We start from the raw sequence: 125861 nt of genomic DNA on the forward strand, positions 1-125861 counted from the left end.
TTGTGAATAACTGTTTTCTTTTGAGAACTCTGCATAGTCACACTACTTCATTATGCTGGGTGTATGATGGGAGGTGAAGACCTTAAAATGAATCATTTTAAACCAAAGTGGATTTTTTTGATTGTGGCCTATGATAACATTTCATTTAGATTTTAAAAACAGCAGGAAAACATTGAGATTTTTAATTAAAATTTGTGGGAACATCTTGTTTCCTGGAGAACTACATGTTCACGTTTTTTCTTCATGTGTAATAAAAACAATATTTAAATGTTGGAACTTTTCTTGGGATTGAAACTGAAGTGTTTATTAGCACTAAAATCATACTAAATTCAGCCAATTAGGTCACAAAGTTACAAAAGGACATTACAGCAAAGGAGAACGTATCATATTTAAACAGCTTTGTTGTGTTTTCCTTTCACATTTGTGTAGCAAACCCATGATGTTGATTACAATGAAATACTGGCCACAGCTGGATGACTGGGGTGTATTTTCTGACCATGCAAACGAATGGGATGGCTTGGTTTGCTTACAGCAGCACAGCTGGATCCTCTCCACAGCATGCTCTTCACTATACCTTGTATTGCAGCCTGTCTCTGACCTCGTGTTCTCCCTCAAACCACTCCTGGCCAGCTTCTGAAGCAGTGCTGGTTAAAAGGTCATGTGGCAAAAGTGGGCCAGGTAGGGGGCTAGTAAAGAGCAAACAGTAGGACTGAGAGATGTTACTTCTCAAGCCAATGCTTGGCACTGTTTGGCTTGCTTGCAGTTTGCACTTTGTTCGCTATGGCTGAGTGGAAGCCTCTAAGCAGTGTAGACTGGCTTGTGGCCACACCTGTAAAGGTTAGCTCCCTTCAGACAGGTATCCTTGTGCCTCAGTCATACCTTGGTGCCTCTAAAATGCTGCTACTACATGGTCTGCTGCTTTCAGCTGAAAGTGTTCAAAATACTGCATTTTGCAGTCAGGGTGTTCTGATAGCGACAGACGTAGTGTGTGTATGGCATGCCCAGGGATATACTGCAGCAGTGAAGGGAGGGCAAAAGTGCTAATGTATTATGGAATGACTGTCGAGAGGAAGGGAGACAGGATAGTTCCATATATTTTGAGGAGAAGAGCCTGGAGTGAACTGTCCCCAGAGCTATGCCTGGGCGGTGTCCTTGCTAAAGCAGATAGGAGAGAGACAAACCCGAGCCATGCAGTGAAGCTACAGCTAAACAGACTGAATGACCAAAGTCTCTCTCCCTTGCCCTTGTGCAGTTAGTAGGACCAGTACCTTCAGATTGTAATAAAATGTGTCCATCATTGCCTTTGGGGACTCCTCGTGGATTGGAGAACTGGAATCTAGTCAAACCATGCATAGCTCATAAGTTCTCTAAAACCAAAACCTTCCAATGTCAAAATTTCACTTTTAGTTTTAGGACAACTGTCCTTAAAGGGAGTGCAAAATTTCCACAGAAAGAAAAACACAAACATTTGCACATCCAAATTGGAGCATTTTTGCGTATGGTTTGTGGCTAGGCTTTGAAGCAGCACTCTGTTGCATGGTAAAAGTCAAAGAGACACTATGATCTGTTTTGCAGAGATACAATTTTATTACAGTGGTGCCCAGTGAAGAGTCCTCTTTAATAAAAGAGTCATAAATGTCTATTTTCAAAAGGCCTTATCTGAACCATAAAATTTGTCTTCAGGCATAAGCTATAAAATAAGGCTGTAGCACTCAAGCATGATTTTATCTTTTGGCAGCACTGTAGACAGTATGTTTAAATTTGAATTGGTTAGCCCTGATTCAGTCCTTTTTGATAACTTAAGGGATGCCACAAATTATAACCCATTTTTATATTTGCTAGATTTTTTAACAGATTTCATAAAAATCCAAAGGCTGGTTTTATGCCTGTAATTTTTATGGACCAATAAATCTGTGAGAAGGAGTGGTTTTTCACAGCCAAATTCCAGCTCTGTGAAAGCACATCATTTTATTGTCTCTGTAAAAATATTAATTACTATAAGTAAGATTCTGTACAAAATCCTGTAGATACAGGTTTGTCATACTGGAAGACACCCTAAGGATACATAGTGGTGTTTATACATTTTTGTGTTTAAAGACTGACTGGGGACTCCTCGCAGAGAGCTATGGTTCAGAGCAATAGCCATAAACAATGTAATAAATGTGAAGTCATTTCAGATCTGTGTGATAGCATCTTAGGTCAATTAAGCCAACTCTATATCTAGAAAGCCAGCTGTATCCTGGGCTACATCAAAAGCAGTGTGGCCAGCAGGATGAGGGAGGGAATTCTACTCCTCTGATCCACTCTGGTGAGATTCCATGTACAGTGCTACATCCCTCTCTGGGCATCGACCTGTTGGACTGAGTCCAGAGGAGGCCACCACGATGGTTAGATGGCTGGAGCACCTCTCCTATGAGGAAAGCTGGGAGAATTTGGGGTTGTTCAGCCTGGAAGAGAGAAGGCTTTAGAGTGACCTAATTGTGTCCTTCCAGTAAGTGAAGGGATCCTATAAAAAAGCTGGAGAGGTAGTTTTTACAAGAGTGTGTAGTGACAGGACAAGGGGGGGAATGGCCTCAAACTGAAAGACAGTAGGGTAATTAAGATAAAAGATAGATAAGATCTATCTTATAAGATCTTAAGATAAATTAAGATAAAATGAAGAGTCATCCAAATAAGCTTGTTAGTCAAATCATCTATGCCACTGAAAAGGAATTGCATCTAAGCATTTTTCTTGGTATTGCCAGATGGCCAAAATTTACCATCTTCCATGGAATCATTAGGACTGGAAAAAATCTGTGAAATCACCACATCCAACTGTTAATCCAGCACCGCCATATACCACTAAACCATGTCTGTGGAAAGGAAGAGAGTAGAAGAAAACAAGTGGAGATATTAGCCTTCTGAGGGAGAAGGAAGAATTTCTATAAATAACCATGTCATTTGGTGAGAAGATTCCAGCTGCAGGAGGCAGCTCCTTGCTGGAATTAGCTACAGAGAGAGAGGAACACAGCACACATTCAGCATGCCAAAAAAAAGTGAGCAGCTGCCTGAGGATACCCCTTTAAAGGCTTTTGGACAGCATGTGTCTGGTGTTGCCAGAAGGGAATGTTCATAGAGTGACAGACTGGTGATACCTGCAGTCCAATTCCCAGACCTGTTCCTGAAGCAAAATCCCACATGCTTCACCATCACTTCTATCTGTACAAAATCAGCAGGTTGTACTTAGGTCTTAAAAATCCTGGTAACTCCTATGAATTTGCCTTATCCTCTGTTTTTATTTCACAGTCCCCTGATGACTTTTAAACTGCCTGCATCTGCACAGAAATTGTTAAGTTTCTTCTGCTGCTTAGCTGTATTTGCTTCTACTTGAAAAAAAGAAGCTTATAATAAACTTATTCTTTCCTGTTTAACTCTATGTAAGAAATTACATTAAGGGACACAGTCCTTTATGAAAGTTCCTACTAGCAATATTTTTGTCTCAGAGAACTCTTGACCAGAACAACTGATCAAAAATACACCCCAAATGAGTTTTTACAGAGAGAAAAATTCCAATTTTCCCATTCTATACTGGATTTGAATTGCATGTTATTACTGTGATCAACACAATCATGATTCAAAAGCTGGAAAAAATTTATTGTCATTTCCAGTTTAGCATAAATTTGTCACTGATATTTCAGATAGATCTAATCAGAATGATGTATTCAGAGGTAATTATTTTTCCAAAAAGTCTTTACACAGTACATTAGCCAAGGAACGGCATTTAAATACCTGGCACTGCATAATTAATTCAGCCTACACTTGTAAGCTGAGAAGTTCACCCGAAAGAGGAAGCAGACATTTCTTATCACCCTTGACTTGCTTATATTCCTGTGGCTTGCGGTGTATCAGCAATAAATTCCTGCTAAGTATTTCCATAATTCAGATTGGTGTGTCATCATCCAACAATCTGGCAGGAGCTGGCCTGCAAAAGGGCAAGCATCTACAGCAAATGGAGCAGATCTGCCTGTAATCAATCGCTCTCTCAACCTGTGTACCTAATGTGCCTCTCTAAGAGAGAAAATGGTGGTTCATTCCCACAACACCCTGTGGAGAGGAGCGATTATAAACCACACAGCTTGGAGTGTGCTTATCACAAGCATCCTCAGATGCCCAGATCCCTGAGACAGATCCCTGGATTTCTGTGGAAAACGGAACTATTACAGCATCTTCTGACTGATGCAGCTTAAAAGCAGCAACTCCATGTGCGATCCTCTAGCAAACCCCAAATACCCATTTCAAATTCCCAGCAGCGCAACATGTGAGTGGGTAACCATCCGCTGAACCACTGCAAAGCCTTCCCCCTACCTTCTGCAGAAAGTACCCAGCTGGAAGGGGTAGTTTCCAGCAGCACGGTACAGGCTAGATGATGCTACACTTAAAGCCTCCTCCTTACAGATGTTCCAAATACCCAGGGAGTTGGTACACCATACTGCTTTTCCTCCTCTGAAGGTTCCATGTCTTGCTCCCTTCATGGGACATCATTAAGAAAAATAACATCTGTAGAGGTCTTTAATGTTTGGGTGTTTTTTAAACTAATTTCATTAATCTTGCGATTGGAGTAGCTGGTAACTGGCTAAGAACATCATTGGTTAGCATGGCAAAAAAAGCCAGTGACTCAGACCCTCCAGACGGACCTTTGCCCTCCACTGGACAAGTGACTTTTGTTCAGTTCTACAACAAACCAGTAAAGATCATTCAGATGAGCATACCCTGAGCAGTGGAGTCCATTGCGGAGCCCAGAAAGATCCCAGCCTGCAAAGGCCAGAATTTTGTGTTACCTATGCAAATTTCAAGGGGTTTTCCCACATGAAATAGCCCATAAGCAGCAAAGAAGAGGAAGTCACACTTCCTCACACAGCCACATGAAAAACGATTGACAGTAAGGCATTTGCTGCATTGTGGTAGCTTCTCCCTTTGTCACTCTGTGTTGCTCTGTAGTTCTGCCAGTGGTTCCCAGCACTGGCTGGCTTAGTCTTATCACAACAGCCTTACTGGAAACTGTTGTTCCCACTGTTATTCTTCACAGAATTCTTTTTTTTTTGTTGTGTTGGTTTTTTTTTTTTCACCAAGAAGTGTTTGTCAAACGGAAATTCCCAACTTGGTACAAATTTACACAGATTGCAGTCTATATTATATTTGCCTAGATTCCTTATAGGAAACTGGGATCAGGTTGTGCTTTTAGAATTACCTGGTTTACTTTTCCTGAGTTATGAAAAGAAGGTGTGTTGCAGCTGGAAAGGATAGCCAGCTTTATAACGGGTTGTATGTCCCCTGATAACCTTGGTTATTGCCGTTTCTGTACTGAGGTTTAGTTCCCCAACATTGCAGGCAGCCATCAGAGCCAGGAAAGTCATATAATTATCTGGATGCTGCAATCAGCTGTTCCCTGCAATGGCACAGCCACCATGGCACAGGCATTGATTCCACAAATTTTCCCTCTGAATTCTCTAGCATAATTCTCTTATTCATATTATCGGCTTAAAAGAGTACCTGGAATGCACCTGAAAGCTTTCTCATCTGCAATCAGCTAAAGCTAAAAAAAAATTCTGGAATGAGAACCAACATTGAAATGGTTGCCATTGATGGTGAAGATGCAGTTAAAAATCAGTCTGTGAGTTCAGCCTGAGGACAGAAAAGTTTAAGAACTCAAACAATTTTCACTGAGGTCTAGAAAAAAAATGAGGAAAGAGATAATTAAAGAGATAAGAAAAGATGATTGATTATAGGTTTTAGGTTCTTACCTAAAAGGGAAGCAATTCTAGGAACAAGTCAATAAATTAAAATTCACCTGAAAGACAAGTACTGATACTATATGCCTTTTCCTCCCCAATGACAGGTTATGTCTTCCCACATAAACAGTTGGAGGATGCAAATTACTATAGTAAAGCAGGCAAATTACTAAAGTAAAATAGCTGAGATAGAAGAAAACACAAAACCTACATCTGAAGCCAGTTTTTCAGCACAAGGAACAAAAAGGGCAAAATAAATATTTTAATATCTCTGGGAAAACAGAGTAGGAAAGAGAGCATATCATCACAATGCAATAAAACAATATTATCTCTATGGGCTTTTTTGTTTTGTTTTTTTTTGGTTTTGTTTTTTTTTTTCCAAATGAAAACTAAGAGAAAAGAAGGGCTAGTGAGAATGCAGGCCTGGAAGTGAATCTTGGATCTGCATAACTGGATACAAGGATAAAAAAACAAATAAACAAATGGAGATAATTCTTTATGCAATAATAGGAGACACATTAACATAAACTAATAAGTAATACCTCTGTAACACAAGAAGCCAGGCTTCACAATCAAGCAATTTCTTCTCCTTAGAAACTATGTCTTATTTTGTGCTTGTGTGGTCCCTGATGACTTGGACCTGCAATTCATTCCTCAGTCATAACCTCATAACAAGGGATAATTTGACAGCAGATATATCTTTTACATATTGTTTCAAAAGTTGCAACGTTAGTCATACCTTGCCCATTCCTCTGAGACACATTCCTTTCATATATATCCTTTCAACTTTCTTTTTCTTTCCCCTTTGCATCTAATGGGAATTGAGATTTTTATAGGAAAAAAAATTTGCAAACTCCCATTTGCTTCCCATGCTTGCCCTCTCATAGTGGAAGGACCTCCTGCAAGGTCTGTTGTTGCTATATTAATAATTGAAGTTAGTCAGAAATCAAGAGTAAGATCTGTGAGGTAAAAAAATGGCAGCACTTGCTGTTTTGACTGCGGTTAAGTATTCGGTTTGAAAAAATATTGTTGGAGCCCTGAAGATGAAACAGAAGCATCATGAAAAGGAAACTGCTGAGGATAGATAGAGGTGGGTGGGAAACGGGTGTCTGAAGATATGTGAGGAACAAAAGGGATGTGAAAAACTTGCTTAGCTGCCTTTCAAAAAAAAAAAAATAGGGAACTGTGGATTTCAAGCTTTGCAAAACTTCTGTAACAGTTCACAGCTTGTGCTCATTTTTCCTCTGAAAGCTGTGCATGGAGTAACTCTAGGGAAATCAAAAGAGCCAAATCTACAGAAGGTCCCATAAAGCCCCCCAGCCATCGTGGCAAAGCCACCAGTGCTTTTCATAAGAAAAATCATCCCCAGCAACAAATACCATGAAACAATAGATTATAACAGATTAATCTGTAATCGGCTTTCATTTTCTTTTATGAACCCAGATTTCTTTTCCTGTGAAGCAGCAGGGAAGTCACTCCCAGAGTAATCCTTCCACCTCAGAATGAGCAGGTCTCCTCTGGAACAAGCAGCAGCCAAAACAGAGCCACACCTGGGCCTGCCCCCTGTACCTCATCTGTTAACCAGCATTGCATGTGCATGTGTTGGTTTTATGAAATGCATGTTAGAACAGGAGGGCAGAGCATTTCATCTACCTATTATATATACTCTTCCCCAACTAAATGCTTAAGAGATGTTTTCCTGGCACACGGTTGGTTTTCTCAATCTACCATCTGGCTCAGACACCAGGTTTTGAAGTCTGTTTCCAGCACACTGGGCCACAATGTTGCATTCTCTGCTCGCCCCAGAGTCACTGCCACAGAGCCGCAGTGCTGCCTTTGCAAACACCCCGGCAGAGCCGTGTGCTCCAGGGCCAGTTCTTGGGCTCTGACCAAGGAATCCTGATCCTTCCCATGAGTTACACACCAGGCAAAGGCAGCTCAAAGACACGTCAGTGTCACGTGTTGATCATCAGAAGTTTGCACTAAAATTCAGTTTCACCAGTCCCCAGAGTAAGATTCCAACCTTGTTTGTTCTCCTCACTGTACCTCAAGACCCTAGTTGGCATTTATTACTGCACAGTTGGATGGGAGTCCATCTTCTCTCTCCTCTTTTCTTTCAGATCCAATAGATAATTTGCATACTTCCCAAATTGTGGAGACAGGGCAGTATAAAATGTCAGTACCAGAGCTAAGACACACATTGGCATTGGCAAGCACCTGACTTCACCTCCTACTGTCTAAGCTGCTTGTAACTTCTAAACCATCACATCGTAGCCTTCAGTAATCCAGTGCACCAAGAGGGGGAGGGCCTCCGTTTCCTCCTCGCTTCGCCACTTTTGAGAGAAGGAGAAGCTGAATTGCTGCTGAGGATTCTTGTTTGGCTTTGAAAACACACAGAGCAATGGCATCCAGAAAGTTTTCCAAATGGACTGACTGAAAAATCAGAGATTTGTCAAGAATGCCAAGGAACAAATAAACAAATTAAAGGAAAAACAAAGCGAATAACTAAGTGTCCTGGATCTTGTATGGAGAATTTTGTGATGCAGTTTCAGAGGAACTATGCAATTCAATTATGGAAGTACTTTTCAACACAGGTTGCAATTTCCCCATCAGACTCCCAAATGCAGCAAGACTTGAGCCTAGGCCCAATGGGTAGTCTATTCTTTCCTTACCAGTCATTGTTGTTTAAAAGCTGTGTTCAGTTTTTGACAATTAATCAAATAAATGCTAAACCTACGCAGCTGTTAAGAAACACTTGATAAAAATCACAGCTGAGAAGGTGAAGAAGAAAGACTAACCCAAAGCAAACACTGCTTTGCATAAATTAAGAGATTAGTACAGGGAGATGCAGCACACTTCCCTTTGGACCACTTCCCTTTGGAGCACTCCATGGCTAATTGCCACTCAGTGCAATGCTATTCCACAGTTTTCCCTTTTGTCCCCAGCTGTGCTGTTAACAATCTGTCTGAAGGCAATGATGTCTCTAGTAAGAAAAATATGAGGACAAGATAGAGGGCGTGAAAAAGGTATCATCTGGCCATTAAACAAGAGATATTGATGTACATTTTTACTGCTATAGAGGAAGTACATGTTGATTTCTCAGCTATTCAACATGCTTGTAAAATATCCAGCTAATGGTATAAAACATTTGCCAATGAGCCTAAGGTATTCAAGCTGAACCTGAAAAATTACAAATGGGTTTTGCAACAGTGAGCAGCTGATGATAAAATGGTAGGTGGTTCTCAATGCTGATAAATAAAGTGATGTGTGTGGGAAAAAAACAATCCTATCTCTGCAGCTACAGAAAACATCATTGACACCACCACAACCATCACCACTCCTACCATGAACCTTAACTGATGCAGAATGTGTCCTGTGCTGGCTCACAGTGCCTTGGTAGACTCATGGAAACAAACCCACCATAATGAGTAAGTTGCAAATCTTTTCTAAACCTGCTTGTCTTGCAGAAAAATATTATAGTCCATATCTGATACTGTCAGATAGCCTGCTGCTCTAGACAGAAGTGATTTGGACTAGAGGATCAGGACTCTTTTCCCTTCAAATCCAGCTATGTAGAGACTGCATGGCCACACCATATATACCATATGTAGCGACCTACTTACTGTACAAACATCCCAGTAAGGAGTGAACATCCTGTGCCTGGGTCTTCCCTGCAGATTGGCACAGGGCATATTAACATTCATGGAAGTGTTACCAGAAACTGTCTAATGCAAGGGAACTGTCTAATGCAGTTGTCTATTTTTACTTATGAACTTGCTTAGTTGAAGGGATATTAATGAAGCATCTGTCTCTTCTGTCCAGTCTACAAGAAGCAGGGCCTGAAGAAATCATAAAGCTGCATTTTTTGTCATATAGTGCTGTATTGTGTTTAGCCATAAGCACTAAGGATTGAGATCTTGGATTTCCAAGAGTTCCATGTTGTCAACAGTTCAGTACTTAGAATTACTTGTTAAAAACAGGCAGGTAGTTGTCAGCATTATTAGACAGAGAAGAGAGAACAGGACAAAACATCTCTGTGCTGCTGTATAAAATCATACATTATCATATTTTGAATACTGTGTACAGTTCAAGTGGTTGCCATATAAAGAATGACTAAATAGGCCTAAATTCTTCAAGCTGACAAAAAGATCAAGAGAAGATAACATAGCAGTCAATAAAGAATAAAGAATGTGGGAAAATAAGTACCAAGAAACAGTTCATTGTTCTTTTTGACATAAACATTAGAGCTCAGTGAATGTCATAGTGTCTGGTGACAGGTTTAAAGCAAGGACAGATATTTCATACATCACCTGCTTAAACCCTGGAGTTTAATGAAATGAGTAATAGAAAATACAAGATTTACATGAGTCCAAAAAACACTTAGGTAAATTTCTATAAGAAAAACCCTTCCAGATATACTAAATACACAAGAATAATTAATTCATTAAGTTCTTAAGAAATGCAGATGAACCTGTTGGCGACAGAGTACAAACTAGACAATCATTTGATTTGACACTGTATGTGTCAAATGTCTCTCATATGTCCTCACACAAAGTTAGGGAAGCCCAAGGTGCCCACACAGATATGTGGTAAAGGTAATGAATAGTTCAGAGAAGCTCTGCTCCTGGCTAGGAGCACTCTGCAACAAATATGGAAGGATGGGATTTACAGAGAAAAGATTTAACTGTCTGTGATTTCCTACTTGCCCCAGACAGTATTTTTGCTTCTTCCAGCTTCTTACCATCAGTTTTCCCAGATGTCAACTATCTGGGCTCCTCAACCAGGAGAGAAAATATATTGGTGAATGGCAAAATGGAAATGTGTGCCTCTAGGTCCTGCCTCACAGTCCTCCCTCAGGGTGAACTTGATCTGGAGATGGCATAAAGGGAAGCAGCTTGTCTCATCATGAGATGCAACATGGTTGAAGGAGGAACACCTTTGTCACAGGACACAATGAAAAGGTTAGCGTAACCCCACAAAATATCCAAACAGCATCTTGCCCTGACTAGTATCAATGGGGACATTTTTCAGCCTTTAGAGGAACTAGCAAGGATGACAGAAAAAGCACAGAGCTTATACTGTTCTGATCCAAAGCCAATTAAAATTTGCCTAGTGAGAAATAGATTTGATTCCTCATGCATATGATTTGTTCTCTCTGAAATAAACCTATAATTGCCCACATTTCCAAAGCTGTTCTGTATGCCTCATAGCGTAAAAACTTGGTTTCCATTTACCTGGAAATGAATCACTGGACTTCACAGAAGAATTAAGATGTTTTGTGCTTCTGGGAAATGAACCTCAGTAGTGTGCACATATTGCCGAGCAAAAAGTAATACGAAAGAAAAATGGAATCCATATTTGACTGGAATCTACTACTAATTACTACAGATGGCTTACAGATCCAAGGCATACTTTCCCAGAGCAGGACAATATCTCTTTTCTTTGTGACAATACTAAGTGAGCAGGGAACAATATTGTTTCTGGCAGACATAGAAATTGTTGCTGTCAGACAGTGGTTCACAGGGCAGATGATACACAAGAGAAAGTTTCTTGCAATGTTCTTTTCTGTCTCCCTTTGTCTCAAGCTTCACACACATGAGCAGCACACACCCTTCACAAAAATTCACAACTATCAGATTAGACATAGGGAGTTGTGGTTATGAATTATATTACAACAAACATTCTTTTAGTGACACTCCCACTTTGCTGTAGTTTTTCAGAATTCCATAAAATTGCCTATTATGCTTAAAAGCCATTTCTTTACAGACCTTAAGAAATAGATAAGGGAATGCTGCTACCCTGTATGCTGAGTCATACAAAAATTATCTCCATTAAAGACTTGATCCAATGGTTCTTCATTTCTGTAAACTGGAAAGAATATATTGGAGTATTTTCTGGAGAAAGAGAGTGGAACCTTGTGAGAATCCAAAATAAATTAACTTGTAGAGTTTGGGTCTTTTAAAATACTGGAAACACACATGATGCATTCTTCAAACACAGTGTCTTCTTTTCTCTTGTATTGGAAACAGAGCATTGGTAAGCTGGAGTACAGCAGAGCATCCATTCAGGAATCACAGAATCCTCTTTCATACGAGGCAGTAACACAACAGCAGCAGCATTTTTGTACAATTATTTCCTGTGATATCCAATGTCTCTGCACCAAGCAGTAACAAACAGCCCTCACAAGTACATTTATATTATCTTCATCTTCATTCCTTTTTGTGGAATAAAGCTTAGTCTGCTTATGCAGCCTAGGTTGTATATATGCAGCACAGCAATAACTGGTTATTTGGTGAATATTCCCCTGACCATAGAAGCAGATAGAAGTCTGGTCACCTTGGTGCTTACAAAACAATGTCATCTGTAACACAGCCGTGAAGAGCTAGAAATGGGCCTCTAGAAAGAAGCTTGATGGTCACAAAGCACCATCAAGATGGTCACAGAAGTGAGCTGCCTGGAAATGTGACAAAGTATTTGAGTCAGGTTTGATATTTATGACAATTTTCCAGTCATCATTAACTCACAGCCTCAGCCTGAGTTTCTGAAGGAGTGGACTGTGACTGAGGTAGCTCATTTGGCTCAGCTCAGTCTCATACCTTAGGTAAGCCAAGACAAAAAGGGTGAATTTGGGAAACACATCTCAAATAACACTGCACAACATATATCGGGAAAAAAAGGCTGTCATTTTGTTTATATAATAAAGCAAGGACAGATACCAGGTTGCTGCCTGTGCTCTGACTTGGCCAGAGCAAGTTATTCTCAGTCTGGAAACCACATTAGTGCAGATCAATTAATCTATCCTGACTTCCAGTAAACCTTTTCAGATTAGCCATATTCATACAGAGATACAGTTAAGTGACCTCCTACTCAGCTAGACACTCAGCCATCTTAGATCAAAGACAGAAAATGCTTGTGCAGTCTAGAAATATTCTGAAATTTTCAGACACTCGTGGTTCATTAGTTTAAATGGGGTAGGGCACAGGTAAGGAACTGGGTAGGCAAAAGAACACATCAATGGAACAAGCAGAACATTCAAGGTTTATTCTGATATTGGTATCTGCAGACAGACAGAGAACCATGCCTTTCCAGAATGAGCTGGCAACAGTCCAATGCAAAGCCTCTCAGCTGGGCAGGGTGTTGCCGAAAAATATCAGTGAGTGAAAACTACAGATGTAGAAAGACATTCAGAATTCCACAAGGAATGTGAGCAGAGACCAAAAGAGGAAGAGCCACTTGAAAGGAAGCTGACTACCACAGAAGTCCAATGCTGTAAGATTCATTATAATATTACGTAAATAAAGAAAGTGAACATGTACTTCTAAAAAGTTAAGGGAACCTGATATAATGCAAAAGAAAGAAAAAAGAAAAAGCTCTATAACGTTTCACTAGTTTTAAGGGGGAAAATGGTCATGCAAGAACTAACAAGGGAGTGTGGCTGTTGTGCACCTTGGTGTTTCTCCACTTGTTTGAACCACCTTTGCTTTCTCTCACAACTGATAGGATGGTTATAATTGAAGAAAGGAATAAAAAATGAAAGGCTGTTTCCACAGGCTGTTGTAAGAGGACTCGTTGAAGATCCAACTGTAAAGTCCCATAGGTAAGAAGCCCATAGAAGAGCCCTCACTGAAGAGGACTCCCTGATATACAGAGAGGTTCTGGGTCAGTTTGCCTCAACAGTAACTTGCTGATACCAAGGAAGTGTATGTATTACTGCAAATAAAGAATTCTGCAGCAGCACCAAGCTGGTTTCCCACACCAGACCACATGTCAGCATACCAAGAAAATAAGTCCACAAGTAAGTGGAAGAAAATTGCTTTAAGTTTTGTTTTAACTTTAAATGTTAGTTTTCAGGTTTGTGCAATGCACTAGAAATAAGAGAAAGTCTTAAAAACATTACTAAAAAGCATCTTATCAGTCTTTTTGGTATAGCTCAATGATATTCTGATCCATGCTAAGATCTTAGAAGAACTGGGATATTGATGCTCTGTGATAATACTAAGAATGTAGATATTAAATGAAAAACAAATACATGCAGGTTATCTCAAAACAGAGTGTTTGGACTGGGCCCACAATAAGCAAGAAGGGAATTTCCTTCAACAAAGGAATGGAGGCTCTAGACAATTAGCCAAGTCTATAAGAAACACATAGGGGATTTTTGCATTTGACTATTGCTACAACACGTTTACTGCTACATTGGTCAATATTGCAAAATGTTTGCATATTTTGGGTGAGAGAAAGAAAACATTTCAGTGGTCAGCAGACTGTAATGAATACTTTTAGGGTTAGGAAAGATTTTAGTACTACCTTCTTTCAGGACTGACCTACCAGTGTTTAAAATGTCTTGTGAAAAAATTTCAACACCTTTACTTTTGCAGCTATGAAGTCACAAGAACAGAAGAGGCTGTAACTTCTCTAGAAAATACCGTACCTGAGTAGAACTTCTTCCAAATGTGTTACATGTATGGGGTGGTCCAGTCACCATCTGGGAGAGTGGGAAAGCTGCTCCCAGAGGGAGCAGGAATTTTATAATTAGAAGAGACAGTGTTTGGCTGAAGCAAAAGTATTAGAAAAGGACTCATACAGATCTGCTCTGGAGTCAGTCAGAAAAGCTACCAGCAATTTTCTCACTACACAAATGCAAACAGGCAGACCTGAGTCAAAGTGCAGAAATACTATTACGGATTATTTGCAAACATTTGCCATCAGCAGGAATGTTGTAATGGTAAGTATCTAGGTGGAGCTGCCTAGGCTCCCTTTAAAACAAGTATCCAAGCAAAATGAAATAAGCCTGAAAAACTACCTGTGTCTCTGCAGTGGCCATTGTGGGAGCCAAGACTGCTATCTTTGGAAAAGAACTTTACCCTCACGTTAAGTGATGTCTGCTATGTCCCCTGTCCAAATTTTCCTGTAAAACAGGGCTATGCTTGGTCCTATTTTTTTTTTTGGTATTTTCAGCACTGCAGCCAACGAGATGATGTACTGCAAGAGTCAGCTTCTATGCAGCTGAAACAGGACTTTCTCATTGAAAGCATAGAGCTTAGTACAGCTGTTGTTGCTCAGGATCTCAGATGAGCTTGTCATTGGAGGTGGTGTTTTGGTTTAGCCTTAGATACTCCTGTATCATTTTAATTAATTTTCAGTCTGAGGACATATTCATAAAGTTGATCTTAAGATATCATGGCAATAAAAATCACTCTGTACAAAAACCTTTCCTGAAAGAAAAGACTTTTCCACTGGAAGAAAGGGAAGAGAGTAGTGTTATGATGCTCTCTCAGCTGGATGGCTGAGTGTCTTGCTCCTGGCTGCAGCCTGAAAGGTATTAGAGGAAAAGCAGGGTAGGTCAGAGCTTCAAGTTCACAAAGAAAGTAACTAAGTGCACTAGGAATGCTGCCCTGCCACCTCTGCTTTTGGAGCTGCAGCACTGCTAGGAATGAGACTAGATCTCATAGATGTGCAGTGTAAACAATAAAGCTTTTATATCAAAAGAGTCAAGCAGAACTTGACCTCTCCAGGGCACCTCAAAAATTCTTGTGTTTCAATGCACTGGGTATGCCTCTTACACCATCCTGTGTAAAAGTGTCAATGAATGTCTTGAAACAAAACAAAACAAACCGTTTTTAAAACCCCACACATTCAGATGGAAAATATTTTTTATTGATCAACTTCTTGTTCCCTTACTCCTCACCCATATTCCTGATCTCACACGATCAATTCCACATGGTTTCAGGATATGCTATTAATCATCTTTTACTTTACTTTATTCCAATGTTACACAACAGGAAGCATGTTTGACAGGACTTTTCAGTGAAATAAAGGCCAAATGTTTGTTAATCAGTACAGCATGTAATATTATCCTGAACAATTGAGTATAAATACTGATATAATGGGGGAAAATATTTCCATTATTTCCATTAAACTGTTTCCTTCTAGACCAGATTTCCATGAGACAGTTTTAAATAGCTATCAAACCAAAGACATGTACCACCTCAGACAAATAGGAGAATTATCTCCAAGGCAAACACAAATGCAAACACAGAAAGTAGTCGTTAGATATACTTAAAGAACATGGTCTGTCATGGTGAGATCATCAAACTGGCGTGAGAAAATCAAGACAGGAAATTGCAAAGAAGAATAATGCATCAAAGCTGAGAAAACTTCCTCCCTTATTCATTTCTCAAAAACTTTTGCTTATGGTTTAAAAATGAAATTACCAACAAGAAAATCTGAAATACTTGTTCTATAGGTACACAAAGTACCATGAAAGTATTCACTTACAGCATGTTTTGTATAAAATACTACTTTAGATGGGAAATGTGAACCTGATTTTCTAGGTGATCTAAGACCCTTTTTTTTTTAATACTGGGAAATAAGGAATCCTAATCTGAATTTGTCATATTAGAGTAGGCTCAGCTTGCTAAATTCTTCACTCATGAGAATAATCTCACAGTAATTAGAAACTACTGTCATGAGAGATGACCAGTTAGACTAGATTTGCAAGTTGCACCAAAATACAATGTTGAGAAGATACTGAGGACCTTGAAAACATGTTGTTAAATTCAGTGCAAGGATTCCACACTCTTCATCCTAGGAGAAAAACAGAAGAGGAAAGAAGATTGTTTTTATTTTTCCAAAGTTTCAAAAAGTTCATCGCTATATAGTTGATATAAAATAACAAATCTAACCATTTGCCTACAGCTTGTGTACTTGACTGTCACAGATCAAACACTGCTTATATGAACAAATAAACAAAAGCAGATACTTTATTCTGAGTGGTGTCTTCTGACAAGGGAAAAGCCAAAGTCTGCCTCAAGGCAAGGATGGTAGCCCCTTCTCAACCACATGATTTGCAGAGCTTTTGCAAGGCTGCATCTTTTTCCCATCTTTGAACAAACCATCTCTATTTTTTCTGTAGTTCTAGGTAGCTCCCACTCCTCTAGGTTGGCTCTGAAAGGTATCCTTAAAGGAAGAGACTTTTTAAGGGCTCAGGGTCTACCAAATTATGCCTCCATGGGCTGCATTATTTACTGATTTGTCTATAGCCAAGGAGAGGTGTTTTGTACAGGACTGTGGCAATAAGAAGCAGCACTGGAACGGCTGAGCAGACATGTCTAATCAGTGAGAGCACAGAGGGATCTGGTCTGCATGCAAACTTCAGTGAGAAAGCAGGGGACAGGGGCTAATAATGTGAATATCATGCACAGCACATCTGAGCTGGTTTCAGGGCTCCTGGAGGTTGTGTTGTTACTTTACAAACTTCTCACTTCCACTGGTTATTTGCCTCCATTTCTCCTCGCTTTTGGCAGCAAGGCAGCTACCTCTGATTCCAGACCAAACTGCAAAGACAGAAAGCAAGAGAAGAGAGAGCACAGAAGAAGGGAATGGCTTCAGTGGGAGAGTTAAGAACCTGATACTCCTTCTAGCTATATACAAAATTCATTCAGATATTCCTTCTGTGCCTGTAACAGGGCCAGTGATATGGTTTCAAGATTAAAAACTCCATCCATTTCCACAGACATTTTAAACTGTAAATTAGATGGATACCTGTGTGTCATGGCTTTCGTTGGGTTTCCATCACTGTATGACTGACCATGAAAACCTGAGGGAACAAGTTCAAATATAGGTTGTCACTTTGTTTTCATTATGATTCACATATTTATTCTCAGAGTAACTGATATGGGTTATTGTTTCATACAAAATACATAAATTTCTTACTTTAAGGGGAAATAATGTCTCAAAATGCTTGGCTTTATTAAATAGAATCCAGAAAAGTGGTCAAAAGAAATAGAAAATTTGAAAGGAACACAAATTATTGCCTCCAAGTCAATGCTATTAAACGCAAATTTTTAGAAAAACCACCACATTATTTTCCTATTTCCATCCTTTGTAGAACAAACAAGACCAAACCATTGTAATTTCCAAAGTACAGCTTTATAGAAAATGTAGAAAAAAATAAGTACAGCTTTATAGAAAAATGCTACCCATTGTAGAATAATAAATTATACATGCCAGAAAGCTCGTCTTAAAGCCTGGGTAAAGAACAGCCTTCCTGATGGTTAGACACAATGGCTTTTTTATAATAGATGTTGTTATGACTGGAATATTGTTTTTTAATAACATCATGAGTCTTCTGAACACAATGACAGTGCTTGGTATCTTTAACAGTAACACTTAACATGCACATTTCTATTTTACAAAGATGTGCACAGTATATATTTTCACTGTTTCTCTATGACAAGATTATTTGTCATTGGCTTTGACATTTGTATAAACCCTATTGTCACAGATTACAGACAAATCTCAAGGTTAATATTGCCTGCATTTTTACATGGATGGCTTTTCTTAGTGTCTTAGGCCCAAACACAATAGCATCCCAGTGTAACAATTATCACCCTTGGTGACTCTCTTAAGAAACTTTCATCACATCCTGATTTTAAAAGGCTACAGTTTAAGAAATACCTTTTTTATAGAAAAATATGCATTTAAGAATACAAAAGCCCTTAATAGTTTTGCTGTCACTGATACATTAAAAACCTTGCACTTGAGAAGCAGCTGGTGGCTTCCAATGAGTCATTAAGAACATTGGAATTATTGCAGTGAGATGGTTCAGTGTCCCACCTCTGACACTGACTTGTGCCATCTTGCTTACAGGGAGGTTTTGGGAGCACTGGTACACAGATAGAGATGGATTGATCTACCAAGTAATGTAGATCACATCATCCCAAAACCATAAATTATGTCAGGATCCAGGAAGCAGGAGGTTAATGTACAACAAACACAGTGATCACATATTAAAATTCTGACATTCTTGATAAGTGCACATTTTCTCCTTTTTTTCTGCATCTCCACAAATTCCTAATCAGAAGGAAAAAAAAACCAACAACAACAACCAACAAAAACCCCACAGACAAACACACAAACAAAACAAAAAACCAAACCAAACAAACAAGCTTGTGAGAAAAAGTTCACTATTTAAATATTTAAATCAAATATTGTGCACAAAAAGTTCTTTAGTCAGTTTTTGATGTTCTGCTATTTTCATTTACTGCACAGACACGTTCTGTCCTACTATGAAGTACAGGGAAATTCCAAGACTGACATCTCTAGAGCTTTTAATTATTTTACATGCTTTTGTCATCCTCTGCATTTTTAAATGGAAAATATGAAAAAGGAAAATGCATCCACACTAAATGAAGCACAACACTGATTATTTAATTTATTCATCTTGAGTGGGCTTGTTACAATTTTTTCAGTGGAGAAGAAACCTGAACACTATACGAATGATTACACAGGGAACTACACTCAGACTACAAATTCAAGCTCCCTTCTTTTCATTATCAGGCTTCCAAATCTGAAGCTGTAGTTAGCTGACAGGTGTTTTTAGACAACAGGGAAAAATCTGTCACAGGACTTACTATATTTGCAGTGAACTAGAAGAGGATTTTGGTTGATTGGTTGGTTGGTTGGTTGGTTGGTTGGTTGTGTGAGTTTGGGGAAGTGTTTTTGGCAATGCTCAGATTGAGGCTTCTCTCAGCATGATTCCTGTTAGACTTTTTAGTTCTACATTAGTCAATCCACTGCTGTACTGTTCACCATAAACTCCAGAGCCTTACTTTGCTCTGAATTCACTAATTTCTACAACACCTTATTTTCAGAGCTTGAAGGTTTTAGAATATTCTGGCTCCATAGTGTATCTAAGTGTACCTCAAATCATCATCATCATCATAATAATACCCAGAAGCAAACTTCTGTTTGCTGGGAAGTGGAGGGAAATGCTGCTGTCCCATTTGCAGGGGGGGAACTGACAGCAGGGCTGTGCTGCAGCCACTGAAACAGCAGCAGTGTGTGCCTCTTGTCAAGGTGTGTTTTTAGCTGGTTACCTCATGTACTGACACCAAGGCAAATATAGGTGTGACACACAGTGACTGGCACAAGGTGAAAAATTCACCCAGGAAGCAGAGACAGCAGCCAGCCACACAAGTTGTCCTTGCAGAGCTAATAAAAGTAGCTCATGAGGTATATGAGTCCAGCGTCTACAAAGGACTCTGAGCATATCTAGCTCTCAGGCACACATCTACATTCAGTCAGGTGAATCCCACCTCAGTTTCCCAGTGAAAACACACTTCACCTGAAATGTGCTCTCCTACAGAATCAAGACCCAATGCTTTTTTTTGTTAACATGCCCTATGTAACCCCAACCCTTACCCTAGGCAGTAAAAGCAGCCTTGGGCTAAGGAGCTTTTTTCCTTTTTCCAAGGAAAAAGCTGTGGAGGAAGGCACCTTGTGGCAGTTTTGTGTTCCCCTTGGGATGCCTTTTGCAAGCTGCAGTGTGCCTGGAGCTCTGGGCTTTGTGGTTTTCAGAACCTACTTACCACAGAAGGTATCGCAGATCTGCAGTGGAACTGAATAATCTACATCTGTTCTCCAGCCCTTTCAAAAGAAAGAATTGAGGCTTATTCCCCTTTCAGCAGAGCTGTTACTAAGCACTTGTGTTGACAAAACGAGATTGCTTTATTAGTTTACTCAAGTGACTGCTTTTAAAATCTGTTTTTAAATATACACATATGGAGATTGCTGGTCTAGTGTATATTAAGTGAGTTGCAATCACTTTTAGGTCTAAATGATAGAGCTAATCATAATTTTTGTTGTTATTGTTGTCTGACAGATAATGTCTTACTTACAAAATAAATAATTTATGCAGGAAATTATCAGTCTTCCCACCAAATTTCATTTCTCACTAGGGAAAGAACTACTACTCTCATTGGCAAAAGCCTTCTGAGTAATCTCACTTTCATCTTCCCTCTTTCTTCCCAGCAGCAAAAAGTGAAGCTGGGAAGGGCCTTCCAGGGCAGCTACTGGAGCCTTGGAGTTCCACTCTCACTTTCATTTCTTTCAGTCTCTGCTGGGAATATTAACTCCAGAGATCCATAAACCTATCAGCTTCATGCTCATTTTCTATGAACAAAATTTCCTAATGAAGTTCAGGTACAGAAATAGTGTGCAGAAATGTCAGAAATAATTTGCTCAGTTCTACTTTCCTGAGTGCTAATTCTAGGACACCATGCTCTTGCTGTGCTGTTTACTATATACCTCACCTTTTCTAGTCAATGTCAATTTTTGAAAATTCATCTATTATTTACTTGGATCTTTTGATAGCTTGGAACTTTTTTCTTTTTTTTTTAACGAAGGAACATATAAAGACAGGATTAGCAATATCCTGATGATATCCTTTTATCTGCCACCGACAAAGGAGCAAGATCACGGAGAGCCACTTCTCAGTTAATTAATGTCATCTCAAAGAAAAGTGGTGGCAGCACACCAAGCTTTAAATAATGCTCTTTGCCAACTCGATTTGCAGTAATCAGATTTAGCTGGGAGGAGAAAGCAGTGAGAATACCTGCTGGTTTGCTTGGTGTTTCAATGATTTGTTGATTAGTTTATTTTGTACAGGGTACCTGGCAAAAAGCAAGACACGTACCTGAATGCAAATTGTTGACCCACACATTTCCTGTGACATAGAGATTGAAACTGGATCTCCCTAATGAATAAAAAAAATAAATTGAAAATCACTATTTTCCATACCTGGAAACAATGAAAACATACTGTGTCTCTCCAGTTCTTTGCTTTGGTTTCAAATAATGCTATGTGTTCTACTGTGTTAGAAAATTAATGGTAGGTTATTTATTTTCAGAGCTAAGCCCAGATCTCAATGACCACGAGCAGCTGGTGTAGTTTTGCCAAGCACAGTTTGGCAGCACAGGAAGAGGGCTAATGTTACTGCATTTTATGGAGCATCACAAGGAGGACACTCTCCCCCCACTGTTTGCTTCCTCCCATCATCTTCACTTCTTTTCCCTGGTGTATGAGCTGAAGGAATGACCCTGTCTTTACAGTTCTTCTGGACTTCCCATCCCATTGTGTGCAGAGAACAAGCTGAGCCTTAGGGTAAATTTGTCCTAAATGACTGGCTTGACATTTAATATTTGATCGATTATGGTTTGTCCTCAAAATAATGTCTGTTACTCCGCCAATAGCTATGCATCCTACACCACTCTCTTCAGGGTGGCAAATTCCTAAAGTAATTTGGGGGAAATCAGGTGAATATATTCAAGCATGACAGAAGAAGAATTAGTAGTTAGAGGATCAACATTTGTTTCTGGGAACACAGAGTGAGGTCTTGATGAAAACTCTGTGTATACTGCTCATGGTGTTGAGACAGGAGCTGTATGTAATTTATACGGGATCCCAATCTGTCACAGTAGCAGAAGACATAACAGCTCTGTACCAAAGGGAAGAAAACAGCATTTTTAAATGCATCCGTGCCTTCATGAAACACACACTTCAATAGCTAGCTGTGATTTATTGGTGCTCCACCATTACCCCTTTCACTTAGCTATTCACAGAGGGAACCTTTAAAACCAGAAAATATAAACTCCACAGATTCCATGTGAAATAGACCAGCTGAAGGGAGCCGTCCTTGAGTGTTGACAACTCTTCTACAAGATCTCCATCTCTGCCAGTAATACAGCATTTTCTAGACAGCTTTCCCCATTAGGACAGACTCTTGACATTACCACCAATGGCCTCTGTGGTCTGTGTTTATTAGGATAGTTGTTTTTTCTCAGGCCTTTTGCCATGATTATTCAGCTCACGGAACTCCTAGTGGAGCAAGTTATTATCTTCCATTTATGCATGTCCTCAGATTAAGCTGAGTTGGAAAACTCTTTTTATCAGCTGCTCTGTTACATTCAGCACCAGAGGTGTAGTAACAATCTAAACTGATTCGTTAGAAAACAAATTCAGCATTCAGTGTCCAGTCCATTATGTTTAAGAAACGCTTGTTTGTAACTGCCTGGTCATCAGCTAAGCCCTGGTATGTGCACTCTTCTCACTAGAAGAATCAAAAGTACCTGAAAAAGGCACAGTTGCATTGTGTCCCTGCATAGTAACAAATAAGTACAGCTGGAATGTACCTTACAGAGAGGACAGATGTAGGAGCTGTGCTTGTGTGTCCCAAAGCACATCCCCCTACAGCAGAGTGAAGCCAACAGGCATAGCCAGGAGTAACAGTTCAAATCACAATATCTAGATTTCTCAAATTTCTCAAAATTCATCATGTGCTGTCTCATGTACCTGGTCAGTGAAGCACATATTTAGCAGTGGACCTGAGAGTACTGAGGAACTGGATGGATGTGTTTCAGCATGGTGGTCCTAATAGCTACTAGGATCTCTCGTGCTAATATTGTCCTGTTTGGAAAATAATACTATGGCCTCTCTTTTGCTCTTTGACCTCACTTTCTAGATGTGTCTCTCAGCAGATCACAGTTTGGGCCAACAAGGTAACTGATAGGCAGGGTTAATGGGCAAACCACAGTGCTGCACTGAAAATGTGTGGGACATAGACTAAGATGCAAGAGAGGAATGAGGCTCTCATGACTAGCTGCTGCCTAAAACTGAAATCTGACCCTCCCATAATCCTTCCCCACTCTGTCCCCATTTTGTTGGATGAAGCAGTTGTGTAGCCACACAATCAGCTGGCTCAAAAAGATACTTTGGCTGAAAATGAGCCCTTTTTGCGTGTTGAGTTTGTATTGGCAGCTGTGACATTTAGAGTTCATTATGGATTGATGCCTCAAGTCTTACATTTCGTGATGTGTGATTTGCCAGGTCAGCTATATCACTGACCCATATATGAAATACTAACAGTAACATTTGCTATATACATAATACAAATACTATACTACAAAAATGACATTAAATGAATATTAAAGTTCTACTCAATAGTCACATCATTTGATGTGACTCATTTGACTTCAGGATCTTTACTTATTTCTTGTTTCAGTGTGAGATCAGATTTAGAACTACATGCTTTTAAAATGTTCCAGTAATTGTTCCAATATGTTCATAGTTTATTAATGGATTCAAGCTGCAGAACAATATATGGAATAATAAATGAATGAAGTTAGGTATGTTTAAAAGCCTTACAATGTTTAAGAAATAATTTATACAAACCACAGAGACTGAATGGTGCATCCCAAGAGATTCACATGAAGCCATCTGCGTCCTGTTACACACAAGCACTGAGAACTGTGCCTTGGTTTGGGATGTGAAGAAAACTTGTATTTGTTCTGCAACTGCTGCAGTCCTCATTTTCCAGGCTGATATAAGGGGAAAATACTTACTTTTAGATGTACAACAACCATACATTATATTATAAAATTTATGCCTCAAATAAAAGCCTTTTGTATTTTTAAGTGTTATCAAATGATATGCAAGTAATTATTTTGATTCCTACAAGTTACTTTTTGTACTGATGGACACTAGATCTACTGAGGATACATAGAAGTAACAAGCTGTCAAATCTCTTTGACTTAGTTTACAATTTACAGTGTTGGAAACACTTCTCACTTAAGAGACAGCTCATATCTAGTGATTTAAATATTTCCCACAATATGTTATGCAATTTTAAAAATATATATTTACCTGGAAATTCTCCGTGAGCAAATGGACATTTAATCCAAGATCCTCGTTTGGTTGTAAACTGAAAGCAGAGAAATTTGTTAGGAAAACCAGATTTTCCATTTCAATCTGTGGCAAAATATTCAGCTAGTGATGATGATGAGGCATTCCAGAAAGTTGCAGAAGATTCACAGGTTTCCTCCTTTATGGTATCTTACAACCCTGGACTTAAATTAGATCCCCTAATTCTTCAGGTATTTATAATCATGCATATTTTACAGAAATATCTGATTCCATTGACTTAAAAGTAGTCTAAAAGAAAACAATAATATTCCTGTATTTGCCTTATTTGGCTTTTTTCTTCTCAACTAGAATAGTAAGAGATTCTCCATAAAATGTATTGTATTGATCATTTTATTTTCAAATATTTACTATGAAAAACTTTATATCTTAAGTTTAGCACATTCTTCAGAGTTTGAATTGACCAAAAATATTTTTTCCTGGTTTCTTAAACAGACAAAAAAGAAGGGAACAATCTGACCTGTGTCCTATCTATCACTGCTTTTGCACTTCAAAACAATCACCTTCTAATCTAATCCTTCACTTTTCCTTCATTCTCAGTTCCCATTTATCAGAGCTATGAAAAAAAAGATTGATCATAAAGAACATCAGCAGCTCATTTATTTTAGAGACAGAAAGGCAGTTAATATGTGTTTTACAAAGAAATTCCTTTACCTTCATGCAAAGTCTTGGGTGAGTGTCCACACGAGAATATTTAACCTGCTGGAAGACAGAGCACACAGCCTCAGCTACTTTTATTAACTAGTTTCACAAAATCAACTACTGACATTTTCATGGCTTGATTACTGCAAAGGCAACTGGTTTGTTTAATTCATAAACATCCCAGGAAGTTAATCACATAAAATGGTTAGAAACAACTGCTGCTTTGGATTACTGAATAGTTTGCTTCTTTTTATCTGCAATATGTAGCATTTTTTATGGTCAGACTGACCCATTAGAGCTAAATTAATTGATTCTGTGGTGGCTTGTGCAAAATTCTGATTACGAACTCAACTTGTTTCAACCCCTTATTTGCTACTCATGAACAACTCAACAGAATATTCAAATACACATCCAAAAGTATTCCACCATCAGTTGAGAAATCTTTGAATTTTCCATACCTATATTTCAGAGCAGTGAAACGTAGGCTGAATTTTAGAAATCCACTTAAGCAATCCACAAAATGTTGTTCTCTTGATTAACAATTGTTAACCCACCAAGGGCTTCACCACAAAGAGCCTTGTCTTATATAAACAATAGCTACACACATTACTATACATATTATCCTACTGAAACGAACCCTGTTGCTCAAGTGACTGAGCACCCTACGCAGCCAAACACTTCCTTCCTGTAACTTCTTCTGAGAACGTAACAGTGTCCCAGGAGATGGTTCTGTAGGAGTCTGCTCAGACCTGGAGACAGCTTTGTCACTGGCAGAGAAAGGCCCAGCCTCAGTCAGGAGGAGTGCTGCAGCTTTTGTGCCCAAGTCAGTACGTGTGCATAGTACTGGAGTGTGTAGCTTGTCTGGATTTACAGGGCAGCTGGCCCTGTCTGAGAATCTGCAGTGGTTTCCAGCATACTACAGAGATGGTTTTCAGGGTTACAGTACAATAAATGGACCAAATTAAATATCAAACTTGTTAGAATTCATGAGGGAAAAAAAAGAGAATCCATTCTATCCATGAATGTTGATGATCCTTGTGGGTCCCTTCCAGCTCAGGATACTCCATGGTTCTATGATTAATATTAATGTTCAGTCATTAAATGCAATTATTAAATACAGAAAAACACTCATACTCTGTAATAAATTTGGTTTCTGTTCTGGTGACAGATACAACCATTACCAGCCAGACCCCATTTTAGTCTTAGTTTCTTTTTTTCCCTTTTTCTCTCCTGCAAGCAATGAATTGTACTTTTTGCCAGCAGATGAATAATCCCACAAGGATCACTCACATCTAGAATTAAATTAATCTGTTTTTTCAAGATCAAAGCTTTGTTGGAACTCATAAATGATGAATCTGAACAATCACTAAAGGCTTGGCCAGGAGTTCCTAATCACAAAAGCATTCGACAGTCTTGAGTCAGCCCCACCCCCTCTCCAGTCATGTCATCAGAATAATATTATTAATCCAAAAGTTTAAGAATTAATCTCTTGTGTTGCCTTTTCTGTTGTTACTTTAAGTTTACTGCCTTCTCTCCACAATCAGGTGAGCCTGAAACTTACTTTTCATGATAAAACGAATTCTAATGAACCTCAAAAATCCAGAGCATTCAGTATCATCACATTTCAGATTGAAGTGTTAAGCTATTCAAGACATATGCATTTGAAAACCCTTCTCAACTTGAGAAAAGAAATGCTGGAAGAACTAAGGGACACAATATTTCAGCACCCACAATTTCAAGACATTGGACCAGGATGAGGAAGGCGCTTCATGAAGATCTTAATTACAAAACAATTGTGCCCTACCAAAGTACTGTTATGTCTCCAGAAATATGTAAAGAGATCTAGCTTTATCTAATTTATATTTCTGGTGTCTAAATGTTAAATATATAAATCTGATCTAATCACAAGAGACTCTTGTGACAGTAAAAAGAAGGTGGTACCGTCAGAAAGAAATCCCTCCAACCTGCTCTGCCTATCTACAGATGAGAAGAGTTGTCCTTGCAGTGAGTCTGTCTCCCTTACTTTAAAGGGAATCTGACATGAACTATAAATAAAAAGCAGATCCTATTTACCCCAAAGAATTTAGCAAACATTACTAGCTGCCCAGTCATCTCCACTTTTTATTTCTTTATAATGAGTCAGTGACTATTTTGAATAAATCATATGATTAGTGTGCAAGAATAGACTGTCATTATGAGTAGTTTTAAGTATCAGAGAAGAAGAGAGGAATTTGCAACTGCTCTTATTCCAAAGTCTAGCTCTTCACATTATGCCTTTGGTGATGCCTTTCAATCTCACAGTTTGAATTAATCCACACAGCTCTTACTTTCTCAGAAGAATTTTTGAAAGATTTTTCTATATCTTCACAATGGTCATTCGACTTGGTGAACCTGCATAGGTTAACCATGACAACGACAGGACAGGCTGGCTCCCAGGCAAGGGTTTGTGTTGATGGGTTATAAACAATATTGTCCCATAGCACCTGTGTATCTGTGCACAAAGAGAGAGGGAAAACATTATTCAAAATGTCCAGACAGGAATCAACACAGCTAGTAAGTCTGGTACCTCTACATGTGCTTCAAACCAAAATCTTGGACTCAACACAATAAAACACTTTTTAGGCCACACTTTTTTCTATTTACCTGGTAAAAAAAATTACTTTCATATGTGTGCAAATAAGACAATTTCTTTTTCTGTTTCTTTCTGAGCTGTCATCTCAGACCAGTTTCTGATATTTCTGGAATATTTGTGTGAATAATTTCCTGTTAAGCATTGAACTCATATATAGTTAGCTGTCTCCTTTTTCAACTCCTTGCTCCCTCCTTTAAGTTGGATATTGGACATCCTCAAATGTCTCCTTGAAGCCCTCTTCTCACACCATTTCTAGGCTGATCTTTTATTCCTTCTGCCCAGTTTGTGTGTCACTTAAGAAAATGTGGGAAATGACTAGGAATTTACTTAGAGTTTTTGTTGGCATAAACTTGGTGAATTATTTGGTCTGAAAGTCAATTCTATTTCATCTACCCACAGTAAAACAAACCAATATTATTTCCTTGAAGTTTTGCAATACATGGTTTTCAGTGTAGATTAATTTAAACTGTGGCATACTACTGAGGCTGCTGAAAGTCACTCCTGTAAAGAGTAAGTGCACAGTACTTGCCATTTTCAAAGGGGCAAAGTTGTATCCTCCTTGCATCTGGAAGTGCCAGCCAACCCTACAACCAAACAGTGGACATCAGTTAGAGGTTGTCAGAGGCACATGTTTGTAACATTTCAGGCAGAATGTGACAGAAAATTTTCCTGCCAAAGATAAGGATGCTATGTTTGTTAGAAAGCTTTGGAAGTCATTTTTTAAAAGAAGTTTTGCACCATTTTTTCATTTTGTTGTTCATCATTAGGGGCTCTGAACTAAGGTGATCCCTTCTAACACTATATTCCTACTTCTAAGTTGTATATTTGGTCCAATTTCATTTAGAAAATCTTCCACTTTGATTTTCATGAAGTTTCTTACAGTGTCATTACTTTCTATGGGAATCAAAACATTCAGTAATCATAATATAAGATCTCCTGACCTGGGCCATGGTAAAGGATGCATCCTTAAAATCTGAAGACTAACATTTAACCCAATCTTCAAGTATATGTGCTTGGCTGCTGCTATGCCCTATTTATTTATATTCATGTGCAAATGTTGCTGTCATTTGGAATTCCTATCTGTTTGCTTAGCATTCCTATTGCAGAATTTTCTGTGCATACACTGAGAGTATTAAAGTTTTTCTAGTGACCTCATATTTTCAGAGTGGAATGAAGAAATTCCCTAGGCTTCAACGAGACTTTGTGGTGCTGCTTGCCTATTTAGGTATGTGATTTTAGGTCCCACAATCTACACATCTAAATGTGACTAAAGTGCCCGAATTAATATCACAGTAGCCGGTGCAGCTAGTGGAATCTATAGTGCACTCCAGCACATCCCAAAAGAATAGGCCATCTACCTTTGGTCAGTTGAGCAACTGACTGTACTAAGCAGATCTCCATTGACTTTAAGAGTTTGGACACCTAATTTCACATGTAGATATCTATACTTAGATATCTACATTTAGATATCTTAATCTGCAAGATAAATACAACCCCAAAATTCAGTGAGAAAACTAGGTTCACATAGCACCTTTCTATGTTACCAGGATAATTTTAGATTTGTTTGGGACCTTTTATTCCTTGTGTGAAAGACATTCCAAAATCTCACTTCTCAGGTTATCATAAAAATCTGTTACTATCCTGAATATATTCATGGAATGAAGTTTATCCCCCTTCATTCTCATTGCAAGAATGGCATTCATTTAAAACATACCTTATTTTTCCTTATAAGTGACCCTTCTGGTCTCTATTTGCATAGCAAACATAATTTCTCTTTGCATGTGTTTTACCAGGCTAATGGAAACATGGTATTTGAATCTCCTTTGTAAAAGTCTCTTCATTCCCTAACCACTACAGATCTTTTATGTGCATCTTCCTTTTGAATTGATCTTTCCTGAATATAGATACAAGAATTCCTTACAGTATTTCAAAGAAGGCCTTGCCCATACTTTCCTGTTAGCTTGGAATAATCTAACTCACTAGACTTTTGTTCATGTTTACATGTTGACATCATGGAAGCAAGCTAGTCATCCTGTGATCAACTATTTCACCCAGATCTTTTTTCTTCACTGTTATTTCTAAATGACTGCTCACATCTTACAGCAAGAATTCTTTTTATCAGAGCAAGTGCATGAACTTGCACTTCATACCTTACACTTCATCATCCTTCAATTATGTCACATACAAAGATCTCTAGTCTCTTCCAATCACTGACCCTCTTCCATTTTGATTATAGGTGCCAACAGTGTTCCAGCAAATCCCATTACACATTCTTGCATTTTGTCCTCATGTCATTGATGAAGACATTTATACGAGAATGACTAAGTGTCATTCTTAAATAACCTCCCTACCAGCACAGGCCCATCCAACAGGAGTTGCTGAGTTAACCCTGCAGCCAGGTATTGTCTACCATTCAAATCTTGCTCTCGCTGTCAGTTTCCTCGATTCCTCTTTTAGTTTCTCATGCAATACTATATCAAATTCAATCAGAGTAGGTCTTCTGTCTCTTCATTGTTTACAAAAAATCAGTCTAAATAATATTACACAACACATCCCATAAATTATTGGAAATTTTATCCCATTTTCTTCTGATTATGTTTTAATTAGCATTTCCTAAAAAAATCTCTTCCTTACATTTATGTAATTCTAAGGTCAAAATGCCGTTGTCAAAAACTTATGTCTAGAGCCTTTTTCTTCAGGTTTTTCCTCCTTTCTTAGCACAAATGCCTGATAAAATTTCTTCAATCAGAAACACAAATATATACCAAATTCCAGACTGTATTACCTCAATGCAAAGACAAGGGAGGAGCTGAGAATATTTCAGAGAAACGGATTTAAAAGATTCCTTTCCTTTTATCTGAAATGAAAAAGATGTTCATAAATCCAGGACAGTAAATTACTCTTAATAAAGCTAAATGATAGATATAGATATAGATATAGATATAGATATAGATATAGATATAGATATAGATAAATATAGACAGAGCAAATATAGATAGATACAGATATAGATTATGTAGGTGACACAGATGATATAGCTATAGATGTAGACATAGATGGCATTTCTTATGACTATAACCTCAATGAGCACTGCCACCTGCAAGGCAGCCCTCCCCAGTTCCCCACAGCACCAGGAGTTTAACTCACCACAGCAAGTGCCCCAGCATCTTCACAGGTAAACCATTTATGGCACAGGCGAACATAATAATCTTGATCTCGGGGAAAGTTGGATACATTCACTGTTACAATTTTCCTTGCCCTGTCTAAATTATAATCTAACTTTCCAGCTGAAAACAAAAATAAAATCAAGCATGAAATTATTATATCTGTTTCTTTATAACTTTTTATTATTTCTATTTTATCTATTTATAAAAGGTACAGAATATATTTCATAACTTGATGGAGATGAAAATCAACATCTCTAGAATCTTACTGAGAATATTTGAAATTATTATTACTTTATACTCTAATAGTCCTCATTTTTTAAATTAAATGTAATTTTCATTCAACATTATTTAGCTTAGTGCATGTAATACTGAGAGGCCAAGACACCTGCCAATTTTACCTCAACCTTAGTACTTGGAATCCTATGTAGTTTATGTACAAATATTTGAAATATACACAATAATACTACTATAAGGGCTGATTAATCCAAGATTGTAATTTTCTTACATAGAGAATATGTGCAACTGTGATAGACAATTGTAATATGTGGAAGGAATATTTTTTATACATATATTCCCAGGTATGCCAAAAGCAGTATAGCAGTTTGGCAAATCAATTTCAACCTATTTATGAGGTCTGTCAATAGATAAAACATAAAACCAGCAATCCAAAGTTCATTAAAAGAACACAAATCTATTTCCAAAAGCTTAGAAATCAAACAGAATATCAAAACCTTTACCTCCCATGTAGCATTTTCAATAGAAATATATTTCCAGAACATTACCTATCTACTACATGGTAATTATAAGTAGTGGTTGGAAATATTTTTTTTCTCCCTGCTCATTTAAGTTTGAAAACATGTCATTATATTGGTCACCAGAAATATCCCACAGCTCTAAGTTGCACAGGAGATCAGCTCACCTGAACAAGCTGGAATATATTTTCCCACATCACTGTTTCTGCAATCTGCAAGGTAGAAGGCAGAGTCTGTTTCAGTTCTGCTTTATTCAAATAACTGTGTAAACAAACTGCCAAATTATCCAGTAGATTCCCAACAGGAAACCTCTCTCATCCCTCTTTTTAAGGGCAGACTTGCATACATTTTTAGATAAACAGCAAAAAAGATAAGTACTCTTCCCACACCCAGAGATTATATCACAATATGCCTTAAGGACCTATCTCCCCTGTCTGGGGTTTCTACTGAGAAACCTCATCAGGAGTTAAGGCTGCAGTTGAGGATACAGTGAGCTGCACCACACTTCTTTACCTAGAATATAACAATAATTTGAATAATAATATTTTGGTTACTTTTTCATCGAAAAACAACCCCTGCTGTTTACCAGGCTCATTTCTCTGTTATCAATAATTCTGTATTTTTGCTATTCTGATTCCAGCCTTAGAAAGAAACATCCTACCTATCTCCTAGGGAGCTTACCAGAATTAGAAGCCAGGCAATGCTTTCAGAATATCTGGTATTTTTATCTCCAAAACTTAACTCTTAAGAACATTAAAACAACTTTTCATGTGTTGCTTTCACCCCTCCTTGTATAACACAGTATTGGAGCAGCACTTTACTCTCGTTTCCCCACAGAGTCCTTTTCCACCAATAAATATTTCCTATTTTTATTTGTTCACTCACCCTGGTAATGTGTCTTAAAACTGGGCTTCGTAAAACCTTGTTTCCTCCCCTCTTTGTTCACAAAGTACTTATATAATTCAATAGTGAATGAGGACTGATAAGAAAATTAAAAGCTTTTTAAGCACGAAACGGTGTTACTTTTACCCAAGTGTCAAACCATGCAGCAGGGATGACACTGTACCAAGGGGCAAGGGCAAGAACCATCCACGCATGGGCTCTGGAGGTGGGAAGGCAGGACAATCCCAGGCACGGATTGAACAAGGGCTCTCATGTCATTTCTTGCTTTTTGCTTCTCTGGCCACACTGTATCTTGGTTGCACCACGGTGCTGAATCTATTTTTGTATGCACATGGCATACTTTGTATATAATTCATGGACACTTCACCCCAAAAACATGGAAAAATGCTACTTAATCTTTTCCAGTTACATGTAAACAGGCTATAGAACAGGTACTTAATGAAAGTAAAAATAGATTTCTATAGACTTTCTTATTAAGCTTTCCTCAGCTTTTGAAGCCACTCCTGGGCCACCCATGCACAGAGAAGCAGAAGCTCCATCTGAGACACAGAGAGCAGGCAGGGCTGAGCCTGCAGGCAGAGAAAGAGCACATGCAAATCACAAGAAGGGCAACAGGGACAAATGCATAGTGCAAATTCAGTTTTCCACATACATTTAGACATAAACATTGGGTTTTATATGAAGTCGAGACCTTTACTTGCTAACAAAAAAAAAATCACTGAAATGTAAACTAAGACTGGTCCTGGCATACATGAGCCACCATCAGTTAGGTCAGTGTGTCAGGTCATATCCCAGAATGTGATTTGGATGTGCTTTTGCCTTAGAGGTTTTTTTTTGGTTGGTTGTTTTATTTTATTTTTTTTTTTTGGTAGGTTGGTTTTGGTTTTTTTATTTTACAAGATATTTCTTGAAAAACATCTGATTTAAGATGTTTCCTACCTTCAACATAGTATTGCTGACTCAGCTTGACTTCACAGTAATGTGGTACAGTTTTCATGGTCACATAGATGTGCTGTGCTACATTGACTTCAATGCAATTGAATTGTACCTGTACCTGTTTAAAACATTGATAAAATTGAGTTCACATATGACTTCCAGATACAGAAAAAACTTTGGTTAAGATATTCAAGAAAAAAATATTCTTTGTTCAGATATATTTACATTTAAAAGCCGCATTAAGCAGTCAATAAGGTAGCAGTAGGAATGTAAAAGAAGCAGAAACAACTTAATAAAAGGATTTCAAAGAGTATAATTTTTTTTATTTCTAATCCAGGATGTTGCTATCGCCTTCATTTTTGGAAATCCAAATAGCTACAATATATCAAATAATCCTAAAAGCATAAAAATGTCAAAATCCCCAGTCTGTACACATTTTTCAAGCACAAACATTTTCAGAATGGGAAAAAAAGTGTTTTTAAATATTTAATGGCAACTTCAGAAAATGTATTAATTATGATAACAGTTTATGAGACAGAAAGTAATTTAAAAAACAAAAGTTGAGGTCAGTTATAGCAGGTCATTCCCTCACTACTATCAGTTAACTATTAAATTCGTTGTAGGTTTTCATGTTGGATAGTCTCTTATTTGGAGGGCAAAAGATGTCTTATGTCACCATTTTAGTCACTGAACTGAAACTAGGAAAATTTCAGTAAATATGTTTGTTGATTCTTGCCTATAAACTTGCCTTACTCTAACAGCTACTGGTTGCTGCCCGGTGGCCCTGCATGGCCCACTGGGGTGGATGTTCCACCAGCAAGAGACACCAAGTGCAAACTGCAGCTGCAGTTTGGGAGAACTTTGTTCCACATGTGCAATCAGTGTAATGTGTACAAAGCACACGAAGCAACACATTGTGTACAGGATTGGTAACCACTGTCCACCAGTAACTGCAGAAATTCATGCCTTTCAAACTGTTGGTAGCTCTTTTTTTCCTCAGTTGCAAATTTTAGCAACAAATACTTCCCCTTAACAAATGCTGCCCCTTACAAGGGCTTAGGACAGATGAGCACAAGTGCTTAGGCACCTGTCTGACTTCTAGATGTGTGAACTCCAGTGATATGGTTTGACTGAAACAATATGCACTTAAAATCTCTCTAGCATCGCTCTTCCTAGACACTGGAGTCAGAAAAGCTTCCATGCAATTTGGAGGGCACAAAAAGAAAGCTGGCAAGACTGATATGAAAATTAGGCTCTGCAGAGACAGGTTCCCTTGTCAAAAGGTAAGCGGAAGAAGTATAAAGATGGTGGAAAACTGAATATATATGTTGTAAAAGAGAATTTTGTTGTGGAGTTTCATTTGGCTATGCTGAAGAATATGTTTCTTTGTAGTTTTCCACAAAATCAATAAGAAAAAAATAAGAGAGATGCAAAAGACTTTTTTTCCAAAGGCTTGTAAACATTTAAATGAAAAATTACACCCCCCCAAAAAAGGAGTTTACCTTCTTTCCATTAGGCATCTTGCTTTTTTTCCTAGTGAATCTCACATTTATGCATTGAGATTGCTGTGTGTCTAGTGAAAATGAACATATTTCCAGCCCACGGACATTCTCTGAAATGAGTTAAGCATCTTTAAGACCATCAAAAACATTAATTAAAATACACCATATCATAAGCTTTCCTTCTAAGTGAAAGGCACATGTATCTCTGTTAAAAAAGAGATATTATATATAACTCACACATAGGAGTAGGAACAATGAATGAAGCTTTCATTATGCAAGTTTAAAAATAAACCTATTAAGTCTGAGTGATGCAACTAGCAAGGTAACATATGAAGCACATGAATGGCAAGGTGTTAGTAAAAATAGACTATGCACAGGAAGTTCATGTACTCTCATTTTCTTGTAGGGCAGAACTGAAACTTCATATGAATAAACTGTTTCTCCTTCTGTAGGGACAGTCACTCACGTTCAGATTGTCAGAGCATCGAATTAATGTGAGTGCCTGCATGGATGTCAGAGCAGGAAAGAAAGGGCAGCTGTGTGCTTGGGGCACGGGCAGAGGACAAGTTACATGTGTTCTATTGGAAGCCAGAATTCATTATCTCAGTTCTCATTCACTTGAGAAGAGTCACAACTTCATCCTGTTTTGTAGTAAAATGCTTTCACAAAAATATTTTTCTGAGAACATTACATGAAAACAGCTTGGTCTCAGATATTACAATATTGAACAAATTTTGGCTGAATGGCCATAAACAGAAAGTGAACAAAAAGAGCTCAGTAGCAAAGCTGATTCCTACCATCCAGACTCAGTGTTCCTTTAACGTTTAAATGAAGAGAGCATGGGCTTCCTTGGACACATTTCATCACTGTTGAGATCTTCATGCTTTTCAGTACCATAGAAGATAAAGATGCAGGAGCATCATGGCAGAAGCTGTTAAAAATGCCACCTGCAAATGCAAACACAAGGGCAGAGAAAACTCATTGCACACAGGATGTCTGGGGCAGAGCAATCACTACAGGGGAAGTTCCAGCTCTCCTGAAACCAGTAAGAAAGTGACCAACAAAGCCAGTACTTTACCTAAGATTTCACACAACCAACATAGCTATGTAGGGGGTTGGAATAAATTTCTAGGCTTAGGGAAATGTTAACCCACAAGAGGAAGCAATCACACTTCTAAAAACTAAGGTTAGCAGAACACACCTAGACTAATACTGGTTCTAATTAATTAGATATGCTCGATCATGGCTAAACTACTAGGTAATATAAACTTTTTTCAAAACCATTACCTGTATATTGTGAGCACTCTCACTTTAATTTTAGGACTTTCTGACGGTCTCCATTGCTGTTAAAATTTCACTTTCACACAAGAGGGCACCATTGCCTTCCTAGTCATGGAAGAGTACCTTACACCTACAGGATTTCCTTCTGCTTTAGACCAAAACAACAAGAGCAGAATAAATATTACCCAGGCCTTCTCCAAGGCACAGAACACAGTGATCCATAGGCATAGAACACAGCTACTACAACTTCTTCTATTTCCCTGTGTAAATTTAGTCATTCCATTTAGTCCTTAGGGAATGGGTTTGCAGAGCTAAAACTGTAGGCTGGGAAAAAAGGAAAAAATAGTCTTAAGACCCCAAACCTCATCAGTTAGCATATTTCATCTCTTTCTACTTCTCAGTCTGCCCTACACAGAAACCATTTATTTATGAATTTATATTGGTACAGTGGATTTAATCCCCAATGCATCCCTTGGGCTTCTCTACTTCACATCCATTCTTTATAGTCCCAAAATTAGTAATTCAAGAAACTTTCAGAACAAATAACCAGGGAATTAGATTTTGTCCCTTGACTTTGTGGTATGTAATGCAGCACAGCTCTTTTTAGCTGTAACTATGTAACTACTATTTCTTTGAAATATTTCTTAGCCTTCTCCCTTTCATACACAGCATGAAAGTTAAAAACCACCCAAGTAAAAAAAAAAAAGTATTTTATTGACCATTCTCCTTCCCCTGGCGAGAGGCTAGAAGAACAAAAACAAAACCAAAAAAAGTTTATATAATTCAGCTGTTTAAAATGCTCCTAGAAGGATTTCAACAATCAGCTGCTTAAAATGCTCCTAGAAGGATTTCAACAAGTATGGCAAACAGCAGTGCCACAATACTGTGCTTGCCATAAAATTCTGGATAGCTCTTTTAATAGAATCATCAGGAAAGGGCACATCCCTCAATGTCAAGCCAAGAACTGTTGTCAAGTGTGGATGCTCACTGACTCACATGGAAGACACGTCCACAGTTCTCACAGAGGAAAGGTATGGTGAAGGAGGAAAGACAAAGCTTATCCATACTTATCCTTCCAACCCTTCCTGTGAAGGAAAGTGCTCTAAATTCAAAGACTGAAAGTGTATTAACCTGAACAGAACTTCTTCCTGTCTTATGAGATCCTCATTTTCCCGGTGTCCAATTGCAGCTGAAGGCCATTGTCAAAGATCAGATACTGATACCGCAGGATGTGAAGACAGGCTGACATAAATGTGGCACCTTCACTTAAATCTGTTAAATCTGTTAGGCCTTAAGTGCCCTCACACCTGGTATCAGGAGAAATAAGTCCTGTGATACATATCACATACACACAGTCACGAGACAAACCCTTCACACCCAAATCTCCACGTTAGCCTGGTTTTGTGCCACTGAACAAATTTTGGACGTGAACCGAGATGAACCAATTGGAAAAGCATGGGAAAACAAGGACACTTGACCTCAACTGGCAGTAGGTCAACTGTGAATTATCCAAAGAAATACTGACAACTAGCAAAGATAATTTATGCAAACCAATGAAAAAACACAGATCACTCAAAATACACACATAAGGCTTTAAGAGCAGTTGGAATACCTTGACTTTTGAAGAATTTATAAACATTTCCACAGAGATGAGACAGCCCTCAGAAGTACAGTGCACAGCAGCTGGATATGAACACTGCATTCCATATTCCAAGAATGGGTGGTGTAATAATCCTGAAGGTATCTCAGGATGGAAAGTTATTGCACAACACTCAATTAATCCACCCACAACAAACTGAAAGTTTATCATGTTGCAGAATTACTTGATAATTATTACGAATAATGTGATAAGTGATTATTAGTTTGAGCTCTGTCTCTTTGCTCAAAAATATATTTTCCTGACTGCATGGTATGAGATGCAGTTGTGGATACCCAGTGGTATCTGGAAGTAACTGTTTCTGCTTAAGGTTTGGTTATTGGTGTAAATTTCTTGATCCAGGCTTATACCCTCTCCCATTGCTATGTCTGCATAGAAATTATTGAAGGGGAGGTCAATGTTTGCAGACATATGTAGATAGATAGATAGATAGATAGATAGATAGATAGATAGATAGATAGATAGATAGATATTCAAAGTGGACAGGTCTTTACAAAGCATTCTGTTTGGGTGTATTTGACCTTATTTTTTAGGGAGTGGTGGGGAGGAAAATGTCATGACTTAGTTGAATTTTCTCCTTAGTGGTTACAGCCTGAAGTATGATATCATCAGATGTTCCAGGGTTGGAACTATCTCATGAAAATTCTAAGTCAACCTGGCTGCATTACTGACAGTGGATCAGCACCAGACAGATGCACAAACACCCTGCTGTCCCATCAGCAGAGACACTCTTCTCTTTGACCACAGTTTCTACTTTCAAACTGAGAACAAATATGTAAAGCACAGAATAAAATGAAATTATGTTTCCACTTTGGATTTTTTTCCATTAATTTTATGATAGATTTTGAGAATTGCAAAACATGCTGCAAAACTCATTAGTAATAATTTAAATGGATCAGATCATGCATGAGGATACTAGCACTGGATTACAGTAAATACATGATACAAGGATGACCTGACAGAAAATAATTTTCACTGTATAAATCATCACAGTATGAGACTCATTTCTGACTAATTCTTCAGTAAACTCCTACTTTATCATCTTTTAATCCCCCCCTTAATATATTTTCTTCTGGAACACACCTCATTTTCCTTTTCACACAAGTAATTTTATCTATACCACAGAAGACATAAAGATACATCTCGCTACACAAACCATCTGTTGGGTAAATCTTACCTAAATTTTCTGTTTATGAATAATAGCTGTAATTAGCCCTACATGAGAGAGGGATTGTTGCTTAAATAAAAGGTTCCTTAATTATGGGCACATATAAGCCCAGGCATAAAGAAACCAAGGCTTATTATTCAGCATGTAGACATTTCCTTGTACTTTTGCCATCAGCTCAACCACAGCAGATAATTTGTTTAATCTGATGATGCAGCAATCAACCTAGAACTGTCACAACAGCAAATCACACCTTATGTACAGTTGGAGAATAGAAGCCAGAGCTGAGCAATGGATATGCAAAAGAAATGAATAGATGGATAATTTGAAGCCTCAGGTAAGAAGATGAAATTGGAGAAGAGCATAAAAAAAAAGGCAGAGAAAACCTATTAACAACAAGACTGAGACAACACCCAATAGAAAATCCTAACTGGTTTTTAATCTGATATATCTTCCTACAAATATTGTAAGAATCTGAGCTACTTAAGGATACTGACGCTGCTAAATCTGTGAGCATCTCTAAAGCCTACTAGAATTGCTTCACTGGCACATCAATCTATGAGTATAAATTACAGTAGTATTTCAAACCTATTTGCATATGATTTACCACACTATCTGCTGCATCTGTTCATTAGGATGATTCAACAAAATTCGTCAGCAAAGTAGATATGCTGTCCTTCAATAACCACATGGTGCACTTCAGTTAATAAGTACCAAAATTCACTAATTGTAAGTACTTACAACAATTATGAAATTGATTAAATTTTAGACTGACAGCCTCTCTTTCACAAGAGACTGCAGTGCACAGTAAATTAAAAGGGTTTCATGGTTATGTGTTCAGAAAACATTTAAAACTTTTAGAGATATTGAACAACACTGTGATATACTGTGCCAAATACATTTTCTGAAAATGTGATTTTTTTTTTGAATGATTGATTCTTTGATATCCACGTATGGATATTTTACAGTGAATTTCAAATACTACCGTAGTTTTGTAGCTACCTAACAGTCTAGAAGAATAGGAGGAAGAAGGCAGAGTCAAAGTTACACTGCCAAATACTACTGAGGTGGTGGTTGCAAATTTTAGGAAATATCTTTTTGTTGCTGCTAAAAGAAATTACTACCGCAAATGTCCTCTACTATAGAGTTAAGGTCGTTTAAGGTAATTTTATCTCAAATAAAAATAATTTAAAAAATATATAGAAAAGGAAGTATGCAAAGTAGTATACACCCACCATTGCACAAGTGAATTAGGATGAAGACAAAAATGCTTTTTCATCACCCCTCTAAGGCTGAGTCATTCTACATGTTACTTGTGTTGAAGATAGCTGATAAGTTTTTTTCAGACAGCACTGAAAAATCTACAACCAGCTTCATGTATATCATCTTCAAAGATATGGATCTTTAGTTTACAAACCCTTCAGTGCCCTTCCAGCTGAGTGAAACATCCAGTTTATCTGACATGCATCATCTGCATGTCCCTGCATCAGGGGTTACAGGGTTGGACCAGAAGCCCCTTCTGACCTCAGCCAGGCTGTGCTCTGAGCAACTCTGGCAGACAACAGAGAGTGACAACCCCTCTTGCCTCTCTCCCAGCATAGAAATCCTCTTGTCCGAAAATGGGTGGAATGAATCATGGCCTCGTGGTACCTGTGAGTCTCCACTATCTAGATCTGCATTTGTGTAACACCCAGCAGAGATTTTAACTCATAACCAACAGAATTACGGGTGTTTTCCCCTTTGAGAACAGGTTGAAGGGCTTGATTTTCTCAGCCTGTACTGCTCAAGGATGTAAAGGCATGCTTCAGCTAGCAGACACGGGTCAACACCCCTGTTTCTTCTTCTACCTTCCACATAGTTTTTACAAGTACCAGTTCAGTTGCCTAATCCTAACCAGATTCATTTACAACCCCTGAACCAGCCACCAAAGGTTCACTCTGCTGACCAGCAGAAGACTAGAGATTTTTTCTGGTAGGACTTCTAACTGCATCCCTTCCACACACATATTCTTTCCCTCCATCTCAACACAATCCCATAAATGCCATGCATTCCAAGTAAGGATTTGTGCCAGCTGGCATTCAGCTCATGCCCCATCAGAATCTCACATGCTTGAGCTCAGCATTGCATCTTCCCCCTGTCTATGCACTCACTGCCTCGTGGATTCAGGAAAGGCTCTGGGGACACCAGCAGTGCTCAGAGCTGAGCCTCCAGCTGGGATGGCTCTCTCAGGGGAGACTGACTGTCCTCTGAGTGGGGACTGTGACTGTCCTCTCAGGAGGGACTGTGACTGTCCTCTGAGTGGGGACTGTGACTGTCCTCTCAGGGGGGACTGTTTGTGAGGCAGCTGCCTCCTACTTCCCTGCAAATGACTGTGTGCACTGAGGAGTGACTGATGGAGCCTTCAGAGGTCAGGTAATTCAAGCCCCTGTATTATTACTGTAGCCCCTGTATCAATAATGAGTCGAAGCAATAAAAACATGTGAAATGACTTAGCAAACTCTCTTTCCTTCACTATGGTAAGGAAAACTGTAAAGCAATTGTCATTATTAACCTAATATTTATCAAAACCTACCAATTTCCAATGTTTTCTATGAAAGAAGTGGTAGCAAATACCCTGTCATGACAGTGATCTGATGTCACTAGGATAATGGATTTAATATCTTTCATAAATTATCTTTAAAAACAAACATAGTAAAAATGTAAATTATGTATACTCACCAGAAGGTTTGCTTTTACAGTGAATCCCCTGCAAACAGAAACAAAATATTTTAAAATCTGAGGTAATAATAAAAATAAATATCGCTTAATAATTGTACACAAGTAAACATACCTTAAACAGATAAACATATTCATAGTTCACAACAGAAATAATTTTCAAGGTTAAAAAAAATCATTTTCCAATACAGTGAAAAGGCATGTCAGTGCTGCATATGACAGCCTGATACATAGGGGGACACAAGATCAGCATTATGCTCATTTTCATGTATTTCTACTGAGTTGTGTAATTGTTTTAACAAGTACAAGAGTTCCATCAAATAAAGACATTATTTTATCAAGTACTACCATTCCTACTGACCAAGAGTTCATGCATTATTTCATTAACTTTACAATTGATTTGTTCATACCAGGGCAAAGAAACCAAATGATCTTATAATGGAAGATATCTAGAACATTATTGAATACATACTATTTTTAGAAGATCCTACTAGAAAGGAAGCATTATGGCAATTGCAAATGAAGTCCAGAAATAAGATTTTTTATTTCAGACATCTGGCTTAGAAGACTGAAAATTAAATTACTGAGCCACAGTACTTATTGTGTTCAAGGGAAAGTGTATTTGTATGAGGCAAAGAGAACCTGGCATTGAGATTTAAACAAGCTTCCAGCTATCTTTCAGACAGACTACATCCATTTTCCCAGTAAAATAAACATTTAACCACACACTAAAATTGTGTAGAGTACAAAAATAACAAATCTTACTTTGACTACTATGCATGACATTCTAAAGAAAGGCTATTCCTTAGCCAGCAAATACTGTTTGCTGCTGTTCTGGCATAACCCTTCTTATACCAGTATTCTTTTGCATACAGAATATATGTTCCCATGTTCTTTCCTTTAAAAGCAGTGTCCTGTTGACAGAGATATTTTATCACACCCACAAAAGTAGCAGGCAGCGCCTTGTCTCCTCTGCTCTCAAACGGGAGGGCAGCTCTCAGTCCTTTTAAAACATTTTGGGATCTTGTCAACAAGCCAACAATCTATGAGCTTTAGAGACAGCAAAAGTCTTCTGGTGGACATTTAGAAGTTCTTTAATTGAAACACAGAGGCTACAGCCCGGGCAAGCATTAGCACATCATAAAATAACTATTGCTTGGTTTTCCAGGAGGCTGTGATCCACAGGCAATCCTGTGCTCCTCAGAAATAAAGCTGTAGAGCAAAATCATATTATTGCTGCAGGTGAGAAATGGCAGCATATTCACTCCCCTGTGGCAGCTGCCTGGAGTACCTGAAAAGTGTATCCTGTCATTCATGACAGCTTTTTATTTGAGCAAAATAAGTTCCTTCTTAAAGGACGCCTTTAGAAAACCAGTGACCACTGTCTACCCTGTATCAGTTCCCATTCTCCTGTCCTTTTGGCAGTTCTATTTTTTAACAATCACTTTTGGACATCAGTTGTCATCTTTTACTATTGTCAGTTTGGTACTATGACTCAAAAAAGTGCAAATGTATAAAAGGTGGTATTTTAAACCACATTTTATAATAAGACAGACATGGTCATATATTGTCATAGACTAAAGATTAGAAAAATAATTTGTGACATTGTTAAAGATATCGGTTTGGCTGCTTCTACAGCATAATACATTGACACTCAAATTAGGACCTGTTAAGATCACACAATAGACAAGGGGCAATGGTTTTAAATTAAAAGAGAGTAGATTTAGATCAGATGTAAGTAAATGTTTTACAGTGAGGGTGGTGGAAACATTCAAGTCCAGGGTGGATGGGGCTCTCAGCACCATGATCCAGTTGGAGCTATCCCTGCTCACCACAGGGGACTAGATGACTTTTAAAGTTCCCTTCCAGCCCAAACCATTTTATGATTCTATAAAGTATACCAAACTTCTTTACATAACTGTTCTAAAACTGGGATACTTCTGTTTCAAAGGTTTTATAATTTCCTCAAATCCCCATGAAAAACTGAAAATGGTAACTGATAAAAGCTAATTTCTGCTGTATCATAGAAATACTAGTTATTTATTAATTATTTCTGAAATGAACTGCTGCATCAACTGCTGGATCAACTAATTTCTCAGTCATTACTTACTGGAAGAAATTAATCTTTAATGAGGCTGATTATTCAGCAAATTACTTCCATATTTTTTACTTCCCATTTTGCAGCCAGACTGTTGAAAATATTTTGGTTAGGTGGCTTGACAGAGTTCCCAATTGCCAGTCAAAATTTCTTAGAACACCGTCTTTAACATCTCTAACCACTCTTTATGGTTACAACCTTAGTGCAAAAAATAAATTTAAAAATCAAGATCACACTGAATTAAAGAACAAAAAATCTCACAAATATCAAAAGTTTCAGCCTTTTAATTAGAGAAGGCCATCCCCCCTGTTGGGAAACCTGAAAATTGAAAACTGAATGTAAAATAATTAAATTACATATATTGCAGGGGAAAAACCAAAACACCCCCTTCTGTGGGCTAAGGCATGATAAAGAAATTATCTTATACCTTTTAGTCTATCCTAATTAGTTATTGGTTTTCACTATTGCATAGAGGAATCCTATCATTTGAACTCTACATTTATTTTCTTGTCCTTTCCCCAGGAAAGGAAGAAACATCTTTCTGTGACTTTTCATCTGGTAGGGAGATGTTTTGTCATTCTTGGGCACTTGGTTTTGTTCTGGGTGAGAAGCTGTTGGGAAGGTTTACATAAATAATCAAATATTTGCACAAACACTTGCCAGTTACAGCAATATTTGGTCACAGCCCAATTTCTTTTTTTTTTTAAGAAGTGTTTCTTTTTATTGTATAATACCAAGTGGGTGGGGGTGATATTTTCTCTTACAATCACTTTGCAAAACAGTCCAAAGAGACCATTTGTCTGAAAGAATAACTCAAATGAATTAACCAAGTTCCTCTCCCACTTTCTATATCTTTTGTTTTCAGGAATTTTCAGTGATGAGTGCAATAAAAAAACATAACACACTAAAACAGGATGGAAATTTTCTTCCCCTTTTACAAATGCCTAGGGCATCTTTTATGCAAAAATAAGATCCTGAACATGATAGTACATTTTACTCCTATACAGGGAGAATCTTTGATTCATATCTTCTTTGGCAAAGAGCCTAAGTAAAATATACTTACACAATGCACAAACAGTTAGGGATTTTCCTATTTCTCTGGGGTTTTCCCCATTTGTGGTATTACTCAACTGTAGCTAGAGGTTATCTGAACAGACACCACCAGCATGCAGCATTCTGAATAGAAGATGTGGTGCCAACTTTTTAGCTAGCACAGAAACGTCTCCTCAATCCAAGACTATTGTAAAATCCCATTGTTCTAACAACTGTAGAGAAGAGAGTGAGATCAGCAGAGGAAGACTTGGATTAGGGGCACAGAGAGTGTTTTCATTAATTAAAATTGCCAAGAAAAAGAAACAGAGATCAAATCTGCTTCCCATTTCCTCTCATATCTTCAGGCACTAAATCAAGTGCAGAATTGTGGAAATTCTTCCCTGGATGTTCTGTCATGCAGGAAAGAATCTGAGGAAAATTTGGGTTCACAGTCTACCTGTTAGTTCTGTTGTACTTGTTCATAGAAGAGCTGGTGGCAGCTCTTCCACAACTCTATAAGGAACAGTAAGAAGCCTGAAAATTCCTTAAAAAGTATTCTTTGCTTGAGACCAGGTGGTCAGACATTTAACATTCATTCATTAAGACACCTACATTAGTCAGTGAATGTAGAATCCACCCTTTTGAGTGATGCTCGCTGGCAAAGCTGTTAGCTACATTTCTACTTTAGGTTCAGTTGTCAGAGAAGGCAGAGAGAAAGGAACATGACCATATTCTGATGTTTCCCTCTATTCCAACAATCTATATTCTTTAACCACCATTAAAAGCAAGCATGGGATTCTCTGTACTTTTACAACATAAGGAAAGGGTGAGTTTGCAATAATTGATGTCCAAATTGTAGACAAAAGGCCCATAAAGGTGATTAATCTGAACATGTTATTTTTTGATTTCCAATTGAGAGGAGATGCCCTGCAAAAATCCATCTTATTCTGCACACAAATGCAAAGGATGTCCCAGATCACTGGGTATAGTCCCCAGTAACCACAGGTACCATATAATCTAATCCCTTTCAAAAACTTGTGAAGCATCATTTTAAAATCAGTCAGGCTTTTGTGTGCACTGCTGTGAGAGCTAAGACTATTCCAGAAGACCTGTTGTCTGCTAGCACCAACCTTTTAATTTCTTACATGACCACATTAATGGTTAGCTTCTACTGATTTCTGATTGCACTCATTATCTTTTCACTTAAATAGATGCTCTCCACCCTGGAATTTACTTTTCATTTATCTGCAACCAGTAATATACCTTTTCTCAGCTTCTTTGTGAGACTGTAAAAGCCAAGCTCTTTTACTCCTCTCTAATAAACCAGATTTTCCTTCTTACCATCACCTTTCTCAGCAGCTTCTTCTACTTTAGCTTATTTGTTCAAATGGAGTGACCAGCACCATCCATAGCTGTGAAAACATTGGGGTTCATTTTGTGCCTTGTAAAGTCATACTGATCTTTGTCTCAGTTGCCATGCCATATCCTTTGTCACCATGCCATATCCTCCACCACAGAGGGGGAGCTACTCACCCCTGCTGTGTAAACAATCCAGCAGCAGCTTTCCTTCCTTCAGCTGCTCACCCATTCAGTTTAGAGGGAGGAGCCTGCAGAGGCTGGTCCATTAGAGTCCTCAATTGTTTCTCATGGCCCCTAGTAAAAAACCTGGCATGCCAGTGTGATCTCAATCACCTCCATAAGGAAAAGTTCTTTGAGCAGTGGACAGCCACAGTCAAAGTTATATGCATCTCCACCATTCAAGAATGTTGGATGGAAACAGAGAGGATTCAGAGCTCTATCTGCATCAAAAGCTCCACAGACCATCAACAAATCACTGTTACTCCTTTCAGAGACATTCAGCCCCAGAAACTATCTAGGGATTACTTCATGGAGGGAAATAACTGAGTATGTTTTAGCTTTTTCCAGAGCTATTTTCACAGATAAAGGCCATAATGCCTTTGCAATTTACACATCATTGATGCTGATGGGGACTGGAACCTCCCAGAACTTTTCTCATTATGTTCTTAGAAAGCTCACAGCTGTATTTATCTTACCAAATGTATGGAAACAGAATTGTTTACAGTAAAAGAATGCACAGTGATAACATAATGATTTCTATCTCACTGAAAGAAGATATAAGTGACATATAATATATGTCTTAACTATATCAGGGTCAAGTATTTATACAAAAAATTGGAAGTGGGTGAAAAGGAAAAATAATAGACCTCCAAAACACACTTGGCAAGTGAATTAAATTGTGGTTACATTTACCAAAAACCAGAGAAATTGCAATTATTAATATTCTTAATATGAAAATTTAGAACTATTAAAAATTTGTAGTTTGTACTGCTGTGATACAGTGCCCTCAAAAGACCTTTTCTCTAAAGGAGCATCTGTATTTGTTTTGACATCAAGTGTAATTATTATCATTGCCAAGGTAAAACTATGTTTCTAATGACAGTTTTCAATTTTTGGCAAACCACGAGGTTGTTCTTCAGCTTTTTCTGACAATGTGGTGATCTGATACATGTGAGCAGCGTGCAGGGGGATTAGCTAAGCAGTCATAGACAGAAACACTTGGACTGAAAAGAAATAGGCAGAAAAGAAATAGGCACCCAAACTTATGGCAAAGCATTATTTTGGACTGTTTTAAACTACAAAAACACCTGGATGCTGCTGGATTGTTTTACAGAATGCTAAAAACAAAACATCTGAGTCACATCTACACATTTATCCAGCTCCAGGTCTTTTCCCTGTGTGTTCCAAGTGGAATGGAAAACATCCCATCACATTAGTGCCGTGCTGAATCTGAAAGAATAATTGCTACTGAGAAGTAGGATATCAAGCTCAGGCTCAGTGCTAACAAGGTCATGCAGTTTTTGGATGACAGCTGGCCTGAGCTGGCAGAGCAAGGTAACACCTGGCTGTGCTAACACTCGGCTCATGGGCTCTGAGCTCACCAGTGAAACAGCCATGGACAAACAGGGAAGACATGACTGTGTTTACTGAAGATTACTGGACACTGTCCAGTAAGACTTCACAGGGATCTTAAACAGAGACTGCTACCAATTGTCATTGCACCACCTTCCATTTCACATGTAAATGCAACGGTACAGACCCTGTCTTCCACAACCTGCTCCTTGCCACAAGGCCAGCAGCTCCATCACAGCTTAACAGCACTTCTGGAGTGCAGGAGCACGTGACTAAGACCTTCAGCCCCCTTGGATTTTCATCCTTCTGTTTACCTGCCATTAGTGAGGTTCTGTTTTCCAGGTAGTATGCATTCCCTCCTGCACTGACTGATGCTGAGGAATCCTGTCCCTATATTTTAACTGCACTGTTCCATATGTTATCAGTACTGCACATGGCATATAATATCTTCTGGCCCTCACAGTGGCTACATGGCTGAATCCTTTTCACAGAGCAGAACAACTGGAAGAGTTAGAAGCACAGTTATTCCTCAGAACTCTTGGCAGTGACATACATTTATCCTATAAGTGAATAGCCAGACAAAACAATATTGCTTTGAGGTCTCTCAACTGGGAAAAATATTCCCTGCTTCTAATTTCTTTTTAATTAATTTTATTTAAAAGTAATGTTGAGATACAAAAAAGAACTTACATATAAACCACTTGCTTTTGAATTTATTGGACCAAAGGGAGCTATGAGTGTCTGAAATAAAAGCTGCCTGTTCTATTGTATGCTTCAGCTCCAGGACTAGAAGCAGAAATTGCTTGTATGCATTAACTTCTTTCTTTTAGAAATTAAAAGAACCAACGAAACAAAAAAAACCTGTCAATCATTTTGATGTCACATTCCCTACACTTTTAACACAAGCTGTTAACAAAACAGAATAGCGTACAATAGACACAGTAAAATTAAAATGTACTCTGACTGCCACACCGTCAGCTGGTATAAATCAGCACCATCCCATACACAGACTGTCAAAAATTTCAGACCACTCAGCTACATGAAAGGAGAACTAATCTACCAAATCATCACTTCTAGTATAACAATGAGACAGGGACACTCTGATACAGCATTAATTATTTCAATTACTTTCTGGAGATCTCATACAGCAGATGATAAAATGGAATCAAAGAAATGTGGGGTGGAAGGGGTTTCTGAAGGTCACCAAGTCCAGCCTCCTGCTAGAAGCAGTACTGTCACCACCACCAGATCAAGTCAGCAATTATTTTGGTAATTTCTTGAAAAACTGGAGGACACAGATTCCACAGGCCCTCCAGACAACCATGTGCTTTGAGGTTAGGATGTTATAATGATCTTTGCAGCACAAAACAGGCTACAAGAAAAAAACTCCCTCAGCAACACTGACAGAACTGAGACTACCAGTCTCAGAGGTGACTGGAATCAGTGGGTCCTAAGATTGCCATAGAAAAGAACAGAGAAGAAAGGAAAAAATTAGCAAGAATTCAAGTGAAGATTATGAGAAGATACTCTCCAGTACAGAATTGCTCCTCCTGCTGCTGGAGACAGTAATTATTTCATTTGGAAATATGTATTTTTATTTTTGCCTGAAGATCCTTTTCTATTCCAGTTACTGTCTTCTCATCTATCCTAACACTATTGCTCAGCAAAAAGAGGAGACATACTGCAGGCCTTGTTTTGCAGTGTTCTGGCATGCACAGCAAAGCCCTCATGCTTTTGCTCTAGGCAACTATTCTTTTAATATATGTCTAGAGTCCCAGGAGCAGCCCTCAGTGCTCAGCTGTACACTGTGAAATTTATAAATGAAAAATTACACGCTGCTCACATCCAGAAATTGTGGAAGACTTTGGTTGGGTGAGACACTTTCCACTGATTTAAATGAGCTTGGAATCTGATCCAAGTGGGGATACATTGTTTTGCCTATTGCTGGATGCCCTTAGCTGGATGCCAGGTGCCTACCATAGTGACATTTCCTCTGTCACTCCCTTCCACCACTGGACAGGGAATAGAAAATGTAAAAAAAGGCTCCTGGTTTGAGATAAGGACAAGGAGAGATCACGCAGCAGTTGTCATCACAGGCAAAATAGACTCAGCTTGGGGAAATTAGTATAATTTATTCCCAATTAAAGTCAGAGTAATTTAATGAGAAAATAAAAAAACAAACCTTAAAGCACCTTCCTCCCACCCCTCCCTTCTTCACAGACTCAACTTCACTCCTAATTTGTCCAGCACCTCCCCCTCAGCAGTTCAGGGGAACAAGGAAGGGGGGCTGCAGTCAGTTCATCACACATCACGGTCTCTGCCACTCCTCAGGAAAAGCACTCCTTACACCATTCCTCCTTCCCCTGCTCCAGCAAGGGGTCCCTCCCCCAGGAGACAGACCTTCACAAACTTCTCCAAAATGAGTCCTTCCCTTGGGCTGCTGTTCTTTATGAACTTTTCCAGAGTGGATCCCTTCCACAAGGTGCAGTCCTTCAGGAACAGACTGCTCCAGTGCAGGTTCCCCAAAGGGTTACAAGTCCTGCCAGCAAACCTGCTGCAGTGTGGCTCCTCTCGCACCAGGGCACAGGTCCTGCCAGGAGCCTGCTCCAGTATGAGCTTCCCACACAGTCCCAACCTCAAGGCATCCACCTGCTCCATCAGGGGATAACAGAATGCTGATATCCCAGAGGACACCATCATCACTGATGGTCTCAGCCTTGGCCAGTGGTGGTCTGTCATGGAGCTGGCTGGCAGCTTCTTAGAGAAGCCACCCCAGCACAGCTACCTAAACTTCACAAACCCTACACACCTATGCAAACATCAGTTTTGTCCATTAGAAAAGGGTCACATAATTCCCAAGTAAGGCTATTTCTCCATGAGAATTTTGCATTAGTGGGTAGTGAAATAAAGCTAAAGTTTTCAGCCATTTTCAAAAGGATTAAGTCAGCCAAATCTAAAAGAGGGCTTAGGTACCTGAAATATAATTTAAGCAAACTGTGGTAATCTCAGCTCAGGACCATGTTCTATAATACCCAATGAATTGCCACACAAGACTGGAGGCACTCAAGCTCATTAGACACCTCCTTTTCTGATCTGAAATATCCCTGGATGCATGCAATTTGGGGTTTAGTTTGTGACCACAACAACACTGGAATGACCTCTAGCTCATGTCGGGGATAGCAGACACTCATAGTGAGACGCATCCACATCACCCAGCATAGCAGGTGGCTGGAGTTTTAATAGTAACAGAGTAAAACTAACAAGGCTCAAGCCTCCTTCAAACTGTAAATATTAGAAGAGGAAAGCAGAATATTGCATTTTCCACCTTTTATACTCCAGCTTTCAAGTTCATATCTCAAGGAACCACCAGGTTCAACATCCTCCTTAAACTGAAGCAGTTCTGAGGTGCCTGTTTGCTACATTGCCTGGTAAATTAGAGGGTTTCCCAGGCCTCCTGTCAAAGCAGTCAGAGTGTGCAGAGGGCAAAGAGAAGTATGCTGGTCTGAGAGGGGAAATAGAAGAATGCTGGTCTGAGAGAAGGACAGGGAAGACATTGTGAAAATTTTAAGCTGAGTTTTTTAGTGCTTTCAACATTCACATGGGAGATCTGTTTCGTACTTACATTTCATTCTAAGCAGTGACCAGAAAACAAACCAGAAACTGGAACTTTGAAAGAATAGCTCTCAGCAGCTGCTCCACAAGAGAACATATTCTTTGTGGAAGAGAGTTTCCACAAAGAAAATTTCACTCATACCTCAGGTTTGTGGGCTCTAGAGAGCAGAGATGAGACTAACTGGGTGTTTAACTCTTTCCCTTGTCTTTCCTGATGCAGCACCATGCTGAGTATGCAGGTTTCTCATACTGCCCTGACAAGACTCTAATGCTTTCTCATGATCTGCACTGAATGTGTATTTAATAACGTAAAACTACAGGAGCACAGCAGCATCACAAAATGGGTGAATGTTGTAGACACTACCCTGAAATGCTGGGGGTGCAGGAACTTAAAAACAAAAAAGAGTTTTCTAACCCTGCCATCAGAGATCACAAACTCATAGTAACATTTAGAATAACATAGCACACTTGGCAAAATTTTTTATTAAAATTCCAAGACTTTGGAAGCCACATTTCAGGGTTGAGACTCCCTTCAAAGCAGCAGCACATGTTTCTGGGTTTTGCAGTTCTGATTAAAATGAGGTTTCTCCCTCTTCTCCTTAAACAGAAGAAAATTTCAAATTTAAATAATCATGGAACTACCTCTATTTATATCTCTTCCAGATGAGAAGTAATTTTTAATGCTGACTTTGGTTTTATTCTAGCCTTAGCTTGTTATGTTGTATTAGGATGTAAGGCCATACAAATGATCCCACAGGACATGGTAGAAGCCATGGTAGTCTCAGATGACTGTCCTGGGAGGCTTCTGCATTCCTGCCTGCACCACAGCACCAGTTAAGGAACTGCTTCTATTAAAGACAATGCTAAACATGTCTGATTGGCTCTAAAAGTGCTTGCTTGAGTTACAGAAACATTCTAGCCACAACAAAATAAGGGAAATCTTAGTACATGAAATTTTTTTCAGCTGTATTCTTGAAAATTTTTGAGAGAGAACTTTTTCCTGGCTATTCATATCTGTATTAGTATAATGTCTGAAAGTCTGAATCCTGCATCAGAAACCCTATACCAGAATCCCTAAATACATGCCTTTGCTCTCCCCTGTCAAGGGCAAGAAAAGCCAAAAACACCTTCCCTGAAAGAATTAGCTGTGTGAGTACATGAGAAATTTAAAACATTCAAGATTTACTGTGTAGAGAAACCCTACTGAAAATATCTAGTGTGTATTTTATCTGAAACATTTGCAGTTTGAGATAATTAATAGAGAAGCTAGTTATATATAAATTTGGAAAATTTAAAGTAAATCATATCCAATACAAATTAATTATTTGAAATGACATTACATATGTCTATTTCTCAAAACTTTAACTAATCATAATTTTGTGAGATTAATCATAATTTTGTGGGGGTATGGGGAAGGGAAAAAACTGTAATAATCACATTGTTTACCTTTTTATACTGTATCCTCCTTGTACTGTAGTTGCTAAACTTAGCACAGGGCAATTAAAGGAGGCAGAGGTTCAAGAGAAAGGCTTCTAAAGAAGCAGAATCCTACTAATTTTACAACAGCTAAATAAACTCATCAGTGTTCACTACTTTCATATGTTGCTTTACACTATGCCTCATTCTTAATGATAGTACTTACTGAAAACCACCTATGCCATACATTTGCTTGAAAATTGTATGTGATTTTTGACTTCTAAGTAAAAGAGATAATTAGCTACAAAGGCAGACAGAATGGTAACACAGATCTGACCATGCTCTAAAAATTATTCTATTGTATCACATATAAATATAATATGTTGAAAATGAGGGGGGAAAACCCCAAAGAACAGATATTACTTATCAAAACTAAGCATGAAGCATCACAATATAATGGTAACTGCAATTATGAAAAATTGTAACAAAGACATCAAACAATGGAGAAAAATCACTGCAGTCATAGAAAAAAGAACAGCATGTTGGGGAGATGAAGTGGGACAAAGGTGAAGGAAGTTTGCATATGTAGGGATAAAAGGGAAAAATAAAACTGGATACCGTGAAAAATCTTAACTGCAATAAATTCTATTTCCTCAAAGTTTTTCCAAGAAAAGACAATGAATGTACATCTAGTACTGTACAGTGTTGTTTATGTGATTCATACTCTCTGAAAATACGCAGACAAGTAGAGGCAATAGCAAGACAGTTTTCCAGAAATTATTGAAATTTACCACACTTATTCAAAGCAACTATGTTGAAACATTTCCTTGCAAGAAAAAGATCCAAAGGTAATTTGCAAATTAATACTAAAACTCTTTTCATTTTTGCATAGACACTTCCTGAATGAGATTGCGTATCCTGTACAGATTTCATGGTGAGTCCTATATTTTGCATGCTGGAAGGACAAGATATGCCTGCTGACTGTTCCAAAGGATTAAGTCAAATATTATTTGAAGGGCCATCTGTAGATCCCACGAAAGAGAAGAGGATGAATGAATGAAAGCAGAGATACTTGTCTTAGGAAAAACTCAATATGTCATCTACTCTACATTTCTGCTTTAGGAAGAAAGACCTTTCTCTGACACATACGAGAGCTGCGTTAGACATATCTCAGCCATATCTTCTTTGTGTGTGTGGAGATCTCTATAAGCTCCACAGACAATCTATCCCAGTGCTCAGCATCACTGGTTACTGTGATTTTCCAGTCTGTTCATGACCTTAGAAAATTATGACCTATTGAATTCTTATGGTTGTGAATGGAGGGGTAGTGCTGTGATGTGTCTGTATCACTACTGAGTGTATATTAATTTACTGATTCCGTGATCATTCCCAGACAAGTAATTCACAGTTGGTCTGAAATTTCCTCAGCAACACACTGCAGTTTGGGGCATACTTTCTGGTTTGTATTTTCAAGATGGCAAATAATTTCCTGGTTTTCAAAAAATAGCCAATAAATGTTAACAAAATCAGGAAAAAATTACAAGGAGATATATTTTTCTGACAGTATGAATACTACGAAAACATATGTAACAGGCTGGTATAAAAAACCTAGGGACCTCTTTTGGGGATAATGGTAACGGAACTCATAGAACTTCAAATGTGCCATCCTGGTGTGAACGACCACCAAGCCACAATGCAGCACAGGGAAACTTATGGCTCTCAGAAATCAAATTATTTTTAGGCAGAGATAAGAGGAAACTCCTTTCTTAGGTCCAAATTCATCCATCCATCAGCAAAGCCTACCATCTCAATGCTGAGCCAAAAAGCCTGGAGAGCATCCAAACCTATCCTTAGAAAGAAGTCTTTTAAACCTCTTTTGGTCCTTCTCATTTTTGATCCTCCCTGGTTCTCTCCTATGCACAGACATTCTGGCAGGAGAGGAAGAATGGAGTAATATAAATAGACATGACAATATAACAGGTACAGCATTGCCAGCTCCACAAAAGTGCAAATTAAACTATGCCCAGACCTTACTGCAAGAATTCTAGCTAGGTCACACTACATGGTCTCGTTAAATTTATTACCACTCCTAGAAAGCCTGTCCCACCCAGATTTGATCAAATTACAGGTAGTTTTCCAACTGCACAGCAGTCAGATGGCTGTGGAAAGCACCTACTTCCAAGTCTCAATACCCACTACTTAGTTCTGGGTCCAAATGGAGCTGAAGGACAGATCAGATCCCTAAGATTAGGGCTGAGAAAGATTTGTAAGCTAAAATTCTCTGCCAATAATAAAGACCAGCTGCTCCCATCTTCTGCTGAGCTTGCTTATACATCCCTGTTTGGGTTTATCAAGTATGTGTCTCCTGCTATTTACAGGAGATTATATACTGATTGCACATAAGTGATGCTGATGTCTTGTGGTGAAGCCTCTAGCACTGCCTTGTGTTTCAGTTCCAAGACACTTTGTCAGGTCCGGTTCCAAAACCTGTTAAGTCTGTGGCCCCAGCTTTCATGACTTCTTGTATTCTGTGCTTGCTATTCCAGTGGCTAGTCTCTTTCCAGACCTTGCAACCTTCTTCTGGAGTTCCTGAGGAACAGAGAAGGGAAAAGGCCCAAAAGCTACCATTGCATTTTTTGCAAGTTCTGAACTGCAAAGCTTCCTCCATCTCCACCTCTCTTACAGGAGCTGGTGGTACATGCTGTAACACTGAGGAACACTGCAGTAAGTCCCTGTTTGTACCTGTCACTGGCTGTTTCCTTCTCAGAGGGAGAGGAAATGTGACAGCACCCAAGCAGTAGCAAAGGACACAACATGAAGCTGTCTTATATCATTGCCAAACTATTTTTGACCCAAAGAGGAAATGTGAAACACAGTCCAAGAGATAAGCTGCCCAAACGTGCTAAATTGCAGCCCTTCTAAGCACCAGCAGAGAAGACAAGCAAAAATACCTAAGCAAATGGGTTCATATCACTCTAATACAATGACTCAATATGATTGAGCCCCTTAAGTTTTAACTAATGAGTACTTAACTCCTAATTATAGTATTCAAAGCAGTTAATGAAAACATATAATTAAGACACACCACACAGGAAGATCAGAACTCTTACGTACTTGTGAAAACCAGAGAAATGAAATAACTTGAAGAGAGCCACACAAGTGATTCGATGACAGGCAGAGAAGTAGACCCCAGGCTTTCTGTCTAGGGCATGCTCTCATGGATTGTACTGTACCTCAGCAAATATTAGCAAAAGATGTTTATATTTCTATGCATCTCCTTCAGTCATCAGATATATCAATGCATACCCAAAAAAGTCTGTGTTGAATTGTCTTCCTATGATGGGATTTCATGATGTATTTCTCTCACTCACCCTAAGGAAACCAGGTCTCTGATCAGTCTCTTTAGACATTTGCCATGTCTAAAATTATGGTTTCAATCAGATTTTAGAGGACAACTGAATTATGTCACTCACATTGTCATGTCCATTTTCTAGAGGCTTGGGATCATTTAAAAATGTTAATTGCTTAATAATGAACAAATAATAGCAATTTATGTCAGCTGACTTTGTGGACTAAGGGCTATACTATATCACTAGTTTTGCAGTGTGTAGTATTCAGCAAAAATGGACTGATCCACGGTATAAATATCCAGTAAAGAAACACCACGTATTTTGATTATGAATAGCAGGAACAAGCAGCAGTTATATATTAAGGATTCGCTGCCAATAACATTTATAATTAGAGGGAGATCCCAGATTCAGTTTAGTGTTTCCTTCTTCATCCATAGACTTTGGAAACATTACTGCATTAAATGGCAGACAATTCAAATAATATTTCATAGTGTTCTGGAGAGTGTTTTTTAAATGTAGTGCTCTTGATCTTTACCAGCTGTTGAACCAAATTTGGCATAAGCCTATTTCTTTGTGTACAGCCCGCAAACAATGTGTATTGTAAAATGAGCAGGGCACAAACCCAATTTCAATTGCAGGCTGGGATTCCCCTATGCTTTCACAGGGAAACTTGGTTGATAACTATGTTTCCTATTGGGTGGGGTATGGAGACCATGCCCACAGCACTTAATCTTTGAATACTAGAATATCACGTGAGTTCTAAAGCCAAGCTATTAAAATAAAGAAGAAAAAATAAACCATAACACATAGTAAAAGCTTCGTTGTTCATTTGCCATCATTCAACCCACAGCTGTATGCTTTTCATACTGTTTAAAATTTTACGTAACACTGGCATAAACATCCAATGTTCTTTTTTTCCTTTCCTGTACTGAATGATGCACAGTTTGTGTTACAGTAATGAAACTCAAATATTGCCTTCCACAAGGTAGTGCAAGGATATCTTGCTGAATACCCATGGTAAACTAAGAATAATTCATAAAGTTGTGATAACATTTCAAATGTTTTGCAAGTCATATGCCTCAAAATAGTTATGTCACTATTTGCCTCCCAAGTACAACCAGTGCTTTACTCTGATAAGAAGTACCCATAGAGGTCAAAACTGCTCACAAATATCTAGTGGGCACAGCAACACGAAAATCTAGTCTACTGGTGAAACTCAACAGTTTCAGTTATTAAACCTGCTAAAAAACTTCTGACAATACCCATAGTTTGAAAAACACAGAAAAATGCAAATTGTTGCTTTTCATATCCCTTGCCTTATGAAGAACCACACAGCTTCAAGTTTGAATGCAAAAGAGAAATTTACTGTACAAACGTCTGGGAAAACTTCATGAGACAAAAATCTGTAATATTCACTGGTAACAACAGCAGCTGCAGAAATCTCTGATAGCTTTAAACAGACAATATCTCATTATCACATTAAGAAAATTGCTAGAAATAAGTCATTGATTCTCTACTTTTTGACCTGATTTGCTATAGCAGAAGGGAGCGCACACATATTTCACACAGATAAAGGCAAACTGTAACCCCTGACTAGTGCCCCTATGAAGAACACTGTTAGAACACATCATGGGGAAGATGGACTGCTCCCTTTTAGAATAACTCATGGGCTGAATTGAGCCCACAAGTCATGGTCAGTTGTGGACAGAAATTGAAGTTAATTTCAAAGGAAAAGGAGGAAGAAGTTTCCTCTAATAAACTAGTCATGAGATTCTGAAGTTCATGTAGCTAAAGTGCTTTGCACTGCATTGAAAATGCTATGCTGGCAGTAATTTATCCTGTTGAGATCATTATTGTTCCCTTTGAGGAAACATTTTTGTCTTAAAAAGTCATAAATGCATTCAAGATTCTACTGAATACAACTAGCAGAAACATCACATACAGAACATTAACTGAATCCTGTCCCTAATATTACAAATGATTGATTGTTTGATTCTGCTATACTGGAAACAACGTAAATCCCCTGCAGATAAGAAAATTAAAACACACCTTTCTCAGTTGATCAATCTTCAGTATTGGAAAAGTGTAAGACACATTCTTGAAGGTAGAGAAAGGGATCCAGTTTGCCAGACCTTAGGGTTGTGTCTATAGGCAATTAGTGACTCAGTCTTCATAACATACATACCAAAGGTTTGACAAAGAAAGAGACCATTTAGGGGCCCCAGAGGTAAATCCTATCCCCTAGACTAAAACCCAATCAAAAAAGGTTGATATTGATTTTTACATGCTGATCTGAGAATCCTACACTTTTTGAAGGGATAAATTAGAATGAAAAATCATTTCTATTTTAAACTCTCATTGCAGCAGACCAAGGAGCATAAATTATTAAAAATATTTGCATTCATGAATACAAGTACATAAAAATTCTTGTAAAGTATTTGGGTACATCTAGAGATTAATCTCTTATGGCTATATTTTATTATTCTAAAAACATCTAAGTAGATAGAGACTACAGAGCTTGAATACAGGAACATTAACTATAGTACATGAATATTTAAATATAGAGAGGACTTTTTTGCTCCATCTAGTCTTTTATAAGAATCATTATTCCTACTCTTTTTCGAGGATACACATATCAAATATAAAATAAATTACTTTAACATGAACTAACTTAATATCTGGGTAGTACCACCACATTTAAACAATCTTTAGAATGTCTCACTGGTTGTCCTAAATACTGACATCTTCAAGTAGAAGTGTATAAAGACAGCCAAATTCTGTCATAATATCAATTTTTCTTCTCTGTAGCCAGTCCACAGTTATCATCCTCCACTAAGACTGAAAGTCAGACTGCCTATTATTTAATCCTTTTTTTTTTTTTTTATTTCTCTTTCAATGTACTCTATCTATGTTTACAATTTCAGAATGCCAAGAAGAGCAGAATATCTCCATGCTGCCCCTCTGCGGGGATATTTGGAATCGTACAAACACAAAGCTATTAAAGAGACGGTATGGCTCACACCCCTTCCATGCACATACAGAAGTCATTAAATTTAATACTGGTTACATTCAAACCACAAAATGAAAAACACGTTTTACTCTTTCTCATGCTTAATTCATTCACAGCAAATTCAGTGTTTCATATGTTCCTAACATAATTGGCAATTTCTGAACCCTCTCATTCCTCCCTCTCACATCTCTGTGGCACCACTGCTGTTGTAAAAACTGACTCTGGAAAAGCAATATTAACAAAATAATTTTTTTCAAATACAAAAGACAGATTTTAAACTAACAGCAGCAGTTGCAAACAGTGTAAAGATGCATTTTCCTACCCCCTTTCAGAGTAATTTTTTCCACTTTGGATACCAAATTCAGAATGACAGGAATATAAAGTGAATGCTCAGGACAGCTGAAATATTTTTCCCTTTTTGCTTTCTTGCTTTTCCTACAATTACTTTGGTAGCATATAACTACTATATTAATAGACAGCAAATAGGAACAAGTAAGAGATTACCTGAGAACATGAAAGTCCACATTCTTCAATCCTGGGAATAATCTGACAATCAGCATTCCAAAATAGAATTATTAGAAGAATCTGAACATAAGTACTTATCATCCTAAAATAAAATAAAAAAAAATACAAAAAGCAAAACCTCAGAAGAAACCTTCTACTCTGACAATTCTCCCTCTCATGCCAGAACTTTAATATGAATTTTAGTCCCTCCCACAGCACCTCTGAGCTCCTCCCTCTAAAACTTTCCAAAGACAGAAAATTGCTAGTTCTGGGAAATATAAACCATGCTCAACTCATTTCGTATGTTCCAAACTGAAAAATAGGAAACAGTGATTTCTGACAATCACAGTAAAAGCCTCTTCCTTCTGGATTTCATCACATCAGCATTAGATCAGTTTCAACAGATTTCTTTTCTGTAAATTCCATATATAAATGGGAATTTTGTTTCTAGAGTGATGTACCAGAGAAGTTCATGGGTATTCAAATGCAGTCTTATTTTCCTGGTTTTCTAGTGCTTTCAGTGAGAAGAAAACCAGCTTTGCCAGGGTGGGTGGTCTTGAAACACTAGTTTCCTCTTTTTCATCAGCAGGAATACCATATTCTTTCACCCTAGAAATCTGAGCCTTGAAATTTTTTCCACTGTTATCTAATTGTATCAATAGGAGCATCTTGTCCTATAGCCTATCTCCCTCCAGCTTTGGAAATATGCATGTTTTTTCAAAGCTCAACACCACCAACACTGAAAGCAGGGTAGGAGTGAGTCAAAATACCTCAATTCCTGTAAGCATAACAGAATGCCCAGGAATGCCTCTCTGGGTGCTACGATTTACACAGTCCCACTACCCTTTGTAAGGAACAAGTATTTCAAAAACACACTCTCTGGTTGGTATGGAGACTACGTGTGACATGCCTAAGGGGAATAGGGGGTTTTCCTCCACAGAGAGGGCTTGCTCACCACTGAGAGATATCTTTCAGTAGGACAGTGCCAGGACCCAAGTACTCAGTGCTCTTACAAAACCCTTTACATCAGTTACAGTGAGGAATATATAACTAACAGCATCTAGGATCTGGCTTTACACATAAAACACAATGTCTACTCTGCCAGTGTATCTACTGTACTTGTATTTTAGATACTTCACATGAGTCCAGTTTGCCAATTTTCCTAGAAGACTCTATTTTTTAGATAGGCAGCATAAATCACTATACTGAACAAAATGTAATTTAAATGTTTTGGTTAAAAAACAGCAATTAAATTTTGTCATCTTATAGAAGCTTGGACATTAAGGAGTTAATGTGTTGCTATACCTCGAACACTGATGGCCACTCAAGCAGACAAGTTAGAACAGGGGGTGGCTGGAAAGGGGGCCCTGTGGAGGTAGGGCAGCATCTTTCTGGGGCTCAGTTCCCTGTTCCGGTCCATGATGACCACATAAAGCACAGAGGAGGTGACAAGACGGAGCCAGGAGCCATTGAGAAAGGGTCAGTCCAGAAGAGGTGGACTGAGACCACCAAAATACACTCAAAGCCCCCTGGCCCATTACCAAATAGGTCCAGAAAAACTTTGATCATGGGCATGAATGGAACCTGAGTACTCACAGGAGTGGGATGTGACACATCTATGCACAAAAATACTCAAGATCAAAAATCTGCCCAGTCCACTCTCCTAAGAGGATCAGAGGATGCTTAAAAGAAATAAGAAAGAAGTTAAATATCCTATTTCCATGGATTATTTTAACATGTATGCAGACAAATTCCAATGACCTGGATCTTGTGGATTTACTGAACCAAAAGCCACATGCACATCACTGATTTTAATAGCTGCTTCTGGAACTTTCTTAAATGTATTAGTAAAACTCTTTGCATCTATTTATCCTTTTGGTTTTCAAAGCTTCTTTGAGCCACGAGTTGTGCATTAATTAACCTATGTTTATTTTATTTGTTTGGATTTTAAAACTGCTTCCACATAGTTCCATTGGGTTACCCCTTGTTGCTTTAAAAAATACAGACTATCCATTTCTATCTCACCTTTGCAAAATAGTCCCAGCTGTATTGTTTTCCAGCATGCCTCCCCTGTATTTTCTATGGTAAGTAATATACCTTTTCATTTTTACTATACTCTTTTGTAAGATGAGGGTCCTGCAAACAATATTCAGGAGTGAGCAGTTCACGGATGTTTTACTCTCTAGAAAATGCCATTTTGACTCTCTTTAGTGTATCATCTACCTGCAGTTTCCACAGAAATTAACAGTGTGATTCACCTTAAGAAATTTTATTCTGGTATTTCTTAGGGCACCTCTGTCACATTCTGAATAAAGCTGATCATAGCACAGATCTAACAATGTACTCTTTCTATGCAGGAACTGTGTTTCAGTCAAGACAGTTTCTGTGTGGACTGAAGCTGTTATTAAATTCAACAGGCAACAACTTTATTGTTATTTGCTTCATTTGAACCTTTTTTTTTTTTTTTTTTAATCATGTCTAAACTAGCTACTTTACTGTTCCTGCATGATTTGTATCCTGGAATTACTGTGTTCATCCACTGTTACAAGTTTCGGAACACCCATTAAGATTGTCACTAATGGCTGGGCAGTATAATTGACCCATGTCATATTTTTTGAAAACTATCAGTTATGTAGAAGCATTGATGCATTTGAAATTTACAGGGACAATATCTCTTAGGCTCCGTGCTCAAATGGGACTCTAATTCTTGATCATAATTTTGAATATTTTTTTCTAACAGATGGCTTTTAGCCCTTGTTACTTACTATACCTTACCTATATTTTAATCCACATTTGTCTTTAGTTTGATGCTTTCATTACTTTATCCCTGAAGAACAGATGACAGCAAAAGATACTGTTCTGTTTCTACCAATATTCCCTCCATCTTCAGAAAAATGACTCTTTAAAAACTCTTACTAGGAAGAGCCTCCTTTTGCACTTGGGTAATACAGATATTTTGCACCCAAAATCTTTATTAGAGCACTGGTCAAGAACACAGAAAAGCCAGAATCTAAACATTTCACAGTGCAAGAAGGTTTGGGTCCAAATCTTGCATATTTCAGGATGGTGGCTTGGTGGTTCAGGGCATTTTTTAATAAAATGCACAGGTCAACCTTAGCGTACAGAGTGAAATCCAGTATTTTAGATTCCCCATTTTCTCTTGGGTCAAGTTTGATCTCTGGACCATCAGCTCAGGTACCTTTTCTTCATTAGTCAAATATGTTTGGATACATACTTGGCCCCCTTCAAAAGAGAAAATCCTTCCACCACTGGTCAAGTTTGGATGGGAAACAATTGAAAATGAAAGATAGGACAGATATGTCACCAGACATACCTAAAGCAGCCAGAAATTGATTTTATGACCTGATGTGTTAGAGTTTAAGCAGAGAACTCCAAAAAGATTTCTATTTTGGCTACATTACTTTTTGACTTTGTTAAATTAACATCAATGTCCATGCTGGAAGGCATGTCCCTGTCACATCCATGTTGGAGAAGTCCCAGCCTTCTGTGCAGCACAATAGCCACATTCACACTACATTTTGCAAGAGGATCCTGTGACATATCACTATGTTCTTCCCAGTTCCACCAACACAGGCACACATACAATACTATAACAGTCCCCTGGCTATTATTTTAACTCTGTGCAGTCGTACTGCCTGCTCCAAGCAGCAGACATTGTGCCTCCAGACCACTTACATCAACCATAGGACATTATAACTTTAACATCTTGTCATGTCGGGCATGCTCTGGAGTGGAGCGGTGTGAGGTGCTCCAGTCACCACAACAAAATACAAGGGATTCAGAGCTGCTTGGGAACTGCATTTTTCTGGGATCGTGCCTGTATCTCCCGTTCAGAGTGAGCCTGTGCAGCCAGGGTAGGTGCACAGCAGAGGGACCAGCAGGGCACCTATACCCCACAGAGACACAAGACAGGCTGCTGAAACACAAGTGCTTCTGTACTCAACAAGTTACTGATTCACAGTCCAAAGACAACCACTACTCATTTCATCTGTGTGATTCAAGGGTACCCTCACTCTCCTCACCCACCCTGTCCCTTTCCTTCAAGAGTCATGAGCATTCAGCAATGACAGCAAACATCACCGTAGGCAGCACCTTAGGTGCACTGCTTGCATCCCAGGCACAACCCAGAGATGCTGAAGCCTTTCTTTTCCTAAGGTTAGAATCATACAATCATAAAGTGGTTTGGTCTAGAAGGGAAATTTAAAGATAATCTAGTTCCAAATTAGGTTGCTGAAAGTTCCATGCATTTTTAAAGAAATAAAGAAAATGTCTTTTTAAATTAATAAAGCAAATCATTTTAGACCCATCTGAAATTGTTAATAAAATTATTAAAGAAGAAAACTAAAAACTTGAGCGTTCAAAAAAACCTACTTAGAAAAAAGTAAAAGAATAATAAAAAATAAAGCATATTCACAATTCTCCAAAATTTTTGTGGACACTATACTTTTATGAACATAAAGCTCAGAGAAACTGGAATTATTAGCATATGTGGAGGGGTTCCAACTAAAAGTAAATCATTCATGCACCATGTGCACACAATTACTTTTTTTCAGGAGATGATTCAGTCTGCTTTTTTCATTTTACTCAGCTAAATTTTACCTATCTATTTTTTTAAGACAGGAACCTAACTCCTGGTATAAGCTAAGCAGTCGGCCATGGCATTAATTCCAGTGATACCCAGCAAGGCAGGAAATGGCACATTTCCAGCAGAAACCCTTCTAACATGGCACATAGACATTTACCTCACCAGGCTGACCTCAGAGAGGGATATGATTTTTGTCCTTTTAACAGGCTTTCTAGCTGCGCTGTGGAAACAGATAATCTACCAGCAGACCCTAATTAAAGCTTCAAGGTAACAAGATTTACTGTGAGTCAAACATCAATACAAAAAGTCCTTTAGTAAAGAAAGGCAGGGGTGTTGTTCTGAGTTACAAAAACATTGACCCACAGAGTGAGATTTACAGTGAAACTTCCTCTGCCTGAGAAATGCTTTTCATGTCAGCAGCCAGCACTAGATTAATTATGATTTTAGAAGCCCACCTCTTACCTCCGTGATTTTTCTTCTTGCAGGGTATAAGAAAATTCAGCCTCCAGAGAGGTATCCATGGTGGGGCTCCTAGTTTAACAGGCATGCAGGGAAAAGTCTTTCACCGGGCAGATTGTCCCGTCTCCACTGTGCTGAACAGAGCAGGAAAGGAGCCATGGCCAGGCAGGGAGCCCTGGGATGTCCATCTTCACTGGAAAGCAGAATCTATGGCTGGCAGCTCTATTACAACCTCTGTTTTTATTCCCATTTATTCTTCACCCTCGTTAATCTAAGATGACTAAAAAACCTCAGATGCACTCATATATCTTAACCATTACTCAGGGTCAATCCGAATTTTAACTCAATCATCCTGTTTAGCCACTTTAGTTTTTCTCTTTCTTTTTGATGAATGATATTTTCTTCACTTCTTATTAAAACACTTTAGTTCCCCAAGAGAAATGCAAATATCTCCTATTATATATGTGCTTTGTTTCTTCATAATGACTCCAGACAGAAAAAACAATTTAAAAGAAAAAATCAGGAGCTGTTTAAAATGCTCTCACTCTTTAGAAGAGAGCATCTCAAGCCATTTGACTCAAAAGGAAGTTAGAGTGCCTTTGTCTGCTTTGTTGGTGTAAGCATTTTGTGGAAAGGAAATTCCATCAGCTGTGCAACTTCCCTTAATTTCCTTTCCCACCTAAATAATTTACAAAAGCAATATCTACTTATATCTAACCTGTATAACCAAAGCCAATCTTCACTTGACAGAAAACATAGAGATAATATCTTAAAGATACAGATTCAGTTAAACAAAGTGTTTTACCATATACAGTAAAACAAAACATCAAAGAAATGGTTAAGTTACCGTCACACTATTCCACATATTAATCTCTTTTTACTTTAAATGATTCATTAAGAACTTCTACACTGTCTACAGTCTTTTTCCAGTTTCATGCACCATATTTAGGAAGTCAGATGCTTATTTTTAAGTAGAACTGTAACTATTTCTTGGCAACTTTCAAAAAGATAGTGTACCATCAACTTAACTTTTCCTACTTGTAAAATTGGTAGGATTGTAGTAGATACACAATTATCTGTTACATCAAGAGAATGGTCACACAAGTACCACCAGCACAGGCAGGAAATTTTGCAATATTTAAGGAACAGCAGCTGCAGCCTGTGGTTGTTGTTGTGGTAGTCTGGACCAAAAGCACACCCTATTATTTTTAGGTAGACAGGGAGTATACATGCTGTATACATGCTCTTAAAAAGCACTGCTCTAAACTTGAAAGAGTACCCTCTATGTATTTAGATCCCAGAATAACTGTCATCTTTCCCAAAATGAAAAGAAACATGCTCATGTGCCTGATAGGCTCCACACACTACACACCCTTATCTCTTTCTTTCCCCTTCTCAAATGCAAAGTTAAGCTTTGCAGCATGCTCTGAACAAACTGAGTTATTTCAGATTAAAAAAAGAATGAACTTCAAAGTCTATAACCTCTCAAAACCCAACAATAAAACAACAACAACAGAAAAAAAAAATATCCTCACCACCTTGTCAGCAGCTATCACCCTGGTTACCCCAGATTTCCTATTAACATGGAAATTCTAATAGAGTTTGAATCTGCCCAACAGTACCCATAGTTCAGCTACAAGAAAAGGTCATCTGTATGGGGGATGTCCCTTGTTTCAGGGCAGCTAAGATGCATAGGTTTCAAAGATAGTTAGGAAAATAAATAAATGAAAAGCAATATATCTAAACATAAAAAATAATTTAAAAAACCCTCTTTTTATATCAGTATCTCCTGTTACTTGGCCAGTTGCTTGTTTGTTGGATGTTTTAGTTTTGGTTAGCAGTTTATGTGTCCCAGCACTCAGAAAAAGCCTCTCCTTAATAGTCTAGAAATTGAAGTTTAATGGGAAAGAATATTCTGTTGTCACCTCTCAGATTAGAATGTCAATGCACATTCTCAAGTTTCCACATAATAAAGACTTTTATTTATATAAAAGCAATAAGATGCAGAACACTTTACAACTCCTACAAAAGTGAAGTATAAGCAAAAACATCAATTATGACTTGTACTCATAACTTTACAAAAGCATTTATCAGTCACACTGACTGCATAACTGCAGTTATAACAATCTCTTGCAAATACATGAAGCCTACTACATATTGCAGTATTTTACTTTGCCATCAGCATAAATCCATGTGACTCATTACCTTTTTCTAAAGGTATCTTCTAAACACTAGACTACAGATACCAACAGAAAAGAAAGATGTGTTAAAAATATTACCAACAAACTTTAAAATTATTAGAAAGATACATCATTTACTGTGTTATTCCATGGCTCCTACTGCTGCAACTATATTGCTGTTTAAAAATTGAAGTTTTTAAACCTTCATTCAAACACTTGATTTATTTTATTGGATTGTGCTGTGTTGGCTGCATTTGTAGAATCCAAACTACTGAGCCATCTGTACCACAACTGCTTTCCAAGCTTTATCTTTGTCAAAATCCTTTAAGGTATTATTGGAAACCTAAAAGTAAACAAATTTCAGACAAATGCAAACATGAAAAAATGTTTTGATTAAAAACTGAAGTTCAAGCAAATAAATACCTGAAAGAAGCTAAGAGAATGCAAATGTGTATAAGTACAGCCAGAGCTATTAAAATATTCTATACATTTGTAAATTGTACAGTTTTGTATATTATAGAGTTTATATAAAATATAAGAGTGTATATTATATACTTGAAATATTAGGGTCTAAGAAACTTGGCCAAATTCCTATTTTAATCATGTTACTTAAGACATTTTTTCAAGACTTTTTCTAAAATATGATTGAAAACCTTCACACCTAAACCTTTAACCCCAAAGCCAGAAGCAGCCCCCCGTGGTGCAACTGAAGCAAGATCTATCTACATGCATGCAAGCAAAGTCAGGTCTTGCCTAAGGACAAAGACTTCAGAGAAGCCAAAGGGACTTTCAACTTCACCTATAATGTTATTCGTGTGTTTAATTACTAAAAGGTAAGCAAAAAAGTTGCTTTTGCAGAGAAAGTGCTCCTTTTAGCATTTAACTCACGCCTAATTTCTCAGTGACTCACAAACCAGGAATACTTTTGTAAATACTCTCCAGCAGAGCTCTGTTTAGCCATGCCACGACCTATGCTCCAAAACATGACTTGCAGCAGTGGAAGTGCTGCTGTGCTTCACCTTTTATACAGCACCAAAGTCTCAGGACACAGATCCAGCCAATAAGCAACCTACACCAAATATCCTCAGCAGCCTGAAGGGACATAATTCCAAAGCTTCCACTTTCCACTAGCAGCTGTTTACTGACTTGACTGATCTCAGTCTCTGCTCCCAGGGCTTTCTATCCAGTGCTGGACTGAATCCAGCACTCTCCTTCTAGTGCAGTAAGCATGAGTTACTCTCTGAGAGTCTTTAAGGATACAGGGTCTAGCTCTGTACAACAGAGGAAAGCCTAAGGGGTACAGTTCTGTGCCCTATCTCATGCCCAGCTATCATCTAACCAGGAAACTTACAAAATTGTTTCATATAACAGCTTTTAATTGTGGTCTAAATTAAGATCAGAATTTAAGACCACAAAACATTACCAAAAAAAAGTATTTTAAAATAGGTATTTTCAAATTTTCTAGTGGGTATAAATACAAACCTCTGTTGTTCTGTATTCCTGTTTTTTAACCTGTGATGGTGTCCATGCTGAATCTTGTAGTTTCATTTTTGTCTTGTAATTCACACACTGTATTACAGTTCCAATAGTAAGGCATGCCTGAATTAGCAGCATCAACATCAGAAGCAACAGGAGTACATCATAAGATTGCTGAAAACAGACATATGTTGTTAACTACTTGAATAAAATATTTGATAATGTTCCCATCTCTATACTTTAAAAATTCCTATCTAGACTTTCTAAATCAAATTATAATTTATGGTTTATTTCAGCATAAAGTTTCAACCAAAATTTTAGTGCCTGAGTTTGCTGAAAGTAGAAGAGATCTATAGCTTCTAAGAAAATGTTAATTTGCCAAATTATCTTTTCCTCAGAAACAGAACAGAATTGAGGAAACTATCCTCTATAATAGTGTCTTACTGCTGGTTTTGACCTAAGCAATGTCACAGCTATGCCTGGGCCTGGCCCTGTGCCTTGCTGGCTCTGACCTTGCCCTGCTGACCTGAGTTCCTGGATGACCTTGGATCTGTCTCAGTACTGTGGCCTTATCTGGCAATCACTGAATCTGGCTACTATGGCTGGGCCTGCCTTCCTTTACTATTTTTGGGGGGCTGTAGGACTTGCCAAAGAAGTTACCATTCTTTCTGTCTTGCTGTTAACTCCTGCTCCACAGTTCATCGCCCAGTGCAGAGCAGCCCACTCTTGTAACCACTCACAAAGCAGAGTGAGAATGTAAGAAATGCTCTGCAGGGCCACACCAACTGTCTAGACAGTGTAGTCATCTGTCTCCAACATGTGTGACAGTAGAAGCTGCTTGAAGAGGGTATGTGAGCTGTCACCATTCCTGAGGTTCAACAACACACTATACTGCTCCAGAATAAGAAGTTGATTTTCCAGTCTCTGAGATATCAATTTAATAAACATTCTCCCTCTTTTCTTCTAGAGTTACCAGACTACTTAATGACTAGTGGAGATCTTCATTAGTCTAATGTCCCTAAGTGGTTTTTTGAACATCAGGGATTGGCAAACACTTTGCCAGTAGAGCCCAAGAAAGCTCTTCAGCAATGCACAGGTAACACTTCATACTGAAATGCTTTAAACTTTGCAAACTTTTTCTTTTCTGTCTGAATCCAGACTGAATAAATCCAGGTGTAATCTTACAATCCCAAAGATTGGTAAACATCCTAAGAAACAGAAAAATGTACTCTTCAAGGAAAACTCTAATCTTTAAATACTACAAATGATAAAAGCCTCAAGGACTCTAGCATGCTGCGTATTATTTTACTGTGTCTTTAGAATAAAATCATATCTTTTTAAAACTACAATTTCAGGGTGCCAATAGATGTAACATACTTTCAATTATATCATAAGTCAAACAAGAGTTTTTAAATAATTTCTATAACATTTCATTCAATCTTTATAATGCAGTACCTTGTCTTCATATATTCCCTAATTTGCTACTGCCTTGCAACTGTAACATATAGAAGTTCATTTTTCAATTGCATAAAAACACATACTTTAACAGCAGGTGGATAACTTTTAAAGATGTCAACAACTTGCATGATACTGAAGGATAAGTATGCAGAAGCAGTGAACAACAAAGGAGAGGTAACACTGCTAATGGCAATCAGGACCTCAACCTAAAAAATAAGATAATAAATGTTAAATAATAATCTAAAAAAATAACTCTGGTTTGTGAGCTATGTCTCCTTGAAGCAAGCATAACAGAAGTGTGTAAAACTGTGTAAGATTACACATAAAAGACAAATACTAAGAGCCATCCACATTTCATGAAGATACAGAAGCAAGCTTTGTATAACCTAAGTTTCCTGGCCAAAACACTGCTGGCTTGTAATTCAATACAGACGATAACATTTTTGTTTTATTTTACAAGTGCCTTCCATACACATATAGAGGAAGTAATACCCAATCTGGAGAGCCAGTATAGAAGCCACCATTTATTCTTCAATTTATATGAAGTAATGAGAATTAAAAACAGATATTGCAGACTTGCAACCTAAAACATCTTATGCTAATAAATCTGAGTGACCGGAGGCAAATTTACTGCCATACAACAGCAGCTGAGTTTCACTCAAATATCACCCCTACATAAGTGTTGAAGTGCTCTGACTTGAACACTTGAGGTGCTCAGAACACTTGAAGTGTTCTAACTTCAATTGTGGTTATGCCTCATTACTCACTTAAATATGGTCACATGACTATTAATTAGAACAGATATTTTAAGGAGCCTTAACTACACAACTAGAACATTCAAGGAATAAATGCATGCTACTGAATATTATTAGTTCTTGTTGTTAATCACAAAGATGAAGAATTTGTTTAAAATAGGTTCTAGGTCCAGCACAGCCTGCACACCTAATTTTCTTCTTTCAGAAACCACAACTGATAATGCAAGAAAAAGGGAACCTCATCTCAGGAGCTTGAAAGCAGTTCTGGGCATACCATATCAGGCATGTCATTTTTCTATAGTAGTATCTTTTCCCAAGGAATCACTACAAAATATCCAAAAACAAACCAGAACAAAACAAACAAACAAACAAAAAAAACCCCAACCAACCAACCAACCAAACTCCTCAAATTCTTTTCTAGAACTGATGAAATTAGGCCTCCAAAGGACCTACCAGAGTTCTTTTAAGGGATACCAGCTAACACTCCTGCTACATATTTGTCACATTTTGTAGAAGCAGCTAAAAACAAGTGAGCAAACTTGATTAGTGCCCACTATCAGGCAGAGTTTCTTAGCATTATTCCACTCTAATGAAAAAGTCCAAAAATTTTACACACTTACCAGACATTTACTTGGATATTCAGCAGCTACATGACTTGCAATAGCACTTGGAAAGCACTAAACAAAAGAGTGTAACAAAGTATTTATTGACTTGAAAATTACAAAAATTACAATTGTGTTACAGTAATTCCCACTATTCCCAGCTTTTTTCTTTTTTGAATTGTGAATGCTGAAAAGCTTGTTTATGAACTTTTTCCACTTCATGCAAAGGGATTTTACAGACACATATATAAACCTAGTGGTCATTGTCTTCTTTCCCAATCAGTTCCTTCCTGGCAAGTAGGGTGGCACAACATCCTTTATGAATCTACTGCTCCTGGGTACAGGTTGCTATTAGGGATAAGGGTTACCAATCACAGTGTCAGGCTTTTAAAACAGGTAAAACTGAGAGGTTAAATAAGATGTTCCAAGGATTCCAACATGCTAAAACTAAAGTAAACGTTTGCAACCTGAAATATGCTGAAGTCTATGACTTTTTTTTGATAGAACACCTCACTTCCAATACCCTTAACACTCATTTCCATTTTACTGAACTGAGAACTGAGAATGTATCAGAACATGTTACTGAAGTATTGAAAGCCAAAACAGATCAAAAATATTGTATAAATATATAAAGTATATTGAAGCTCTAATTCATTTGCTAAGCAGCAATTCCCAAACAGTATTAGAGCCAAATAAATATTCTAGTGGGGAGGAGAAAAGTGAAGAAACAATTGAATAAAAGCCATTTTTTTAAGAGTAGCTTCTATTTGCACTACTTACAGCAACTAAGATCCAAAAGAATGTTACTGAGAGGTATGGACCTGAGATTAGAACATCCATATTCAAAGCAATTATTCCACCAAATACTGATGAAATTCCAATAATCACCTCAATCACCTAAAACAAATAAGAGCACATAAATTATTAATAATGTATTTGAACAGGAAAGTTCCTACCTGCATATAGAAAGGACCTCACTGGAAAGAATAAAATGCATTTATGCTACTAGCTAGGCATAAAGTCTATGTTTTCCATATCTAGAATATGGCAAAACACTAGCTAGCTTAAGTGAAAATAAGATTAGCTTCATTATACATATTTATGCTTTCATTTATTAGCTCCCCCAAACAATAGTTCAGTTTACACTATTTATCCTTACGTCATTAAGTAGTCTCCTTCCCATAATAAAGAGCACTTATGATTTATCTTGCAATCTTCTAAAAGGATACATTTTACTATATATCTCTCATTTTTGTCTTTATTCTTTCGTTTCTTAACTACAGTGATCTCTTCCTGGCTTTAAAGAAGCTTAGCACTTACAAAGGTGATTCAATGAAACAATGCTTTTCTTACTGAGTATGACTTCAGAATTCGAGCAGGAAAGCTGACATTGCTCAAAACAATGGCACTGTCGTGTGCAGCATTCTAGAGGGGAATAAAAAAAATAATGATAAAAAATATACAAAGCAATACATTTCTTTCTAGTATCTTATACAACTTCTTGCAGGTCCTAACGGTGGTATGTAATATCTGTTTGGCCCAGAAGAGGTGACAGTGACACGTCACGGTGTTTTCCAGGGTCAGATGACGGCAATTACATTAAAATCAAATTAATTAGTACCAGATTAGCTGTTCCACAGCCACCATTCAATTATGAAATATTTTCATCTTGTCTCCCTTTTCCACCTTCAGAGAATATACTTTCTTCCTGAGCCTTCAGATTTTACAGATGTGGATCAGCAGGAGCCAAAGGAGGACAGGGCACTACACAACTTTATCAACCAGTATTTCCAATGGCATATCATGTTTGCTTCATTCTAAAAGAAGTACTGTTGTAGAAAAATGAGGGTGGGGTTTGGGAAAGCACTAGTGAATAAAGAAAATTTTATCAATAGCCCCAAATCCTGAAGCCAAGAGTCATTGTGCAGATAACACCAAACTGGCATATAAGACAAACACTTTCTCTACATCAGGCTTCAAAAAGGTATTGTTTGCATACATACAAGTTGCGGTATGTAATGTTCCAAACATCAAGTTTCATTCTACAAAACAGAAATAAAACATTTGCCATGCCCATTCATGAGATATTCAAAGAACTCCGTGCTGTAAAATTTTCAACAGGTAATTTTGCAGAGGGGTCACTGCACTTTTAAAAGATAAAAGAAGAAATAACTGTTTAGTGTGGTACTATTATTTGTAGTTCAAATATAGCTTTAGCACGCAAAGTTATATACTGGCGTTGCAAATAAATTTCCAGCATACGTAATACAGGAAAATGGAGAATTTTTCAACATGCACAATCCTTAAGGGTACCTACTTTCTTTCTTGTACAGCAGTCTTCAGTTGACCTAGCTGAAATGATCACAGTAGTTGCCATGAAGATTTCCAGCAGAATAAGTAGAATCAAGTTGAAATTTATCTGTCAGTAAAATCCCAGACATAAATGAGTTATGTCTTCCATATTAAAAATAAAGGAAGGCATTGAGTCTAGCATGATTAGGCAGGTTGTCTAGTTTCTGTCAGATTTAGACATATTTACTGATTACATATTTTCTTATCTATTTTCTTGGCTCTTGACAAACTTCAATAATATTATTCTAAGAATGCCTAACCTAAGAAAGAAACATTTACTTTTTTATGGAAATGTTCTGCCTGAAGATTTTATTGCTGTCCTCCAGAAGAGGAGCTTATGATAAGGGAGTGTTTGCTGGGTACATTTGCTTTTTGCAGGTCCTTCTGTGTTAACCCAGAACACTGCAGCAACTAATGGAAGATTCTCAGGGGAAGGAGAGCCACAGGTCACAACTCCTAGGTTGCAATCCCAAACTGTGTGCCACCATATTGGATGCTGAATGAAAACACAAACCAAAGAACTGCACCAAGGACCCCAGTTCTGTGCCCTGCTTAGTGCTGGTAAAGCACTCACAAACACTCTTCACGGGTTCATGATGCTTGCAGACTACATAGCAAAAACATGGATGCTGCCATTGCTCATATTCAAGAGACAACTAAGTGAATGCAATACTTAATGTTGCTCTTTTATTCCGTCTTATTCTCATAAAAAAAGCTAGATACCTACACTGCATGGACTGAATAATTTTCTAGAGGCACACAAGTTAGGAAGAGTAGATCTCCCTCCCTGTCTTCAAAAGCACCATGTTTTTCCATCAGCAGCCAAAAAAAACCAAACCTGGTAGTCAGTCAGGCCATTGGGACAAAGTACCAAAAGTCTAGGAAGAACTGACACCATTCCAAACCATTCCAAATTACAGCAAACCACTGTTCAACAACTTAGAACAGGATTATATTGTTTCCTCATGCCAGACCTGCTTTGCTGATGATGAAATCTTCGTCTTGCTCTGACATGTATCTTGCAGCACATGTTTTTTGAAAGAAGTAGTAAGTGGTAGATTTAGGAGGCTTTTTTGGATGCTGATATTCACTTTTGCTTAGGAAATGATACTGAAACTATGTGATTTGCTGTGCCCAACAGACCGTACAGCTGCACTAACTCTGCAAACAGTGATAAATGTCATTGAGGTAAACTTCTAGAAAATGGGCTACAATGAATACAGGAATTGCTAGGCAAAAGAAGTTCAAATGTGTGGCCCTGTTCTGCCATGTGGCAGAACAATTTAATCCAGATTAAAAATTTCCATGAATTAGACATGTTTTGACACAGTGCTAATACTGATATGAGCTGGCAAGGCCACAGGTCACACTTGGCAGTGCAGTGCCAAGTAGATGCACAAGTTTGAGTCCAGAAAGTCCAGAAGCACTTTAACTAAACTGATGGCTTATCTTATTTAGTCCTAGGTACAAGAAGTAAATAACAAAAATTGAAAAAGTAAGAGTAAATAAATTATATTCTTGTAAATATTATTGCAGGTAACTAACATTGGGCAAAGAGAAATGTAAAGTTACTGCTGTATGATCCCTCCTCACAGACCAAGCAGGAATACTGGGATATTGGCAGCAAAGTAATGACATGTGATCTCCAGCCACCTAATGGCCTCCCCGCCTTGTTTTTTTAACAAAGATCAATGTATCACAATTAGTAATTGCTTTAGTAACTTACATTTATAGCTGATGGATTGAGGACAAGTTTGCATCCAAACCAAATTAAACATGTTGTTGTAACAGCAAATGTAGACACAAAGAGAATCTGAAAATTTGGTATCTGAAAAACAGTTTCAGAATGGGTTTCTCTCTTATTTTAAACACTGGGAGAATATGAACACACATACAGATATATAGAGATAGATGATATAGATAGATATATAGAAAGATACATAAAATTGACAATAAAGTTTCATACTTACCACATTAATTTTATTCCTTGCTATAGCAAAGCTCACAACTGCTGAAGGAATACACTGGGAAAATTAAAAGAAAATACTAGTGGGATCTTCTGCACAATGAATTTTATATATACTTCTATAGATGTATTTTATGTGTCTGAATTCATATTCAGTACACTTAGACAAAGAGAAGATCAGAAAGTCTGAAGAAAAAGTTTCACTTGACTGAACTCATTAATCACAACCAGTGTCTGAGAATTACAAGAAGTTTAAATATACCTTCCATATCCCTCAGCTTTGACTAACTACCCAGCATAATGTGATGAGTAAAAGAAAGTCTTTCATGAGGTATTTCATGCCTTCATTAGTTTAAATTAACTGTAGAAGGCCTGAGATCCTTGAGCAGGAGAAAACAGTGCTACTCCCAAACTGGGCCTGCACATTCTTTAAACAGACATCATCCTTGTAGAGTAAGCTAAAATTTGCCCAATCTCAAAACAGTTCTGAAGAATCTTGTGAAAATCTGTTGAGTCAAGACACACTTGGAGAATTGTGCCTGGGATGTCCACTTGGCTCACTGGGAACTATGTTTCCCTACTTGAGGACAAAGATAAATGGGAAAGTCATGCACAAATGAAAAGTCTCACAAAGTAATTTCTCTATCCCTTAGCTGTTCCCCACTACAACAGATATGGCTCCATTACAGATCCAACTCTATTTTACACAAATACCTACTAAAATTATAATAAAAGTGTTCTTATGTTAAATAATGAATCATGCAATCAATGCCACATTTCTAATTCTCTTCCCACACACCTGAACACTAATGGCTTAACAATGGAACAGTATAAAGAGATAATACTGATATGTAAAATTCCTGGCAGCACTTCCTCAACACCTAAATGACCTTTACTGAACATAATTAAAACATTCTTCTATGTCCTGGGCACACAGGAGTTCCTAGAACACGACAGGACTATGTTTAGGCAACTGAATGCAAGTACTAGTCCAGATGGTGAAAGTCCAGAGAGCAACTCAGCTTCAGGCTAAACGAGACACTTGGTGGCCAGCTGGCTCCACGCCTCTCTAGGCTCTTCGACTGCACCAATGTCACCATCTGCAGCAGGAGCTCTAACACATTCCTCACATACAGACACCACACCTTCAAACCCAATGTGATAACCTGCTGCATCCAGAGAGATCTACCAGGTCTTTGGAAACTTTTAAACATGAAGTTCAAAGAGTCAAGATCAGGGGCAGAGAAAGAGACATCTCAGTAACTAAACCAATGTTGCAGAGAATAAGGTATCTGTGAGGATACTGACTTAAACTCCTGCAACTTGAACACCTTTAGTGGAAACCCAAGTGATAACTCATTCACACAGCAACTCCTGGGACTAGTTTGTTTCAAGTAATCTTGGACCTAACTTAAAAACAAATATAGAAGTCAAGTTGAGAAAATAGCAATGACAGAAAACGCCATAAACAAAGCTAGTACATGTGACTTATTAGTATCTAAAGTGCAAACTAAGCATATATAATACAGTAAGTATGCATATGTGCCCCTCCAAGTACAGAAAAAAATACTGGGCTCTGGAAGATGTCAGCCGTCTTTAATGCATACTTTACTAATAAAATAATAATATTCAAGAGAACTTTAGTCTGCTTCAGTACTTTGATATTACAGCAAAATAAACTGTAAAATTAACACTTTGAAATCTAATATGAAATACATTTTGATAGCTTATAGCCAGAAAACTTTCCAAACACATGGCAACAAAAATTTTCTTAAAATCAAGCACAGAAAAACTGCTCAGCAGATTAATCTTGTATGCCAGTGGTGAGCTGATTAACAAAAATGGTAACACAAACCCAGTTGTCTTTATAACAACAGTTATTCCTTTAACCATGCAACAAAAAATCCATTTAATGAACTGTTAAATATAATTAAATTGTCCATGTAGAAAAGCAGTACAAAAAGACAGAATAAAAGACATAAACCCACAAGAATTATTTACTATTGCATTTGCTGTCAAACAGCCACAGCAAATAATTAAGAATGCTTACTGAACCTGCTGCACAACGTAAATAATCCATTTCAGATGGAAAAATATTTCCCAGATATAGTGAAAATCCAGAAGTAATAAGGAGGCAAGTCTGCAAAGCAATAAATAAAATAAATTTATATGAATAAAACTGTTTAAAAAAAACCTAGTCAAACATAAATCAGTAATCAATCCCTTTCAAATTGAGCTACTTTTAAGAATGCAGTTTTTGTGTGAATAAATTTGAAGAAAAATATCAAAATATGCTGATTTCTGAAGATATTTTTCTGGTTACCAGGACCTAATAATGAACAATGTTCATGATTAAATCAAGATTTTTGTCCTGACCTCACAAATAGCTCAATATAAGTCAAAAGCTAACTGCAGTGTTTAGTGGTAAAAATGTTCCAGAAACCTCAGCTATGTCTCTGCTTTGCATTCCCTGCTTGAGTCCACCAACATTCATTATGCATATGGGCAGCTGAGCAATTGCCAACTAGAACACAGCAGTAAAAATAGTTTTGGGAAACATTAATGAAGTTTCTTCCACTATATTCCTACACCCCTCCAAATTCTCTTCCTGCTTTCAATCAGCGGTACATACAAAAATGTTCAACTGCTCCTCTTACCTTAATAAGTTTATTTCATACCTGCCACAGTTACACACTCTGCAATAAACAATTAGTGTCTTCTACTAACATTATTTTGGTTTTCCTCGCCATTCCTCTGAGTAGACATTTCTTTGAAGGGGCTGGGTGAGGTAAGAGACAGAACGGCTCTTTTGTTTTATTTGGGTACTTTTTCCATGTTAGAAAATTATTGGGGGTCTTTAAAGAGTCCTTGTCAAAAAAAGACAGAAAATAAGGAAAGCATATGTGCATGTATAAACATACACAGAATTTTGGCAGACTGGTAGAACAGTCTATGGAACCATGAGTTGAAATTGTGCTTGATGCTCATAAAATTGTTTCTGCACAAAACCCGCCCATCAGCCACTTTGATGTCACTCTACAGTTGGCAACTGCTCCCTGAAGTAGATGGTTCACTGTAACTTATGTTGCTCACCATACAGACTTTCTCTTCTGGACATTGTCTTTCAGAAGGGTTGATAGAAACTAAACACTTGGAAGAAAAATCTAATTGGAATTTAATCTAAGAGTTTATTAATAAAACTGCATTTCCATTTTTCCATTAAATTCATTCTTCTTGATAATATGACTTCAGCAAATAATCATTAAACATTATTTCCAAAAATTTACAACTACTCAGTAAATTACAGACAGTTGTTCTTTTGGACAATTAAGTGTAAGAAAATTTAATGCAAATGAAGCCAGCACTTCTTTTGCTCTCTTTTCAAGTGACAGTACATCTGAAATGAAATCCAAGCCTTGCAGTTTGTCAAAAAAGAAAAAATGCTCAGCTGTTTCCACAAAAATAAGGCAATACTTTTATTCACTGTACATAAACAAGCAATCACCATATTAACAGTGAGACAATCAGTTCTTAATAAAAAGTACGCTTCAAAACACACAAGCTGACAGAAAAGGAAAAGATCAAATTCTAATTGCTATAATGAAGTTTAATTAACTTGGCTCAGAACATGGAGAAGCATATGATGTACATGCAAGATGAGAATCCTGTGATTCTAGCAGTGAACACAAAAATTCAAATCTCTGTGTTGTTTGAGTAAGAAGCACAAGTATATGCTTCAATACATTAATGAAAAAATTATGTGGCTGTTGAACCCTGATAGATGGATGTGGCAATCAAGTACCACATACCTTTTTAATGCCAAAATGCTATCATGGCAGCCACAGTACACTTAATAATTAGAGTATTTTTAAAAGAATGCATATGGTCCGCATACTTATATACTCTACCAAAAGGCACTGCTTATACATACACATGGGCTGATATTTACCACTACTACACTTATTCTCTGCTTATATGATTAATATTAATGATAAAAATAAGCCTTCACATACCACCTCTGATTAGTAAAAAAATAGTCAAAGAATACCCACAGTCAACAAATTGCTACATTCCAAATCTGCTAAATATGTTTCTATTTTTACAAAGATTTCTTTCCAATACTATCAGTGATGAAATTTTTAGTCTTCAAATGCTGTCAAACAGAACAGATTGCTGAGCACTAAGGCCTCGCCTGTATTTTTAAATTTGCTGTAATTTAAAGTACTTACTCCCATCAGCAAAGAAAATATCCACGTTTTGTAACTAAAGCAAGGATGCAGCCTCTTTGACAGCTGAAGGTCACTGGATTTGATATCTGGTATATAATTTCCATTCTCTTGTTTTCCCCGCTCCAAAGTTGGCATTCTGTCATAGCTAAATTCTTCTCTGTAACCTTCTTCCCTGGTCATAACACTTCACAAAGGCAATTAAATAATAATAATGCAAGTTACAAAGAAAGAGAAAAAATATAATTTATATCCTTCACATACCCAAATCGGTGCTCAGCTAGGTTTTTTGTGTATTCAAGACAAAATAAATAAACACAATGTTTAGCTACTGGATGTATTTACATTTCGAAATATATAAACTTTCTAACAACTCACTTGCACACCTTAACTAAATTTCATCCTACAGCCACAGTTCATAATGACATAGTAAAAGTACCAACATATTTAAAGTTTGTGTATCTATGATACCTCAGTAAATTTTTATTTCAAGATCTAAGAACCAGTTTTAGAGGTGTTTAGTTAGTGCATACCTCTATAACCAAAGCTTTTTTCTTTTTCAACTCTGGGACAGCAAAGAAAATCAAACAGGTTTCAATATAAATTCCATTTGACTTCAACACTTTTTATCAGCTATCTAAAATGACAGACTTCCCTATGAGTCCCATGAACACACATACCCGCAACAATTCAGCTACAGCAAACTGTTTCTAGTTTACCCAGTATCAACCATTTCTCTTGTTCACTTCATCCTTTTTTGCTCACCTCACTGCTTGCCAATCCCTTCAATACCATGAGGAGCATCTTATATTAGAATTAAGTTACTGTAGATTTTTCAACAGTCAAAAACCTTCGTGCTTACCTTCCACAGAAAAGTTAACTGTCAGTTTAAAGCAGCCCTGTGAACACAGCTGCCTGTACACTTTGTGATATTCTCACCGTTCAGTGAGTCATGCCGGCTTTGAAAAGTTCTCCCTTACACTTTGGCTTTCAACAACATCTATTCAGATATGGAACAAAAGCACAGCAAGAACTTCAGCTAAGCCAGGGAACAGGAAAATGCCTCCTGAATTTTAATTAAGAGAACACACTAGAAAATGACTGTACTACATCTCGTAGGGCTGCTTCCAAATCAGACCAACAAATTAAAAGTTTCATGTCTCTTTTTTATTTGAGTACTACCCCTTAATCAGCATCTTAAATAAAAGTTTCCTCACTTTTCCACTTTTGGCTATCATAATACCCAGTGATCACAATATCTAACAAACAAACTCTTGTTTCAAAAGAGCAAAATGCAATGCAATATTCTTCTAGAAAAAAAGCTACAGATAAAAGTTCAAGCATTACAGTACCGCAATAAGATGGCAAGCTCAAAAGTTAGAGGTTAGAAATCTATCGAGATTATTATTTTCACTGTAGACCATTTCTCTGTCTTTTTCCACTAACCCCAGTCTTCTGGAGTGCTCAGATAAACCTGGCACATTTCAATCATGCCGTCATTCACACTTACAGAACACCCAGATGACTAAACAACATATTTTCAGTCTAGCAGGCAGCAGTGACATGCAATGGCCAGCGTACATTGGATCCAGTCCTCCTGCTTATTAAGCAATGAAAAGGGGAAAAAAAAGGACGTTTTTATCTTGAAGATGTTGGCACCTTGACAGCTACAGCAATGACAGGGTCTTTTGTCTAAACTTTAAACACTCTTGTAACCAAGACACAATTAAATCCTCAGTATTCTGAAGGGCATCACCTTCAAAGTATGCTAGAAAAACTTCTGAACAGCACAACTCCTCAGTTTGTACAGACTGTAGATTTTCCTTTTTGCATAATGTCAGCCAATACTGAAAGAATATTAAAATGTTACAGTTGTTTTAGTGGATTTAAACAGGGGAATTAGTACACCATACACAGCAATAGACACATCTGTAAACTGTGCTAGAAAAGAGGGGGAAAAAAGATTCTACAGTCAAGCAGAACTTTCTGAGTAATTAAGCCCTACTGTTCCTCTGCTCATGGAAGAAACACTGCACAACTATTTCCATTATCTGTAGCTTTCCAAAGACCATGGTTTAATGGAAAATGGGAATTGTTTACCTGACAGCTTTTTCAGTGAATACTAGGAACTGATTGACACAAATTACCATAGACACAAAACACAACCATATTTTAACCCTTTTGATCGGTTTAGGGAGAGGGTTTGTGGGTTTTTTTTTAGTTTTGCTTATTTTTTACACAAAATTAGTGAGATAGTCAGGTATTTACTTGATCTAATCTCTTTGAATAAAAATAATTTATAAAGTCCTGTACCATTGACCAGAGCAGGGCTCAAACCCTAGAACAACTTGTTCACAGTTCCAAGTGTTTCAGCCAGTATTGTACCAGAAAGTTCCCTCTCTCAAGCATGGTTATACAGTGTTTTCTCAGGTTACAGTGAAATTCCTCCTTATTTCCCATTTCCCTTTTGCACAGAGGTTCACTGCATAATTAATGCATCCTCTGCACTTGGCATCAGCTTGAACAAAAAACACTTAAACTTCAAAGTTCAGTTTCTACTCTAAAAATTTTCTGGGGCCCTTATTTTAGGTTCCCCTCATCTCATGTTCCCGATTCCACAAAAAGTCTCTTTTTTGTGCAAGACCAGAACCCAAGTCGCTGACTAAGACCTTCTGATGCTAGATAAGGTACAAATGTGATATACAAAGAGATTCCTCCTAATTCTAAAGAATGCACAGGAATTTTACACAAAGACTGCAGCAAGTATAACAATTCGTACACAACATGAGAAGCTTCTGAAAAGGATTTACAAACTAAGTGTTTTAATTTTAAGTTAGGCCAAAAGATGTCAAGGGATGACAATGAAATCAAATCATGAGAGCTATGAATAACTACATTCTTCTACTACAGGACTGACCACTGAACAAATTCAGCTGCCTGAAGCAATTATAACAGATACTCGGTCATTTGCCACAGACTGTGGGCAATGCAAGCATCCTCACAGTAATGACAAAAGATAAAAAAGATTACCAGTTATAACTCAAGTGCCAAGGGATAGTGTGACAAAAAGGTACATAAACTTGTCAGAATCCTACTTTTGCTATCAAGGACTAGGGAAAAAGCATTCTGTTCTTGGCGAGGTTCCTAGCCCTGAACAAAGGTTCACACACACATTCCAAAATCTAAATAAAAACCACACCTGAAGCTCTGATGAAGTTCACATTTAAAGTCCTGACCAACTCTTCCAGTTTCTGATGAGTTAACAGCTGCACTACACTTGTGTTTTTTCACACAATATTTAATTATGCTACTTTAGCTCATTACCTGTATTCCTTATTGAGTATTTTCATCTCTTTTAAAACCAGCTCTTGGACATATTTTGTTTCTCTGAAGCTGATTCCTCAGTCCATGTTTCCTAGCTCACGTTTTGGGGCACGTACTGAACCAACATGTAGACCAATTTGCTTCAAACTGATGCCTTCCTCCCCTAGAATAACATTTGCTCCCCCAATATAAAACAAGATAAAACAAACTTCTTTGGATTTCGTCCTTCATGTAAACCATCATCTTTTCCAGAAACACAATCTCTTCATCCACCACATTTTTGTCAGCTAACAGTCCCCTGCCGACACTCCCACTCGGTGAAAGAAAACAGTAGTTAAAATTCTTTAAATCAATGCGTCCAAAAGAGGCTAACACTCTCTCAGCACTTTTCTAAAAACAGCACTGACTACAGACACCCACGTTTCTCCTTCCAATGGCATCATCTCAGTTACTTTAGAATGAGACACTGGAACCTGTGTGCAGTTACTGGCAACCAGAATTCATTCTGCTCTAGGAACTGTACAGAACTCTGCAACATCGTCAAACCATTTGAAATGCATTCCTAGCCCTTCTTTTCCTAAATAACGCTGAGTGAACCATAGAGCTAGAAACTAAAAAGTGACCAAAGAGACCTGCTGCTTTAGTCACACAACTTAGGCAGTGTATTTTGTGATTCCTGCAAAAAAATTACACACTGCTCTGCTCAACCTCCTGAAAGCACCTCGCCTAACAGCTTTATATGGCAGTTCCTATTTAAAATACAGCGATGCTGAGCTCATCAACTCAAAAAACTTTGCTTTGTGAAACAGCATTTGTTGAACAAAATGCAGAGACCTTATACAAGATATCTGAATTGCACTGTATGAAGAGAACTGATAAAAAATACAGATAGAAACTATAGGAATAGTAAGCACAGAACTACAGAGACTCTCTAGAACTGGAGAGATAGTTCTCTAGTACTACACAGGCAGTAAACAAGTCAGTAAAATTGTATTTCCTCAGGCACTACAGCAGCTCCTTCATTAATATTAAGTCAAAAACACCTTTTTTTTTTTCCCTGTTAAGCAAATGTATCGTGTCCTAGAGTTTATCCTATCATTTTGAAACTGGCTGCTACTGAGAGCATCACAATCCACCAATGTGCCATACTCTTCCAACCCACGCCGTTTCACCACGCTGGAGGGACTCCGTGCCCAGCTAATTCCCAGGGCCACGGAGAGCTCTCAGCCCAGGGGAGCTCACACAGCCTGCCCGTGGGTTCTCCCTGGTTCGGGCGTCCCATCGCAGAAACGCTGTCATACACTACGACCACAATTCCAGACAGCACCACCAGCAAGCAACAAGCTGCACACACCCTCTCCCTTTAAGCTCTCCCGTGGCAGCTCGTGCGACTGCACCTTCGCCGTGCCCTCAAGCGCGGCCGGCCGATCCCCGGCAGAGGGCGGCCGCTCGCTGAGGGCATCGCGGGGGCTCCTCCCGCCGCCGGGGCAGCCCCTGCGCGGGGCCGCGGGCGCCCCCGTGACCCGGAGCGAGCAGCGCCATTGGCCGCGGCAGCGCGGGCTCGAGGCGCGCGGGGAGAGGCTTCGCGCCTCGGCCCGGCCTGTCCCGTCCCGTCCGGCCGTGCGAGCTCTGGCGCGTCTCCCGGGCGGTGCTGCGGTTCCGGCTCTTCGGCTAAGCGCTCTGGGATGCTCTCTCTCCTTTCTAAGGCGGTCTCCTACCTCTGGAGACGCGCAGATGGTGAAGATGAGAGATGGGAAGATGAGAATTCCTCTGGTAGGAATTCCGGGCCGGTTGTGGGTTTGTGGTGCAGCTTCTGAGCAGTGAGGCTTGCTCGTCCCCCACGTTACTGGAGCTGAGTGCAGACCTGTTTCCTTAAGAAAGGATGTAAGGAGGAGATGATAAGGCATCATTTTGACTTCAGAGCACGTGGAAGTGTTCCTGGAAGTACTTTTTTTTGCCGTTTCCTGGGTAGGGCAGGTTACTATTGCTGCTGAGCGTATGGAGTAAGGAGTAGGAGCAGTGCCCCTGCAGCCAGGAGAGCCAGCCATATCCTGGGCTGTATCAGGCACAGTATGGTTCATGGATCGGGGGGGATTGTCTGCACTGGGACAGCCTCACCTCTATTGCTGTGTGCAGTTTCAGATGCTTCAATACAAGACCGACATCAAACCATTACAGTGAGTGTAGTGGAGGCTGGGCGGGACGGTGAAAGCTCTCGAGGGTGTGACTTAGGAGGAGCAGCTGAGGTCACTTGGCTTGTTCAGTTTGGAGAAAAGAAAGCTGAGTGTGACCTCATCACAGTGGACACCTTCAGGCAGGGTGCTGGTCTCCTCTCTGGCAGTACCAGTGACAGGACTCAAGGACATGGAGAGAAGCTGCATCAGGGGAAGTTTAAATTGGACAGTGGGGAAAGACTCTTCGATGGGAGGGTGGTGGTCACTAGAACAGGCTTCCCAGGGTAGGCACCAAGTCTGTCAGTGTTTAAGGGGCATCTGGATGATGCACTGAGTCATATTTAGTTTAGTTTCGGGTAGTCCTGTGAGGAGCAGAGTTAGACCCCTGTGATCTTTATGAGTGTCTTTCATTGTGAGATATTCTATTATTTTTATTTTTTTTACATGCTTTTTTTTAAAGCATGTTGGTTTTAAAATGTAGTTTGTATTTAACTAGCTTTCTTACTTGGTTGAAACCATGAATTGCCATAAGATTCAAGACTTAATTGTGACAATGATTAGTTGGCCACTGTTGCGGTTTCCAGTTGGCCTTTTGGTAGAATGGATGTCCCATTTAGTAACATTCATAACTTTTTGCATAGTTGTATAAACAAGTGATTTGGGTTTATATCAACACTTTTCCTTTTGATGCAGGTGATAAAGCATTGAAAAGGGTACAAGGAGTAGTGACAAGACTTTGCCATGATTATGGGATGATAGATGACACGATAGTCTTCACAAAGGATGTTGTTACAAAAAACATGTTGCTGGCTGTTGGACAAGAAGTTATTGCCACTGTGGAAGAGGATAAAACATCAGGAGGCCTGAAGGCTGTCAGGGTAAGAGGTGAAGATAAATAGTAGTCTCACTTTCTCCATAATACCATGTGGCTTTATTTTGGAAGTTACTATAGTTTTAGCCTCACAAATTCTACAAAATATGAGAAATTGCAAGCTATTCACCTCGAGGTGATAAGCTGGGGTTTGTGGGTCATTTTATTGTTTCATTCCATCTCCTTTTAAATTATGTTTAATACTGGTTCTCTGAATACAGGTGTACATGGAGGGAATAAGAAGCTATTAGTTGAGATAATTGCATCAGAATTTTAGTCATAGCTACTCCAGATCTGTGTAACTTTTCTAAGTGTCATTCAATTTTATGTTACTGTTGTATGAATGGATAAGAAGATCAAAGCAGTTTGATCTTTTTGCACAGGAGTAATTTATGTTCGTGTGAATAAGAGCAGAAATTCTTGTTGTAAAACTTCTTGTTGTAAAAATTGGTAACTTGATGTTATAGACAATTACAAAAATGGAGATCTTGCTGTGCTTTTTGCTTAACACTTCATTTGCATACCTGTTTCAAGCTTGATTATACCTTGTCATGAATTTTGAGAGGAGTTTTTCTTAGCAAATCGTGTTGAAGCCAAACATAGTTTCATTGAGTAAATGAAACCAAAAAAAGACGTAATGGGTAGACAGTTTTATTCTGTGTCCAGAAAGTAACAGCTGCAGTAAGTAATTGTGTAATAAGAAGCTTTGTCTCCATAGGCAATTGAAATTTTGTGTCTTTGTTGTAGGAATATGTATTTGATTCTAAGTGTCAACTGTTTAAATGTTTGGGTTATTTTTGTATGAACAGGTAGACACCATCCAGAATACACAAGAAGACTCCAGTCCTACTTGTGATGCCTCTGAACTAAATAAGAAAACATTAATTGGCAGTATTACCTCTCTCTCTGCGGATGGTGGCTATATTAATCAGAATACATACTTTGCAATGCAAGACGTCTGGGAAGGTGTGTAGGGACTTCTTGTTTCCTCTTTCTTAATATTTTTGTGTATACAATAGAAATATTTTCTGATAAACTTGCACTTGTCATCCCAAATAAATTCTAATAGAATATGCAGTGAAACAGCCAGACATGGATGGAGAAAGCTGCCTGTTCATTCTCACTGAGCATGGCCTGCATTTAAGCATAAGTTACATGTAAGCAAGTGTATTTTTCAACTAGCATCTCCTGCGTAGTTAGTCATAACCTTCAAAGCAAAGGACTGCAAAGAAAACTTTGGACTCAGTGGGTCTGAATAATGCATTGTACAGGCTTTTATTTAACTTACACTAATTCTGTAGGGGAGTAATGTAAATGTTATCAATAGTAATTAACTTTGAGAAATGTTCTGTTTTGCATAGATTTCAAACCTTGTGAAGGTGACTGGGTGCAAGCAAAATACTATATTAACTCAACGACCTGGAAGACTGAAGCAGTTGCTGTAAGGCCTTTGAGGTATAAGCAAGTAAACAAGGTAAATGTTCTGCACATTGTTTTTGGCAATAGGAATCCTAGGTGAATGAGGTTTCAGACTGGTTTCTGTTACAAATATTGGTAGATCTTCTAGAACACATCTTTAATTAAAAGATAAAACATATTAATTCATCCATTTAGAGCATTTTTGTAAAATATTAAGGCATTTTGAAAATGCATACACATTTTCATTGAACAGAAAGAGTAACTAACTTGTCTATTATGAATTGCTGATTTGAATTCTTGCCATTAGTTATAATGAGGATGTGTCATGATTGGGGAATTTATTAAGTCTAATTTATTCAAGTGTTTCAGCTTAAAACCAACCACAATCTCTTCTTTTTATCTTAATGAAAACATTTGTTTGCTCTAGTAATGCATATGCTACTCTGGGTTTATGGTTTATTGTCTTTGTCTTAACCCTGTATATTGAATATTTGCACATCAAGCATAGGAAAAAAAATTGCCTCATTACTGCTAGTATGGAAGCATAAATTAGGTAAGTTAATATGTCAAAGAAAGGTGTCATGGTTTAGTCCAGTGTACATATTGTAGTATGCACTTCAGTGTAACTTAATGCTTATTTGAAGTACTTGTTTCTTTACTCTTCTAAATCTGAAGACAGGCACAGTGATTCTGGGTTAGGGCTCTGTGTTTACCTCCTGTGAATAACAGAAATTTCAGAATGCATTTTTATTAAGGCTAAAAGGGCTGCTTCAGCTGCAAAAATAGTTTATCTGTTAGTGTAAAAAGATAATATCAAGTAACAGTAAATACAAACTTTTACAGGTTCGCATTTCCAGCGTCTGTGGAAGAACTGGGACAGTAGATGACAGTATATTTTTCACTTTGGATTCACTGAGACTTCCTGATGGTTACTTACCTCGTAGACATGATCTAGTGAACACGATTGTGGTGGAGAGCAGTCAGTCCTGTTACATTTGGAGAGCTCTCTGCTTGGTGCCAGTCAGCCAGGATGGGTAACATTACTTTGTTCTCTTTATAGCAGTTACTGATGTGCTGTAGTTATGCAGCTGACATTTCAGTGCATCTGTTAAGCAAGAAATACTGTGAATATTTCCCTAGTTGACTAGAAGGCATAATAGACCATTGGAAAAAGCACAGCATGGTATGATTTGGCCCTTGTTTGGGCTTTTTTTTCCTTCCAGAAGGTGGGACCATGAGTGCTACGAGAAAAGCAAAACTAGTAGCAGCTGCTCTCGTGGATATTGCTAGGCAGGGAAGGAGTTTTACATGCATATTAGAAAAATGCCAAGTTCATTGTGCTACTCTAGTAGGGGATTCACTGTTTGAAAACAAATCGTAGCAAAATTCTTATAAAATACATGTTTCTTTAATCCATTTTGCTTAAGTTACAGTGAATGTTCACGTATCTGTCCTAAAAAGAAGAGTTTCATGGTTTAAATAATAGAGATTCATTTGGCTTGCAAGTATTGAACTGAGAGGTTCTGCAGGGGCTTTAGATGTTACATGTGGTATGAGGAGGATCTGGATACATTGCAGAAGAGATTAGAAAAAGTAGGTGATCTTCAGTATGGAGAAGAAGCAAAACTTAGGGAAATAATCAACTACACAGAAGTAAAATGGGCAACTAGCCAATAACAGAACTCGGCAAAAATCTGGAATTTGACTTTTGAGTTTAAGTGTCTGTACTGTGAAACACACAACTACCACCTGCATAAATAGATCTTTTAAGTGTAAAATCTATCACTTTCCATGCTGAAGTCTTGGCAGGGTTACGTAGTCTAACTCTGCAGGCCAAAAATAAATTGTCAATTGGAAAGTCTGAAGGGAGAGCAAAAGGATATTCTGGTATCTTTCAAACATCATCTTTGGGAGATCTCTAGGAAATTTAGCCATATATATGTCTTCAAAGGATCTACAAACAACTGTATAAGCTTTTTTCTCTTGAGATAACAGATATACGAAATTGTACCTAAATGAAACTTTAGGGATTTACATCATTTTACAAAACAGTACAAATTGTTCACATCGTTTTCTCAGTTGCACCTATTTTTAATGATGGATTTTATATAGAAAATTATTACTAATGCCAAATTACAAAAGTAGACCTTAGGGTTGATTTCTCAGGTTTAGTGTACGTCTACAGTATCAAAAACTGCAGCTTAGGCTGCAGTGGGAGACATCTAGTGGGCTTGGCTAGTAAATTGATACAGCTGATGATAAGCAGCTGCACTCATTTTCTGCTTCAGTATGTCAGATAACTCAGGAATACTGAGGGTGTGTATACATTAGTGAGATTATTAAAATATTTCTAAATTATTTCCATGCTGCTTTAAATGAATAGTTTCTTAATTACACAGCATAAACCATGTAAAAATTTGTTTTTACAGGTAGAGGACACCAAGAGTTTTTGTGCTCAGTGTTTCAGACAGTAAAAAGCACATGCCTGGTGTCATAGGCATTTTTCATTAGTCGTATGTGATAAAAGTTTTCAAGGGTAGTTTTTGGTTTTCAACTGTTTTTAAATTTTGTCCTCAGCTTGCTGATTTCAGATAGGAGCAGTAAGCAGAAGACACAATGCATGGGTTGAAACACTTCCAGTCTAGTCATTTTATCTCTTAGCTGCAGTGCTAATCATGACTCTTGCTAAGGAGCTGCTCTTTGTTGTCTTTCCCCAGCTCCCAAAGAGAGCCATAATGACTTCACTCACCATTTGCTTTAGCTCTTCAGCAGGGATTCATTAACTCCTCAGTCATTTTAGTCTTGTATCCAAAGTTTTATGCTGGTTTATTGTGCTGCTGACAAAAGACTTGTTGCTTCTTAAATTAGTTAATCTAATTGTCTTGGAAGTATAAGTGGCTGAGAAAAAAATGAACTATCTCACCTGCTTATTTCTAAATATCGTGACTGTGCCTTGGTATAGTGTTTCTTAAACTTGTGCTGAATCAAAGATATTTGCTGAGCCTATTAGTGTTTAAAAACTACTACCTAAAATTATTTTTGCAGACAATCTCACTCTAATGAAGGTAATGTGGATGAGCCTTATGAAGACATAATGAGAGACAAAGGAGAGTTGAAAGTATCAAGAATGACTGACTTTGGAACTCTGAAGCAGGGGGAATCTAAAAGAATGATGGTCTGGATAGAGTAAGCCTTTCTGATTGTTTGAAGATTTCTTTATTTCTATCACTCTGTTAACATGTTTTACATTCAGAAGTCTCTTCTTGTTGAGCCTTGTGGTTTGTGATGTTCAGGTAACCTCCAGATACTATGGAATTAAATTCACACTGAATTTAATGTCTGTAAGATAGCCTTTTTGATACTGATCATTTACCTTGCAGATAGTGCTTTGAGACTCTCCAATCCTGTATCTCTTTTCAATCCTAGTAAACTCCTTCCTAGAACAAGGATTGAAGCAAAAGCTTTTACTTGTATGTTTAACTAAAGCTGCAGATACATTGCTATCTTCAAAATCTTAGAACAAGAGGACTGTTGCATATTAGTGTATTAAAAGCAGACCAGATTTTTTTTTTTCTGGGTTGTTTGGTGCTTTTGGTTTTTTTTGTGAACTTGGATGCTGAAGAACTAAGTCGGTGTATCGTTAGAAGGGTTTTGTTTTGGTGGTGGGGGTTTTTTGGGGTTTGGTCGGTTGGGGTTTTTTTGTGTGTGTTTTCTTTTTCATATCTGGGCATCAAGGCTTAAATGAAGACAAACCTGCATACCCATTCTTTGTTATTCTGTGTTCTTTCCTAAGAGTTGGTTACCCAATGATGAACTTTAAACTCCCATTGTTTATATTATACATGTATTTTTATATGCTTTATATGGTAGTTGATGCGACCTAGAAATACTAACATAAAGCAGAGGTTCTTGTCCTCATTAGTTAGAAGCAGCTGTGCAGTTTCTTTCTGATAGCAATTATGAAAAAGGGGGAGCTAACCTGCTGCAGACAATTGTATTTGACTTCAGGTAGAAATAAACTTCTCAAGAACATTCACCATGTACTTAATTATGTAACTAATCACATAACTACTTCTAGGAATAAAGGGAGCGTGCCACAGTTCTTAATCAGCTGCAGATTAGCTGGATGGGTGAAAGACAAGCAATTCAGTGTTGAGATTCCTCAAAACTGTGAGAACAGTCCATCTTTTGCAATAAATCAAGAAAACCTCTCAAAAGCTGCAATTAATTCATTAAACAACAGTGGAGGAACAACATGTGAGTCATTGAACCATACATCCATTATGAAGAATGGACCCATTCCAGGTACAGTGAAATGAGAGTGTTTGAATGCTCAATGTTAGCTCCTCAGAAGGCCAGTAGATTTGTTTGAGAACACTTGCCTATGTGTTCTCAATAGAAATTGTGATAACAAAGTTTATTGTTATACATTTACTACAGAAGAAATTAATTTTCAAGATACGGATTTATCAAGGACAAAGGAAAACAATTCCTTGGTGAAAGATGAAAATATACAAAATGGAGAAAGTGAGCAAAAAGACCATGTGGAGCAACCAACTAAGCACAGCAATATTACTCCAGAAATTGTGATACCACCAGGTGAAAAAATATCCATAGTGATTGTATGCACAGCTGTGTAAGTATTTCTTTCCATTATTTCTAACCAATACAATGGCAAGAAGTAATGAAAATAGACTTAACAGTTCCGTTTCTGAGCACAGTTCTCTTCTTGGCATGTTGTGCTGTAACCCCAGCTGGCAGCTAATCCCTGTTCAGCTGCTCACTCACTGCTTCCCATGGGATGGTGGGGACAATGGGAAGAGTAAAAGTGAGAAAACTCATAGGTTGATATAAAGTCAGTTGAAAAGGTAAAGCAAAAGCCACTAACAGAAGCAAAGTAAAACAAGGAATTCATTCACTTCCTGTAGGCAGACAGGTGTTCAGCCATCCCCAGGACAGCAGGGCTCCATCACACATGATGGTGACTTGGGAAGACAAATGCCATCACTCAGAATGTCCTCCCTTCTTCCTTCCCCCAGCTTTATGTACTGAGTGTGATGCCCTATGATGCGAACTATCCCTTGTGGCAGTTGGTGTCAGCTGTCCTGGCTGTGTCCCCTTCCAACTCCTTGGGCACGCCTGGACTCCTCACTGGTGGGACGATATGAGAAGGGGAAAAGGCCTTGACTCTCTGCAAGCCCATTTCAACACAATGACACAGTGAAATGAAGATAATGCCTGCAGATGGATATATTCTTAGTAGTAAATCCATTGCTCCATGAGCACTGGAGCTAATGCAGATTTCCTGGGAATTGTGTTTTCTTCTAGTCTTTAGTATCCTGTATTGCTACATGCCCTGATCTCAAGTTCTCCTGTTCTGTGATGGGAAATTCAAGTTACGTATGCTGAAATAGACAAGAAAAAGCTTTCTTCACTGAAGGTGTAATTCACAGAGGAAGTGATTTACAAATTTAGAAAACCCTTGGAAAACAAAAAATACTCAGCTCTACAAAATATTTTATTCATTTAGTTAAGAATGGGAAGTGGCTTTATGGGAGCTCCTATATTCAAGTAGGAGTAGGAACCTTACACGGCGGAGCTTACATTTGTGTAACTTTCACTTGCTTCCAGCTGTAACTCTGCAGACTTTGTGTTCCACAGCCATTGATTCCTAGGATGGTAAAGGAAAAGTTGGACAGAGGAAAACAAGGTTTCATTCATTGAAGTAGTGCTGCAATAATATTCACTCTACTTCTCTTATCATTTTAAATAGTGAAGTAAGGGGTAAAAAATTTCTTAGGAGGATGATTTAGCTCTAGTTTGAAGGATAGAGCTGCAGGCATGGCTTGCCTTCGTGGAGATAGACATGTAGAAAGAATGATTTATATTTTGGTGTAAATCAATAGAAGTTACAAAGTCTTAGAATCTCCTAATTATACAGAATAAGCCACAAAAAGCTTCATGGGAGGCTGCAGCATGAACTTAACAAGTGTTTGCTGGCCACTTAAGAGACCATACAGACTGCAAATGTAGACCATAAATTTGGGCAGTTTGGTGTCTGTTTTGAGTTTTTATATCAGAGAAAACCAGGATATAGTTTTAATCTGAGCAGGTAGTCTTAGTTGGCAAAAGCGGTTTTCTTGCCAAAGAGAGGATAAGCTGGAATTTTTCTGGGATGCGTTTGTTTCAGGCTCATGGTAGCAGTGTTGGACCATGTAGTCAAAGAATTGCACTGTAGTAGTGCTTAAGTTTCTTAGAAGTCTGAACAAGCCTTCTGGTTTTTTCCCATGTGTCACTGCCCAAGCAACACTTGCACATATAAAGTATGTTTTCCAAAATTAGAGGATTTTTCCTACTTTCTCCACTTCATGTGCTTACAGTTAGGCTTCAGTTCTGAGTAGCCTTTCACAAGGTGCTGCACAGCAGTTACTGCAGACAGTGAAGGGATTTGCTTCAGGTTCCGCTGATGGACCTGTTTGCCTCTTCTTTTGCAGTAGCAGTAATTCCAAGATGTTCCTTGTAACAGAAGTATTAATTCTGTACCCTAGTATGTTGAGTGGAGGGATTTTGCATTTTACCCAAGATTTTGATGAAATTGTGGGGTTGAGGTTTTTGCTGTGGTTTTGAGTTGGTATTATTTGGTTGAGTGGGTTCGGTGGGTTTTTTAATTATTTGGGATACCTGATTTGAACTTGAGTGGGGAGAGTTGAGGAATTACCCTAAATTAGCAATTCTCATATGTAACTGAAATGAGAATGTATCTCATGGCTGGGGAAAACAAAGTGTGACTGTGTTGGTTTTAAGATGGTAACTTTTGTTTACTTGAAGGATTCATGGACACAGTAAAGAGCTCCTGTTGCTTGGCTTTTCTGATTTTACTGTTGGCCGTTATATTGAAGCCACTGTAACAAATGAAGAAGAATTACTTATAGCACCTGTACAACCATATTCTCCAGGAAAGCCTAAAAATATTCCGGATTCTCAGCTAAGGAAGACAACAGTGGCTGCCCCTAAACACAAAAGGTACCGTCACTTAGAGCATAAAATAATACTTACCTAACACTGCTCTATTTGGTATTGTTATATCTGTTCTGTAATGCTGAGAAAGAAAATGTGAAACTGGGAGAATCTGTACATGTTTTTATATATACATATATATGTTGTAAACAAGATGATTGTGGACATTTCTGATAGAAGAGGTTGTTTTAGTAATTAACTGCTTGATTTCTTTGTAGGTTTTTCAAACAGAATCTCTAATGTGTAGTGTAGTAATAAGATAAAACACTTCCTTAGTTATCTGCTTAGTAACAATTGTGTTATTAAGAAAAAAAATGGGAAACTGAGAATAGTTTTCTGAGATAATAAGCTTCTCAGTTCTGTACAGAACTTTAAAATCTACATCTGACTACATCTACAACTTTAATATCTCCCATCTTTCATTCAAAGCTTCTGTGGCTGTCCATCTTTCTAATTTGTGTACGTCTCTCTTCAGCACCACACTGCATCTGAGGGAATTCTCAGCTCCTCCCAATTCAGCAGCAAATTTACTCAGTATACCTTCGAATCCAGCTTCCGAGTCATTTGAGAGGATATTGAAGAAAACTAGCCCTAAGATGGAGCCCTGAGAAACCCCACTAGGGACAGGTCACCAGTCAGATGTCACCCCCTTCATTGTAACCCTTTGTGCCCAACCTGTGAGCCAGTTGCTCACCCATCACATGATGTGTTTTTCCAGCTGTGGGCTGGCTACTCTCTCCTGAAGGATCCTCTGAGAGACAGTATCAAAAGCTTTACTGTCTTGTGATGACATCAGCCAGGTCTTTGAGTATTCAGATGAATACCATCCGGTCCCATAGACTCATAGCAATCCAGCAGGAGCAGCAAATCCTGCAGAAGTTCAGGTTCAATTTGTAGTGTATCATTCTCAGTCATGACTCTCCAGCTAAGGGCACTGGCACTCTTAGCCCCTCATCAATGTTGAAGACAGAGGCAAAGAAAGCATTAAACATCTCTGGTTGTCTGTGTCCCTGTGTGTGAAGTGACCATCCTCATCCTGTAATGGGCCATTGTTGTTTCTGCAGTGCTTTTTGTTATTGGCATATTTTAAAAACCTTTTTGTTGTCCCCTACAGTACTGGACAGCTTCACCTTCAGTTGAGCTTTGGCCACATGAATTTTTTTCCCTACAGTGTCAAGGACTATCTTTGTAAGATCTCTTACCTTTCTTCCCAGTATAACTTCTCAGTTGTCCCTTTGAAGGAGTCATTACTCTGTTGCGTGTGTGTATGTGTTTTGGGTTTATAGTCTTGGTGATGTGGCCTGTTAATCAGTTGGTTTTTTACATACATTACTTAAGCAAGCTAAGTGTCATGTTGTACATTTTCATTTCAGAAATAAGAGAAGGTGGTGTTCAAACTTTCTCCCGCATTATACCATACCCGATGAGTTAAGAAAATGTGTGGAACAGCAGTTAGACATACTGACCTTTCAGCCCCTCCTAGCACAGGTATGTAAGTGTAGGTTTTATATAAAAAATATTTTTGATACGGTGTTTTTGTTCAAGCACCATTAACTTGGAAGAATGTACAGTCCTTAGTGTAAGAGAAGATAACATAACACTTGTCAGGTAGACTTAAACTTCAGTTTGGATCCCATAATTTCCATGGGTTTCACTATGTTACAGAATCCAAGCTGACAAAACTACAAAAGTGGAAAAATCTGAAAAAAGGGTTGAACTGTATTGGGGGTGGACATCACAGAAGTTGAACAAAGCTTTCTCTGTATTCTCACTTTCTAGGCATCACTGGAAGGGATTTTTTGAAGTGTCAGAAAAGTTGTTATTTCATAGAAAATTACAATCTCTTTAATTACTGCAATAACAGAGGATTCTTTTCTGGTTGTTCAAAATTGATTTCTTAAACATCTTCAGATTTAGTTCACTATAGCTTGTTGAAATTCTTCCCACAAGTACAGCAGTTTCAGAATACATCTAAAACACCCAAAAAAAGCTATAAAGTCTTAGCAAGAATGCTACAATGATTCCTTCTCCAAAACTTTGCTCTGATTTGTGCAACTCACTTGGTTTTGTAAATTTTAAGTACTTATAAACTGGAGCTGACACCTTGTTTAAAATGTAAAAGGCTATATTGTGTGCTGACTAAACATCTCACATTAAACTTGGGATCACAGCATTAAGTTAGTAGGTTAGACATCCTCTCTCAAAGGAAGATAAAGCTCTGTAGTGTTTATAATAATTTTACACTGAAGGCCTGCCATTAATCGTTACCTCTTTTAACCATACCCTAACCTTTGATAGAGGTTGGTGCTGTTGGAGAATACCTCTGCAGTGAGATTTGTTAAGCTCTGAGGGAGAAAAATCAGGTTCTTTCAGCTCGCCGTAAATTGTATGATATCAGCCAGGGCTGAGACTGACACGACTCTCTTTTTTCAGCTCTCTCTGTCCATGTATTTAGATTTTTTGCTTTCTGGACATAAACTGAGTGTAGAGCTCGCTCCGTAGACTGCCCCTGAAATCAGATGGTGAAATTGCTGCTGTAGTAGGGAGAGACTTGGTTAACTCTTTAGCTAAGGGGCTATTGTATTTGAGCTCAAGGAGTATACTAATCTCACTTTGGCTATTAAGGAGGTTGAAAATATTATCTAGTGTATGATTGCATGTACTTAGGTATCTTATTTGGCAGCCCAGTTGCTGTGCAGTCTGTCTCAAGAAGTGTTTTGTTTAATGTTAGCAATAGTGGTTTCTATATCTTAGTGTAAACTATTACAAACAACAGTAATGTATACTGTTTGTTTTCTTTCAGCGTCTTAATCTATATAATTATAAAGCAAACTTTTCTACTCTTTTATGGCTTGAAGAGATCCAAGCAGAAATGGATTTAAAAGATTACTACATGACTGGGGTTACTTTAAAAAGGAATGGGAACTTGTTAGTGCTGGAAGTGCCGGGGGTAGAAGAGGGCAGACCTCGCCTGATTCCAGGTAGAAATGAATGCGAGATAAAGTCAAGTTGGCATGTTGATTTGTATTTTCACAATGCAAACTATATTGTTTATTCATTTGTTTAAAGAAGTCTTTCAGATATTTGAGCACAAAGTTACTCATTTAGGCTACTAGATAGGGGACTAGGGACAGGGGACACAAGGACACTATGTTAGTGTCTCAGTCTTATGGTGGCTGCTATCTGAAGCAACATTGCATGTGTCTGTTCTTACAGAGGTTTCAATACTTTAGGATTTTTCTTTTACAATAATCAGTGGGGCTTTCAGCAAAAATAAACTGTGCAATGTAGTAATAGCTTAAAAACCAGTAAGTGTAACAAAAAAGCGGGAAAGCAGCTGAAATTAAATTCAGAATTTCAAGTAATATAATATACAAGGTAGTGTTTTCTAGAGCTGTTGTCTGATGGCATCAATACTGGATGCCTTTTATAATATACAACTACATATGGCATTTCAAAATAGTACTGATGGATACCGCAACTTTGCTGAAGTTAGCCTCTTCCAAATTCCTAGTTTAAACATGCAGAGGAGAAGGAGAAATTCCATGCTGCAGTGAAAATGTTACTATTCCTTGTAACAGTATTTTGCCTTTTAACTTTGTTTGCAATTAGGTGATAAGGTGATACTGAAAAGTCAAGTCTACTCTGATCATATAATAGAGTACATTGCCTATGTTGCTGAGGTAAGCAAAATGTTTCTCCTTTAGAAAAAAACCGTGGTCCACAGGTTTTATAAGGGAAGCTTGCAATTCCTGGAGTTACACACTATTTTAACCTGACTTCTGAGAAGATAGCTTTATTTTATCTATATTTTGAATGGTGATGTTGTATTTTTGTTGTATTTTTGACAACTTTGGCTTCCCTGTTCTTTTGAGATTATAATCTTTGCCTGCTCTGAAAGCACTTCTAACATAATCTAGATATGTAATGTGTTGTTAGTAGGTAAATCTAGATTTACTTTTTGGAGTTGGTGGGGGTTAAGTACTTTCAGAGGTGCTTCTTTATGTTTAAAGTACTAAATCTTCATCAGTATCCTGACTTTTTTTTTTAATCTTTGTAACAGATATGTGAGGAAGATGTTACTCTTAAGGTTAATGCCGACTTTGAACGTGCTTACAACATGGAGCCCATGGATGTGGAATTTGTTCATTGCAGGTGTTTTTATAAGCCTCCAGAAAGCTGTGTTTAATGATTCCTCTAGTGGAATTATTTTTATAATAGGACCATCAACTGTTTATTTTGGTGGACATAATTAAGATCTTGGCAATTTTTTCCCTTCTTTTCCTCAACACACCTTTGTGACCATACACATGGTTAAAAGACTGTAACTGTACAAGTGTTCAAAGAGTTGTTATCTTAATCACTTCTAGATAGCCACACCAATGCCAGACAGTAAAATGGGGAGGAATGGGGTGGGCTGTTTGGGGCTATTTTTCTTAGGTTTTTTGGGGGGTTTTTTGTTTGTTTTTTTAACGTACTAATATGGCTGCAAGACTATACAGGAAGTAAAAATAGCAGGTGATAATGTCCCATTCTTTTATACTTTTGTTTTATTCATGGGATGTTGTTACTTGTTTGGTGTTACATAATCTTCTGTGTAAATTCAGCCTTGCAAAGAAGTTCCTTGAAAGTGTTGAACACCAGGCCATCTTTGTATCCCTGAAAAGCTAGAGAATATGTGTGTTGATATTATTCTTAGCTAAGCTGTTTATACTTCTGCAGGATATTTCTCAGTAGATTCTTTTTTTTAACAAATACACATTTTTATATAAAACCTTTTTTTTAATGCACATTAAAAAGTACCAGTTAACTTACAGGAGTGTGCTGTCATAGTATATGGAAATGTAAGCTTTTACTTTAATTACAAATCTGTATTCTGGTTCCAGTATTCCTAGCAGGCGATGCCAGTTGGCCATTCAGCAAGCTCTGTATCTGGGTGAAAGAGGTAAATTTCATTTAACTGTCAAGGAGTTTCTTTGTGCGGAGTCTCGTGGGTTTTATTGCTTTCACATCAGGGCACACTGGGAGGAATGCATTGTAATTTGTTCTTACAGGAGTTTTCCATGCATTAGGGGCTTTTTGTTTTGGTTTTGTTTTTAAGAAGAAAAAACAATGCTGAATGTGTAGAAGGTTTTGTCAGAATTGTTTCATCTGTTGGCCATCACAGGCAGGAGGAGAGGAAGCAAACTGTGAACTGTTAGAGCCAACAAGAAATGTAGGAGTCATGCATACTGCTGTAATAATAGCCAGTGAAATAGCCATGCTTTGTGTTACCTCAGAATTTATTAAAAAACACTGATTTCCTGTTCCATGGTTAAGTTGAACAATGCATGTAAACTTCACGTCTTTACCGCCTTAGTTCTGATAAACCAATTTTGGCAGCTGAGGCTAAGCTGATGTATCAACAGTAAAATTAATCAGTGAAACATGCAAAGTGTTTGTGTGACTTTGAAATTTCTCTGCTTTCTTTTTCTCTGCTAAATTTAGTGTTATTTCCAGAAAGGCTTGTGTTACAATCACCACAAGCTATTAAGACCCAGAATACTACAGAGTATTGTGCTGTTGACGATGGCCTTAAACAACCTTCACAGCGGGAAAGTAAGGTAACTATTCTGTAAATGTTCCTTAAAATGTTCCTTCATTCAGATTGGTCCCAGATACTTACTGTACAGCTGTTGCTGGAAGGGAATTGATAATGGAGTGATTCTAACTTCTAATAGAATTTTTTGTTTGCTGCCTGGAGATGGGAGATTTTTATGACTGCTGGTACTATAAAGCTTACAAAATGGAAAGTGCTTATTAAAAAAGTGTGTGATTGTGATGGAAATTGTCAGATTTGCCTTAGACTAGTTTTCATAGCTACTGTTGAGTAGATATGTAAGTCCAGTCAATGTGGCAGGAAATAATTTTGTAATAGAAGATAATCATCCTGTTCCGAGTAGATTTACCCAGGCTGAACTGCCACTTATATTAATAAAATGTAGAAAGGACTTTTGGACGCTGCCTGATTCTCTTTCCTTTTAGAAGCAAGACTGTCACCAACACTAAATCAAGTCAGCTTGGGGGCATGTGGCAGCATTTCTTTATTTTTTTCTAGAGTTTTCACAGTGTCTGCATAGCCTGTGCTTTACCACCTTTACACTCAAGATTTTTTTCCTGATTCCCTAATTATTTCACCTGCAGTTTGTGCTTTACAAGAAGGAGTAATCAATCAATCTGGTTTGAAATCAGTATTTTTAAGATGATTGAGGCATGATGCCAAGAACTTTGCCAACACCACATTCCCTACAAGCGGTTTCTCCTGTGCTACAATCTAAAGGGACATGTCCACCAAGGAAGACATATGTATCTTTCAAAGTGGTCTGGAATTTGACTTTTGTGAAAGCAAACAAGTTACGTAATCATGGCTTAAAAATTCTCGTCTGAGCCTGCAGAGTATTTGTGAAATAAATGTCTAATGTTAACAGAGCCAAAGTATTAGAAATCTTAAACTTAACATGGAAGTTCCTGGCACCTTCTCCTACTACTCTTACCTTTCTGTCTTAATGGTAGATATTCTGTTTAATGGGAAAAAATTAAAGCTTAGCAACTTCAAAAGTATCAGGGAAGATAGTTGCCTGTCTTCTTAAGGTTATAAATGCATTTATCTTCACATTCTGTTTTCAGGTCAAAAAAAAGCAGAACAAACAGACAAAAGATGTGACTTCAAGGGAGGTGAACATAACAGAGGTGATGAGAGTAACTCTGCAAACAAGCCAACTTGGTATATTCTTTATGCTTAAATAAGTATCACATCAGTCAATCAGGGCTAAGTAAGATACCTTTAAGATGGCCTTGTGCTCTGCCTTTAAAGACAAACTCTAGAAATTCTAGGAGGAAGTTTCTATGGAGGCTTTTGGTACATTACTTAAACATTTCTAATTTGCATAATCTAGAATGGTTTGGGTTGGAAAGGACCTTAAAGATCATCTAGTTCCAACCCCTCTGCCATGGTCAGGAACACCTTCCACTAGACCAGGTTGCCCAGAGTTCATCCAGGCTGGCTTTGAACACTTTACTTTGGGAGAAGGGGGAGCAAGCATCTGATGATATATTTTGTAATGAAGAAATAGTTATTTCACAGTCATTTACTCAAAACTTTTTGATCATATTCAGAATTTTCAATTTGTTATTGGGATGCTCATCTTTGGGAAAGCTTTGCTAAAGATGCTAAAACTTTTTCAAGTATCCCAGATTATTCCTATGCTTTTTTTTTTTTTTTTTTGGAAAGTATGACTTTGAATATTATTGTAGCAAAATGCCTAAGAGGAGAATGATTATGTCATTTTTTTATCAAAAGTATGCTAAAGAACTATTGAGAAGTTACCTAGAATGCACTTGTGTCCAAAGGTTAATAAGATTCTACTGTGGAAAGCTAAAGCTAAACTAATTCAGACAGGATTAGGAAAAAGAATTCTAGCAGTTGTAGCAGAGGGCTGATCATGTACTACTGGTACCATTCCCAAAGTGCCAGTTACTGGAAGTTTCTCAAGTTTTGCTGTTCTAGGACAAGAAAGTGAGCTTGATTCTAAAATTACTGAATAGAGTTTTTATTGATTGATTGGTTATGTAATCACAGTTCTTTTCTGCCTTTCAATAAAGAGCCAGTACACTTTGGAAATATTAATGGCTTATTTTCTACTTGGTATTCAATGAAAATGGTATTTTAGAGAAATTCATTGATTGTTACTACAAAAGGAAAACAAAAAATGTACAGAAGCGTATTGTGAATTGGAATTGCATTAATCTACATATGTTAAAAATAATGTGAGGTTCTGAGATATGCTTCTCTTGATTATAGTTGGTGAAACTGTGGCACTTAAAGAGAGAGATGGTGAATTTTTCAATCCTGTGCTGAATGTGCAACAGAAACTGGCAGTGAAAAGGATACTGAGTGGTGAATGTCGCCCAACACCTTATCTTCTCTTTGGACCACCAGGAACTGGAAAAACAGTAACAGTAATTGAAGCTATTTTACAGGTAGTAGTAAATAACAAATCAGTCATCTCTAGTCTTTTCCCTGTTGGAACATTTATAGTATTTCTGTAAGTGCCATCATATTTTTTTTTCAAAGGAGTTTTCAAAATACTCTTTTTAAAATAATTTTCTACAGCTCCATAAAAGGAGGAAAATCCATCTTCGTATGGATTTAACAGAATTCTGAATGGCTTATTTTCAAGCCTTTTTGTCTTTAAAACTTAAGTGAACAGTGCCTGCCTTGTGATTCCAGTAGTGCATAATGTAGTCATGAAGCACAGGTATACATTAATGTGATAATCATTATGAATTCTGTTATGGGCACACTCAGTTTGAGACTACTTAGTCACGACTGTTGGCAGGAGCGTTACTGAACTGCATAAGAATGAATGGAAATCACACGTGTGCAGAACTCTTCTGGGTTCTGTATTCGGTGAAATAAAATGGGAATGTTTGCGCTACTGCTGCTTCTTAAATAACCATTTTTTAAAATATCTGTCTTCTTTAATGTAGATACATTTTACTCTCCCAGACAGTCGGATTTTGGTATGTGCACCATCAAACGCTGCAACAGATCTGATCTGCTTGCGGCTGCATCAAAGCAATCTCTTAAAACCAGGAACTATGGTTCGAGTTAATGCTGCCTTCAGGTCAGCAGAGGTAAATATTACAGATACCTGCCATTTAAGATTTCCATTTTAATATTTTTACCTTAAAATATTCATTTAGTATTTTAACTCTTGGTGGCTGTGAGGCTGCTCAGGTTTGCTTAGCATCCAGAGTATTATATTGCTTCAGCTTTTCCAGAAGATTAACTGGAAAGTTGATTACAATCCTTAATTTGATTGTATGAGCATAGATCTTCACCTTTTTTTGCTGTGCATAACTCTTCAAACAGCAAATAGGCATTGGTGGGGATTTTTGATTTCATTTAGGTTTTTTGTTATCAGTCCAGGTTAAGACTGCTTACACAGAAAATAAGCAAGTAGGATTGTCATCTCTATGCAGGACACACGCCTTGTGGATTCATTTCATATATATATTTATACATATGTATGTGTATTTACACATAAGTGTGTATATATAGAGATATACATTTGTGTATATGTATATATGCACATATATGTGTGTCTATATATATGAGTATGTAAAATATCCAAATGCTCCATTTTGATCCTTACAAACAAGCAAAGATGTCTTGCATATGTACTATTTTGCTTAGGTGAATTAATTCATTTTGGTGTATGAATGAGTGTTAGTCTGTGTTTTGCTCAGCTTTTAAAATAGTCTTCAGAGAGCTTCTTTATTAAAATTTAAAAGATCTGTTTTAGGCTGGCATGTTGTTTTACCTTTTTGTTTCTGCAGCTAATTGATGACTTGGTGAAACCTTACTGCAAAGATGGTGATGATATTCAGAAGGCATTGTGGTCCAGGATTGTAATTACAACATGCAGCAGTGCAGGATTGTTTTATCAAACAGATACACGGTACAGTACCATGGAAAGGAGTATCACTGAAGTGGCTGGATGATACAAACCCTAGAGCTTTTACAGACGGTCTGACCTGTAACTTGGGCTGTTTTAATAGTTTATTGCATCCACCTGTATTGTGTAAGAGAGCAAAGCACTAATATTTAGGCAGAAACTTTCTCCATAGTAAATTTAAGAATTATCTTGAGTAATGTTTAAGATTTTTTAAACAATGTCTCCTCTGCTACCAGTGGGAATTACATTGCTCTTGACAATCACTTTGGCTCAAAATGATTGCCACACTAAAAATTACAATGCATGTGGGTTTTATCCAGTCACCTTTACTAAGTGTAAACAACTGTCATATCAAGTTCTTTTAACCAAGGTTGTCTCTGACTTGGATTTCAACTTTGGAAAAGGACAGTCTAAAGCTTTACTATCTCGAGTTGTTTGGCAGAAACAAAGCTTGGGGATTGTCTTTGCTACACCAAGTGCATTGTTTTAATTCAATATCTTAAGGAAACTGAGAATAAGGGAAGCTTTTCTAAGTATCTTAACGTTGTGCTTTAATTAAAGGTTGTGTATATCAGAGTATGTAAGTGAAATCAAAGATGAAAAATTAAAGTTAGGGGGTTTTTTTTCTGTATTTCTTTCTGGATATACCCATCTTTGCTCTGTGTCTGTGGGGTTGCCTGGCACATTTGACAAGGATGTGAACACAATTGCTGAGGTCAACCACAGGGTGGCAGAATGAACTAATCTGAAAACAGCCCTGTTTCAGGTTAATGTTACTTAATTATAGGCTTGGACATTTCACTCATGTGATTCTGGATGAGGCCGGTCAAGCAAGTGAACCGGAGAGTCTCATTCCTATTGGATTGATTTCAGAAGCTGATGGACAGGTAGTTCTCTTAACATCATTTACTGAAAGGGAAAAAGCTTGTTTATTATTTTCATATTTTGTGGATTTTGTAGAATGCAAACAGCCATTTTCTGGTAATGAGTTTTGTAATTGAGATTATTGATGCATAATATCAATTCTCAACATTTAAACAAGTTTCTTTACATCTAGAACAAGTGTGTGTTGGGAGGACTGGGGCTGTGTGGGAGATATCAAAATAAAAGATGTGTTCTGTTTAAAACAACATACTTTTGTCCTTTGCAAACAAATGTTTGAAGGAAAGCAGAATACTTGATGTGAATTGATCTCTGAATTCTGAAACATGTATGTCATTATAAAATGAAGTTTCAGTAACAATTGTTTTACTCTAAAATGGATGTTTTTAAATTTCATATACAGATAATTCTCGTTGGAGATCCAAAGCAGTTAGGGCCAGTAATAAAATCTAAACTTGCACAGTCTTTTGGATTAAGTATGTCCTTGCTAGAAAGACTGTCATCAAGAGAGCTGTATCTGAGAGATGAGGATGCTTTTGGTGCCTGTGGAGCATACAATCCTTTGTTGGTGAGTTAAGCCTTCCATCAACCTTTTTCAGTCCCATCAAAAAAGAAGTTGTGGTTTCTTACCACCATTTTGCTCCCTGATGCTTAATGATGAGTCTAGCTTGAGCATGAATTCTGTAGAAAGGCTTGATTAGTTTGCATATGTAGTCTGAATAGTAAAGATGCTGAGTCCTCCAGCATGGTAAAACTTTTCTTTGAAAGAATACTCTATTCTTAAGTATCCGAAGTGAAATATGGTGCACAAAGCACAACTGCAAATAATAGCTTGAAATTCCCTTTCATCTTCATAGTCCAGGTTTACCATAACTTCATTTTCCACAGATTGAAAGTACAATTTCTGCTTTTAACATAAAAAGACAAACTGAATCTCTTCTTTGAAGATCAGTTTTGCAAACACCATGTTTCACAAAGGGAAAAAGATAAATTGTTCTTATTTCTTTATCATGTCTTCCTTTGAAGGATAGTTTCCCTAGATTCCTGTACGGGAAAGTACCCAAAATCTATGTTAAGTGGCAGAGGTAGCATAGTATTTAAACAAGTACAGATGTTTGAGCTGCTTTTAATTACTGTCTGAATCCCAAACATAGGGCTGATGTTAAGCTTCCTAAGATGCCTTCCTATTCTCATGGTAGCATACTTTGAAGGACTAAACTGAGAGCAAAAGATGACTAGATGACCATGGAAGAGGTAGAGAAGGGAAGAAATCTGATGGCAGGTTTAAGGGTGAAAGTGAGGGTGTTTGGACGTAGGCTTTAGGTCAGGTCCAGCTTGCTGAAAAACCTGTCACACTTCCTCCTAAAATCTGTTAGCACAAACTCTGGTCATTGTGTTCCTTACACAGTGCTTAAGGAAAATTGGCATAATGAGAGATGAGGAAATGGGAGGGCTTTAAGGATAGGTTTTGACTGGAACATCCTATGTTATTCCTTTTACAGGACTGGGGTTTTTTGAGCTGATTACTTTCTGCAATGCTTCCTTAAGATTATTCTTTAATTTAAAGACAAATACCTTTTAGATGTTTTAAGGCCAGCTTCTGTCAGCTATTCTCATGCTCCCTGTTTGCCTGTCAAGACTTCTAAAGAAGATATTGCATCCATTGAAAGTCCATGGAAATAATCTTCCCCTTAAAAAAAAGGAGAACGTGTCTATACATCAAATGTTTCAAGAAACTGGAGAATGACCCATTTGTCTATCATGTACATTCAATTCTCTTTGTTTCCCCTTTGGAGGGGAAGGAGATGGTCCTTCAAAAAACTGCTTTAATGTACTTCTTATTTACAGAAGACCACAACTGCAGTTTTTGCCTTGAATACAGTTCTTTGGCAGCCTTAGAAATGCCAAATGCTAGCGGATGGTGTTCTGAGATGTCTGTTTCAACTACAGATTTTGGATTTTGTCTTTGCAGATCACTAAACTCACAAAGAACTACAGGTCACATTCTGCATTGCTTGCCTTGCCATCTAAATTGTTTTATCATAAGGAGCTAGAAGTTTGTGCAGATAACTCAGTAGTGACTTCTTTCTTGAATTGGAAGAAATTGCCCAGGAAGGGGTTTCCATTAATTTTTCATGGAATAAGGGTATGTAAAATATTCATACAGTGAACTAACTGTATAGGCTTGCTAGCAGTTTGCTGATTTCTTTAGAATAAATTCTACAAAGGATATGAAAAAACCTTAATATACCTTTCACAGGTAATGTGACTTCTGACCATCTGGTTGTAAAAACGAATACTGAAGTCAAATTTTGCTAGGAACTTGAACAGCTGCCTCTTGAAATGTGCTGTGGAGACATTTTCATACAAGTTTAAATTCATAGCAGATGACCAGAGGGGAGTTACCATCAGCTGCTCTGGATTGCTTTTGATGGGAGTTTCCTACATTCAGATGGATACAAGCATCTAAAACTAAAGGATCATTAGAGCTTAACTTGGCAGGGGAAAAAGTATTTTCCTTGTGGAAAAAAAAATTTCTTTAACCTTTCAGGATGTTAGTAAGAAGTGGTGATACCTGCTACTTTGAGAGGCTTGGTTTAGAACTCTTCCACCTTGAAAAAAGCAAGATGCCAGCTTATTAACATGTTATTCTGAGTTGAGATATAACTCCTTTGTTGCATACTTCAATACTGTTTTATTTATAAATCTATAAAATGTATATTTATAAATGTATAAAAAAATATATAAAATGTGAAGTGATACTTGTTCTAGAAAAGGTGTATTGAGAGGAAGATGAATTATATATAATATTACATCCCTTTTTTTGCATTCAGGAGGTATCAGAATCATGTGTTAATAAGTACATAGTCAATTCTGCACCTGATCTCCATCATCTCGTTTCTCTCCCCCAATACAGGGCAGTGAAACACGTGAAGGTCGCAGTCCTTCATGGTTTAACCCAGCTGAAGCAGTTCAAGTAATGACGTACTGTTGCCAGCTGGCTAGAAGTGAATACTCTGCAGTACCAGTGACAGATATTGGAGTGATTGCACCATACCATAAACAGGTAGAATGTTTAACAGGTCTGATGTCTTCAGAGCCTCAAAGTTGCTGTGTATCACCTCAGCTATTGATATGGTGGCTGTGGTTTGTTAAAGCAAGGGGACATATCTTAAAATTCCGCTGTGGTGTATCCTGATACATGGTGTGTTACCAATCATTGCAATGCTGCCATTGAAATATAAAATAATGACAGCAATAATGACATTCTACTGGTTTTTCAGTTTTAAAAAATCAAGCAATTAAGGAGACCAGTTTGGAAACAGAAGCAGATTTTTCAGTTGTTGGAAGTAATGAGTGCAAGTAAAGAATTCATTATCCCACAGCTAGAACAGCAGTCTGGTTCTGTCACTCTGCACTGAAGACTGGAACAAAAGGGAATTATTATGAAGTAGATGGTGTGACACCTTGTTGTGGTCTTGAAGAGACTAGAGGAAACAATTACCTTCTTAGCTGTCCTACAGTCAGACTTGAAGTTTGTAATGCTCTTTAAACCTCTAGAGAATGTTGAACATGAACTTCAAATGCTGTGCCTTATTTTTAAATATATTTATATCCAGGTGTGTTATGTATGTGATGTTTACTTTCATTTTAGAAATAAACTTAATCCCCTTTCGCTTGCAGAGGAGATTTTGGCCAGTGCACATAACTCTTCTTGGTTTTCACATCTCAGTATTCATAACCTTGCACGTGTGGCTTGGGGAAAACACTGTGGTGTATGAAAAAGACCAAGCCCTTGTGAAGAAATCTCACTTGCAAATTAAAGCTTTGCTTTTATCGATCTAGCTGGTCAGGTGCATGCACCTGCCTTTACAGTTATTACAATTATTTACAGTGTTTACAGTTATTACTTGTTTTTTTCAAATACATATTCATACTGTTGATGTGACTGAATTTCTTACACTCCATAAACAATGATTTCATATGATTTAATGTGATGTTGTCCTTCATCAGCCTATAATACAAGGCATATGATAGTAATGTCCACATTTAAAAAGTCACTTTGTATTGTAGGAACACTGATTAGAAAGTAATTTTTGACTCTTATCTTCAGCTTAGTCAGGCAGGATTTCTTCTTAAATCTTTTGGAGCACTTCAGTTATAATCTCTGATCAACTTTTAGCAGATGGCAGTACAGTAATCCCATAGGTACCTCTATCCCTGTGCCTGAGACTCCTTGTTCTCTTTCTCTTTTGGTGGGTACTTAAAACCATATCTCACTTCTGCCTTTCAGTCTGCATGATGCACCTGGCAAGCAAAAGTGGAATCTTTGCGGTCTTCTTGAAGGGCTAAGGGAATGTGCTTGTCCTTGGATCTGTCATATGCATGGTTTTGGATATGATGCGCATTGGATAAAGAGGGTTTAAGGATCTGATTTATTCTTCTCTTTAAAATCTGGACTACTAAAAATCTCTCACCTTCTGTTCATTTTCTGGTAGAGAGTGCTCCTTCACCTTCTAAGTTGTGTATTAGCTGTGATACTTTCTTGTAGGAAAAGTTACTATTTTATTTGACAATCTTACTAGTGAATGGTGGCTAAGCTTGGTGTAGTCATTCCTTTTGACATTGCCATGCTAAAACACATACATTTATATGTCATATGTTTTGGTTTTAAAGCAGTCCACTCTTAAATGTAACACTAAATTCCCTCAACCACCTTTTTTTTTTTTTGATAGGTGGAAAAAATTAGATTTCTTCTCAGAAGTATTGATTTGGAAGACATAAAGGTTGGCACAGTAGAAGAGTTTCAAGGGCAGGAGTACATGGTTATCATCTTATCAACAGTGCGTAAATTTACTGTGGTCCTGTCAAGAATTTTTATGTGTCTAATTCTCTGTGTTTCATTTTTGATACAAGCCTTTAAAAATTTAGAAGCTATATTTTTGTCAGTCTGTCACAGTATTTGAAAGCAGAACTTATTAGGTGCATGCTTGTAGAGTTACTCTTCTCTTTAAAAATGGATTAATGGCTTTTAAATGGATTCTCTTTAATATGGATTATTAAAAATCGGTTGCTTTCTGTTTAAATAATTATGGTAGTACTACTTCACATTTGCAGCTTGGAGGAGGAGTCCAGGATTTTCTCTTTTTTTCTTTTCTTCCTGAGGGCAGTGGTACTGTGCTTACTTTCATAAGTGGTATGATGTTCCACATCATATCATAGCTTTTCAATCCTACACAAATGTACTACACTCTTATTTATAAGAACTCATTATTTAGGTCATGAAAATTTCCTTTTTTCAAAGATAGGTTCAAATATGGATGAAATATGGGTAAAAAAATAATGAGTCATAGTTTTAGCACACTACTTGCTTTGGCTGTTTTTCCTATGCTAAGACAAAGCACACTGATGAAGCTACTGAAGAAGGCATAGCAAAAGACACATTGTGAATTGTCATTCAACTGAGTGGATTTTTGCAATAAGGAAATGTTATGTTAAAGTTACACTGTGGTATGTTGTGTTCTTATCATTTTATTTCTAAAACTATCCTTAATTAACTTTAGGTGCGATCTCAGAAAGTCGTAATTGATGATGAGAAACACTCTTTGGGCTTTCTCTGTAACCCAAAGAGATTTAATGTAGCAATTACTAGAGCAAAAGCTTTGCTGATTGTCGTGGGAAATCCTCACGTTCTTGTGAAAGTAAGTTTTGGGTTTATATCTTTGAACTGCATATGTTATTTGCATAGCAATTGAATAATTTTGTGGTTAATCTGATGTGAGGAAGCACCAGAACATGTTAGGAACTTGTACATTGTCCTCAGTCTGCATTTAGGAATGTCTGATCTCCATGGGTTCCTGTACAAACTGACAGTTCAGGCACACACACACACAGAGAGTAGATTTCCAAGTGCAAGGGAAATTGTGCCCTGTGCATACAGACTCCTAGCTCCTTTTTGTCTCCAGCATGGAGGTTCTGACCTCCCCTAAAGTTCTCCAGCAGCATGCAAGTGCAGTGAGCATGTTCTGAATAACCTCACACAGTTAAGTTCTTCACAAGATGTAGTTGCAGCACTTTAAATGGAGGGTGGCAGAAGTGATTGTTCCCAATTAATGCAATGAGCACCAAGGAGGAGGACTCCTTTTGGGTTCGTGCATGGTCCTTCCACAGGAATAAACTGAGCTTGTCTTAATATCTCATTTTATGTCTGACTTCATGAACAACAAGGAAAACTGTGTTCCAGAAATGGTCTGAATGAAAATTTAGTTCCCCCACACCTAACATGTAACTATATGTGATTGAGAGCAGCTATACCTTCCTCACATATTGCACCATACTTGCACCATTTGTAGAGTTCTGTTTCTAGAAGAGGTCCTGTTAAATCTCTTACATTCATGTGCCATGTTAATTTGTTTTAAAATTCACTTCACAGAGTACCATGATTACAGGTATAAATTAATTTTCTCTTGCAGGATCCCTGTTTTTGTGCACTGTTAGAATACAGTTTAATGAACAGAGTTTATATAGGTTGTGACCTTCCTGCAGAGCTGGAGCGCCTGCAAAAGTAAGTGTCTGGTCTTGACTTTAACCTTGCCAAATATCCATCAGTTTACAGGATTTTTAGAGCTAGTGTCATTTGAAAGATTGATCAGTACAACAACCTGGGTTATCATAGTAGGATTAGATTTTGCATTCCTAAGTAAACATTATCTAATGCTTACTTAGGAATTATAAGTAAATAATGACATAATGTAACCCTGTTTTCTGCCCCTCCATAAGAGAGTCTGATCATTAATTATTAAATAAGAGCTGTTGTTGACTTCCGTATCTTATGTATCCCCAATTGATAATGGCGTGTTTTGATGATCATTAAGGTGGAGGGTGCACCACAAGTATGTAAGGTGATTTCACCGTAGTTAATAACAAAGTGCTTGAATTTTGATTTAAATATGTTCCTTCTGATAACATGTGATAAATACAGTGTTCAATTGGCATACTAGATTATACTATTTTTTAATCAAAACTGTTGTTTATGGGAAAGGTAAGCAAGATTTTTATATTACTCTCTGTAATTTACAGGTGTGACTAGTTTTTTGGTATTCAAGAGTTTGGTTTTCATCTGTTTTGAAACTAAAAACACTTAGGAGAAATTCAGTCCTGAGCAGATCAAGCACTTCCTGTCCTCAGGGAGAGGCACATGTTCTGAAGTGGATAGAAGTTTCTGCAAACAAGATTTTTTTTTTAAGAAGAGAAAAAGTTGAAATTAATAGTGTAAAGTAGTAGTGGCACCTTATTAGCTTTTCTGTTTAAAATGTGTATTACTGTGCCTCTGCAAAGAACAGTATGCCTGAATCCTCCAGACTTCAGGAGAAAAGTATTGAAGGACTACTATGTCAGCTTTTCCATATTCTGTAATTGTTTGAGCTTCTCAGTTTTCTCAGACTTGTGTAGTGCCACCTAAAACTGGACTGTCCCAAGAACATAAGTGTGTGTTGTTGTTGTGGGAGCATTACAGCAATAGATGTATGATGTGAACTGGAATGATACATGAAATATCTCCACTCAACTGAAACTGAGTACCTTAAGCCAAAACCCTACTTCCAGTTTTTAAGGCCTTTGTAGATACAGCTGAGATCACACAGGGTGTTCTTGGTTTCCACTGTAGTTTAGCCATCTGCTGTGGTGTATGTCAGAGCAATGCCTTAAGTGGTGAGTTAAAGAAAAAAAAAGAAAATTAAAACTGTTTTTCCTTCCTGTAAATGCGCTGTAGAATAAAGTATTGTGTTTTATTTTGGCAAAATTAAAACAAAATGATAGGTTAGCAGTATATCTACTCTTGGCTGGATTTGGCACTGTGCTTTCCCATTAAACAGTATTTTTCTCTGTTTGTTGTCCTTTCCTTGGTGATTAAGTCTTGCCACATGGCACTTCAGGAGTAGCTTGACAATTAGACACTGTTTAAAAATTGCCAATACAACAAGGTAGCTTTCTGTATCAAACAGAAGTGTGTTATATAGGAGTATAGGCTACAGAGAAACAAATGAAGCAGGGGGAAAAGATAGGAATCGTCTGTTTGCCTTGTTTACAGCCCTTTCCTGTCACTTCCATTCCTGGTATGCACTGTGCTTCTTTCCCTTGCAATGCACAATATGCAGATACTGTAGCTTACGTGCACTCTTCTTACAGAAAGGTAGTAGTATTGAATCTGCTCATGGGTGCCTAAAGGAGCTGTTCTAGCTGGTGGCTGAGGGAGCTGGGTGGTGATTTGTGCCTCCTCAGTTCTTTCATAAAACCACACAGGTGATAATGCAGAAGGGAGGTCCATGAAACATACCCTGTGTGTCAGGTGCTAACATGCTTGGGCATATCTTTATTAACACACAGTAAGGCTAGAGCACCCAAAATTATTTTGCTTCAGTAAAAGCTGGGGTATTTGGTGCTTTTTTGTGAACAGAGAGTGCTCTCTGTTATTGTGCCTCTTAGTGCAATGATGCTTAGCAAAAGTGTGTGCTTTCATAAGAGATCCATGTATTCCTAACACTCCCCATCCCTGGAAGTGTCCAGGGCCAGGCTTGATGGAGCTCTGAGCAAGCTGGCCTAGTGGAAGGTTCCTGTCCACAGAAGGGGGCATAGAACTAGATGATCTTTAAGGTCCCTTCCAACCCAGGCTATCCAATAGTTCTGTGATACTCTGTCTGTCAAACAACAAAACATGTCCCTGTATGAGTGTGGAAATGAAATCTGTACTTTCTCACCCTTCACATGAGACTGAAAATAGAATAAAAGTTTTTAAAACACCTCTCATTTGCCCCATCTCTGGGTCAGAAGAGGGCTTAATCTGACATATAAGTACCAGAAAGATGATGCCAGTCACTGACAACTTGGGATGTGCTGGCTATCACAATATATGTGTGTGGTTAGCGGGCACGTAGCAGCCAAAAGAGCAGTGAAGCTACTGTAAGGGGACAGGGGACGCCGTGTTGTGCCTCATAGTGAGACTTACTAAGCAACAGCACATACCATGTTGACACAAAGACAAAATTGTCCTCCAAAGGACAAGTGCTAATGGTGCAAATTTGTTATTTCAATTGGTCCTTGACAGCAGAGCGGCCCTGGGGCAAGGGAGGGTGGCAGGGCCTGCAGCATGACCTGGCAGAGCAGCTGGTGCAAGGTGCAGTTCCTGCCGCACTGGAAGGCCTGCCCTTGGCACAGAGCAGGTGGCCAGGCCAGCTGGGACAGAGAGCTGAGCCAAAACCATACACAGCCCTGGCAGCAGAGAGCAGGGAGGGCAGAAGCGTGAAAATATGCATATTGTCAGCTCTTGGCAATTTGCTGAAAACAGCTTTTGGGAAGTCAAGGGCCTTTGGTGGTTTCTGTTCTGTTTTTGAGAGTTGTGCCCTGGGGCAGTGAAGAGGATGAGGTAGTGAGAGCAGAAGGGTAGTGGAAGTCTCCCCTTTGGGTTCCCTTAAATTAATGAGCAAACTGCCCAGATGGCATAAGTGAGGCAGAAGAAGAAATTCAACATAAACAATTTGTTTAGACTGCCTAAAAGGAAGACATCCTTTGTGTGGAACAGAATAGTGACCAAAAGGCATTTTCACCTTGCGTCATTCTGTTTTGGGAAGACCTCTCTGCAGAGTGTTCAGGTCTTGCTGTGGAAAAGAACTGTGCCTGTAGCACTCCAGATGTGTATTTCCATCCTTGAAATAGCATGCTGGTTTTCATGGGCTCCCTACCTCTGCCACCAGTCCAGCAGCCTGTGCAGAAAGGGCAGGTGCTCTCATTGTCAGAGCCAGTCAAGTTCAGCATGTGCTGTACTGTCATTTTTCTGGCAGGTGATGCAATTTCTTCTGTCCAAATTTCTGTAGTCTTGAGGTTGTGCTGGAGTTGCCTCTTGGAAGACTTGGCATTTTTTAGATGTGGTGATTTTTAACTTTAGAGCCAAGGAAATGCTGGTAATAGGGTAGAAAATAGCTGCAGTTAGCTTTCTCAGGATGGTAATTTATTTTACTCAAGCCATCACCCATTTTTAAGAACAATTTGTTTGCCAGTCTTCTGTCAGATTTCTTCATCTGAATAATAGAATCAAGGGGTTTTTTAAGTGTGTTATACTAGGTACTGATAGCCAGGCAATAAGTCATTCCAGATACATTTTGTCCTCTTTGCACTGAAAATGGTAACAGTAATATTATCCCTTTTTACTTTATTATATCCAGAACTTAAGTCTTAAAAATGATTGCATGCTGCAAGCATGTGTGGTCTCTATGGTAGTGCCCTGTACATGAACCTCATTTGTGTATGGAGGCATTGCTACCACCACAGAAAAGTCTAGCAAGAGAAAACTTCAAAAACAGATTAAAAAAAAAAAAAAGAAGTGACTCACAGCAGATACACATGGAAAGAAACATGTGACAAAAAAAGGGCATAATTAATTTTTTACTGAATTTATTAGTAGTAGAAATAAAAATAAATTCATTACAAGCAGATTAATGCTATGTTTTATCAGTCTTTATCCAGATTAAACTGCACATCTGCCTGGGATTGGAGTTAACAAGATTTGGTCTGTACTTAAAATTCAGTCTGTATTTTCGTGCTGCCTGCTTGTAGAGATACCCTAAAATAAGTACCCTTTGTTTCCTCACCATGAGAAATGTGAACAGTTCAACATGGTTTCCCCTCTGTTTCTCAGGGGCTAGTGTTTGTGTCACTCTTTGTACATCCAGCCAAGAACAGAGTGCTGCCTTCAGTCATAGGCTGCTAAGGAGTAACACGTGATAGGAATCAGCCTTGCCTGTACCATACCTGAAGAAACAGTAGCACAAGTCTGGTGACAGTGGTTTGAACTGCATGTTAATGTTCCAAACATGTTCCTTCTACAAATGATGTTTCAGAGTTTTAAGAGTAAATTTTCCAGTGAACCACGTGGAAAAATCAACTCTTACCTCACAACATTGTAGGTACATTTTAAAAAAATTTCTTGAGTACAGTGAAGTGCTTTAAAATTGCATTCTCTCTCTTCTGTTTGTCCCCAGTGCATCAAACTCCTCATTATTTCCTACAAAATAAAATTACGTTTGCAATCCAGGTACAACCTGTGTTTCAAAAATGTCTATTTTAGTAATTCCTTGTGCTCTTACTGTAAAATGAATTTGCCATTTCTTTTTTTTTTATGCTTGGAGTTTTTGCGCTGCGCTTGCGGCTGGAAACCCATAGCACATCAGACCTTGCAATTCACAAGCCTGAGGTTGCAGAAATCTGTATTGAAACAAAACTCCAGAGCAGTCTGAAGATAGGGCCTAGATACAAAGAAGAAAATTCACTCTTCTCAGCAATGCCATTGAAATTCAGACGTTTTCCTAGACAGAGCTGAGTACTCCATGCCCAAAGAGGAATGTAATTTAAACTTCTGTCCACCTTGTGGACTTTACAGAGTTTTTGGGGCTGTAGATCTGTTTAAGAGTTTCAACTCTTTTTTTTTCCTTGTCTCCTTTTTGTGCAATAGGTAGGTTTGTATGCAGAAAGTCCCACAATGTGTGAGGAGGAGGTTAATGCAGTACCCTGAGTGCCTGTATATAAACAAAGACAACTAATGCATGTTAAAAGTGTGAATAAACCCGCAGTTTCCATGCAGCCAGGCCTGTGGAGTTGTGGATTTACTTACCTCATGTTAAAGACTGAGAAATGCAAAAATGTTTAAGAACATGAGGAATGAAACCATCCCAGTTTCTCTTTAAAGATTATCCCAAGCATTAGCTTCTAAAAAAATATCCGTGTGCTGTTTGCCTCTGGAAAATTAACTTTTCTTACTAAGTATTTTTGATACTTTGAAATGCAGCTGCTTTATGCAGTGCAGATACAGTCTCTGTATAGGGACATTCTCCAGTCTCCACTGACTGCAAAGCTAAAAATCCCATTAAAAGCCCAGGAGGTAATATGATTTTTTTTAAACGTTCACGAAGTGCACTGCCTCTACATCAGTGTGTATTTGCATGCATGGGGCTGAAAAACTTAAAATGATGGCTTTCATTCAGGTACACATTGAATCTCTTTCTCCCCTTTTACCATGATATACAGTTTCAGTGTGAATTTCTGAGCAGCTGCTGCCTGTTTTGTGGTACATGTATGCAGTGTCTTGCTCCATTGACACCTCAGTGATTCCATTAGCACAGATAGAATGAGACAGGTACCTCAGCAATTATTCCACCTCGCTGACATCTTCTGCATCAGCAGCGCCTGGGGAGGCACATACCTCCCTGTCCCTGCAGAGCAAGGAATTACTGCACACCCTCTGCAGAGCCACAAAAGCCTTGTGTTTAAAAAAAACCATGTAGCCTGTTCAGCTCCTGCTGCCAGCAGTTCTGTGCCATGTATTTCAGGTTTTGGTAGAGTCATTCCTGCTTTCCATTGTGTGATACAGAGCAAGGTTTGTACAGAGCCTTATTTCTTTCTCCAGAAAATAGGCTTTTGCAGGTATTACTAGTTGACATTCCTTTAACAGTATTTTCTAGTTTTATTTATTTTACTAATCAAAAATGTGTATTTGTCTTACATTCACATAAGAAAATACACTGGGATCTAGAAATGTCATAAAGACTAATTTTCCTTTTGTGGCTTTAGAATCAGGATGAACAGCTACAGCCCACAAACAGCTGAATGCCCAGGGGGGCAGCATTATACTTTCTGCAGCTATTACCTGTGTTGCTTGACTTGACTGTTATTTTTTTACTTTACTTTTTCTTCTTATGTGAAAACATCATTATATCCAAATTTAATTCTGCTCCAGCTGAAGCTTTATTTAATAATATATGCATCTAACCTTTCTTCATCAAATATCTTTGCTGTTGTCATATATCTAGCAGCGTGTGAATAAGCATGAAAGTTATTCATATGCTGTAATTTTCTGTATCGAGAAACTAACAAATATATATTTAATATCTTAGAAAAGCCTTCAAAAGAACCTAGTACATAAAATAATTATTTCTGAGTATATTAACCAAATTTGTAATTTTGTCCAAGTGTATTTGATACAGTTGGCTTCAGATGTGGCTTTCTGAGTCCTGCTCTTCTCTCTGGTTTCTACGAAAATATATCAGTTACAAGAAGCTTTCCAGCATGGTGAAGAGCTGGAAAGCTTTCAGTTCTTGCCAGCAGAAAACATGACATGATGTGACACTAGCAGGGTTAGGAAGAAGGCACTTCCATTCCATAGCTTTCACACCAGGGGGTGTCTGCCATTACCTTGTTGGTTGGCATTAGCTGTGACACTTGCACAGTGTGATCTCTGCAGTGTCTCCTCAGGGCAGGCTACATGGCCCATAGCTCCCCATATAAAATGGGGGGAGGCATGTGTTCCATTTTTAATAGAACTTCAGGGTTCAAGCAGTTAAGTTGAAAATAGTTCAGATTACTTTTTAATTAACGCCTTAATAAACAGTTTGCAGACCAGCTGTTTCCTTTAATTTGGTGGGGGGTTTCACATTACTATTTTTGAATAAACCCTAGTAGATAATGATGGGATATAAAGTATCTCCCCTTAGTGCAATACATTGATTTGATCTTCTTGCTACTTTCCGAAGAAAATGCTTATTTAGTATAACTTTATTTTCTGCATCATGACTGACAACCTTACCATCCCTGCCTGCTGTCTACCCTGTTCAGCTCTCAGGGTTTCGTCTATTCTAAGTTTGTGTAAGGAACTTTGCCTCTTGTTTCTGTCTGGACAAAGAAAATGGATTTGATCCATAACTTCAGTTTATAGCCTTAGGCATGCTCTAGCAATAGGGGCTTGTGTCCAAATTAGTGTTTCATAATATAAATACAGAATAGTGAAAAATGATGCAACCACTGATATTTACTAGTCAGAGGTAAGTAGTTCACCCAGGATACTCCTGGAGATCTCCACATTACTACCCCTGGATTACAGAGCGTCCAGCAAGAGCTTGCTAAGCCATGCACGAGTGCAGACCATTTACACACACATGTGCAGTGCTTTAGCTTTACTAATGAGAGTATTTCCACTTCTTTAAGTGTGGCTGGCTGTGTAGGGCATTAAAATTAAGCAAGTGTGTTGGGTTATAGAAGCAAGGAGGTAACCATCAGCACCTGCAGGTTTGCCAAAAATAATAAAACCCTACATGAATTTTAAGAGTTCTGCCCAAGGCTTCACTCACAGGATTACAAGAAAAACGTGTTATGTTGATAAATGAGAATCCAGCTCTTCATTACATTGTGTTGCATGTAATCTCACCCTAATAGCTCTTAGGGGGAACATCCCTTACCAAGCTCAACGTTTGCAGCCAGGAATGGAGGGACATGATTTGTAGCTACTGTACAGCACTTAACCACACTACATCCCCAAAGTATATTTTCTTTCTGGGTTTGGGCATCTTTCCAGACGCAAGACAGACATGAAATGCTACCTGTGTAGCATAAAGCCATAGAAGAGGTTTAGTGTGGAAGAGACCTCTGGAGATCACCTAGTCCATCCCCTCTATTCTGAGCCTGTCCAACAGGGTCTGGTTGCTCAGGACCATGTACAGTTGGATTTTTAGGAGTTCTGACATTGCTCATTGCTTTTAAGAATTTACTCTTTCTCACATATATTTGAGTTATAATTTTTTTGAGAAATGCTGCAAGAATTTTTCCTATCTCAGTTCTTTACTTCAGTCACTTGTAAATCTCTGAGCTGAAACTAAGCCAAAATATTCTTGTGTAAGCAATAGTCAAAGGGGAAAAGATGATTATGAGTTCTTTATTAGCAAAACCAGATATTTTAACTCTTTCTTATTGTTGCTATATTATTATTCAAAACTGCTGTATTATAAACTTGGCAAAGCACTGGTTTTATTGGTGTATTTTGGCATCCATGAGAAAATAGGCTTACATCTGGAAATTAACGCCAGGAAATCTCCATTTGACATGCCCATTTGCAAACATTGGACAGCAGAAGCCACTGAAGATTGTATTTTGGTTCTGCATTACCTTTTCTGGGATATAGAATGAGGAATGTCACCAGCTGAAGTTCCTGGAAACTAAGTCCTTCTGATACCATGGAACATGTCTTGTGGGTCGGCCAATGCCTAAATTCATATGCAGGCAGCATCTGCAAGAAGATGTGACAAAGGCCGCCTGACCCCCACAACTCAATATACAAAAAATAATTGACCTTACGAGGTAGGTAGATGTTGGCAAGTATCCAGCATCTGCACATGTGGATGCCAAGCTTGAGACAAGTAAATTACCTCAGCGCCATGCATGCCGTCATGCCTGACAGGCTCCAGGCAGCAGCTCTCAGTGGTCATGCTGTGCCTGACATCTTGTGGCAGCTCCAAGGAGCAAATCCACCCTCCTCCATGGGAATGCAGAACTGCTCCCAGGAGGACACGTCCCTGTGGTGCATTGTGAGACTTGGGTTTTTGTAGCAGGCTCAAGGGCAGAAGTTTGTTGGGCTGCCAAGGCATATGGCTTCACAGGGCCTGCACACTGGTTGTGTTTACTGGCAGCTGTGGTTTGGGACAGTGGATCAGAGGGACAGTTCATCATTATGTGAATTCACTGAGTATGGAGATTGAACACAGAGCACACAATAAATCTGGCAAACAAGGCAAATGCTGCATTCTCATCCATCAACACTTCAGGAAGAGTGGAACAAGACACGGCCATGGTAGGAACAAGACAAGACATGGTAGGTGGGACAGTACTGCCTTGCTGACATGGGATGACCCCAGTAAAGGCTCCACAGTGTCTGGAGGATGGTGTGGCTGCAAGGGAGGTACTCCAGCCTTTCAGGGCCGTGGAACATGACTGACAAAGTCCATTCAAGTACTGAAACTGGCTCTCAGCTATTGTGCTTTGCAATCCAGTACATTTAGAAGATTCAGGGTGGGCCTAGCCTGTGCATGTGGAGCACAAAAGCAAAATGGTACTGGCTTGAAAATCACCTGGATGTTAAGACTGTACAGGCAGCCATGACTTGGTTTTGTCACAGTCTGTAACTGCAAAACTAGACATGTTATACTTACGGATTTTTAATGTTCTTTTGCCTTTTGGCATTTTTTATTTGAGCACTCCTGGGATGAGGGCACTGTTAATCTTTATGTTTAATTAATTGTAAGGACTTAGGTAGCTGAGGGCTTTTATTTTTGTTTACAGAGTAAGATATCAATTAAAATGTAAATCTTTACAATTGCTTTCTTTGGAACATGGGGATCCCTATAATTGAGCTGTGTAGATTATTCACTGTTTTCAAGTACAATAATAATAATAATAATAATAATGTGTTGGCACAGCTGCTCCTTCTTAATTCCTTACAATTAAATGGACAACACTAAGTGTTAAAAACAAGTAATGATTTGCATGCATTTTGTCAGTGTGTGCAAAGGGGGTTAAATACTTGTGTAGTTAGATCAGCTTATTGATAATTACATTTAACAGTCCCTACCAAAAAGACTGCAGCCTGCATGAACAAAAAGATAATAACATTTAACAGTCCCTATCAAAAAGACTGCAGCCTGCATGAAAAATAGAGAAGCTTCACTTACTTTCTCATCTCTTCTCATTTCCTTTCCATTTTACATCTTTACTTGAATATGTGATGCAAGGAGGGCTAGAGGCTACCTGGATGAGACTTGTTTCTCCCCTTCATTTGCTTGAGCTGTCCTCCCTGGAATTGCCTTCATCCTGCAGTAGCAAAAATGTAAAGGCCAGATTAACTCCCTCTTAAGCATCTGCACAGGAATGTTTGCAGTGAAAAGCGTCTGCCTCTCCCAGAATGAGGCAGAGAGTCAGTCCCCCACCGCAGGGAAAGGGGACCTGTGTACTCATAACCCTCTTTAGGAGATCCTCATAACAGGATCACAGACCCACAAGAAAACTCTCCTTACTCCACAAACCTGTGTTAAGTTCTCTTCTGTTTGTCCTGCTTTTCTCTTCTTCCTGGAGCAAAGCCTCCCTCCTTTGCCTCTGCGGCAGAATGTTCCACAGCTCTCTTCCTAAGCCCACACCCGGGTAGCAGCAGGATGCTCAGCCTTCTGGCAGCACAGCTCATTGTGCAGATCTGAGAGCTCCCTCCAGAACCCACCAGGCTAGGATTCCTTAATAAACGTGCGAGAGAAGGAACCCTTCCAGTAATAGTTCTGTATGTCAAGATGTAGGGTTAAAACCTTCCTTCCTCTTAATATCCCATTTATTTGAATGTCAAAGAACAGAAATAGCAGGGTAATAATTGATCATAACAGAATGCTTTGAGCAACTATAAAATTACATTAGCATTTTCCTTTCTTTTTCATTAAAAATTCTGAAATCCAGTAGCAGAGGAGACAGTCCTAGGGATTTTTCACTTATCCTTAGGAGTGAAAAATCTAAGCCTTCTTCAGCCTGAAGAATTTGAATATGTAGTTCTCAATAAAATGCCTTATCATGCTATGAAATAGGCTACAGCAATGTTCTCCGTCTGCCTTGTTGAAGCAGAGCCAGAGTGCAGCACAGTGCAAGATTAATGGGACCAGGGAGAGGGGACAAGCTATAGGGGACCTATATGTAGTACAGCAAGATGAGGACTCCCGGCAGTTCATGAGTTCTGGAGAGTTTTGTTCCTTGGCTCCAAATGACATTTATGTATTTTAGCTTGTGATGCTCAAGCAAGCAGTTCTTAGAGCAGATACCAGGGCTCTTATACCTTCACTTAAGGCTTGACAAAAAGAACCATCATCATCTCATCTGTGCTTCCTTCTTCATTTGCATTACGAATTTACTTCAACTTTAAATGCTCCTTGCTACAGTGAACTGGAATTATGACTGCCTTCCATGTGATACTTAATGCCACTGTCTGGCAGAGTGAAGCCTTTCCTTTGCAAGTTTCAGAGTGGAATTTGAAGGAATGTTGCTGATAGCAGTCTGTACTGAGAGCAGTGCGTTCAGTGTGTGCTTTGCATTCTTCTGTCAGAATTTAAAATTTTGAAGCAAGAGACTAAAACAAGAAACAAGCTCTTCTCTGTCAACAGAAAGATACAAGTATAAAGGCACCCTTTAGTCTATATTGTCATGGTTTAACCCCAGGTGGCAGCTAATGCCCCCACAGCCACTCACTCACTCCCCCAGTGGGATGAGTGGGACCGTTGGAAGAGTCACGGGTTGAGATAAAGACAGTTTAAAAGGTAAAGCCGTGCACACCAGCAAAGCAAAGCAAGGAATTAATTCACCACTTCCCATGGGCAGGCAGGTGTTCAGGCATGCCCGGGAGGGCAGGGCCCCATCACATATAACAGTGCCTTGGGAAGATAACCACACTCCATCCTTCCAAATGACCTCCCCTTCCTCCTCCTTCCCCCAGCTCTATATGCTGAGCATGATGCCCTATGGTCTGCTATATCCTTTGGGCCAGTTGGGGTCAGCTGCCCCAGCTGTGTCCCCTCCCAACTCCTTGTGCACCCCCAGCCTCCTTTCTGGTGGGGCAGTGTGAGCAGGGGAAAAGGCCTTGTCTGTGTGAGCACTGCTCAGCAACAGCTAAAACATCCCAGTGTTATCAACATTGTTTTCAGCACAGATCCAAATCAGAGCACCATACTAGCTACTGAGAAGATAGCTCACTCTATCCCAGTCAAAACCAGCACAAATACACAATATATTTATGTCTTTAGTTTCCTCTGAAGTAATACAAATTGCCAAAACTAAATTCAAATAAATTTTTAAGATGCTGTTTTCTTGGGGTTTTTTTTCCCCTTGGTATTTTTTAGTTTCTGTACTTTTAATGGGCTCTGTCTGAATGTCTCTTCAGTCTCCCATTGGTGATTCCATCTCCAGGTCCCATGCACTGCCATGCCAACCTCTCTAACACTCTGCACATTTCTAGCTGTGAGCAATCTGCATGCAGCTGCAGTCTCTGCTACTGAAGTGTTTCAGCCCTGTGTCTTCAGCTGCAGTATTGAGCCCACTCAAAACTTTGGGCTTGCACCACTGCAAACTGTCTTGGTTCCACAATGATCAATGTTATAATGACCCTAGGAAAAAAGCATTAAGCCAATGCTGAAAAAGCTCCACATCACAGGACAAAAAGTACTGCCCATTTAATTTTCTTCATTGTTGTAGATAATCAGAAAGTCTTGGAAAAATGAAATGGTTTTAGATTTTTGGATATAAAATAGCTTTTAAAATAATGATCGTGGTATCTTATGTGTCTGACTCTGCTCCTTTAGACTGGAGACCTGATAACGTAATTAACACTAAAAATGTCTATTGATTAATCTACACACCTGTAAGGGACTGATAGCACCCTAACTGGCTAGTGAACAAACGTCTGATATGAGCAGGACTCACTCACAACTGTATCACCACAAGACAACAATTCTGAGTTACAATTAACTCTGTGGCCTGTTACTAGTACTGCTCATTCACAACTGCTACGGAAGTTCCATCATGCCACAATTCCCTTCCCTTTTGCACTTACTATTAGGGCACAAGCCTATCCCTTCTCATCCCACCCTTGCACACCAAGTCTTTTGGACACAGACCTGATGAGAGTGCAGGAGGTTGTTGTCTGCCATCCTGGGAGACCTGCAGGCACAGAATAGCTTTACCACTGGAGGCGTTCACAGTTCTAGAACCAGAATATCTCATCCCTCTTTGTTCTCCACAGGAATATTCCTAATGCCTGTTTTTTAAAATTATTTCCTGGGGTTTTTTTCCTATTTAATTAATTCCTAGTGGTTATTTTCCTAAACCTACCTTGCACCTCTTTTTCTCTGCCTAGGATCCTCCCAGACAAATAGGACCTATTTAATGACATGCTTCTAATTATTTTTTCCTCACTGGTCCCAGTTCTGCTATATCCACACCCAAATTTGGTGTTTCTAACACTTATCCAGGCACTTCTGATACAATATGGTATTGCTCATACTGTTAGCTAGATAGTCCCAAGACTCCCCTCAGACCCTTTTGTTCAAGCTGGTTACATTTCCTTTATACCCTATGCTTTTTGACCAGAAATATGTTATCTTAGCCTTGACTTCCCTACTAGCTATTAAAGCCAAGCAGTTTCTTGATTTGTGCAGACAGCTTGCTTACCAGAGCAACAGAATAACCCTTTTTGTGCTTATACAATCTCTTTGGCCTTGAACAGCCTCAGTCACCCTCCAGGTTCCCATGGTGGCATTAGCTGGTTTTGAGGCCCAATGTTTGAGTCTCTGGCCCACAGTAGGGATGTAAGGAATGTCCTTTGAGAAGCAGTTGAGTACTTCAGGCCTGTCTAGTTTGGAGAAAAGGCTGAAAGGTGACCTCATTGCTCCTGAGGAGGGTGGGTGGAGGAGGAGACTGATCCCTTCTCCATGGTATCTAGTGATAAGGTCCCATGGGAATAGTTCAGAGCTGCCCCAGAGGAGGTTTTGACTGGACATTAGGAAGTATTTCTTTATGAAGAGGATGAGAAAACACTGGCACAGGCTTCCTAGAGAGGTGATAGATGCCCCCAGCCTGTCAGTGTTTTAGGGGTGTTTTGACAATGCCTTTAACAATCTGCTTTACCTTTTGGTCAGCCCTAAAATGGTCAGGCAGTTGGACTAGATGTTCACTGAATCTGAAGTGGTCTATTCTACTCTAAACAACCCCAGAAGAGACCCACTAGCAAGGAGATGTGCATTGCAGCAAAAAATACTTCATTGATGTCAGCAACCATATCATATCTTGTTGTTAAGAGTCACTTTTTCTTACCAGGGAACACAGAGCCTCCTGTTACTGCCAAAACACCAGGATGCATTGCCAGCTGCTCCTTTTCACTATCATCTGGCATCTCACTTCACTTTACCACCAAAACCATCACCTCTGAGCTAAGACCCAGTCACAACTCCCTGCCATCCGCCAGTTGCCATTTCCAACCCTACACAGTCTTGTCTCTCTGGGAGCATTCTCAGAGGCATGGCTGCACTCACCAAAGCTGTGTCTGCTGCTCACAGTGGTTTCACTGGTGAGAGCATCCCTGCCAGCACGGGAGT

General features: G+C 38.2%; 3 protein-coding genes across 14 annotated transcripts; 1 reads left to right on the forward strand and 2 right to left on the reverse strand.

Annotated features, from left to right (window-relative positions):
• Positions 1-15413: 15413 nt before the first annotated feature.
• Positions 15414-63736, reverse strand: IL17REL (interleukin 17 receptor E like). Of its 8 annotated transcripts, none has more exons than XM_038155432.1 (18): positions 59611-59676; positions 41661-41688; positions 36127-36268; positions 35637-35786; positions 34840-34949; positions 33341-33455; positions 31666-31710; positions 30727-30866; positions 30365-30436; positions 28109-28163; positions 27275-27438; positions 24960-25007; positions 24249-24306; positions 23778-23923; positions 21244-21303; positions 20138-20195; positions 17310-17364; positions 15414-16352 (listed from the first exon to the last, which is right to left on the reverse strand). In XM_038155432.1, the coding sequence occupies exons 4-18, from the start codon at positions 35734-35736 to the stop codon at positions 16325-16327; spliced, it is 1254 nt and encodes a 417-aa protein (XP_038011360.1). In that variant the 5' UTR covers positions 35737-35786; positions 36127-36268; positions 41661-41688; positions 59611-59676; the 3' UTR covers positions 15414-16324. The 8 variants fall into 8 exon arrangements, with proteins under 8 accessions (XP_038011360.1, XP_038011357.1, XP_038011353.1 ...); XM_038155429.1 differs by lacking the exon at positions 36127-36268 and adding an exon at positions 36306-36444 and having other exon boundaries at positions 59611-59655; XM_038155425.1 differs by lacking the exon at positions 36127-36268 and having other exon boundaries at positions 24960-25004; positions 59611-63736.
• Positions 63737-66629: 2893 nt separating this feature from the next.
• On the reverse strand, positions 66630-81164 carry MLC1 (modulator of VRAC current 1). Of its 5 annotated transcripts, none has more exons than XM_038155392.1 (12): positions 81043-81164; positions 79694-79877; positions 77515-77604; positions 75469-75522; positions 75225-75326; positions 73464-73565; positions 72500-72571; positions 71927-72043; positions 71165-71221; positions 69873-69995; positions 68338-68505; positions 66630-67198 (listed from the first exon to the last, which is right to left on the reverse strand). In XM_038155392.1, exons 2-12 carry the CDS (start codon positions 79871-79873, stop codon positions 67124-67126), a joined length of 1140 nt encoding a protein of 379 aa, XP_038011320.1. In that variant the 5' UTR covers positions 79874-79877; positions 81043-81164; the 3' UTR covers positions 66630-67123. The 5 variants fall into 5 exon arrangements, with proteins under 5 accessions (XP_038011320.1, XP_038011318.1, XP_038011319.1 ...); XM_038155390.1 differs by lacking the exon at positions 81043-81164 and adding an exon at positions 80553-80708; XM_038155391.1 differs by lacking the exon at positions 81043-81164 and adding an exon at positions 80456-80607.
• Positions 81165-85435: 4271 nt separating this feature from the next.
• Positions 85436-111446, forward strand: MOV10L1 (Mov10 like RISC complex RNA helicase 1). Its single transcript, XM_038153770.1, is given in 25 exon segments — positions 85436-85472; positions 85882-86066; positions 86869-87025; positions 87421-87533; positions 88322-88549; positions 90558-90664; positions 91557-91783; positions 91919-92114; positions 94307-94501; positions 95869-95983; positions 97299-97476; positions 98108-98178; positions 98559-98650; positions 99382-99440; positions 99983-100093; positions 102336-102514; positions 103025-103171; positions 103877-103998; positions 104783-104882; positions 105281-105445; positions 106850-107023; positions 107795-107944; positions 109614-109721; positions 110442-110579; positions 111351-111446. Coding segments are annotated over 25 exon segments (3450 nt in total).
• The last annotated feature ends 14415 nt before the right edge of the window (positions 111447-125861 follow it).

Source organism: Motacilla alba, chromosome 1A (assembly GCF_015832195.1).
Source record: "Motacilla alba alba isolate MOTALB_02 chromosome 1A, Motacilla_alba_V1.0_pri, whole genome shotgun sequence".
Classification (NCBI taxonomy): domain Eukaryota; kingdom Metazoa; phylum Chordata; class Aves; order Passeriformes; family Motacillidae; genus Motacilla; species Motacilla alba.

What these genes read in the sequence shown, in the direction of transcription:
- IL17REL (XM_038155424.1), bottom strand. Translation starts at nt 59,712, where the DNA reads ATGATAAGTACTTATGTTCAGATTCTTCTAATAATTCTATTTTGGAAT. An exon ending in ATATATTCCAGCTTGTTCAG is followed by an intron (nt 30,867 to 31,665) that starts GTGAGCTGATCT and finishes TTTTGTTTTCAG; the next exon opens with CTGGAAAGTTAGATTATAAT. An exon ending in GGTCAACAATTTGCATTCAG is followed by an intron (nt 20,196 to 21,243) that starts GTACGTGTCTTG and finishes TTCTTTTGAAAG; the next exon opens with GGCTGGAGAACAGATGTAGA.
- MLC1 (XM_038155392.1), bottom strand. Translation starts at nt 79,873, where the DNA reads ATGACCAGGGAAGAAGGTTACAGAGAAGAATTTAGCTATGACAGAATG. An exon ending in GAATTCTGAAGTCATACTCA is followed by an intron (nt 72,044 to 72,499) that starts GTAAGAAAAGCA and finishes TATTTGTTTTAG; the next exon opens with GTGATTGAGGTGATTATTGG. An exon ending in AGGAATACAGAACAACAGAG is followed by an intron (nt 67,199 to 68,337) that starts GTTTGTATTTAT and finishes GTTTACTTTTAG; the next exon opens with GTTTCCAATAATACCTTAAA.